At 40.5% G+C, this 144179-nt stretch overlaps 1 protein-coding gene across 6 annotated transcripts; it reads right to left on the bottom strand.

Moving 5' to 3' along the window:
• Nucleotides 1-42026: 42026 nt before the first annotated feature.
• On the bottom strand, nucleotides 42027-92017 carry ELAVL2 (ELAV like RNA binding protein 2; the record flags this gene model as incomplete). 6 transcript variants are annotated; one of them, XM_082784110.1, is made up of 7 exons in its annotated part: nucleotides 42027-42357; nucleotides 42821-42859; nucleotides 46363-46588; nucleotides 49238-49391; nucleotides 69650-69753; nucleotides 89237-89477; nucleotides 91931-92017. In XM_082784110.1, 7 exons carry the CDS (start codon nucleotides 92000-92002, stop codon nucleotides 42027-42029), a joined length of 1167 nt encoding a protein of 388 aa, XP_082640236.1. The 6 variants fall into 6 exon arrangements, with proteins under 6 accessions (XP_082640236.1, XP_082640237.1, XP_082640233.1 ...); XM_082784111.1 differs by having other exon boundaries at nucleotides 42027-42354; nucleotides 91931-92014; XM_082784107.1 differs by having other exon boundaries at nucleotides 89237-89474; nucleotides 91931-92002.
• Nucleotides 92018-144179: the final 52162 nt, after the last annotated feature.

The following is a 144179-nucleotide window of genomic DNA, read 5'->3' as shown; positions in this document are numbered from 1 at the left end:
GTGGTGTCTGTCCATGTGTTTCAGTCCAGTGGTTCTGAGCTGCTTTCTGTAGCTCACAGTATTAAAATAAATAAATAAATAAATAGACTATTCAGTTTAACTGGGTAAATTATTCTTGTCTGGGGGCATTATCCATACTACGTGTCCTCTAATGCTTACCATCTCTCCTTAAATCCAGTGGCACTGAACTCTGGGATAGAAACAATAAGAAAACACTTTATTCCCACAGCTGCTTTTCTTCAAAACAGTGGAATTTAATGAATGTTCAGGAAGCAGTCACTACATATATTTTTATTATGATTTCTTTTCCTTTTATAATTCAGTGTGTCAGGAAACAAACAGATCACTACCAGTTGCCGCTAGGTTTACTCCTGTCTCAGTGTATTCACCACTGGAAGGCAACAACATACATAATGTTACTCAATAAAAGTGAATCTTCACACTGAGAAAGTGTGAAGATTGCAAACTGAAGTACCCAAGTAATGAAATGACAAGCTATTTATTCTGTAATTATTCACAGTTGCTTCAAATGTCCTATTTTGTTGTTGTTGTTGTTAACAGTATGGCTCAATCTGCCTTTCCCTCACAGAAAAGTAAGGGGTGCTGGGCAGATAGCAACCTTGGAAATTTTATTCCAGTTTCCAAATGCAAATTGGCTAAACTGATAAGATCCTTTTGGCAATTCGAGGAACCGTGAAAGCCTTGTGAACCTTGCGAACCTTTGTTCAAAGCTAAGGATTTTAACTTGACTTGAGAAATGGCATATCCTTCTGTCTTGCTACTGTTTTCCTGCCCTCTGCTCCACATGCCCATCAAGGGCACGAGAGGCAGCTGTCTTCATGGCTGCCCTGCAATGTGAGAGCCAACTAAACTGCAGAGAGTGAAATAAAAAGATGCTGGACAAGGGGTGTCCCCACTGTTTCTGCAGAGGTGTTTGAAGGGTTGGGATTATCCCCGCATAGCTCAGTGAAAGGTGACTGTAGAACAGAGAGGTAGGTACTTGTGTAGCATGCAGCTCCTTGGGAAGAGAGAAAAAAATGGGCTTATTCTCATAGCAAAACCCACCTTCACTTTGCTGCGGGATCAAAGATAAAAGAAATCCAACCAACTAAAACACACAGGTATGCTGTGATTCAGTAACAGGATGTGATGCTCTTCAAGTCTCTGATCGCACCCTTCAGATCCTGCAGATGGGTGAGGAAATCAGCCATGGAGTTGGTCAGCTTCATTTAGTTGTCACCTCCAGTCATCTATTTTGCCCACTTGAAATTAGAAGGATTTTGTACAATATATTGCCTATTTCAACTTGTATGCATCCCTGAACATCAAAATGCCCTCCAGGCTGCTGCAGTAAGGAGGTGTGGTTTATTGAAAGTTCAGCATTTTCATAGGGGGCTTTATTGGAGCCAGCAATGGGTCAGTAACAGAGAGATATCTGCCAAAGAGGCTACGATCTAATCAAAATTGACTCCTGTTCTTGACCCAAGGAAGGTTTACAGCATGGATATGCAGTTCAGACATAACTGGAGAGCACTCCATATGGCTGTTATCAAGCTTATTCGGAAAAATACGGCTAGGCCATTTGCAATTACAGTCATGGTCTATGTGCCTCACACGTAGGGGACACCATAATTTTCCAAAACATTCAGAAAAGAAAACTAATAAGACATCCAACTCAGTTTACTGGAGGCAGAATGGTATTACCTGAATTTGGCACAAACATGGGAGTCAAATTCCTGCTCTGAAGCACAATCACAAACACCATATGCAACCCCTAAACAAAACCTGCAGAAATCCTGGGAGAAACCACCCTCCTGTGAGAGTGTCCTCCCATGCAGTGTTCCTCTTCCTCTTGGCTACCCACCTCCCTCAGAAGTTTCCTCTAAGGAACACCCTTGCATCATGTAGCTCCTCGGATTGCTGCCTGGGACTACACAGCTGTTCAGCACTGCCACCACCTTCACACCCCTCCACTTGTTCATCTTTCAGCTTCCTCACACTTCACATCAACAACAGGAAGACAAAAGGTATTTTTGCAGCTACAAGTTGGAAGTGTCTAACATTCATGAAAGCAGGAAAGTTTAACTCCAGTCCCAAGGTTGCTGTCAAATGAATACTTTGATTAAATATAACGAATAGGAGACACACACACACACACGATAATAAAATGCTGTTTCTCCCACAGTCACTGTCGTCTAACAAAGGTCGTTTGATTGTTTACAAAACAAATCATCTTATTTTACACCCATGGGTAGCATTTCAGTTGTGGGAAGCAATTTCATTCTAATTTAATGGCAAGGAGGCATGCCTAACTTGAATTCCCATTATACCCACTTTCTGGCTTCAAGGAAATTGCACATTGTGAAGGGAGGTACATGTCTGTACTTGTTAAACTGTTAAAATTAATGTATTTAAACTTTATTTAGCATACACAATTTTATCCATTCTCCCAGAACCCCTTAACTGAAAACAGATTTAATGAATATTTTTAATATCGGTTGCAGAGGAAGCTGAATGTGTGGCATTCACTCCTGAACAAAAACATAAATCTAGCCATTCCTATGAAAGAAACTAACTTCCACTTATCACTAAATAATCCTACACCAACTCACAGCCTTTCTACCTTTAAACCCAGTTATTGTGCTCCCTTTCTTATACACTTACCTAATGCCTACACTTAAGAATAAATTTTCTTATAACTCTGTAACTGGTATTTCATTCTTAATTGCTTATTTTACAGCAGTAGTTAGACAGACAGACTGAGATAATGACCTGCTTATACTAAATGCTATAAATACTACAAGAGATATCTTGGCCTATAGATCTTATAGGCCAGATCACAGGCTTCTCTAGAGAGTCAAGGCACTGTGAAGAAGCTACTATGATAGACAGTGTGCTATCAGAAAACAGCATGAGTTTGTATTTGTGAACACACTGCTGTCAGTATGTTCCTGGTAATTTCAGATAAGTAGCATCTTTTTTCGCTGCACCATTATGTACTCAGCAGAACATCCAAAAGCAGTCCGCAAACTTCCTACTCCCCTAGGATGTATTCTGATGCATAAAAATGCCAAAAGCTACATAATAACAGAGTCAGTCAAACAAGCCACAATAAAGCTCTGTTTCCTTAACCAAGTATCTCAGGGTAGGAAATGCTCCATAATAAACATGCTCTCATCACTTACTAGACAGTTGTTTCAAGCACATCAAAATAATAGTGGATTAAGTTAGTTAAACAAGTATTCGGGCACTCTCATGTTTCCCATAAATACTATAAGACCATATATTGAAGCTGGTATTTCAGACTGGGTTTCAAAATTGATATAAATGATAAAGTTTTATGCCACTGGCAGTTTTCATGTTATTGGGGAAAACACTTACCACCAACAACTTTTTATTGCCTATTTTGGAGGCTACAAAGAGAACAGAGGTTAATGCTGGGATAATAAACTATTTTTAGGGAAGCACTTCTCTCCTTCGATTTAGTTTGTGTCACCAGACAGTCAAGGTAGGCTCTTAATTGGGTGCTTAAAGTTGGCTTCTGTAGACTAGCTGTCATTTCTACATCTAAAAAATATGATTTTCTTTGTCTCCTGGTAGGTTCTTTGCACCTACAATGCAGGAATGAGTAATGCACCCTGGCCAGCTGCAGGCAGCCCAACATCCAGCTACCACAGATTTACCTTGAACTTCCAACAATCTGAAGAGCTGTCATCAGGCAGACAATTTTTTCAATTTTCTCTCACACAAACTGTAAAAATTCCTTCCTTAAAAATATCTTAAGTCAGGAACAAAACAGATGTAGTTACAAGCTAGTGACAGCTTCTCTCTGCACTTTTTTAGTGCCTCTATGTGGCCAAAAATAGAGACTTTGGTCATTGCAAAGAGGAGTTTTTACCTTAACATGGGAGAAAAGGCCAAAGGTAAGAGACTTGAATATAATGACACTATTAAGGGCATGCCTATGCAGCACAATACATTTTTTTTGTGTAGAGATTTGCAAGCTATCCTAAGGACAAGTAAGTACAATACTTTATCTAACACACGTTTCTGTTCTAGTTAATCAGCTCTGTTAAGAAGCTGGCAATTAGCATGGGTGTAATGTAGAGCTAATGCAGCCACAATTTTTCTATTCATAACCTCATACTTACATGATAGTGCAAGGTGGAATGTAGTCATACCTTGGGTGCTATTTGAAGTCTGTTTTAAAGACCTAGTTTACACAGTAGTTTTTTTTTTTTTTCTTTTTTTTTTTTTTTAATGTAAATATAATTTAGAAATTTATATACAGAATCAAACACTGTGTGAAACAAACCTATGTTATACTGCAAAGTTCTAGCGATGATCCTCTCTCTACACTTGAATTTATTTTCCATGCTTTCGTAGTGAAGCATGAATATTGCTATTCTTTTAACAGAAATGTTAAATCTCTGGTGCCCAGAGCAGGGCTATGAAGCTGGTGAAGGGCCTGGAACACAAGTCCTGTGAGGAGTGGCAAGTCTCTCTGCAACTGCCTGAAGGGGAGCTGGGGGTCAACCTCTTCTCACAGATAACTAGTGATAGTACTAGAGGGAATGGCCTCAAGTTGCACCACGGAAGGTTCAGGCTGAAAATGAGGAGACATTTCTTCTCAGAAAGAGTGGTTAGGCATCGGAACAGGTTGCCCAGGGAGGTGGTGACATGGTGGCATCACAGTCCCTGGGGGTGTTTAAGGAAAGGTTGGATATGGTGCTCGGAGACATGGTTTAGTGGGTGACATTGGAGGTAGGGGGATGCTTGGACCAGATGATCTTGAAGGGCTTTTCCAACTTTAATGATTCTATGATTCAAGAATACTGTATGAAGGTTGATTGTGTTTGAAAAGACTCACATTCTGCTTTGTAACAGCAAAACTTGCTCCTTAATAGGTTCTCTCTCAAGCCTTCTCACTAGTACATAAACAGTATCACAATAGCAATATTAAATATATGTAGTTTATAAACCAACAAAATTTAATTCTGGGGTGTGACAGAGCTCCAAACAGTAGTCATAAAACAAGTCAACTAGCTGAAGATTCCATGTTGCTGAGATTTGTAGAAATCATAGAAATCTCACTTAGAAAGGATTTTTTATCGCTCCAGTTAAGACAGTTTATATTGTCTTCCATTGGAGTCTTTTTCCCTTTCAACTTAATTTAGACCACCCGATAAGATAAATATTAGAAATGTTAGATAAATAAATGTTATATTTCCTTTTTTTTTTTTTTTTTTTTTTTTTTTTTTTTTTTTTATTGTGACCAGTGGAGAGCATGGAAGGCAGTGCTTGAATAGCTACTCCTCTTTGATCTCCAAGCACTTTATATGGGAGGAAAGGGATCTTATGAGAGTGAGGGGCATGCTCCTGCTTACCCACAAATTAGCTTTGCAGACAGTTTTACCCACATCAGTAAGCACATGTAAGTGTGCAATCCCACTGACTTTCAGACATCTTCACAAAAAAAGTGTAAAATGGCATTATTCTCCCACTTCAAACCTTCATTTGTGCTCCTTCATTTTTCTGTGCCAGTAAGGGAGGTTTTGCTCCAGACAGCTATCTTAACCTCTAATCTTTTAGGAAAACATAGCCAATTGGAACAAGATTAAAAGCTGCTGTCTAATGAAGGTCCTATGCTGATTAAAGAAATGCTGTTGTTGAAGAAAATGTAGAATCCATCAGATCCATTACTTGTTCCTGCTGTTCATATCACATTTGAAATTTCCTGAGTTATGTAGTCAATAGAGCCTAAGAATTTCTTCTTGGGTTGGGCTGGTTTTGTTCGTTTGGTTGTTGTTGTATGTGTTGGTTTTTTTTTTTTTTTTGTTTTGTTTTTTGCTTTTTTTTGGGGGGGGGGAGGGAGGGGGGGGGGGAGGGAAGAGTGCATGGAAGGGAGTCCATAAAAGGGCCACAAGGACTACTATATTAGCAAGTTACTATCCTTTTATATTTAGAAAAAATAATGTCAGTAGAAGCCACTGTCTTGTGTGCTGCACAGAAATTTCACTAGCACACTGAGAAAGATCAAGAGGGAATTTTTAGTTTTTAATTTAAATTTGAGTTATACACATTATACAGATCAAACAAAGCAAGAATAGATCCCTTAGTTATTTTTAAAAGTAAATTTTGTAGCTCATCTGGACTTAATAACACATACAGTACAATACAGAAACACTAGAAAATGCCCTATTTATGATGTATAATTGAAACTATGCTTCAAATGTAGTCCTCCAAAGAAATTTTCCAGCCTTTCTATGATTCTAAATTAATTTTCTTGCTCCTGCAAGCAAGTTTCCTGTATTATTTTCAACATGAAAAATGCTAGCTCATAACAACCTTCTCACCCTATGAAAAGCCCGTTATGCTATTTTCCAGGTGTAATAAAGGGGCAGAAGGTAATTATCTCTAAAGGCCAGTGCCTTGACAGCTGAAACACCACTTTAAAAATGCAGTGCTCTTCATAACAGAGCCGGGTGATTCTTTTGAATACCTGTTGATAAACAACTAAATATTTATCCCCTAGAATCAGCTAGTGGTAAACTCATCAAAACTTCAGAAAAAAAAAAAAAATCCATGTAAACAATTCACTAATATGAGTGGGGTTTCTGTTCATATTTTTCAGAATCCCAGAGGTTTCATGATCCATCTTAAAAGTGTCGAATGAAAGATGATTTAGCAAAATGAGTTTGCATGTGTTATACAGAAAACCACAAGTACGAACTTTCTGAAGGGTTCAAAGTGTCCTTGGTATGCTATCAAAACACTGAAAACTACTGGCTGGAGTAATCCACTGCTTCACATCATATTACAGTATATTTAGCTGATAATATTTATTTCGCAGAGCAACCACGGATTATTTCCAATAAATTCTAACTGACATCAATTGAAATGCATCATTGACCATGCAAGGAGGATGAGTTATCAGGTCACGGAACTAACATATTGTTAAATTTTATGGGTAATCAGAATATTGTAGAATAAATATTCATGACAAAATTGATCAAGCTGTGATGCATAGTCAGTGGTACAGAGAGATCAAATTTGTGAATCCTTATAGACAAACATCATTAATGCTGACGCTGTTGGCATTTCACTGAAAAACATAATTTTACAAAGCTGTCTTTACAAGCAAGATTCCTTGATCACATTACTTAAATAGGGTTGCTTTATCATTCCTGCTTTAGCCATTACCTCAGCCCAAATACATGGCTAGACCATAAATAATCTAAAAACACACCATAGCAGCAAAACAATGAATTTGTAGAACTATATTTCCTCTCTCACTCTCTCTCTCAGAATTATTAAAATAATGACTTTTCACTGAGTCTACAAGATTAAGCATTAGGCTATCTGGGAATTAATTTCACAGAATATTCTGTTGTTTCCCTTTGTACGGTTATGGTTTTGAGGATGAATTTAATTTAAACATCTTTGTTAACCTAGACAGTCTCATGATAGCAAAGAAGAATTAGTGGTAGACAGGAGCTAGCATATCCCTTTCTAGATGTGGCTCAGATTTGGACTAGCCTAATGCAAAAGCTGCAGTATTGGTTCTTAGATAACCATAATACATATCATATACAAGCAGGTCTCCTCTTTACAAACTGTTTGATAATATGCATAAGGCAGAAAATCTTTCACTGTTAGCATGCAGCTACAAGAGAGCAGTTAAAAAAAAATGGAGTATAAATACTATAAACCATAAGCAGTTATGGAACATTCTAAAGGTTGAAAAGTTTATATGCAAACAAGAGGAAATGTTAATTGCTCCTTTTTTTTTTTTTTTTTTTTTTTTTAAGAACTGATTTCCTACAGATAGTGATCTCCAGGTTTTAACATCTCTTCAAGAAATGTTAACTCCTTTCCTTAATTCTACTCTTTTTATCTTACAGAGAGCAGAAATAGCTAACTAAATCTGAGGTCCACACAACACAGGTTTGGGACAGAGTAATACTTAACCTGGGAACTTTGAAATTTAGAAAAGGTAATCCATGGAGGAATGACATGGGGTAGGAATGAAGGGCACAGTGCTGTACTTTGTATTCCAGACAGATTTTTCTTCCTCAAAATTTTAAAATACTGTGGCTGGAAAAGCATGTTCTTAAAAAAATGCTCCCAGTTCCAAACACGGAATTTGTCCGTGATGTAATTTAATTAGAGATAACTCCCAACATCAAGAGCCATAGCTTCTGAGCACCGTTCCTCTGTTAGTCTGGGAGGCTGTTTTACACGACTGCTGTCGTGTGTCTATACTTAACACGTATCATAAATAGTTGCATTACATAACTCTGCTTTCAGGTAGCTGTGGGAAGCTCACTGCTTTCCTCTTTTAGGATACAAATCTCTCTCATGTCACAAAGCCCCTATCTGCAAGAAGCCTTATGCCTGTCAGCTCTGCCAGCCCTTTGAACAAAAGCCGGCCAAAACCAGGAGCAGATTGCTCCTGTTAGAGGGGGAAACCAATGGAGACACTGCTTTTGACAGAGCTCTGTACAAAGCAGGTGCTACATCTTACTCCCTCGAATGTAGCAAAAGACAGCTTGTAGGCTAGAAGCCCTCCTTAAATGAGGCATTGTAGTTATAAGTAAAGAAATTCAACTGTTTTAAGGGCTAGGCTGTCTTCTGTGCCTGCTGTTAACTTTTTCAGCTGTGCTGGTCCTTCCTACTCCATGTTCGTTAACAAAATCCTTTAAAAATAATAAAGGCTAGCCAAACCTTTCTTCCAGAGACGTCTTATATATTTATAGAGGATGGCAGTGAAAAGTTGGAGCAGATAGTTTCCATAACCAGAGCTGACTTAACTTCTACGAGAAGTAGCTACTGCCATCTCTTAACAATATCCTCCCAATCTGACAGTGTGAGTTTCCTTTGCTTAATGTGGGCAGTTTCATTCTGAGACACCAGTTTCTCCACTGAGATCAAATTGGTTACAGTAATGTTAGACTTGCTTAGTATGAGAATAAGCTTGACAGTGGCCATGTATAAACACACCTGAATTATGAAGTAATCTAGTCATTCAGTGGCATCTAACTTCTTAAATTCCAGCTGCATTTACAATGCATAATTTAAATGTCACATTTTTTGTTGCTTTTAAAGCTTTTTTTTTTTTTTTTTAAATCTCACCCAGCTCTTTCCAGTTGTTTGAAAGATTCTACTATCTGAAATCAGAATGCTTCAGCATAAAGGAAACCTCACAATTAGAGCTGGGTGAGCTTTCTTAATGAAACAAACCTCACAGACCTCACAGCATCATAAAGCACTGCTTTCAAAAGGAACTATAGACACTTGATTTCTTAGCAAAACACAGAAACAAAAATCAACTCAAATGTGAACATTTGTTATGAATTTAAGGATGTGTCAACTTGCATGTTCCAGAATTGGTCAAGAATTGTATCTCTTTTTAATGTGGATATAAACAAAAGCAGGTAAGTAGCCAAAACATGCAAAACTATAACCATTTAAAGAAATAAAATTCAAGCTGAATGACACATATTTAAACCAACAAAGAAGAGGGAATTCACTGTTATCTGGCTGCCCACTGTTCACCAGCATAACCATCCCTCTCATCTGCTACCCACTCAAAATGGCTTCTTCTCTTGTCAGCCTTACATACGGGAGAACTGGTTTCCTCAGCTTCCAGACATTAAACAAACGTACCCACAGCTGTGCTGAAAACAGATAAGCTCAGCATTTCTTTCAGGTGTGATGTACCCATTCTAAGAGCACCCTGTGAAGAGCAGTGAGTTGTCCAGCATACCTGGCTGGCATTCTCTTCAAAAGCATAGTAAGACGAGCGAAAAAGCACACAGACACACATTAGAAACCTTTCAACCTGCCAGAACTACAAGGAACCATTTCACATATTGTTGTTATTGATTCAAATACAAGAAGAATAAAGACACCCACAGTGGAAAACACCAGCAATTTAAAAAGAAATGCTGTACTTGTAAACAAAATTAATTCCACTCAAGCTCCATTATCTACTGATTCTACAAAACTCAGAGAGGAAGGTTATTTAATGGCTTAATTTGAATCCAGACCATTCAACAGACTGCTCATTGCTCAAAATCCAAATACCAGCAAGTCCTTATACCCTTTCAAAATAAAATACCTGTTACCCCCCTTCCATCTGCCCTCACCTCATCCCAGACAATGGAAGAAACATGCTAATTTTTCCTACAGTAAGTCAAAAACTGTAACCCTAGTGTAAGATGATTTTTCCATTACAGACCATGCATCAACCCCTCCCATAACTTGAATGGGGATCTGGGAGATGGACAACAGCAAGGAAAGGATCAGTTGTGCAGAAGAGATTTGGAGGCATGCCACAAGGGCTGCTGAGTGGAAAGGCAGAAGGTATGTTCGGGGCAGACTTCTGCAGGAAAACCTCCTTCTGGAACTCATTCCCAACAGAAGCAGAGCTGCTGTGCGAAGTGTGTCAAAACCTAGATCAGCATTAGCAAAATAACTAGGGTAAAATTGATTTAAATGATTAAATGAAACTGTTGAAACAAGCTTTTTAGCTGCTCTTGAAAAAAAGAATTAACTTATATTATTTAAATTACAATTCAGTAATTGACATGTATTTTTAAAAAGGATATAATCACTTTAACATCAGATATGCAGACCTGTGTGAATAAAAAAGAACTTACAATTGGCACTTTCCACACAATATTTTAATGGCAAGATTAGATATCTGTATTAAATTATCAGCAGTTTTCTGCAAGACAAGCTATTTCCATACAGTTATACTTCTCACAACACTTCTAGGACTTTATGCTATGACACTTGGTATAGAGCAGCACAGTGCCCTTTCTGGCTATGAAGGCCAGCCACGCTTTGATACCACACTTAGAGGTACTGTACACCATGGACACTTTCTGAGCACCTACCAAGTGAGATGGCACTGCTGATAGACTCTCACCTGGCTGATTCATTGCAATTGTACTAACTCAAAGCACTACTTATAAGGAAATATTAATTTTATTAAAAGCACGCAAAAGACAGTATGCGTGCAGCAGCATGCAAAAGTATACTTGAAAAAGGAAGGGTAGTATCCCTGTTATGCAAATAGGTTGTATTTGGTTATTTTTGAGCCTGTATCCTGTATGCCTTGTGTATCTGATGGAGAGACTCCTGGAGCAGAGGGAGTTTCATTGTAGCAAAGGCTGCATTTGGACAAAATATGCAAAACCAAATGACAACAGCAACAGCCTTTCAAATTCCTGCTACTGCTCTGCCTTTTCTAGCTGCAATTGTTGTGGAAGCTACTATAAACACCGAAATGGCTCCTTTTGGTATAAGAAAGTACAATGAGAGACTATCCATGACTGCGCATACACTGTGACAGTGAAGTGCTCAGCTTATCTGCACAGATAACAATCAGCATTGGAAGGTTACAAACACCTCTGACTTTGAAAGCAATTCAAAAAAGAGAGAACTGTACTGTTATTTCATGGAAGCACATAACATACAGGTCAGAAGCGACCTCTGGAAACTACCTGGTTCAATACTCTGCTCAAAGCAGGTTCATTTCTATCAGGATGCTCAGCAACTTGCCCCACTGAGGTTTGAATATTTCTAAAGATGGGTATATCAGAAAGAAATTCACTGATCACATCTCTCTAAACCCACCAGTCCCACCCAACTTTTCACCTCCTTTCACGTGCATTTATCTCACCAATTTAGTGAGAAGAAAGCTATGGAGAACTCTGCCAAAGACCTCGCTAAAGTTGAAGTCCACAATACGTGCTGCCTGCACGGTGCCAGCCACCTCATCACAGAAGCAGCTGGGTAGGCTGGGCAGGCCTTGCCCTTGGTAAACCTGTGCTGGCAGCTTCCAGTCACCCTCTCTTTCCTACAGCTGGAAATGCCTTTCAGGAGCACTTGGATCCATACACGTTCCAGGGAAGTGGCAGATGACCAGCCCGTAGGTGCCTGGATCCTTTCTCCATTCTTCTTGAAGAAAGGTGCAACATTTTCCATCTTCCCATCAGCAGAAACTTCCCCAATTGTCACGACCTTTCAAAGAAAAATGCCAGCTCTCAGCACCCTTTGGTGTAACATCTGATCCCATGTGCATATCAGTAGGTGAAGTGCTCCGTAAACCCCATCTTCCTCTCCTGTATGTGCTGCCTCCTTGCTTCTGAACTCTGCTAGGAGACTCGGGGACCTCAGTGCAGGCCTTATCAGTGATGAAAATGACAAAACCAAAAAAGACAAGCACTTTTGCCCTTTCCACCTCCTTTGTCATGAGGTTTCCTGCCCCTCCTGAGTGGAGGGGACACATTTTCCTTGGCCTTTCCTTTCACTGTTGATGTATGTATAGATAAACTTCTGTGCCCTTCACGGCCTCACCAGTTTCAGATGCAACTGAGCATTCTCCTTCTTCACTCCACACTCAGGCAGGTACTCTCTTCATAGCTCTTCCTTGTTTCCAGCTTCTCTTCATTACCCTTACGCATTTGTGACCATCCCCAGTCATGTTGTCCTCTGGACACCTCTGCTCTGTCCACGGAGCCCTTGCTTTGCCTCAGGTTATGGAAAACTTCCCTAGCTTCACAAAATCAGTGAGTCTCTTTCTAAACAGTGAAGCAGTCCTCATTCTTTGAGGAGGGTTCCCAGGAAAATGATTCATTCACAGGTTCATGCATGATATTTTAATCATCACAAGAACTTAATGCTCAAGAGAGAGGATCTCTATTTCAGATTCATGTGTAAACATCTAGATTTACTAATGATTCTTCAAATCATCAAGCTTAATTCTCAGACAAGAAACCCTAACTCCATTTAAGCTGAAAATTAAGAATGCACAATGTAGAAAAATATAAGTATATATTACATATGAACGCAACTTCACATTTAACTTGCACATTATCTTCCTGATGGATTATAGACAGATGGACACCACAATTTTATCAACAGACATATATGCCATGCAAGTGGATTCAACACATGTCTACTGTCTAAGAAATCTGTACAATCTTATAAGATACTTTGTGTTTTGAACAGCTAAGATGCATATTTAAACAAATTCTGTTGTAAGCTTCAGATCTGAGACTGCCCTCTTTTTGCCAGTTTCTTGCATGCTACTCTTCCCACAATGCTCCTTTAAATCCACCTAAATACAACTTTCAGGATGTTTTATAAAATTATTGCAATTACAGGAATTCATAGGACAGTGACAATGCTCTTGATGTTTGTAGTATTTCTCAATTCTCATGCAAAGGAAAGTCTTTTTTGTCTCTGCCCCAAGCAGAGATTTTGTAGATCCTTGTGGATTACCAAAACACTCAACTGCAGAAGACAAGATCCACTAACCCAACCTACCTTCATTTTCAAATTGCAGCTGGACAGCTTTGAGTATTTACAGCTTTATACTAAGACTGCTGCCTTTTTCATCTCCTACTATTCGAACAGCAGTTGGAGATAGATGACTTAAATACCTCACCCAATGCAAAATGCCATCCTGTATTCTTCTCAAGAACATGGTACTAATCATCTCAAAAGAGCTCAGAGAGGACAGGGCTGACTACATGAACGTCAGCAACAGAAAATGATATGATGACTAAATGTTAAACTACAACAAGATATGCAGTGAGAATTTTCAACTGGATAGCCTTCAAATGAATAATTCATGCTTTAAGCTAACATTATCTTTGTAACAATAGAAGAAAATCTTGGGTCAAGCTTTTACGTACCAACTTGAGTTTTTTCACACCATAGTTCACAAATTGATATTATGTCAGTATATACTCTTAAAAAAGCTAACTACCAGGGAATATTTTCAATATATGAAGAGAGAGCAACAGATTTCAATTCTGCTAAGCCAGCAACCCTTTTCTACAATGTGATCTTCCAGCTCATGAAGATTCAGCTACCATTCTGCTGCTCCTAATTTAATCAATTCTCTCCTCTTATTCAAAAGGAAATCAAAATCACCTACACTTGAACTCTCATGGTCTTTTAGCCAATACTCTCCTCAGTATATGCAGTCCAAATATAGAATAGATTTATCTTAGGTGCAGAGACTAAGTCTCAATATCCTGCTATTCCTTTCATGCTGGGTAAAAGCAATCCAGAAGAAAAAAATAAATTGGAAGTTTATTTTCTTATTTTGGAGTAAAGAGCATCTATACACATCCTTTTTAAAGGAGAATATTATTTTTTTCTTTAAGTAGTGGAAAAAGAGAATTAAATATCTTTGCATATAAACAATTATTGTTATGGCTAACAATAGAACTGTCTGTAACTGCTATTAAAAAGCACAGTATGAGAAGTAATGGAAACTGTGGGGTTCTAGATTTATGAATAAACAATTTGCTTTACAGTATTCACTAGGATATATCAGCTTCTTACAGTCCGGCTGATATAAAGAACAAAGTCTGAATTGCATATGTGCTTTTACATCTGCAAAATTAGTGCAAGATAGTATAAATATCCTTTCCATGGACCATAAGAAGCACAATTGACAGGAGAAAGGGGAAAAAAAATCAAAAAGTTGACATATGATTCAGAAAACAGTAAAAAGATTTAGGAGGGGAGTGCCTTCACCTTCTGACATACACAATTAAGGACAGTTCTGACCCTGATACTCAAAGGCCCCTAAGAGTTTACAGTCCATTAGCAGACAAAACAAAACTTTACAAAGTTCTTGCATCTAATCCTACACCATCATTAAAGAAAGGCATTACTCACTCCCTGGTCTCTACTTATGGTATCTTCTCTTCATCAGCCTGTGAACCCAGACATAAAACCATCCATCATCTGCATGGAAATGTTCTACTGCAGCTTCTTTTATAAAAAGAAAGCAGCAACAGACTTGGTAAGCATTTAAGGAAAGATACTGCAGCAATAGCACAAACACAACCACTTTCTTTGAGATTAAAAGAAAAAATACCACACACTGCTAATTTAACACTTTACCTCATGTATTTCATTTGCAGTGAACATTTACTGGTTAAATTATAAGGATGAACAGCATCACACTAAGAAGGCAATTGAAATGAAGAAATTTTCATCTGCAGATTTCTTCCCAATTTACATTCTTACAGTGAAGGAAATAAATTACTCTGTAAAGCAGAGCAATGGTGTAGAAATAAATGGTTTTAAATTTCCACTTTCAGTGCAATTTGTCTTCTTGGACAGTTCTCAGACATTCCAATGGCTAAAGTATTGGAAGATGAATAATTTCAGATGGGTTGTTTCACTGCAAGACCTTGAACAACTGTTTTCACCCTATCTGTGCCTCAGTTCCCTGCCACACACAGAACAAATAAAAGTTACATGAGCTGAGCTGAGACAATGAATGGAAATTGTTTCTGGAATGGAAGTGATGTAACTCATATATTCTGGTCTGTCCCTTTTCTTAGTGTAGTTCCTTTCACCTTTAATGATTAATGAGGTAAATGACCTACTTGGCTCACTTTGTCCATAGATGGAGCAACTTGAAAATATTCTTAGGCAAGAACATTTCTTACTTGCATACTAAGCCTGTTCCATCAGGAATGTTGATTTCCTCCTCAGAAATCCCCAGGATTAAAAATGTAAGTATAGAAGAGTACAGTAGTTAGGTCCTCCATACACTGACTACACCACCTACTGCTGAATTAGCATCAATTAACTGCATATGCAATTTTTTCTAAAATAGCTTCTATCTCCTGAATATATGCTATATTGTCTAGCAATGCAAAATGAGCATTAACATGACTAATTTCATCACATGTGATTTTGTACTTAGTCTGAAATACTTTAAAATCATAAACACCATGTAGAGTTCCAACACTGCTCAAACTTTATTTTATGTACACACCATGTATAATATTTCAGTGAATTGTTTCTAGTAAAAATTTGTATTTCAAGAGCTTTAAATTCTGTAAACAAGTTTAGCTCAGCTCTAATTGACTTCTACTAAAATACAAGGACACAATAAGTTTCTAGCAATATAGCATGTATACATTCTGTCAGGAACCTTTCAACTTATTTCTGTCTCTCTGCTGACCGCAGGTTGTGTGGGGTTATAATGGAAAAGCTATAATTTCATTATTTCATTCTCTGTAAAGGCTGCATTGCTTACAATGGGGGAACACAGATGCAAATGAATCATAGAATATCCCGAGTTGGAAATGACTCATAAGGACCATCAAGTCCAACTCCTGGCACTGCACAGGTCTACCCAAAAGTTTAGACCATGTGACTAAGTGCACAGTCCAATCGCTTCTTAAATTCAGAGAAGCTTGGTGCAGTGACTACGTCCCTGGGGAGCCTGTTCCAGTGTGTGACCACCCTCTTGGAGAAGAACCTCTTCCTGATGTCTCTGCAGGGCTGCTCTCCAGCGTCTCATCACCCAGTCTGTACGTAAAACCAGGGTTGCCCCATCCCAGGTGCAGGACTCAGCACTTGCCTTTGTTAAACTTCATGTGGTTGGTGATCTCCCAGCTCTCCAATCTGTCCAGATCTCTCTGCAAGGCCTGGATGTAGCAAGGTGGCAAGGCATGGGATGTAGCAGGACAATACAGCTCAAGGTTCTTGACTAATTTGAAAACATTTAGAAAGCCTTGTTTCACTAATGTGTAAAATAAGTTGCTGCAATGGTTTAATTCACAAAAATCAGCAACTGTTCACAACCAACAGTACTTCTTTCTCCCCTACAGAGTATTTTGGCGATTAGAGTAAGTGTTAAGAGTAGGTGTGAGAAGCCCCCATACTGACAACATTTCCGCATGGGTGGCTCACCACAAACTCCTCACAGGTCCTACCACAACCATCCAAGACCCTTAGAAGTGTCTTCAAGTGCTCATTATGGAGCACCATGAAAATGTTTTTCTAGTTGACAACTTAGAAAATAAATGTGCCATTAGTAACAGGACATTTTCTGGTTTCCCAAAGAGCCTTTCCAGGGAAGGGGTAGAAATCAGGCAATGTCAGTTTCCAGAGTAGAGAAATTCCTGTAATAGAAACCTACAACACTTGCTTTACCAACACAAGTTTTATTTGCAAAGAAAAATCTGAGAAACAGCAAAAACCACTGATGCAGATGGATGTCAGAAGAGCCTCAAATCATAACCAGGGTTACAAACCCCTAAACTGGGTAATGTGCTGTGCCTCTGGGGTTCCAGCAACTGAGGTAGAAATTACAATAACTAAAGAGTCAGATTCCATTTTTTGGTATTACTTTTGTTTTTTCTGCTTTTTAAGACAGAACCTGACCAATTCAAATATCTGAAGCTTTGTAGCTGGCCTCTGACCACCTTTTAAAGTCAATGCACTTCAGAGATACTGCTAGATTAAAATCAACTTTCTGCAGAGAAAAAAAAAATCAGCCAAGTTCATAGTCCCTACTGTCTAAGACGTTAATTTATACACTTTTTTCCCCCTCTGTCACTCACTTTTTGCAGGTAAGCCTTTAACAAGAGCTAGCAAGACTTCTTGTTTTGATTGCACAAGTGAAAAGAAAGCCCCTGGCAAGAGAACTGCAATAGTTTAGTAAATGTTGCAGCAAGAAAACTAGAACTAGCCTGTATCTCATGACTTCCCAAAAACCTTGTATCTGGAGGTCTTCAAGAAGTAGATCACATAAATACATTTCTAAATTTCTGACATATATACATTCATTTATATTCCATTTCAAGACAACTACTGGCTGAAACAAACCAAAGCTTCAAACAGTATTACGTACTATGGCATGATGACAACACCATATCTTCTTTCTTTCAGCATCATCTGCAAAAACTGATTTGCTTCTAGACAAATGTTATATGTTTAGTTAATTTATTTTAAAGGTATATAAATTGCTCTCTTAGATAAAAAAAAAAAAAAAAGAAAAAAAAAAAGAAAGGTTTCAAAAAGAAAGGTTTTTAATTTAGGACAAAAGCACCAGATTTGCTCTTTTCCTAAAATACCCCCAACTGTTTCCTGAACTAAAACAAGCTTTTACTTTACATCTTTTTAATCATTTATCTTCAAATATTGATATAAAGCAGAATTTCATGCTTGGAAATATTTCTATAAATCTACGTTTTGAAAGTTGGCAAAGATACTCTGATCTGCACAGATAATCACAAAAAATGCAGGAAGTGCTCAAAGAATGACTGTTTTCTGACTAAGTAAGCCAGAGGATTTACAACATTACAGTGCCCTGATTAATGAAATGATGACTAAGTCTTCTCAAACTGGGAAATGACAGGGCTTGCTTATTTGTACCAGTCCACTGAGCAATTTTTCCTAAGAATTAATATTGCTTGCAGGCACATACTTTGAGGTCTCTGTGGACAGCCTGCTTGGTTTCTCATATTCCCAAATATTTTTTTTATTGGTAAGATTAAACAATTAGCAGAAAAGCCAGAAGTCTTCTGTATTAAACACTGAAACTCATTCATGATGAGCTTTTGGTCAGCTAGATTCCTTCAACAAAAGAACTGAAAGGCCAAGACAAATACTCTTATTAGCACAACGGCAGGCACAGGATAAACCTTACTGAAGTCAAGCCTTTTGTCTCCAACAATACCAACACTGAATGAACCTAATGTTGTTAAAAAAAAAAAAATAATAATAATTTTGGTCATTCTTATTCTTCACTAAGATTATCTGAAGCATTTCAACAGTTTCAAATGATGCTTTGGCCACCATACACATACCTAAAAATTTATTAAAGGTGATCAAAAAGATTTGGAGAACCTACTCATTACACCTACAACAGGATGCAGAAGTGCGTTCATAAGTACACAGTACTCCCTTCAGTATTATTCTGAACAATAAAACATTTGTGTATTTATGAACTTTGGTTTAAGCATGTGTTTCTTATACGTGTAAATTGGAGCAGTAAATTGTAACAATGAGAGTCAGCATGCCTCCTCTCAGTCTCCACCCTCAACCGAACATACACATCATAGCTATTTAGGTGATAAATAGATGCTCTAGATTTGATCATTTTCTCAGACACCAACATGAAAAAGGCTGGCATTTCAGAGGAAAGCTGTACAGGTAGACTGTACCATACACTTGCATCAGTCAGATGTTCACTTAATTATACTTCTCAATGTTTACTGCAAAAGTTTTGCACAATAAGTTTCACTTGTACATAAGAGAATCTTTGCTGTTACAGAATTAAAGATGCATTCAATGCAATTACAAAAAATCTCTTTAGTGATCACACAAAACCAACCGACCAAGGGATACACAATTGGCAAAAGGACATATTGCATAGCAATGGACATGACTGAGTTGACTGGCTTTTGGAATAGCTTCTCATCTGAGAAATGCAAGGGATGCTCTCACTTTTCAGATATATCACTTGGCTTCTTAGCTATGCAGTTCAGTGCAACATCAAAACACGGTAACATGAAAAATCACACACAGATAACACAGATAACCACCAGCTATAAAAAACTGCTTTGGTTAGCATGATTTCTGCAACAGCATGTGCGTGGTACATTGGCTGTATTAAGAAACAGGTTTCTTTTTCCACTTCAGTAGTCTGAAAAATTTACATCCTTTGCACAGCTAGATAAGTGTGTGGAAAACAGCACTTTGCACGGCTTATGGGCACGCTAATCTGCATACAGGCCACTGGGGAGATAAGCAGCTACGTCTTCTGGAATACTTGTTAAAAGGGAGTAACGTACTACTGGGTTACCACTTTCCATCAGGACTTCTTTGCTGCTGCTGTATGGGAATAGCTGGAAAAATCTAAGCAATACACATCAGAGTAACTTTGAATTATGTAAGAGATCAGAGATTCCTTCTAAGTAATAAAATGGAAACCTCACAGCTCAAACCAAGCTATCCATGAAGCAGTCCTGAACCACTCAGGCTCCCAGCCTAACAACTCTGGGAAGCCAGGGACAGCGAGATACCATTTGGGTGCTGTTTCCCCCACATGTCAGTCACCAGGTAGGCACAAAAAAACATAGGAGCTACCCCAGTTTGAGCCCAGCTGGCAAGCCAGAGACAAAAATCTGTATGGGCTTAGATGTTTGTAAAGTATTTAAGTGCCAAAGCACTCAGGCACTCTAATAATGTCTCTCATTTAAGAACGCTGCCAGCCAGAATATCCTCCTCTGCATTTGTTTTGTCACAGCCAAATAAAGCTAACTCAGGCCACAGATCTGTCCCTCACTTCAGCCACAGCTCATTTTCTGTGTTTAAGTTGCAATTGTCTTTATCTCAGCAAAACTGACAGTTACTGTGATGAATAATGACAATGCCATTAATAGGCTCCTACTTAAATATCTCTATTAAACGTAGCCTCTGCCTCCATGAGAGCCTATGATGTCAGTTGAACAAAAGCTGACTGATGTATTAATGAGAAAGATTCATTAGCTAAATTAGATCTGCTGTTCAGCAAAGGCTGATGGTATCACACTATTTGTGCTAGAAGTGAGCACTCTGGTATCCAGGATTTCTGACAGAAGTCTGCTGAAGACAAATAACTCTTCCCTCCACAGCACAGAAGCTCTGATTTAAAGGACGTGCTACAGCAAATGAAACAACTCTGTGTTCGGCTGACAATTAGCAAGTACTTTCTGCTGGTAGAGGCCCCCCTGCGATGCATCTGTTTAAGAAGAAAGCTTTAAGCATGAATGATAGGCTCAGTGTCTGACTCTGAGTGCAATTGCTACATCTGTTAGCACTGCAGTTGGTTTGTGTCCCCTTGTCACTTTTCTGAAAAGCCAACAAAAAAAAAAAAAAAAAAAAAGAGAGATCCTTTGGGCAAATGAAGCAGAGGTGCAAATTGCAGTCACACCTCCCCATCTCCTCGCATATCACTTCTTGTCTTCGCAATCAGCACGGACTTGCTTGCCTGCTCATTGCAGGTATCCACACTCACTGCTGGCAATAGGAATTGGTCAACACATGACAGCTGAATTTGGTGCTATCCTGTAACAGACAAGCTCCTGCAGAGGGAAAAGGACAGACCTCAGCTTTGTTACAGAGCTGGATTCAGGGCTATTCTTCTGAGAAGCCCCATTCCCTCACCCCTATTGTGACCAGCAGTGGCGTGTGTGTGTGTAGGGGGGTGAGACTATTGCTGCAAGCTGTGTTAGAGTGCTTCTGACAGCTAATTTATTGTCAGTTTTGCTATGATCCAAGAAAAGAAGCTACCAGTTGCAGAGAGGTTAGGTGACACTCCTGATAAATTGAACCTCATGAGGTAAAAAAAGAAAAAACAGGGAAAACCATTTGGACATAAGAGGTAAGTCAACTATTGATATCCATCATAGCTGACTTCAGTGAAGTGTTCATTAGAGGGTCTACAAAACACCCACAGTCTCCTTTCCTATGTTTCTCCCCACCTCCTAAAGTCTCTGCAATGGCATTTTTTTTTTCTGGTAAGTTAATGATGCAGTGCTACACAGATATGAGGAATCTTGAAGGCTTGAACACAAATTTTAATGTATCTCAGTTATAAAAGCTTAAAAAATAAAACTGAAATAAGCAGGTCACATTTGAGTTTAGTCTTGTAATAAGCATGTTTACCAGGGTTAAAGAAAATGTTTAGCTTTAAAGGGGAAAAGCAGTCTAATACTGATTATATTTAATTTACATTTAGATTATAGGGATTGCTTAGAGCTCTTAAGTTTTCAATCATGCCTTGTTGCAAATATTTTCAAACACACTATGTACAAACCTGATACTGAAAAAAATGTGTACCTTTGTTTACCATTCAGAGAAAATAATATTTCATAGTCACTAATTATTTCTATTTTAAAGCTGTCTAATGCAGAACATATGGAGCTAAATTAGCAATAGCACTGCACAAACGTGGCTTATTATTTGCAAAAAATATTTAGAGAACTCCAATTAAGCATACAGAACTGGTGAACTTCCAATTATTTTGGCCTCAGAAGCCTCAAAGAGGAAGTATGAGAAAAATGAAACTATCTTTTTTCATGAGGAGATTTAATGCTTTTTAAAAAAGTTTTGAATATCAGAAGCACTTAAGATTTATATGTAAGAAAAGGAAATGAGGATCAGAGATGCAAAATAAGGAAAAAATATCAATCCCCAACAGAAGTCCATATACTATTTTGCAAGAGCAGGAACAGGCATCCAAGGACAGGGACAGTTCCCAGAAAACCCCAACAGAGTGTGAGATTTTACAACTTTATATAGTAATTAACTTACCAGTAGAATCATAGCATTATATGGAGTGGTTAGGATTGAAAGGGACCTTAAAGATCATCTAAATCTAATGCCCCTGCCATGGGCCTATGCCACCCTCAACAGGTTGCCCAGGGCCTTGTCCAGCCTGGCCTTGAACATCTCCAGCGATGGGGCATCCACAGCTTCTCTGGGCAGCCTGTGCCTGTGCCACCCTCTGAGCAAAGAATTTCTTCTTAACATCTAAATCTTCTATCTTTTAGTTTAAAATCGATATCCCTTGTCTTATCACTATCTTCCAATGTAAAAAGTCATTCTCCATCTTATTTGTAAGTCACCTTTAAGTGCTGGAAGACAGAAATGAGGTCACCCTGGAGCCTTCTCTTCCCCAGGCTGAACATCCCCAGCTCTCTCAGCCTGTCTTCACAGGAGAGGTGCTCCAGCCCTCTGATCAACTTTGTGACCCTCCTCTAGACCTGCTCTAACAGCTCCACACCCTTCTGGTGCTGGGGGCCTCAGAGCGGGATGCAGCACTCCAGGTGGGTCCTCATAAGGGCAGAGCAGAGGGGCACAATCCCCTCCGTCCCCAGCTGGTCAGCCCTCCGTTGATGCAGCCCAGGACGCAGCCTTCTGGCTGAAGGCACCCACTGCTGGTTCATGTTGAGCTTTTCATACACCAGAGCCCCCAAGTCCTTCTCTGCAGGGCTGCTCTCAAGGAGCTCTTCTCCCAGTCTGTGCTCATGGCTGGCATTGCCCCGGCCCAGGTGCAGCACCTGGCACTTGGACTTGTTGAACCTCATTAAGTTCATGTGGGCACACTTCTCAAGCTTATCCAGGTCCCTTTGGATGGCATCCCTTCCTTCTGTTGTGTCACTGCACCACTCAGCTTGGTGTTATCTGCAAATTTGCTGAGGGTGCACTCGATCCCACTGTCTATGTCATTGATAAAGCTATTAAACAGCACTGGTCTCAAGGCAGACCCTTGAATGACACCACTCCTCACTGGCTTCTACCTGGACATACAGCCGTTGTCTACAATTCTCTGGCTGAGCTGCAGCCATCCAGCCAATAAAGACTGATAGAACAAATTCTTAGCTTGGACCAGTGTCTTGTCCAAAGTAGACTCACTGAACAAAAACCATGAAGAAATTTCTTGGACTTCTGCCAAAAAAAAATCTGATTTTGAGAACAATTTTAATTTCAAACAACTCAGATGTTTACTTGCTAGCTAACACTTATCTAGGATGTGACCTGAGTACATGAAACAAGCAGTAGCCATACCTGCTGTACTTATTCTCCTGTGCTCATTAGTTCATACACCCACACAATGGTTAAGCAACTGGGGACACAAACTGCTGCCATCAGAAGGCAAATCCAAGCTCAAATCACAGCCCCTCTCAGTGTTACTTATCATCAGTATGTACCTTGAAAGGAAATATCACAGCATGCCAAATTAAAAAGCGATACATTTTGAAGTATTTATTTGTATCACCTTTTTCTTGCATACTGCGAAATGCTTGCACAAATGTCAAATAAGGGATATTGTTTTTCTCACCTTGATGCCAAATGTTGTTCCTTCTGAAAACTGGAAAATGTATAAACTGCGCTATTTTACAGCACAATAAAGTTTACTTTGTATTTTACAGAATAACCCGATATACTGACATATGGTAATGATACTTTCAAGGATAATCTTTACTTTCATTTACATTGTATTATGTACATATTTTTGCTATGTACAGCAAGCAGACACGTATAAACAATTACAAGCAGGTAGTTTCTGCTCTTTACGCATCATCTTCCAAATGTTTCTTTAATGAAGACAAACCACTTCTTGCTGAGATTGCAGACCTTTTTTAAGTATACATTAATATTTCCAGAGCTTATTAAAACTACACCTTTTAAATTTTTAAACATTTAGCTATTACAACTGTCACAACTTCAAGGCAGAAAGGAGATGAATTACAACACACTGCTGTGCATGCAATGACTGAGCAAAGCCATTGTTTTGTAAGCAGACTTTTGAAAAGACAAAATGAAATCTCCCATTGCCTTCCTTCCTATTTCTATATAAATTGTTATGCAGTTTGAATCTAGGACATGGAAATTTAACCATTTTGCAAACTACTCTATACTTCCTCAGTGTTCTTGATTCACAAACCCCCAAAAGTTATTATTGTTGTGAAGATTATTCCACATACAATTGTCTCTCTCTCTCTCTCTCTCTTTTAAGTATGATGTTAATAGGGTTGCAAGCATATATCTTTTTTTTTCCAGGAAAACCAATCTCTCAAAGTTTAAAATTTCATGCTTTCAAGAGCTTGCATATTGATAAAATTTAATACATTCTCCATCAAGACAAACACTTGGTTCTTTGGCCAGATGTCAGGATAGGAAAGGTACTGTAACTGCCACATTAAAAAAACCAAAAAAAACAAAAAAACAAAACAACACACCACACCACAGTTTTTAAATGTTGTTGGTTTGGCAGTGATGTATTGAGATTCCTTTCCCAGACAGGTATGAAAATGAAAGAACTAGAAGAATGAAAGGCACAATGACACCAGTTCTTTTCAAACATTTGAAACACATGAGGCTTCAACTTTAGTGCTCTTCTACTCTTTCAAAGGAGCTGACAATCAGACTAAATCTGAATAGCTAAGGAATATTAACTGTGGATTTACACAGACTTCTCAGTTTGATATTTCCTCAAAGAGGACCCAATATGAAGCAAACTACACACCTTCATGATGAAAAAATGTGAGTTATTGATGTGAACTTGGTTTTCTACACAGTATCTTCCTGCAGTTAGCTGCTGTAACGCATAAGGTCATGAACAGTAAAAAAAAAAAAAAAAAAAAAAAAAAAAAAAAAAAAAGCCACTTGTTTACTGAATTAGATTCATGAATGTTGATACCAGAACTCAGGAGATTTAAATGCAAACCACGTTTTTCTATTAGCTCTATTTTCAAATGCTGCAGGGAGCAAAAAAATTCGCCAAGTGATGCTCATGTCTGTCTCATTCCAGGTGACAGACAGACACATCTATTACTGTGGAAAATTGTTTTATATACAAATGTCTTTCTATACACACAAGGAAAGGAGCAGTATCTGTGATGAAACTGTTCACCTTGCCTTTTGGGCACTTAGAGGTTCTTCTGTCAATACCATACATCCTCTCCAGATGTGCACACAATAAAACCTTCGATATTCACACATCTCTTTTTTTTTTTTTTTTTTTTTTTTTTTTTTAATACCCATGACAAGTTGAATTACACAATAGCACACCCCAGTTGTTCAGCTGAAAATTAAAAGCATACAAGTGGTAGAAAATAGTGACCTGTTATGGAGCAATCAGCCAAGTGCCTTGCTGTTAATCAACCCTGGTCCAGAGGAGAGCTGTCCTCTGAGCAAAGTCACATGGCTGCACAGTGAAATAAGCAGAGCTATGAAGACACAAGCTGATCTCATTTCTCTTTGTGGACCCGCTGATTGCCAGGAGCATCCCCTGATGTAAATGACTCCAGACCCTGACTAGATTCCATGCTGAACCTAAACACACACAAAGCCTTGATGATCTCTGCTGGAGCTCAGAGTATCTAACAGCTGCAAGTGACTGCTCTAGCTAATTACTCCCAGCAACAAAAAGAATAAACAATCACAACAGGAGGAAGACTCTCTGCCAGTGAAATATTAATGCATTTTTAGGCAGTTGCTGTTTGTCCTGCATCTTGGTTAAAGTTTTCTCAAAGGCAAGACTCCTTTTGTAAGTCACTGGTCCTCTACTTGATTTTTCAGGGTAGCAAAAATGGTAGCACGGTCTAGAAAACATTTTAGGAAATCTTTGACAGTTACATTTTTTGTCCTCATTCAGTAGAGAAAATAGCATTGTTTTTCCTGTTTCAGGGACCATTGCTTACCTAATCCTATTAACTCTTGTAGAGCACCACCTGTTTGTAGAGATGTTTTACAGTATTTCCTAAGCGTGACTAAACTTTGCATTCTCTTGTTTCTTTTAGAAATTTGTTCATAACTAACTTCTTAGGAATGTCTCTTCGCTGAGCTTATAGCACATTTTCCAGGACATCATGGCATGCCTCATCCCAGATGAATGCAGTTTCTTTAGTGATACTTTGGTGTAGATTATGCATAGCAAGAGTCACTGATGACGCATTTCAGAACAGGAGGATCTAGCATCAAGCAAGTGGTACTGAAGTCCGAAGGTACTAGCAAAGATGTTCCCTGCAATTCTAGCAGAAAAAGCCATAAAGAATAGCACACAATTTTCACAGAATCACAGAATTGTAGGGGTTGGAAGGGACCTCGAAAGATCATTGGGTCCAACCCCCCTGCCAAAGCAGGTTCCTCAGAGCAGGCTGCCCAGGGAGGCGTCCAGACGAGCCTTGAATATCTCCAGAGAAGGAGACTCCACAAGCTCCCTGAGCAGCCTGTTCCAGTGCTCCATCACCCTCACTGTGAAGAATTTCTTTTGTGTGTTGGTGTGGAACTTCCTGGGCTCCATCTTGTGGCTATTGCCCCTTGTCCTGTCCCCACAAACCACTGAAAAGAGGTTGGCCAAATCCCTCTGTCTCCCACCCCTCAGGTATTTATAACGCATTGAGGAGATCCCCTCTCAGTCTTCTCTTCTCCAGGCTGAACAGAGCCAGGTCTCTCAGCCTTTCCTCATAAGGAAGATGCTCCAGGCCCTGTATCATCTGTGTGGCCCTCTGCTGGACTCTTTCAAGGAGATCCCTGTCTTTTTTTTGTACCGGGGAGCCCAGAACTGGACACAGCACTCCAGGTGAGGCCTGAGCAGGGCAGAGTAAGGGGGGAGGATCACCACTCCTGACCTGCTGGCCACACTCCTTTTAATGCACGCCAGGATCCCATTGGCCCTCTTGGCCACAAAGGCACACTGCTGGCTCATGGTCAACCTGTCGTCCACCAGGACCCCCAGGTCCTTCTCCTCAGAGCTCCTCTCCAGCAGGTCGTCCCCCAGCCTGTACTGATACATGCATTTGCTCTTCCCAGGTGCAGGACTCTACGCTTGCTCTTGTTAAACCTCATTTGGTTTCTTCCTGCCCATCTCTCCTGCCTGTCCAGGTCTCCCTGAATGACAGCACAGCCTTCTGGCCTGTCAGCCACTCCTCCCAGCTTTGTGTCATCGGTGTACTTGCTGAGGGCAGACACTATTCCCTCATCAAGGTCATCGATGACAATGTTGAACAAGACCGGACCCAGCACTGACCCCTGGGGAGCACTGCTAGTCACACGTCTCCAGCCAGACTCTGTGCCACTGATCAGCACCCTCTGAGCTCGGCCAGTCAGCCAGTTCTCAACCCACCTTGCCATCAACTCCTCTATCCCACACTTTCTCAGCTTTGCTGTTAGGATGTCATGGGAGACGGTATCGAAAGCCTTGCTAAAGTCAAGGTAGATGACATCCACTGCTCTCCCCTCATCTACCCAGCTGGTGTTGCCATCAAAGAAGGCAAGAAGATTGGTCAAGCACGACTTCCCCTCAGTGAATCCATGCTGACTACTCCTCATAACCTTCTTCTCTTCTAATTGCTTGGAGATGGCATCCAGAACAAGCTGTTCCAACACCTTTCCAGGGACAGAGGTGAGACTGACTGGCTTGTAGTTTCCCAGATCCTCCTTCTTGCCCTTCTTGAAGACCAGAGTGACATTGGCTATCCTCCAGTCTTCAGGCACCTCTCCTGTTCTCCAGGACCTTTCAAAGATGATAGAGAGCAGTTCGGCAATTACCTCTGCCAACTCCCTTAGCACCCATGGATGCATCACATCGGGACCCATGAATTTGTGTGCGTTGAGCCCACTCAGATGCTACCGAACCAGTCTCTCATCAAACAGGGGGGAGCCCTCCACTTCCCAGACTCTTTCTCCTCCCTCCAGGGTTGAGGAGTCCCAGGGGAGAGTCCTTGTAGCAAAGACTGAAGCAAAGAAAGCATTCATTATCTCCACCTTCTCAGCATCTCCCATTACCAGGACACCCCCCTTGTTCAGCAAGGGACCCACATTATCCCTAGTCTTCCTTTTACTGTTTACATACGTAACAAAAACAAAACAAAACAAAACAAAACAAAACAAAACAAAATCTTCTTATTATCCTTTATCTCTTTTGCAAGCCTCATCTCTAGGTGGGCTTTAGCCTTCCTCACTGTGTCCCTGCAGGCCCTGACAACACTTCTATACTCCTCCCAAGAGGACAGGCCCTTTTTCCACATTTCATAGACCTTCCTCTTCCTTTTGATCTTGTTGATGAGCTCCTTGCTCATCCATGCAGGTTTTCTGCCCCCCTTCCCTGATTTCCTACTCTCGGGGATGCACTGATCCTGAGCTTGGAAGAAGTGCTGCTTAAATGTAGCCCAGCTCTCACAAGCACCCTTGCCTTCTAGCAACCTAGCCCATGAGATACTCCCAAGCAGGCCACAGAAGAGGTCAAAGTTGGCTCTCCAAAAGTCCAAGGCAGCATTCCTGCTTTTAGCCTTACTTCTTCCACCAAGTTCCATCTGGAACTCCACCATCTCATGGTCGCTGCATCCCAAGCTGCCCCCAACCTTCACATCCCTAACAAGCCCATCCCTGTTGGTAAGGACAAGATCCAGGAGCACCACCCGCCTCATTGGCCCCTCCACCACCTGCATCAGAAAATTATCTTCAACATATTGAAGGAACTGTTTGGACTGCACATGCCTGACCGAGTTGCTTACCCAACAGATGTCTGGGTAATTGAAGTCCCCCATGAGAACCAGTGCCCATGATCGTGAGGCTACTACCAGCTGCTTGTAGAAGGCCTCATCGACCTCCTCCTGATCTGGTGACCTATAGTACACCCCCACAGCAGTGTCCCCTTTACCAGCCCACCCCTTAATTCTCACCCATAAGCTCTCCACTTGTCCTTCACCCTCCTCCAGGTGGAGCTGGGTACACTCTAATTGCTCCCTCACATAAAGGGCAACCCCACCCCCTTGCTTCCCCAGCCCGTCTTTGCTAAAAAGGACATAGCCCTCCATGGCAGCACTCCAGTCATGCGAGCTGTCCCACCATGTCTCTGTGATCGCAACAAGATCTTGGCCCTGCAACCAAGCACAGATCTTGAGCTCATCTTGTTTATTTCCCATGCTCCACGCAAGAACGCATGCATTATTGTGCATTTTCAGGTAAGTGAATATGGTGATCTAGCCTAGTGGTGAGGCAAAGACGGACTCTATGTAGTCAGACCCTCACTCAGTCTGAACAAAGTATTTGAAGCTAGTATAAAGTAACATTTCTACATTTTTTTCATGCTACTATGGTGAGTTAGTTCTAACATTTAGAGCCTTTTCAAAAGCATTTTTCCTTTCACCTATATTTACTATGGTACTGCTTGAGTTCAACTTGAGTCAGGCACTTTTTACTTAAGAACTGTTTCAAAGCGGCTTTTCAAACCAGGAGAAGTTATAGCTGCATCAATGATAAAAAGCCATAGCCTAGCCATAGTCATGATATGTCAAAGGTACTAAAGATAATGGTTGTAATGAGATCCTCCAGTCATTAATACACATGAAGGTCAGGGGATCATTTCTGTTCTGCACATTGGCAAGGGCTTCATGATTGCCTCTTTATAAAAAAGCAGCAGCAGCAAGCCATTCTCACAAGCAGGGAGACTTGGCATGTGTTCATGACCATGGGATGTCACTGGGGAGAGTTCCAAGCTGCGACAGTATGTGAATTATCACAGCTGACCAATGCTACACTTTGAAGCATGGAAGTTCTTTTGGACTTGATCAGGAACAGGAGACAGATGGCTTTTCAAAAACAAAGTTTTCCATAAAAATGGGGAACTAGTTTGTTTTCAAGCATTGTTTCCCCTCTTGGGTAAACCTTAACATCACTTTTACAAATCTGTCTCTGTTGTATGCAACAGCTCTATTTTCCAGTGAATCTTGGAAAGACCAGATCTGGAACAGCATATACGTGGACAAAAATTCCATTTTCTTCACATTTTTTCTCCTTCCTGTTGATTTTGCATAGAGTATTTGCAAGCAGTGTTCCCAGAATATCAAACTCAGCATCTGATTGTCTCAGCTGATTACTTGCAGATCATGTAGTGTCTCTTGCTATGCACAAAACCACTGTTTTGACAGCATAGAACAGGAAGGCTCATTTTGTCTTTGATCTTGCAATTCCAATAAAGCTGCATATAGATTTACCTGCCACTGGTACAGTGGAAATCAGTGTGAAGTGTGATTTTCCTCTCCACAGTGACAAAGCACAATAAGGAAATCATTAACAGTGGAATTTACATAACAGAGCTCAAACTAAACGGTGGGTTGGTTTTGGGTAGTCTATTTTCCTCCGACAGACAGGGTCAAAATGTTTTTTCCCCTTAACTATGCTGGAAAAAAATGCATGCATTTATCTCTAACCCAAGTAATGGAAGAATTGATAACTGTTCCTACCAAAGGACAGTGGATTATTAGAATTTCCAAATATCTCATACTAAACAACTCCCGTAGATGAAGGGTCTTTGGGAGAGAAAGCATTTTCATTGAAGCATTTCGTCGTTAAGGTTGGAAAAGACCTCCAAGATCATCTGATCCAACCATTCCCCTACCACCCATATCAACCCTGTCCCCAGACACCAGGTCCAACCTTTCCTTGAACGTCCCTAGGGACGGTGACTCCACCACCTCCCTGAGCAACCCCAGCTCCCCACAGCTTCCCTTCAGGTAGCTGTAGGAGCAATGAGGTCTCCCCTGAGCCTCCTCTTCTCCACACTAAACACCCCCAGCTCCCTCAGCCGCTCCTCACAGGACTTGTGCTCCAGGCCCTTCACCAGCTTCATAGCCCTTCTCTGGACATACTTCAGGGACTTGATGTCCTTGTAGTGAGGGGATGTCCTTGTACTGAACATGGATGTCCTTGTACTGAACATGGATGACTTTCAGGAAAAAAAGAATTCCCTAGCAGCTTACAAAAATTTTAATGTGTTTATGATCTCAATTTGAAATGCAGAGAGTAGTATAAATAGCTATAGATAAAAAAAGGTTAACAAGATCATAGTGAAAAATAATGATTATTAGGATTTTTTGTTCTAGAAGAAATAAAGCTCTTGATGAGTCTCTTTTGAATTCATCATTATAGCATAATTTTCTACTTTTTACAGTGAATTTCTGAAGTTTTAGGCCAAAGGTTAGTAAAAAAAAAAAAAAAACACAAAACACTATCCCAGTAAGTTGTATTAATATTTATCAAACCTTTAAAAGATTTCTGAAGGAGTAGCATAAACATTTAAGGCTAAGCCTGCCTCATTGTCAAGGTATGCACTGGATCGCAAACCGTAACAGCATTGTGGACAGACATGAGCTATACCAGGAAACACGGTGTTCGCCAACACCATGTTAATCTACACGTACAGATTGACACTGTACATGCAATTCTTCTGCAGAAGAGACCAAACAAACTCCAGACAATCAGAACTGCCTTGCTCCTATGCTACATCTGAAGTCATGTCTTGTTCCGCTCCTCCTTCAGCTCCCAGGACAGGAACGTAAAAGGGATGGCCATGTTGCATAATCAGGTGTGCCAGACCTGGCACAGGATACACCCAAACCAACGCTATACATTAACTCTTGCACACAAAAAAAGACAAGACCCATTTTATTCTTCCTATGTAGCTATTCTTGTATATCTTTCACACTGCGAGACAGTTTATCATTTCCTGATGTGTGCTTTCCGGGAGCTGTTACAGCTGTGAACAATTTAGCATGTCTGGAACCAACTCTTGTTAAAAAATCACTACGTTATTTCCAAGAGCGCATATGCCAGAAATACTGTAGTAGAAAAACGGCATGAAAATGCCATGCTTATATGGGAATATAAATGCTGTCTCGCGCATGCAAAAATTGAATGGTGGATATGCCTACCTTGTAAGACAGCTCTGCCTCTGAAAGCTAAACATGCAAAAGATTCAGTGCTATGTTTGATACTTAAAACCACTCGGTTTCCTGGTCCTACACTCTTCCCAAACCTCTTTCAGCTCTGGAGTAGTATGAAGATTGTGCTTGAATTCATAGGAAAGCGGGATTATGCTAAAGTCACAAATAACAGTCTTTTCTTACCTGTAAAGACCAGATGAGCTTCCAATTGTTTAAGTGTCTTTCCACCCTTATCAGTCAAAGTGGTAGGATTTTCTTCGAGTTTTCTCTCTACCAGCACCTTGAATAGATGCCTCTTGTCAACTACACCCATGCATTTCGCAGAAATTGAAAAAGAACATGCAGCCTAAAATAAAGAAAAAGACAAGTTAGTATTTACACATCAAGGTAACTATTATTCCCTCCTATACCCTTGCAACCAATTAGTCCCCCATGTCTGGGGAGACATTTTTATTTTGCTTATCTAATGAAGTCATTGTAATTCTAGAGCACTTGATTTCTTCCATAGATTAATCAGTGGTAGCTGGAATTTACGATCATCTTAACACATATAGTAGGGGGCTGTTGTAATTTTAGGACAAAAAGCCATTAAGACTCATAATGAATGCTGCATTTCACTTGACACATTACAAAAGTACACAGATTCTGTAAAAATGGTTTAGCTTGGAAGCTCATGTTAGTAGCCAAAAGGACAAAAAACATACCAGCCTTCAAAATAAAATGACATTTATGACACTTGTATCTTTCCGCTCCCCTCTTTTCTCCAGAGCCTAAAAACTATCACAGTGGCGATACTGATGCATTAAAATTAATAGATTTGAATATGAAGCAATGTTCCTTCCATCAAGCATTATGTACAGGGTATCAGGCTGAAGCTGGAAGTGACAATACATAGCCTGCTAAGGCTGAAATGTAAAACAAAAACACCTTCCCCAAAACAATGGTGAAGGTTTACTGGTTTATAGGTCTTAAAAGGGTCGAAAGAGCTCAGCTGGTGAGCAGCTGACTAGAATTAGTCCATAAGATTTGCCAATACTTGAAGACATTTAAAGGAGCATAATGAGAAACAAAATCTTTAAAGTGAAGTACCATTTCAAGTGAAGATGATACATCTGCTAATTGATAGACAAAGGAGCCTGAAGCAGAACTGACTGTGAGAATTAAACTAGGTAGATCCCAAATGATATTTCTGGGGCAGCCAGGAGTTACTTATGGTAGAGATGACAGTACCAAGATGTTGAAGAGAAATATAGCTATTGTGCCTGAGCCCTAGCATACATGCAGGGTCATTTATAGAATAGAGCAAGTCTGATGGAAGATTCACATTGAATGACTTCAACAGACTCCATCTCCTCTCCTCCACAGTCGTGCTGAACTGTTTAAGAACCTGAAATGCATCTCTTCCAGTTAAATAGGCTCCTATTCTCCTAAAATCAAGCTCAGAGATGCTCAGCTTCATCCGATTTGTTACTGGCACTCTGGTGATTTCCACTGCATTCCTAGAAAAACAAGTTCACAACATCTTTCTGAATCTAAAAAATCTTAATTTGACACCTGTCCTTGTGGCTACGTAAAACTAGATTACAGCAGGAATACTGCTTGCCACCAATGCATGGAGACTTGGAAGAGGCTGCTTTTCACTGAATCACGCAAAATCCCAAATGTGCTTCCAGTTCCAAAACCTGCTGGCAACTATTGCCACGATTATTGAGGAATTCTGCCAAATAGCTTTGAATTTGCAAGTTGACACATCTATTCAAAGCCAACCCCTACTACTGATGGGATACCTGACACAGTAGACTTTCCAGATTACAGGGTTGTTTTCTAAACAGGATATTTAGGAAAAGCTAAAAATCAAAATTTGAGAAGTATTTTGTGACATCTGTCATAGTGCTGCCATACCATGGAAAGATCAGTAACAACAGAAGACTAAGAACTTGACAATGCTTTAAGATGATCTCAGCCTTAGTACCCTGAAGTTGAAAGAAAATATTCCATCCCGGAATATTTTACAGAATGGATCTTCATCAATGGAAGAGAGTACCTGCCAGTCCTGAAAGAGAAGAGGAGAAAGGCTTTAAGGTAGCATCATCAGGAACTTACGTGGTCATAGAAATACCAACTTTTTTCAAGAAAACTAAACTTGCCTTTAAGTGATAGGTAAGGATGAATTCCATCACTGTCAGATAGAAATTCCCATCTACAGCTGCTGCTGCTAAGAAAAAATGTCTGTCTGGAAAAGAGAACATAAAATTATAACAATACATCTGATAATTACTTTATATTCATGAGGAAGGAAATTTGGTCAACACTTTCTCATAACTCATTTCCTTTTCTGAGTAATAGCTAAGGCATTTTATTCTGAACATTTGCTTAAAGTGGGGGAACTCTACAGAGATTTACCATGACCAGGTGAAGTCACCAAGAAATATACTACTCTTCACCGGTGGCAATTCAGTAAACCAGAGTAAATTCACTTTTATACTATATTTTTATTTTTTTTTAGAAATTAGTTTAAAAAGTTTTTAAAAAGTTTTATTTTTTTAGTTTTAGAAACTTTAATTAGAAATTCCTTTTTTTTTTTCTGAAATATTTGGAAAACATGAAGAGCAAAGAAGCACACTACTGAAATTCAGTATTACTGCATTTGAAAATGTTTCAGGCATCTACTGCCCTTGCTTCTATATTTTTTGTATCTTCTCGCTCTGCTTCTGCTCTTCTGGAGAAGCTACCTTGGTAGCAGCAACTGAAATACTCATTTTCCTAGAGAGCAAGAAAGAGCCAAAGAACTAAAAAGAATCCTTTAAACAAGAGAAGCATTGATTAGCTTCAAACAACATGTTTAAATGACTTGGTTATCTTTATTTTTCAGTGACCATAACCTGTCATGGGTTCAACCCTCCACTTCTGTCAATTGTTCTGTGGAACTGCCAAATAAATTGCTAATGCATCAGCTTCCAGGTATATAACAATTGTTAAGGAATATTGTTAAAGCTATCTAGAAGATGGAAGATTTTTCAGTCAGGAGAGTTCAATCAGTAGAGTAACCAATAGCATCTGAGTTCTCATTTGGAAGTAGGTTATTACTCAGCTATGGATCAATTTATGTAAATTCTGTCTGGGGAATCTAATGAAACTAAAGATTAACTTGGCCTTTGCTGGTCTTCACTGAAGTCTGTAAAACACAGCCTAAGTTCTAGTGCTTAAGTTTTTCCTCTGTTACTTCAAGAAATCTAGTTGGATTGCTTGCATTTACAATGGATGAGTTAATAAATGAGAGCTCAAAGAGGTAGGATGTTTTCAGTTTGTTTTCAGGATGTTTTCTTCTGTTTTCAGTCTCTATTCGATCATAGAATCACAGAATATCCCAAGTTGGAAGGGACCCATAAGGATCATCGAGTCCAACTTCTGGCACCACACAGGTCTACCCAAAAATTCAGACCATGTGACTAAGTGCACAGTCCAATCACTTCTTAAACTCCATCAGGCTTGGTGCAGTGACTACTTCCCTGGGGAGCCTGTTCTGATCTTTCATTGTTAGTTTGCTATGAAGCATGTTTGGGAAGACAAAGTACAACAGAAAAATTAATATTTTTTTAGATCTTGTATGAAATAAGAGAAACATTAGTTTTAAAAAAGTGAGTAAGGAGAGACCTTTAAGTGAGAAAAAGTGAGCATATGTAATCACAAGACCCAGGAGAAACAACAGGACAAAGAACGAGTCATGTCAGAAAGATGACAGGATAAAATTGTATTTCAGTTTATTTGTAATCAAAGTAATGATTACAAATAAGACAGCTAACACAGTATCTGGCAACACAATTATTTCAAGTGCATCAGTTGGGACATGGTCTCAGAGCTTAAAGATAGTGTAATCTGGCTTAATCTATTGAATATTAGCACAACAAATGTTAATCACTTTAGGGAATATTTTGCCTATACAAGGAAAAAAAAAGCCCACCATCAGTATCTAAAAATAACTGTAATGCTTGCAATAAACTACCATTTCATGTGTGAGTATTCTTCTGTCTGTTGTTATTCTCAAAACAGTAAATCAATATTCAGATCTAGCACATCAATTTCTGGCAATAAAAGTGGATACAGCAGCTGTTTGCAATGAATATGCAACATGCCAGTTCATGAAAGAAACGGACTGAATGTGAAAGTCTCTGGAGTCAGCTTCTCAGAAGACACCAACTACTCTACTCTACATTGAAGACAGGCAGCTTGGAGGATATAGCTGTACTGTTCTCGATTGTTCATAGTAGTGCCAACAATAATCAAGAAGAGAAAAATAAACAGTCTACCACTACCCTTTTGCATGTTATAAAATTTATCATGGCACAAAGCACTTAGAGTAGTGGGAAAAGAGATTGCACCATAATGTATCCCCTTCATTACAAAACATGCTGCTAGGGAATGTTGCATTTCAAAAAATTAGTACCAATCTTTTCACACAGTTGGACATCGAGAAGCAGACTAATTTTCAGGGCTATTTAGTTTTATTTGTAAATTGTGTCTTTCATAAGTATTGAGAAATAGCCCTGTTGAATCAGCAGGTGAGTGACCTGCAGAAGCTCCTAGAGCATTCAAGCAAGTACTTGAGACTCAGATCATCTATGGGCTCCAAGCAACATGAACACATGTACTGTAAGGGCCTAATATCTAAATGAGGATAATTTAATGAGAAAGGTTGTTTCAAATTGAAATGCTGCTTATCTGATGGTTTTGTAAAACATGCATTGTTTGTAATCTGTTCTGGGAACACTTCCTTCAACTTTCCTTACAGGGGCACAATAAACATGTTGACAAACTCATGTAGGCACACATACTACTTGAAAATAAAAATTCAGATATGGTGTACTGGTGTATTAACTTTCTGCAGCACTTCTTGGTTTTTAAAGAATGGCCTTAGAAGAACAAACTTTAAATTTTCTATGTTCCCATTGATGTCTCAGAACATCTGTCAAAAACAGCACCTACGAGATGATACAGCAATATTCCAGGCTTAATAACGTAAAGTTAGGCAGCCTCTTAAACCTTTGAAATTACTCATGCTGCTTTGAAGGTACCTAGTTTACACTGCTTGCTCTTTTCTTTTTTTTTTTTTCCTCCGGTATGTGTGGGCAACAAAAGACAAGTTTTTCAGATTCAGTCTGCTCTTCCCCCAAGAGCAGACTCTTTTTAGTGTTATCACAGTGTTTCGGTTCCACCTCCTCCCACCGAAAGGCCCCAAACCACCCCCAGCTTTGTTTCAAGCTGCTTTGCCCAGATGACCTTTGATGTTCTAATACCTGCTGGCCCAAAGCATTAGTCATCGCAGTGGTTTCTTAGACAGGTGCAATCTACAGCAAATTTTAATTAGTAAAGTTTCAGTGTAAAAATAGGATCATTCTTCTTGCTTTTGAGATCCACACACTGAAATTTCAAATCCCAAATGCCACAGCTGGGCAGAACGAGCCCAACATAAAAGAAACACAGTTGGATCAAAAATGCTGACAGGAATTCCCAATATCCCAATTCCCAGCTATTTTAACCATGACAGAGCATCTCAGGATGTTTTCAGTTTTCAAGCTGGTGTACTAAAAAACCTGAAATATTCTCTACTCATTAAAAAAAAAAAAAAAAAGCTACAGACATTTTGTGAGAAAGTTACCAAATGGTGTTGCTTTTTCTCTTTTTTTTTTTTTTTTTTTTAAATACTTCTATAGCTTAAGTCACCATTTCTACACATTTAATTAACTACCGGCAGCATGTTTCAAGTGACAATGCAGTGAATTACAAACTTTAACAACAGTCAGACCTGCCCAGTGCTGCCTGCAGTACTCCTAGAGTACCCTAGACTTACTTGATGATAACAGGGTGTAATACAACAAATATACACCATGAACTATGCAAATGGACAGCAAATGGTCCATTTAAAAAAAGTACCTTTCCTCTTTACAGTGTGAAAATGGGCTCTGAGTATGGGAAGGATCTTCTAGATGCACGAGTTTACCAGACACAGCTGATTTCATTGCAAGCATCTTTTACAGAAGAGGCCACACAAGCCTCGAGCATGTGCAAGGGTATGTTACTGCAGAAACAAGTCTCCCTACTAACATTCATGTCTTGTGGTTACAGCTGACCCCCTGCTAGGGTCATGTTTCCAGCTTGGCTCACCTGCCACTGTTAGTCCCCAAAGTTTTGCAGATGTTTCTGGAACTCTTAGCAGATAGATATAACACTTGAAAAGTAACTGTTCCTCTACCACTACATCCCCATGAAGGGATTTGATTTTCTTCCTTTGCTTTAAGATTTATACAGTGAGAAAAGTGTCCCCACTTTTTAAAGTGTCCCCATTTTTAAAAATTCCCATCAGGTTCCTTCACTCATGAGCTCTGATGACTACCCCAAGGTGCCCAGCTAACATGCAATCAAAATTGTATTTTCCAGCACTTAGCATTCTTCCAGGCAACTGCATTTATAATTTTCAGTGTTGCTCATTGACTGCCTGTTCATGTACAGCTAACCCTCAAAAGTATAAGCAGTTTTGATTTTAAACTGAAGGTAATTATATAAACACATTTTGTCTGTATTTCTGTATTATGATTTAACCACAGATAGCGACTCAGACTGGTTTAAGCTGAGAACTAGAACTACTCTTCCATGAAGGAGTGCAAGCTGAATACACAGATATCCCTGCTGGAATATGAACTCCAAATATAGCTCCTCATTTGCTGCCAGCCCCTGTAATTTGTATCTTTTTCAGTACTCCAGCCAAAGAACATAACTGTATGAAAAGCCATCAGCACACACTATTTCTATATGTAAATATAAAATTCCAATTGTTAACACAGGTTATGACTAACAGACATTAGACTTAGGCCTTAGTCTTCCAAGAAAGTTTGACACCACTGTGCCATATTGTTGGGAGATGCTCCATGCCACATATTATATGGTTACGATTCAAAAAATCTCACATTAAAAACGTAAAAAGCAGGGTGAAAAGAAACAGTTAAAAATGTATGCCATATTGCGTATGATCCTTCTATGGCAAAAATTCATTCTCATTCAATTGAGAAAGCCTACAAATTTTGGAGCATACGTACTTTAAAAGGGCAAAAGAATTTATGTCAAGTTTAAGCATTCTTCAAGTGTTGAGAAGGGGGAAGAACAAGGTTAATTGGATATCCATGAGTAATGGTGTCAAATAATGAAACAAAAATACAGTAATCAAACAGCAAGAGGATATTGCAATAAAGAATAAATTATTCTCCCTCCTCTCTATTTTTTCTTAACACAACAGGGCATTAACTTAGCTACGCTGAAGAGCAGGTGGCTGAACAGACAAATTCATTTTTACTGAATGTGTTTAATGATCCTCATTTATTGTACCAGCTTAAATATTGAGTGGTTCGTATAAAACCAAACTGAAGAGATTTGACACCAACTCTACAGAACTAGTGCTTGGCTCCAGTGCCTACTTGTTGGTAACTAGTGTCCTAAGCCAAAATGAGCTTTGCAGAAATTTTTCCCTCCTCCCCTCGAGATTGCTTAGTCATTAAAGTGGACAACACAGTAAAGAAAACCTGCTCAAGACACTGTTATCCCTTCAACTTTGTTTATTGATGTACTGAACATGAAAAAGTACAAAGGATCCAAACACAAAATAAAACATGTACAACCTCTTAAATACTCAACAGAATATATTTTTCTATTCCAACAGATGTGAATTAAGTCATACTATACAACTTCAAATAAATACCAACCTTACATTTTACTAAGTGCTCTGATAAACACTGTAAAGTGAAGCCCAATTTACATGCCTTCTCATCAATGCCGTTGTTTGCTACAGTAGTATAAGGAAAGAAGCATGTAGCTGTTTTCCCCCACATTGGAAAGTTTGTGTTTTCTATAGTATATACAATTTTTAATGCAGAGGAGCTTTAACAATCTAAATGCACCTAAGAATGAGGAAGTGCTCAGGAAGCCAATTGATTTTTGAATAGCATTGAGTGGGTCAGCATGAAAACTCGCTTATTCACTTTAGCACGCGCTTCACAGTATATGTAACTGTACTATACTGAAAATTTTATAACTACAATTTAAAGGAATAAGAACCAAAAGCAACTGCAAAGATAGTGTACAACTATGTTTATGCATAGAACATTGCTTTTTCTAAGGGGAAGCATATGAGCATCTCAGTTTATACAAAAAGCAGGACGTAACTATATAGTTGTCAGTGCATCCTGGTGAAGGCATGAAAACCCTCAGCTTTTTTTCCAAAAATTCAATTATAAGCTAGATGCTAATCAGAAAATATTCTGTATTTTTCTTAAATTTCTTCAATACATGGTAAAGACTTTTCTATGTCCCCAAATAGTGATTTAAGCATTATACGAAGTTAAATTTCAGTAGCATACAGGTATTCATGGGTTTTGTATGAAAAATGTAAGGAAATTTGTCCAAAACCTATGATTATACTTGTTTTTACCACAAACATATTTATAAACCAAAATGTAGCATCACCATAAACAGCTGAAGCTAGACTATCTACAGACAAAAATAGCAACAGATCTGATGCACTGTAAATTCAAGTCCTCAGGACAACAAAAATGAATAAGCAGACCTCAAGTAACAATGTTAATGCCATTTACAAAGAAAAAACTCATACAAAAACATTCAAAGTTGACCATCACTTGGCATGTAAGTTAAAAAATAAACTAAAACCAAAATTAGCTGAAAGGTTCATAATTCAAGGTCTTATTTACATTACACAAAGCTCAGGTGTTAGCCTTGAACATAACTTTCAAAATACCTCCAAATATACCCAACTCAGGCCACTTCTGCTGTGCAAACCATGCACAATGTCTTTTTCTTAAGACAAAACAATTCTTCAAACAATAGCAAGTACATCACTAAACACCATGAGCTCTATCTGAAGGGAATTCTTTAGGAAGAACAGATTTTTTTTTCCCCCGTCTCAGTATTTTTAAGTTTCCTGCTTGCTCTTATATAGCTTTTTTAAATTTTCTTTTGTTTCAAAATCACAAATTAATGTGAGCCATCTATCACTTAATAACCAGGATGATCAAAGACTCCACTGATGATTACAAAAATGAAATCAACAGTGCATCCCATCAACTCTACTTCTTAATAGAAAGGTCTCAAAAGTATTTCTACATCATAAATCTTTCTAAATTTTTCCCCAACAACTGCAAATTTCCTGGTAAGTTTTAAAAGCTCACTAGGTGTCTTATGAAGAGATTTCTCAAAGTATTCAAGTCAAAATATTTGTTCCAGGACCAGTAAAAAGTTTCTCCAAATTTTTTTTTATTTTTTTTATAAAAATAGATGCTTTTTTTTTTTTTTTAAACCCACATCAAAGAGGCTCTTATCTCTTTGGCAAGGTACTGCTTTACGAAAAGTTCTCCAGTATTCTTACAATAAGCTTTTATAACGTGTTCCCCTTCCCCAACCCAAATGATAATTATAAAATAAATACTGCTTATAACTTTATAAATAAAGTGTAAACTTCAAATACTTTTCTTGAACAACAGAACAGCAATGCATTAAAATGTAAACTAAACACAAGGCAAATCAAGAAATTATAAAAAGAAACTTAAGTAGTATAACACAAAGCCTCAATATTTACTCATAGGTTAAAGGCAGTCATGTAAAGAAAAAACTTCTTCCCTTAGCTGAAACATTTTAAAAGGTCCACCTTCTTCAAAGAAGGCAATAGAATGCATTGTGACAGGTAAAAACCCTGTACCTCTTGTCAATATTCAAACACAAAAGGTATTTAAGAAGTTCTAATTCAAATATTAGCAATAAAAAATCTCACATATTCTTAGGATGCTAAGTAGTCATTTTATCCCCATTTCCACACTGGCATACAACAAAGGCATTTACTAATGCATAAAGCTTCTTGTAAATTGCCTTTGTTGTATAGATTTCGTATATTAATGCACTGAGAATAACTTGTTAGGCTTTGTGCGTTTTGTTTGTTTTAAAGGAGACCTGCAATACTCTGTCCCCAAGGCGGTATCCATTCAGGCTGGCTATTGCCATAGCTGCCTCATCATAGTTTGTCATAGTCACAAATCCAAACCCTTTGCACTTGTTTGTGTTAAAGTCACGAATGACCTTCACATTGGTTACTGCTCCAAAGGGTCCAAACATTTGCCAGAGGATACTCTCATCAGCATCAGGGGCCAAATTGTACACAAAAATGCACCATCCAGTTCCTGCGTGTCCAGGGATATTAATTCCAGCCAAACTGGTCATTCCATCAATGGTCATGGGAGGAAACCTACTGAATAATGGTGGAAAACAAAAGAAACAAGCATAAAGCAGCTGTTCAGAGAATCCCAGCAAAGAAGTTTCAAACAGAGAAAGCGATAGAGGGCTTTTGACAGTGGGCATGGACATTTCAGCCAGATGAATAAGGTAATACTGCAAAGTGTTTTTTTTTTTCAGCTGCAGAAATTCTATATGCAGTACAAGGCACAATTGTGGGAACAGAGTTAAATCTGACTGAAATGAAATAATAAACAGAAGAACGTAAGAAAAGCATGCTAGAAAGCCAGTGAGGATTAAGTCGTTTGAAATGGGAATTCCATGAAACTGCTACTGAGTTTGTCTTTCATGCACAATGCACTGAAATGAGCAACTTCAGCTGAAGTCTCAACATGTGAAAATGTCTTACTGACAATGTAATGGTAGCCAAAATATTTTCTCTTAATAATCTGGTTACTGTGAACTGAATGGTTCTTTACCTCTTTACACCATAAGCCATGTTGAGCAGATTGTCCAGCCTGCAAAACATTTAGCAAAGTGTTCAGTCTTCAGACTTTTCTAGTCTTTTATCTTAAGAACACTTGGTTTCCACCAGCCCCTTAAACTGTATTCTAGAGAACCTTATGCAAAGCTTGAGTACCTGAACTACAAGAGCTGGAAGACCTTGTTACACATGAAACAGCCAATGTAACACTAAACAGATGTTCCTGTGTAGTACCCACAACCACAAGTAGTTAAGTTCAGAAAGGCTAAACTTGTGGTAGTGGTGCACTAAGTCAAACAATACTGTCAGCATCAAGTTGTAGTCAGTGACCACTTGAGTGAAATCTTTGAAATTATAAACTTGTTAGACGAAGGCTTTACTGAGACTTTACTTCACAGTATGCTGACATGAACACCCAGACCAACACAGAGTTTTCGAGCAGTAAAAAAAAATATTAAAACAGGTATTGCCATTTTTTCCCCTACATTTTCTTACTCTTTTTTGAAAGAATTTTTTTTAGAATATTGATACATTTCATGTTATAAGTTTTCTCCATGTATTTCTTCCTTCCCTTTCTCCCAGGCTGCTGATCTGTAGTATGCAGTCCCACCTCTAAATGCTCTTGGAGTTACTTAGCCAATACCTAAGAACATACAATGCCTACCAATCCTATTAAGCAACTTCAGTAATAAGTTGAAAGTGCTTCTCCAAGAAAATTTCTTCCCTAAAGCAGCTCTGGTGTCTTCCTAGTAAAGCTCGGACATATGAAGAGGAAGTCTCATGCTTAAAGGTTATCTTCATGATTTCACAAAATATGAGCTTAGGGAATAAAGATTTAAAGGATTCAGTTTTTAGCTTACAGCTACCTTACAGATTCGTACTTGGTTGTCATTTTTCTTCAGTAATGAGCTATAGGATTTAATAACCATTACTAGTATACAGAATCCAAATTTAACTGCTCTAATAGTGTAACAGTGCTTGGGCACAAAAAAAAAAGATTTGGTCTTGCCTGCAGCTAAGTAAAGGTCATAAACTATATAGAATTTTGACTTTGCAGTGAACAGGATTTTAACAGGACAGCAAGCCACTGAACACCTTAAAGAGCAGAAAGGAGGAAATGAAAAAAATGTCTGCCTACTATCAATAGACTTAGTGTGATTAGATTACAGAGCTCTACTCTGACGATGTGGGGTGTGAGAGGGAGGTGAAGAATTCCAGAAAAAACACCAAATACAAATTCTTTACAGTAGAACAGGCTGAGGACTTCATATAATAATGGGGTCAACATATGAGTTTTCATCATTTACCTGGATGACTTAAAAGATTCAAGAAGGACAGAGGTGTTCACTAGGCAATTAATTTTTAAGGATGCTTTAAGTTACATGACCTACAGATACAGAACAGTTATAGACAGCTGCTTTTGAAAGTTCAGTTCAAGATTTTTGTTAGTAAAAAAAATCATTAGAGTGATCCAATTGTTCTTCATTATTAGGTTTATGCCACCTCTGTGTTTTCAGGCCTCCACCAACTGTTAACTGACACAGAGCAACCATGGAAAATAATCAATCCTGTTAACATCTGAAATTTCAACAGTTGGGATTTTTTTTTTTTTGGCATGTGAAAGACATTAAAGACCTAAAGCATCCCAGCAATCTGAGCTGGATTGTCAGCAGCTGAGCTGAAATACTGCAACAACAACACCTAAGCAAAACCCTAAAATACAGGCAGATTTCCACTTACAGTTATGAAACTGTAGAACTTGGCAAAGCTGTCTTCTAATGAACAGAAGCCCGATGGTCTTTCAAAAAAAATTCAAGTGTCTGCTACATCAGTTTACCCTTTTGACCAGTCAGCCAACTCAGCCTTTCCTACCTTCCCCATCAACTCAAGTGAGAGATTTTACTCACCCACCTATTCACTGCAGACTTGATACTTTCTGTTACCATTATACTTTTAAGTGGAACAAGATCACATCTCTTTATGGCTTTCAGGTACCGCTTTACACTTAATATCTCACCGAGAACTTTCCAGTGAAATTTAAACTGACATTTATAAAAATGCACTTTCTAATAAAGAAAAATCACAATTGAAACTTTTTTTTTTTTTATGTCTCATGTTGCAGGACATGGGTATTCTACAGAAATTACAAAACTGCAAAGAACTTCAGGTCCTATCCACAGGAAAAAACATTTGTTTAAATTTTACAAGTCATAATGGGTATACCCAGAGTATCATTTAAATACAGGTGCTAGAGAAACTGGTATCAGTAATACTGAACACAGCTTTGTGCCTGGGAACAAATGCACTCAGAAGAACTCATGGAGTTAGCAGGCCAGGCTTGCCAGAACGTCGGATGTTGTAACAACATTGCTGTTGTACAACAGCTCCCTCACGATCTTATTTCAACGCACCACAGTCCATCCTTGAAGTCTAACTTCTGCTCATGTGCTCTGCTTGTGGAGCAAGGACAAGCCTACTTTTGTTCAATATATAGCAGGCTGTTTCAACTAACCCTTTTATTCCCTAAGGAGCAGTACACAAATTCAATGAATACTGAATAAAATTGGGTATCCCTTCCTTGAGGGCAGAAAGCCTTCTCTAGTGCTGACCTTCACTTGTGTTAGACACTTGCAGTACATAAGGCTGAAAAGTTGAAGGAAAGAATTCACAAATCCTGCCAGAAATGCTATCTATGAACTCTGAACATTTTACCTAAAAGAAGGGTGGCCAAAGCAGAGCTTCTGAAGCTTGATGCATTCTCTTAAACTGCAAGCTGATTTGGTTCTTGAAAAATAAAAAAGCAAGTGTTTGAGTAATACTTAGCAAATTCTAATCACATAAACCAGGTGTAGAGGTTATATGAAAATAGCAGGAAAAAAAAGGGTCACTCACAAATATAAATAATACAGTATTTGTTTCACTCTGTTCTCACCAACTGTTCTTTTTGATACTGGAACTGTAGGAACTGGAAACTGCACGTCTGTAGTTTCAGCATGAGGAGAACATACATTCACAAATATACACATGCAGAAGATCTCTGAGTAACAGTCATTACAGAAGCTGGGAATAAGGTCAGTAGTATGCATGATTAAAACTAGGACAAAACCTGAAAGCCAGAACGGGGAAGAAACACACCAGAGGGTGAAGAAGAGGATTGCAGTAGCATGACATATTGCTAAGGGATAAATTGAATTGCCTCGGTCAACACTAGCTGAGTCAACTTCCATGTTAATCAATAAAAAAAATAAAAATAACCTTTAAAAGTGATTTATTTTTTTTAGTGACTATATAGAATAAAAAGTGTCATCCTGATTTAAGTGAGTTTATTAGGTGCTTTTTAGGTGTTTTTCAGTTCTCAATAGGTTGGAATGCATTTTCACTTTTAGCTGTGTTTTTGGAACATAGCTACAGAAATTTAACATTTTCATGGGTTTCCTTCATAGTGCACAGAAGGAAAAGAGTGCAGGAAACCAACAGACAGACCCATGGAAATATGTGGCTGCCAGCACCTCTGTTACATACAAGAATTTGACTTACCGAAAACGTTGAGCCTGCTGAGCTAGAGGTGCCGGATACCTTCTGTTTGGAGAATGGTACAGCTGAGAAAGGATGGCCTGGTTATTTTTTTGGCTTGGATTGTTAGCAAACTTTACAGTGATGGGCTCGGTGGCACCTGGAGGTTTCTGGCCATTCAAGCCTTTGATAGCTTCTTCTGCTTCAATTCGCTTGTCAAACCGGATAAATCCCACACCCCTTGACACCCCTGCATAGGTTGAAGGAAGCATATAATAAATCCAGATGTTATGGCACATTTGACTTTAATATTCGATTCTTTCACCAGCTGCTACAAATGCTAAATTGTGAGCTTACTAGAACTGATCTTTTGCTGACAGAAGACTTCGCTAAGTTTTTGGGGATTTTAATTTATTTTTTGAAGTTATGTAAGATACGCTGGTTAGAAAGAGCTTGGAAGGTTGAGTGAAAAACAATGACATGGCAACTTAAACATCAGGAGCCAAAGAGATGACCCAAAACTGATTTTGGATGTATGGAGGAGGTGAACCCAGAACAACCTGCACGGTAATCTCTGTTTAGTTAATGCTACTCCACAGTAGCTATATTTACAGAGGTTTTGTAAATGGCTTAGTCTTCTCCCTAACAGCAAGGAATGTTTATGCTCTGCTGCAGCACCCCGTAAAAGTTCACTTTGGAACATATATACTATAACACTAAGACCTATGTGGGTTTTAGGTTGCAGTAATGTAGGTTACAGCCTGGTTTTAATAGGCCATGTTTATTTCTGTAAGTGAAGATTCAGTTTCAGTATATCACCACGTACTTTTGTAGGGGATGTTTCTGAAGGAAACCGTTTTTTTGGGTCATAGATTCTTCCTACATACAGGCAAGTCAAAGACAACATGCAAGGAGATCATCAAGTATTTATGGAAGGTCTTAGGAATGTTACAACTCAAAGCCGTATACCGTGGCTTGAATATGAACATACTGGGGTGTTAATACTTACACCAATTACCAGTAAAGGTTCTAGGGCTAACACTAATTAGTTGTATGCTTTATTATAACATTCCTGAATCCATTCAGAGGCCTCTAACATTTCCCTTCATAATCAGCAAAGTGAGAAGCTTATCCTCACTTTAGAAAGACATTAATGACAAGAAATATACTCTGTTCATAAACAATGACAATTTAAATCAAAGTGACAATGAGCAAGTGTAAGAAAGCTTTAGAGACAAGTGTCACAGCCTCAACTTTGCATTTTTCATCTGTCAGTTTTTGTCACAACCTTATTATTCATACTCTTTTGAGTCTTTCTTCCACCTTCTTAGCAACTTGGAGAAAAGCTTAAACCTGAACAACAATCTATGCTAAAGAACTAGTGTGCTGATATTAGGATTTGAATGCTTAGAACTACAGTACACACTTTTATAAGTTTAAATTTACTTATTTGGACCATGTAAAATCCCACCCTTTCTGTGCATTAATATCAAAAGCATACTGCAAATATTTGTCAAACGAAGAGTGAAAATTTGTCCAGCAAATATGCTTCTTCTGCAAATCACTATTTGGCATTTAACTTTTCTGTCCCTGCCTCTCCACACACACCATGTCAATATTGAGATTTCTGTTAAAACACAATTGCAAAGAAGTGCATGTGCAGTCAACTGCAGTTCAGCCAAGTGTCAGACGATATATGTGTAACACATACAAAATAAGGTCATTTGAAAACTTTATGACTTCCTGTGGCTGAAAGCTGTTTGTCAACCACAACGACATACTTTGAAAAGGTGCAACTATAAAAAGACATCTAAACTAACTTATTCAGAGAATAATTATGAGTTAAGGAATTGTCCCCTTCCTCCCCCAGCAAGTTTGTTGGTGTGTTTGTGTTTTTTTCTGAGATGTGAATTCTGAGAGCCCTCCTCCGTGTTCTGCTTAGTACACTAAATAACTCAATACTTATGTGATATCCTAGGCACTTAATTTTATTGCTTATTTTTGAAACAAACCCACTGGAAGCAGGTGAGGCAGAGCTAAAGATCCTCAACATCAGCCATTTGAGCCAGGATGAATGCACTGCAAAAACACGTTTGGTCTGAAGAGCAACCCCAGAGTGTCATTGACACCAATTTACTAGTTTATACTAATTTAAACATACTGTAAAAATACAACTAACTTACTAGATCTTACTTCTGGTTAGGCACTGGTACAGGCTGCCCTGAGAAGTGGTAGAGTTGTCATCCCCAAAGGTATTTAGGAGATGTGTATGCAGAGCTTAAGGGACATGATTTAATGGTGGACTTGGTAGTGTTAGGCTGCTGGTTGGATTTGATGATCTTAAAGGTCTTTTCCAACCTGAATGATTCTATGATTCTTTAAGACACTGCTAAGGACAGAATTCATCTGCTTCTGAAGAACTCAAAGTTCGTTTTCTTCAGTGTACCTAAAGTTAATGAGGCAACCTTGAAAACAGTCTTAACAGCAATTACTAGTCCAGGTCTTTTGTAATCCTAGCAGAGAACCAGCTGCGCATTTCTTTTTTTTTTTTTTTTTTTATAGAAGTGCTTAATAGCATTTCTTAAAGAGCATGGGGACTATTTTCACACAGCAGCTTGGAAAGGAAGATTATAGCAGCTGTAAATTTATTACAAGCCATGAAACAGGCTTCAAACCTGCACCTTCAGGGTGGAAATGACTCAAGGTGGCTCAGTTCACTCCAATCTATTTTTGTCCATGCATATTTATGAACAATTCTAGCAGAAAACTGCATTTTCTGGCCCACGTACACCTTTCATATATTCTAGAGACAAGACTATTGTACTAAAAGGCAGTATATTTTTCAAACTGCCAGTCCAAGAACAAGAGCACGAGCACAAACACAAAGCTGCATACTTACCAGTAACTTGGTCAACTAGAATACGTGAAGTAATAATGCGTCCGTATTGGGAAAAGAGCTGCTCCAGTTCCTTCTGGGTCATTGTTTTGGGAAGTCCACTGACATACAAATTTGCATCTCTGATAGAAGCTGAACTTGGTCGCGCATAGGAAACCTTGAAAGAACATAAAGCAGCTAGAAATTGAAACAGTTCTAAAACACTTGAGATAGAACACTACAGTATATCAGGACAGTGTGATTTGTTAAGGTCAGCCAAAAGTTACCTTGCAGTAAGAGTTAAGTGGCTTTTGGTGATGACTGCTGTAACACTACCAAAGGAATGCAATACTGATCACATAGAATTTGACTACTTGAACTCAGATATAAATCTGAACTTCAAGCACTATTTATAAATAAGGTAGAAAAGCTAGGTATATACAAGTCTTGGTGGAGAAGTGTTCTTTTTCATTTATTTTAAGATTACAGAAAGATTTAAGATTTAACAAAAAGTTTTCCTTTTAATTACCATTAAAACAAAAAATACACAGTATGTAGATTGTTTTGATACCTAGGTCATAAAGGCAGTCCAAAGCACTTTCAGAGGTTTGAAGGTATTTAAGTGCTAACTGTGCCCACTGTAAATGTATTGAGCTCGCTGTCAAACGACAGTCACTCACAAGAACAAGAGAAACTCCACTACTTTATTTATAGCCCTAAGAATGTGTGGCAGAAGGCTTGGGCGCAGAGCTACAACTCAGACATACGGTTTAATTTGGCTGTGTGGAGCAAGCAGTTGGACTCAACGATCCCTGTGCGTGTCCTTTCCAACTCAGGTTATTCTACATGCTTGGACTATTCAGCAGATCACCAACTTCAGCAACAGAGAAGTGATGCCAAGTGCCAGTGAAGCTCCCAGGTCCTTTTGGGCTGGAATTTTTGCCTGCTGCCTCAAAGCGCCAGTCAAGTACTTTATAAGATTATCTATTAGATTATTTAATCCTTAAATACATGCCACAGAGTTGAGGAGTTCGGTACCCCTCACTGAAGTCTGCACAAGACTTATCTTTGTTACAGAAAAGACTGGAATTGGACATCCATGCTTGTGGAACAGGATGGACCCAAGTACTTTATTTGGTGTTTTCACAGCACAAAAGTACAGTCAAAGGAGACTCTAGGAGAAGTCAGATTTGAGACTCGAGTAGTAGTCAGATTTAACCTCTTTCCCCTCTACAGCATAGGATCAGCTGCTTCTAGTCAGCCAGAACTTAACTCTGTAAACCTATCTTCTGCCTAATCCCTTGGCATTTGTTTTCAAATCCTCCCTCTGTCTCAGTTCAGTACTTACCAGTGAACTGTAAGACTCCCATGAAAGCAAAACAAACAGCAACTGAGATAGAGCATCTCAGTGACTAAACAAGCAATACTCTGAACGTTGCTTTTATCATTCAGCCTTCTACACAGACGCTTTGGGCAAGGTAAGCTGGCTGCATGGGGCTCACCTTGGACACTCGTAGCCGTCCAACTTAAGACACTCAAGACAAGACCCCGTGAGCAGCAGCACCTTGCTCTTTAACATGAGACACGTAAGAATTAAACACTTGTGTCAACACAGGCAGCTGGAAATAAACACAGTCCTTTCTCCTAATTTGCTTTATGTATTTATTTTATGGAGTGTGCAAGTTTAATTATAACAAAAAATTCTCCACTGGCTCCGAGTCCACTCAAGTGAAGTCCTCTTTCCTCTATATGCTGTCCCCTCTTTTGTTTTTAATTTTTTTAAATAACTATTTTCAGGAACACGTACCAGGAAACTGTCCACAGAAGAGCTGATAAAAATTACCACCATCAAGATGTCAGATAGCAAGCCACAGTCCCTTCTTCAGCAAAAACAGATTCAGTGTCCCTGATGCAAAGTGTTAAACAATAAAAACACTACCAAATACTGTCAAAAGATTCCTGACATCTGGTCATAGCAAGAAGCTGCTGTGTCACTTTGGACTAATCTTTGACTCAGCTTTCCACATCACACAAAGCTCCTCTATCATCCTCTAATACGCACTGACAAGGGTTATTTTCTAGTCAGCTTTTCCTTCAAAAAGTATCTTTCTTTTTTTTTTTTCAGGTACACTATAAAGAAAAAGTAATAGTTCCTTTTGTAGGCTAGCTAGAAACTGATAGATTAAAGTTTCTGATTTTGACTCAGGTTTTGCCATCTAAAAACTTAAGTGGTAAATATTCTGCTAAAAGTCAGTATAGGAATATTCCTGGAACATAATATGAACTACTACGTAGAGTCAGATAAACAGAAGTGTTCAAGACAAAAGTGCTGGTAACCTGCCATAGACCTCTAATTATCACAATTGTAGAAAAAGCTGATTATGCATCACACAAGCTCTTTATCCACATAGCATGCAGCACTTCCCTGTAAATTACAGCAATGATGCAATCTCATAACTTGGATGAGAGGTCAGACAAATATTAAGAAGAGAGTAACCACATTCCTGTGTGAATCACATTACTGTGTGGCAGAAGTGTTTTTCATAAGACCAGTGAGAGGTTTAACACGACCTTCCTTAACAGGCCCTTCCAGAGAGGCAAACAATTGATTTGCTAAACCTTGCTAGAGCAGATTCAATAATCCAGTTCAGGTCTCATCAGCAACATTAGTTCTTTCATGAAAAGAAGTGGGGACATCCTACTGTTATTTCCTTGTGCTGTTTTCGCATAATCAACCACACACTTTCTTCTGATGAGTATTTGAAAAGTCAAGTACAACGGGTGGAACTACAAAAATTAAGATGAGAGGAAAGCAAGGTATTGCAATGCAGAGAAACAGAATAGGAATAAGACTTCACTAACCAGCTGTATGGCAGATTTTCTGACAGCTGGGTGAGATGCCCAACTGCCAGTTCTGTGCAAAAGTATATAAACACGAATTTGGTAAAAAAATTTTCTTTTTGAAGTGGTAAATCTGCTACCTTCATATGGCTGTGCAGCCAAAGCCCAGTACTTGCCCAGTAATTGTGTTTAACACTGAATTCTTCTTTTTTACTCTGTATATTCAGCCTTCACGCTTCATACAGCTGTATTTAAGAAACAGGTTTTAGATCTTGAGTTTTTCCTACTTTTCTGCAAGCAGAAGTGTATGCTTATGATATTTCCTGGTACACAGTCAGTAAGGTAAACTGAAGGCAGGAAAACTGACAGAATGAAGCTTTCCTGCATTCAGACGAAGGAGGGAACACAGCATGCTGGCTACTCAAGAGGCAGAAAAATACAGCAACTAAGGAATGAAGGATTGCTGATGCTGGCTACGAGCTTCTGTAAGAAAAAGCCCCATGCCACACTTGGTGGGAATATCTTAAGGAGACCCAAGGCCAGAGAATGGAGACAGACAGGGTACAGGCCTAGACACAATAAAATCCCCACTTAACATAAACAAGTAGTTCTGACCAGCTGAGTTCATGTCAGTTTACAAAATCAACCCTTCTACCCCCCAAAATTTAGCACTATCAGACATGATAGGAGTACCTTGCAACAAAGTCTGTTTGGTAACTGAACACAAAGAACTGTTAACAATATAGAATTTGATGCCAATGGAAGTAGGGAAGGACTAGTTCTAGTTTTAAATAAACTACATGAGAAAAAAAAATACATAGCTGCATGAATCACTGGAACAGCTTTATCTGCCAGTTTTTCATTCTCTCTGCAGCTGAGATATGCCAAAAAAAACTGTTCTATCTAGTCTGACTTAAGCTGCCAGACAAGTTTTCCTTTTTGTATGCATTTGTTCAAGCACTCTGGGGAGAAGTTGGAACTCCTGGGAGTGAGCATCAACTAGAGAAATAAGTAAAAGTGACTTATCGTTACATTTAAGAAGAAAACTGTGCAATCACCAGTCAGTTTTCTAAGTATGCATGCTTTTAAGCTTGCAGAACGGAGGTTGCAGAACATAAGCCTTGTAAGCTGCTTTCAGACAGGACAGAAGTATGAATAGAAGACACTGAAAGGCCTACTGAACCCCCCTAGGACATACTTTAGGGTGCTGCTGTTTTCCCAGACTCAAACCAGACTACCTAGGCTCAGTTCTACAGCTGTTGATAGATTAAACAGCTCCATTTTCTAAGCAACCTGAAGCAGTAGGTGGACTTTCCATCCAGCTGCCTACCGCTAACAGCCAAAGACATTTTGATACAACACATTAAATAGAATAAAACAAGGTAAGCAGAAATGAGAATTGCTGACCGGAGACATAGAGGACAGAGCGCTCAATGCCTGCCTCACCTCAGTCTTTAATAGCAAAACAGGTCTTCAGGCAAAGCACGCCCAGTGGAGAGTCTGGAACAATGAAGACTTATCCTCAGCAAAACATAACACTGAAGAAGATTTACACCAGACAGGTAAGTCCAGGGAGCCTGAGAGTTTGCACCCACAAATGCTGAAGGAGCTGGTGGATGTCACTGCAGCACAACTTGGTTATCCTTGAAAGGTCACGGGGAACATGGAAGGTTTCCAATTCCAAGGACTAGGAGAACGGATTCATCACCCACCTTCAAGAGCAAGGAACTCTTGCTCTCTGGCAAACTACAGGCCAGTAAGCCTCACCTCAGTTCCTTGAAGGCAATGGAGTAACTAATCATGGAAATCTATTCCAGATACCTGAACAAAAAGAGGTGACTGGAAATAGTCAGCGTGGATTTATAGAGGGGCAATCATGACAAGGCTACTCAGTTGGTTAGACAAATGACATTATTGCCATGGTGGAAAAGGGGAGATGACCAACATTCATCCCAACTTTAGTAAGACCTTTGACACTCTCCCCTATCATACTTATAGGCAAAACACACATTAATAACACTTAAACATGTACTAGAAAACAAAACAAGTAGACAGTGAGGGAGGCTAAAAACTGGCTAAATTGCCAGGTTCTGTAGGTTGTGATCACTGTCATGAAATTCAGCTGTAGGATAGTCATTGGACTCCATCAATGTGGGAAGGATCTTCATTAGTAACCCAGGTGACCAGGCAGAGTGTACCTTCAGCAGTTCAGCAGATGACACAAAATGGGATGAGTGGCTGATATGCCAGAGGGTTGTGCTGCCACCCGGAGCGACCTCAACCAGACTTGAGAACATCCTGAAGTTCAAAAACGGGAAAAGTCAAGTCCTCCCCCTGGGCAGGAATACCCCGTGCTCTAGTACATACCAGAAGCCAACTGGCTGAAAAGCAGCTCTGCAGAGGGCTCTACAGTCCTGGTGGATAGCATTCTGACCACAAGCCAACAAAATGCACCCTTGTGACAAAGATGGCCAACAGCATCCAGGGCTGTGTTAGGAGAACCATTATTATCAGCACTTCAAGGGATGCGACCCTTCTCCTCAACGTAGGGCTGACATAACTCTGGTGCAGGAGTCCAGAGCGGCAGACTGTACCACAAGAGATACTTACATACTGGTGAGCCCAACAAAGGGCCACAAAGGTGATTAAAGGACCAGTACATCTCTGATGCAAGGGGAGGCTGAGAGAGCTGGGATTGCTCAGTCTGGAGAGAAGGCAGCTCAGTAGGATCTTATCCCTAAATTCCTAATGAGGGTAGTAAAGATGGAGCCAGACTCTTCCCTGTGGTATCAAATGACACGAAAAGAAGCAATGGACACAAATACTGATACAGCAAACTACTTGGAAAGACCATATAGATTTCATTCTGTAAGAAAATGTTTTTATGCTCAAGGTGTTCAAGCATCAGAAGATGCTGGTTGTCCAGTTGGGTTATGAACATCCCCAGGGATGGAGACTCACAGTCCTGGGTAACCTACTTGAGGTGACTCTGCTCTGAGCACGAGGCTGATTAGTGATCTTCAGAGGTACCTCCAACCTCAGCCATTCTGTGATTCTGCAACAATACATAAACTTTAAAATAAGTCTTAAATGGACTTCAACCCAGAGGCTGGAAGCAGTTTGAATCAAGTGAAAATTACAAATCTGTAACAGTGTGTTTTTTTTTTTGTATAAACTCAGTGATGTAGACATTTTTCTCCTATTCCTACCTAGAGGAATTCAAAATAGAGACACTGTCTTCAAAAAGGAAATTCAGACTGCTGGGCACATGCTGTCACATCAAGGATAAACTTACTGACACCCCCCTGCACGCCCCCAGAAAGGAAAAATCCACAGGAAAACATTTCCCAGCTTATTGCAAGTTTACCTTACACTACAGAGCCAGTGTATGTCAAAATATAAAACAGTATCTGCAAAGCACCTATCACTTTTCCTTTCATCTCGTAAATATGCACTCCTTCATGGTGACTTGTGATCCATTGATGTCTATTGCCCATGTCCTTGCTGGTAAATGCTACCTGAACAGTCAGACGTAGCAGTCAAGGCCTGTACTGAACACTTGAAGAAAGCAAGCAAATGAAAGCAGTAAACTCTAACCAGTAAATAGTACTACAGGTATTCCACGTCTAAGAACATACAACAATCACAGATTTCTCTCTGTGGAAAGTATCTCAGAGAGTACTCCTGTCTTCTGACTGATGCTTGCTGGCATCTGTGCAGATCAGTTACAGCAGTAACACACAAACAGAAATTAATACATCAGGGTTAAGATCCAAACACCACCTCTAGATGTCTTGCTAGGCACCTCAAGTTCTGACCAGGTAGGAAACTGAAAGAAACAACTTCAAAAACCCAGTGTAAACGAAATTTAACTCTGGCAAACCATTACCAGTGATCTGAGATTACTGCAAGCCAGCATCATTAGAGAAAAACAAGGATGCCACAAAACATAAGAAAATTAACTCCCATGAAAAAGAAACTTACATGGAGCATGAGATATCTTCATCGATGATCTGGACGAGGGCATCGAGTGCACCCTCAGTAAGTTCGCAGATGACACCAAGTTAGGTGCGTGTGTCGATCTGCTTGAGGGTAGGAAAGCTCTGCAGGAGGATCTGGATAGGCTGCACCGATGGGCTGAGGTCAACTGCATGAAGTTCAACAAGGCCAAGTGCCGGGTCCTGCACCTGGGGCGCAATAACCCCAAGCAGAGCTACAGGCTGGGAGAGGAATGGTTAGAAAGCTGCCAGGCAGAGAAGGACCTGGGAGGACAGTCGGCTGAATATGAGCCAGCAGTGTGCTCAGGTGGCCAGGAGGGCCAACGGCATCCTGGCTTGTATTAGGAACAGCGTGACCAGCAGGGCTAGGGAGGTGATCGTCCCCCTGTACTCGGCTCTGGTGAGGCCGCACCTTGAGTACTGTGTTCAGTTTTGGGCCCCTCGCTACAAGAAGGACATGGAGGTGCTTGAGCGGGTGCAGAGAAGGGCGACGAAGCTGGTGAGGGGCCTGGAGAACAAGTCCTACGAGGAGCGGCTGAGGGAGCTGGGCTTGTTCAGCCTGGAGAAGAGGAGGCTCAGGGGCGACCTTATCGCTCTTTTTAGGTACCTCAAGGGAGGCTGTAGCGAGGTGGGGGTTGGTCTGTTCTCCCACGTGCCTGGTGACAGGACGAGGGGGAATGGGTTTAAGTTGAGCCAGGGGAGTTTTAGGCTAGATGTTAGGAAGAACTTCTTTACTGAGAGGGTTGTGAGGCACTGGAACAGGCTGCCCAGGGAAGTGGTGGAGTCACCATCCCTGGAAGTCTTCAAAAGACGTTTAGATGTAGAGCTTAGGGATATGGTTTAGTGGAGGGCTGTTAGCGTTAGGTTGGAGGTTGGACTCGATGACCTTGAGGTCTCTTCCAACCTAGAAAATTCTGTGATTCTGTGATTCTGTGATATGTTTCTACTCATTATTGATATCAAAGTCCAACTATTTCACTCGTAAGATTTCAAGCAGAGAGTCTCCAGATTCATCTCACTACCTGGCAGTTTGCTAGCTAGCTCAGTAGTTACTTGCTGATCATTCTATTTTCATTCTTGTCATGCAATATACATACGCACTAAATTAACAGCTGTGCTTAGATATTACTTCCACAGCTACTTCAACAGGTGAATACTTAATTAATAAACACGAAGGTTATGCAGTGTCAGAACTATTGAACACAATGTGAGTCAAGAAGCAGCCGGAAAGCCTGGCTTTAAATATTTAATGACGACACACACTGCGTAACAGTGAACATAGCTGCTCTGTAGACAACCACTTAAAAAGAGTTTTACTGGAATTTTCCATTACTGCTAGTAGGAAAGACTTATTTATAGAAATGTAAACATTACATTAAAAATTTGAGGTATTTTCACTGTTTTAATATTTCATCTTTCAGTATCAAGACGAATTGATTTTCAACTTAAAGCCATGAAAGCTAGCAGGTTAAATTAGTTGCCAAAGAGAAGAAAGACTCAGTCCCTAAAAATGAAATCCGTTTCTTACCATCTGCTGCTACTGTTAGACACCTTACTCTACTTCTAATATATAGCCTCTTAAATAGTATAGAGAACAAGCAAGGGTTTGTTTTTATTGCCTGCAAGAACTTTAGGAAAAACTGATATTATATTCTAAAACACTCTGCTTTAGGTATTCTTTTTATAGTTTTTATATCTGATATCTTTAAATATCAAAATACTTCTGTAGGTGTTTACATTCAACAACTTCCAGTGTAAACTATCAACACTGTCTTATAGATGGTATCCATTTCTTTTAAAAACCTTGTGTTGTGGTTTAACCCAGCTGGCAGCTAAACATCACACAGCTGTTTGCTCACTCTCCCCCTCTGCCCTCTCTGGGATGGGGAAGAGAAATGGGAAAGTGAAGCCTGTGAGTTGAGATGAAGACAGTTTATTAAGACAGGAAAATAATAATGGCAATAATAATGGCAATAACAGTAATACCAATAATGATGATAGTAGTACCACTACTAATAATGTGTACAAAACAAGTGATGCACAATGCAATTGCTCACCACCCGCTGACTGATGCCCAGCTTAACCCCGAGCAGTCTGGCCCCCTCACCCCAGCTAGCCACCCCTATATATTGTTCAGCATGACATCAGATGGGATGGAATACCACTTTAGCCAGTTTGGGTCAGCTGTCCTGGGTCTGTCCCCTCCCAGCTCTTACTGCACCCCCAGCCTGCCCGTTGGCAGGACAGAGCAAGAAGCTGAGACGTCCTTGGCTTGGTGTAAGCACTGCTCTGCAACAATTAAAACATCGGGGTGTTATCAGCACTCTTCTCACCCTAAGCCAAAACATAGCACCCTACCAGCTACTAGGAAGAAAATTAACTCTGTCCTAACTGAAACCAGGACAGCTTGTTTCAGAAGAAAAAAATCCAGAAAGACTACACAAAGTTTGTGCAGACAAACATAGGTTAACCACTCCTGCAAACCAGACAGATGTATATTGGGAAAAGGAATACATTACAAATATAAGCCCTCTTGGCAAGTGCAATAAAGACAAGGAACTATTTCTGTTACAACAGCATTCTCAGACCATTGTGTTCTTAACCTTCACTTAAATTAGTATGAGATATCACGACTCAAAAACTCTTCTTCTTGATTCCCAATAAAATGCTGAAGCACAAAGCAGAGGCTGAGCCTCGTCTCAGCTGTCACTAGCCAGTAAAAGGTTGTCTGAAACGGGAGAGCACATTGCTATATATTCAAGTTTACTTTGTCTCTGCTCAAATGAAAAACAGTTCCATTCCAAACAGAAGTTGAAGGCCAGTTTTCCCAATATACACAGGACTGCCTACTTAAACACTGAATTTAAGTCACTAGTGCAAGCTTGCACCAGCATTTGTGTGAGCAAAGCAAAGTGGAGACAGTAGACTTAGGCCACTTAGACAACTCTCAGGAAGTATGAGAACATACTTCTAAATTCAAATTCATCTGTGTAAATTAATAAAAAGGATCATATCTAATACTAGCTGTGCTTTTACAGCCTGCCCTGTAATGGATGTCTTTGAAAAAAAAAACAGGCACAGAAGTAACAGCCTTTCAGTACTACAATCAGAAGAAGTTGAGATTTTAGTCCACACCTCATGAAGACTGTCCAGCTATAGACATTCATATCCATTCCCTGCCAGCTCAGCAGAGAGTACAAATGGACCAAGCAATGGTCTGCTCCTCCAGAAAACAAGACAAACTGGAACCACAACCAGCCACAAAGAGGTAACTGCTGAGGGATCATGGTTGGAGGGAGCTACGCTTCACAGTCATCTGGCACATCATAAACACTGAACTGCAAAGTTAGTGATTCTCTCAGGATATCACAGCACAGTGATCATATCAGCCACTATACATCTTTGCACATCTGAATTAACAGTCCAGCCAGAACAGTGCTGCAGCTCCATTTTCTTCCCAAGCAGGCCTAATAAGCTGTTCACAGTGGTTACTGACAGGCAGAGTAGTTTGCACAAGTATGACAAAGCCAACAAAGTCCCACCTTTATTTTTATAAATTTCTTCTTTCAAATTGGAATTATTTTATCAAGACAACACTTTCTGAAGTCTGAACCAAAACCACACTGAACTTAAGACTCACAAATGCAAACTCAACATGGTTCTAGGTGGGGGGATGGAGTCTCTTGCATCAATTTGTAAGTAACTTCTCACTGGAAATCCTCCACCTTTATGTATTTATGATCTTCGCTCCTGGGTATGTTAACGCAGTGTATGAACACTAGATATGAGGTCCCCAGCATCTGAGGCTACATCAGTTTTCAAATTTCTTACCAAAAAGAGGAATGCCACTGATGTTATAGTGATCACTGGTGCTCACGGGAAACGCGGGTTTTGTACTCTAATTCCTCTTTGACCATATCATGAGATTCTGTGTTTGATTCCTGTCAGTCAGCAAAACCACCGCAGCTCCTTGCACTGCTCTCCTGCAGCACAGCCCACGCTCAGCAGACCCTGCTTCACCCTGCTGCCCAAGCAGACCTGTCAGAGCACCACTGCAAAACAAGGCTAGCAACAGAGATTATTTGGATCAGCATGAAATTTTGGATCAGCATGAGATCTAAGGAAAAATCGGGTTTCAATTCTGGCTCTAAATCCCAGCTGGACATTTTAATGCACTTTTCCTCCTTTTTGATTTCTTCAAAATGAAGCATAATTTAATTATTAAAGCAGATGCAACAGCAAGTTCAGCACAGAGAATCAAGTTTTACAAGGAACTCAAGACCATGAGCAGGTGTCACTCGGATGAGAAGACTGTGAAGGCTTAAGACAGCAAGCAATGAGACAAAGACAACCAGACTGAGGAATCAGAATCAATCAGAAACCAGAATCAATCCCTTGTGAAGCATCTTGGATGGGATTCTCTAGTCTAGGAAGCACTTCTTCCCAGTACTATTCCCAAGAGTATCTTGAATTGAAGTACAGAAACACCTCCTTGTGAAAACAAGATCATTTTTCATATGGTGAAGAGACCGTGTACAGCATCTGAGCCATCATGTTGACATGGTTAAGACCAGCCCTCGGTCTTATGTCAGGTGAGTCACCAACTCTTTTCTGTCACCAGAAAACCAGACATTAAGCACGGAGTCTTTGAATAGAACGCAGCCTGCCTTCTTTTCACCCCTACTAATCAATAATTGTATCAAATTCAATACACAGAGCAACAACATGCCTGTAAGAGCTACTGTTTCAAGAGGAGCTCTAAGGGGCTCCATCCCACCTAACACTAATTCAGACCTCCCAGCTCTTTTTCATTCAAGATGCCTTCATTCTTGTTCATTGCTCAGTCTCACAGCCTTGGGGTAACACTTATCCAAGAGAACCAAATTTCATTTGAAAGAGCAGCACAGTGTCCTTATGAGATTTCATGGGTCCTTCTCTGTGTAAATAAACAAATAAGCCTGCTCCAAAATGATTTATACTTTGTTCTCTTACATCACCAGAAAAAAACTGGCAACTACAGTTCACTGCGACTATTACAGCCATTTACAAGCAACACAAGGTTTCTTTGAGTAGTAGAAATGCTTCAGTTAGATCAGGAGGCCTATTCTGACTTTCAGTAGCTACCAAAAAAAATAATTTTCTGTTCCACAATTCTCAGGAGGAACATGGCTTGTAGAAAAAGTCTTCCAATTTATAAAAGAATTTTCTGCAAACAGTGATTTCAAAGGTATCTGAAATTTGCTTCATGCAAGAGTGATAAATACATGACTCAGCAAGCAAGGGCACATCAAGCTGATGTTGCATTTAAGCGTTGCACTGTTCTGGTATCTTATATTCTTCTATGGTTATACCAGCTCTCTGAAAAAAAAATAATCCTTGGAAACGTCAACAACAAATTAGGAATATGCACTGGAAGTCCCAACAAAAACTCCAGAGATTTTTCATGACCTATTTTTTTTTCCTCCAGATCCTGGCTAGGATCACACACTCCTAGTAGTATACCACAGGACCAGATGGGGACTTTCAAACATTACAGAAAAAAGCAGTCAGAAGTAGTCTTTGACCTTGTTTAGAGAAGGAGCTTGGTACATGAATGTAGCACACTATTCAGAATACGGTCAGCTTAAGCAAAAGCTGCATTTGTGCTCTTGGAGAGGCAGTGTGAGAGAAAGGATGAAAAACCAAGCCAAAGCAAACCTCTGAACAATGGTTACCATGTTCTGCGAGGATGGCTCAAAGCATTTTACATTAACTGCCCACAAAGGCTGACCTTGCAAAGGGTAAAGTGGTTTTGCTTTTTAGATTCCTTCTGTAATCACTGATGAAGACAAAAAGTGTTTGCTTTAAATGTTAAGATCAGAAAGGACAGGTATGATACCTTGGGTATGACAGCCCTTAAACTCATTCTACTACAATTTTCGTTTTGTAATCCACATGCAATTCCAAATACATTTATTTTAGAGTGGATGGGGAACAGTGTTAAAATTCAGAGTTCAATACATGAACAAAGTCAGCTTCAACCTGACACCGCACCTTGTCTCCAATTGGCAGCCTCAGCCCCTGTGCTGTGCTGTTTTTACTTAACACCAGTCTTTATAGAGAGGACGAGGACCAGGAGTACTCCTTAGGATTTAACTGGTTAAGTACAACATACTTTTGAAGACCTAGTAAACTGCTTCTATGCCTACCACAAAGGAGCACCAGGAACAGGCTTTCAGAAGACTTGGTCTGAAGTGGCTACAGGAGATCCAAATTGCTTCTGTTCACCAAATGACACATGCAATAGCATATGTAAATTAGCAATTAAAAACTGAAATCCTGTTAAGGACAAAAACAGAATCGGAGGTTTTCTCAGAAGTGCTTAAGGTAATGCAGGTAAAATGCTGTACTACGAGAAGTTTATCATACTACTATACGAGAAGGTAATTAAATTCACTGATGTCTTTCAACAATAAGATGAGAATTATGCACTATAATCACAGAACCACAATTCTGCTGACAGCTTTGCCTTTAGAGGGACTGTAGTGCGGAAGATTTAAAACCTGTAGTCATAATTATATCAGTATCTTTAAAGAGAGGAATCACTTAAAACTTTGAATATAAGTACAAAGAAAAGACAACAAATAAGAGGAGACTTAGACTCCAAACTCTGCTCTTCACATTTGGAGAAAAGACATTTTCACACTTTTCCAACTTTCTGTTAGTCCTCAAAGACCTCCCTACATACTTTGCTTTGTTCTTCCTATGTTCTTTCTTGACTCAGGGGGTGGTGAGGAACTGGCACAGGCTGCCCAGAGAAGCTGTGGATGCCCCATCCCTGGAGGTATTCAAGGCCAGGTTAGATGAGGCCCTGAACAACCCGATCTATTGGGTGGCATCCCACCCCATGGCATTGGGGGGGTTGGAACTGGGTGATCCTTGAGGTCCCTTCCAACCCATACCATTCTATGACTATGTTCTTGTGGAGGGCTGGATATTATCCTGGGTAGTCTTGTCATATGAAGTATGGAACAGCATGGCTTTTACAGAACGTAACTCACATTTCTAATGCTGTTACACAATGGTTGTGGGAGAGTTGAGAGGGAGTATTCTTCACAGACAGAATTGTCTAGGTTGGAAGAGACCTCTAGACCATCAAGTCCAACCTCTGACCTAACACTAACAAGTCCTCCACTAAACCATATCGCTAAGTTCAACATCTAAATGTCTTTTAAAGACCTCCAGGGATGGTGACTCAACCACTTCCCTGGGCAGCCTGTTCCAATGCCTCACAACCCTCTCAGTAATGAAGTTCTTCCTAATATCCAACCTAAAACACCCTGGCACAACTTTAGCCCGTTCCCCCACATCCTGTCACCAGGCACGTGGGTGATCAGAATCACTAACAAAATCTAAAAAAAAAGGTGGGACCCAAATTCTTCTGTTCCTGAAACTGAAGTGAATCTGTTCACAACTTTTGCTCTCGGAAGGAAAAATGTGAACTTCAAGTTCTCCGTATTTGTGTTCAGTGAACTGCTGAGGACAAACACTGGCCAGAACATCTGCATTACTCATTTCACAAACACCTTGCAGAAATGCAAACAACCACATATCCATTGACATTGTTACTGCTTTTATGGAAGATCTGAATCTACAAAACCTTTCAGGAAAAAAAACTAACTGCATGGGTAAGATATCTAGAGTTGGTATTTAATGTCAAAAGTCACTAGCTTATTACTAGAGGTCAATCAATTTTTCACAAGGCTTCCACAATTTCTGAAGTACATCTGTATTTTACAATAACGGCAGCACTCTTATGGAGAAATCAAGTATTTTGATTTTTTAAAAAGCACAGACAGATCTCCATATTTGGAAATTTTAACACATTGGACACATGCAGAAAAGTTGTATTCTACTTAAAGGACTTTCCATAGCACTGGGAAGGTAGAAGACAGATGTGGTATTGGTGTCCCAGTATTAACAAACAGTTTAATTTTAGTTGATTTTTCTTACTGCTTGGAGCTCAGCTCTTGACCAATTTTCAGTCTTCCTTCAGCCCCATGGAGTACTTCCTGCCCCTTCTAACACATCCATTTTCATGCCAGACATCACACCACCAACACAGGCTCAGAAAGGAACCGCTGCACGACCAGCTGCAAACCTGCTCAGCAGTCTTTGTGTGAGCTGCACTGGTCTGAGGGACCCTCTCACTGGCACAACAGCAGCAGACTCCTGCAAGAACTGATCGGGTGTGACAGAGCCCATCTGGGGACCAAACAGGAAACAAGCTATGCAATTGCAGGAGAGATGAGCACATTTTGAAGTTCAATCTGACATGCTGAGCTATTTTGCTTGGAGTAGTTAGGTATTAATGAAGAACCGTGTGTCCTGAGCATGGTTTACAGGAAGAGACAGCAACATGCATTCACAAGTGAATGCTCCTCTCAACGTTACTCAGCAACATGAAAAATAAGCACCACACATAAGCCAGTTAAGTAACATCCAAAGTCTGAAGGGATTTGAATTTCAGTGAAGAACAAATTTTACCTGGGGGTGAAAAGGCATGTGTGGGGTGGGGAGGGGGGTTTAAGAAGGAAATGCTGTCAAAGCTTTAACTGTAACATAGCTAAACGGTTGTATAATTATCATTTATATAACTCCTGCAGAAACTTAAGGTAAAAAAACACCTTTACCTTTGTTCCAAGAAACATTGTTCTGCTGCTACAGATCTGCTAGAGCACTTCAATTTTACCTTGAGAATACAGTCCTGAGGTATTTAATTACCCTGTCAAGACCACTAAATGGTCTGGCACCATGCCCCTTCTCTGAATCTCTGCTGATTGATAGCATCAATAAAAATCACTAGCTTTAATTAAACCTTCAAACAGGATCCCCTTTTGCCACTCACTAGATCAATGTCCTTTAGTGCTGTAAGAACAAAATCAAGGAGGTAAAGAGGGTTTCTCTCACCTTCACAGCTCTTGCCCCCCGGTATTTTAATGGACTTTTTACTCAATTCATATATATTTCATCGTTCTCCAGGGAGATCAATGAAAAAATTAATATTGAAAATGACGCTACCAAAGTTTTCTTCTAAAAATATCAATGTTAGAGAAGACAATCTTTTTCTGCTGCACCAATATAGAAATCGAACCAGTATGCTTCTTTATTCTGCATTTTATTATATCCTGTGAAGTATTTTCAAGAATACTATCAGAGGTACAAGTTCACAAGGGTGGAGACCTTAAGCTGCTACGATTGAGGACAATTTCCTTAAAATTACTGTAAATCTAAGTAATGGTTCACGGCACCAAGTGAAATTGCACATCATAAAGCCAAGTTTTAAGGACATGCTGACTCAGAGGACATTATCAAAATTGTGGCATGACATGCTTCAAGTATCCCCTTGCTGAACTGCACTTTTTTGGGCATGTGTAAAGCAAATAGCTCAGTATTCACTCTTCTGTTAAATTCATAACTAGCTGTTTTTAATTACACAGCTTTCTACAGTAGGGCAGTTAACTAGGTGATAACGATGACAAAGTAGGACTTGTGCATGTAGCCAAATAATTTGTCAAGCTTTCTTACAGCTTCCTGTTGTAATTATATTACATGTGAAGGCTGTTTTTTTTTTTTTAAACATATGCAAAGCTATGAAGGAGTGGGAGGAAAACCTACAGATTTAATATTTTAGATAAAATATTTCTTAAATCTGTATTCCCCTGACAGGTGATAATTACCCATGTAAACACTCTAATAGTCAAGAAAATAAAAAAAAAGAACTTGAAAGAGGAAGAAGCCCTACTAAATTTGATTTTTAAGAAGCACTAGCTAGGTAGAAGACAGATAATCAATGCTATCTTATAAAGAAGGATAACAGCTAGGCCTGTAGCTAGGCCAAACCATTTTTCCCCTCTACACTGCAGATTTCCATACATGCCTATACACGTGTCACCAGCATTGAGAACTAAGACAGCTATCTGCCAGCTCCTGTACAGAGAGGCTCTGCTGCTTCAGGCCCTCTCATGCTGGAGAGCTGCAGGGCAGACAGAGAGAAGTTCCTCGGCCCTACTTCACCTTGTGAGGGGGAAACAAACACGATGTTACTCTATTGCTGTGTCCCTTGGGAGCTCTGATCCACCAAAGACCACATCCATCACTCATACACCCCAGCATCCACAGACAACAGCCAGGCTGAGGTTTCCCTGTGTCCTCCTGGTAGCCCCAATTGACATTAAAACCTGCCTCTTATTCAGGATCTTACACAGCTCTGTACCAGTTCAAGGACAGGATATTTGTTTGCCCTTTCCATTCCTTTTTAGACTTATTAGCACTGAAGGCATTTACAACACACCAAAAGGTATGGCCACACAGATAACCTCGCAATAAATTCATCTGAGTCTTTTTTGATGGAGCTTTCCCAGGAATGAGGGCAGGAAAAGTCACTGATGATCTCCCCTCCTTCCAAGCAGAAACCAAATAACAAAATGTGCACTGAATTTTCTTATTCCTTTGCAAAAGGAATGATGACACTTGCATGCTGTTTGCTCCTCAGAGTTTTTCAGACTTGGGAAGAAGAGATCTTTTTGTAACAAAACAAATGAAAAAAACAAAAACCAAATCAATGAACAAGCGAATGGGTAAGCAGAAAGATCGCTCAAGGCACAGAAATCCATGTTTTCTGTTCTATTTAAGAGCCAATGAAAAAGTACTTTCCAGCAGCAGTTTCTTCTGAAAAAAAAAAGCCATAGCAAGTCTTTCACCTCTCTGATACAGCTTGCTTTCACACTGAAGTTGCATAATTCAGTGAAGCCCAAAATTCACAGGCTACCTGCAATATAAATACACCAACTTAAAAGTATTTCATAAAGCTTTCCAAAGGACAGCCCTCCCTCTAAAAAGGTAGCACGTAATTGGTTTCAATGTTGCTACCCACACAGAAAAAACGTAAGCCAGCAATCTGCAAATTTGTGGTTTCAGTACATTTTACTTCAAAAGAACAGTAGGTGGCAGCCCTTTTAGGGATGGAGGAATGTAACCAGTGACTGTGGAAAAGAAGCAGCGGGTCAGATGTAAATGTCACGCACCCAATACAGAACACCACAGACTGGGATCAGGACAGTTCCCTCTGAGCAGGAACGCTCCCACTTCAGCCTCTACATGGAGGTATCAGCTACAGACAAATAGGAACACTGTGGTCCCTGAACCATTATGAAGGCTGGTCCTGGTCTTGAGAGCTCAGAAATAACACCTCAAGTCTTGAAACACATTAGGAATCCTTCTAGCCTCTTCTTCTCCTGCAGTGTGGAAGGAGGTAAAGACAGCCTCTTTAAACAGTACATAGGGAGAATCCAGTCATAAAAAGTTGGCCTGAAATATGGCTTACCCCCAAGAAGGGATAAGGGAATAAATAAAGCAGCCTTTCCCCGGGTGATGTACACTAACATTGAAAGATGCTGCTGAAATTGACCAGAACTAAACATGGGTAGCTAGAGTCATTATTTGCCATGTAACATGAGAAAAAGCCACATTCAGAGATACTTTCTTCTAAATAAAGAGATTACAACTATTTTGTTTGCTTTACCTTAGCACTTGAAGAAGGCAAGAAAGGAAAAGCAGTGTCATCCCAAACCTCCATCTATTTTCACTTTTTTCCCCCCCAGACTTTTTTTTTTTTTTTTTTTAAACAATACATTTCTATTTGCAGAAATTTGGTGATGTTTACATTAATCACTCAGGGGCAATGGGTGCAAGCTGGAACATTGGAGGTTCTGCTTAAATGTAAGACAACTTTTTCATGGTGAAACTGGAACAGGCTGCCCAGGGGTGTTGTCTCCTTCTCTGGAGACATTCAAAACCCGCCTGGATGCATTCCTGTGTGACCTGATCTAGGTGTTCCTACTCCAGCCAGGGGACTGGACTAGATCTTTCAAGGTCCCTTTCAATCCCTAACAACCTGTTATTCTGTAAACTGAAAGATGACCAAGAAGTCATATGCTGGAAACATAAATTCAAGTCACCAGAACCCCCTGTAAGGAATCTATTTGATTTGGGAAGCCTGGATTGATTCTCTGTATACACCATCCTTTTCCTTTGAATATTTACATAGTCCACAGAACTTGTCATCCCAAGCAGATGCATTTCTTATTTTTGCAGTCTAAGATACATCTAAGATACAACATACCTGTAACATTACTGGAGAGCTAATCCATGCCCCTTTCTCCCAGAAGACTGCTTTATAAGCTGCACAAGCTTTGGGCGTACTAAATGGCTTGCTTCCATATTCCCTCACCAAATAGAACATGGGAGAGGCTGCCTTCAGGCAAGCCTACTAAAAGCAAGTAGGTAACTTTCTGCAAAGCATCTATCCAAGTCTTTCCACGACTCAATGTTTATTAACTGCAGCATATATAAGTTACAAATAGCATCATGCATTTAATAAACCTCATGAATCCAGAACAGTTTGGGCAATCTACCTGAATTCATGCTATCTTATATTTGCCTGCTATTTTTTAAGTTGCTCAGCATTGCTTTTTAACTGCAAAGCCTTTACAAGGTGAGCTTTATCTTACAGCTCAAATATGACCCTAGTTAGAGGGCAGTCACTGTCCAAGTGATCAGCTAGCAAACCCTGCTGTTTAATGAGAAAGAATAGGCTGACTGGCCCCAGTGCTGCCTCCAGGCACGAACACCTGTGAAACACATTCAAAGGCCCCCATTCCCTGACAATTTTATTTCATCTCCTTTCCTAAGATTTCAGAGTCCAAACAATTGCTCAAATCGATATCCTCACTCTTCTGATAATGGAGTAATTGCTTAATGCTACATTTCCAAGGTATTAATGTGAAACTGTAGGACACATGAATAACATGTGCTAATTACAGTCATTTCCCCATCACCACAACCCCACCTTTGGAGACATTTAAAGCCATTTTATAAGAAAGAATAAAACGTGATTAAATGTGGTTGGAGTGAAGAAAAAAGCAGTTGGTAAGAAGTCTCAAGATTCCTTTCTCTAGAAATTGAGGGAATTGAATTTAGTTAACAAGAGGTGCAGTTGTTACAACATAAACTGAAAAAGCAGGAAACCCTAACATTGGAGAAAAACAAGGCATATAAATATGGAACAACCTTGAAATCCAGTAATTCACAGACCTTTATAAACAAACCAGTTATCTCAGCATTTCATTTTAAGGATGTGAGAGAATACTCCTTTAGGCTGCAACTGTCTTGTTTAATAAGCAAATTATACTGTCTTCTTTGCAAAAAAAAAAGAAAAGTAGGAAGCACACAGTGCAATCTTCAGACTATATGCAATACTGAATTTATTACTTAAGCATGCAAAGCATATGATCTGATGTCACCTAATTGAGATATCACCTAATTTAAGCTCAAATATAAAATATTAACCATTATCATACATACCAATTTTGTATATTCAATTATAATCTCTAGGTGGACTAGAGGACTAATCATCTGCTCCATGGTGAAGTCCTAGGCAATTTTATTAACATTAGCAGAATGCTTACGTTGTACTTGGAAAGGAAAAATGCATCATGCATCTTAACAAGAAGTCAAAACACTTCTGTTTCTTTAAACCATAAAGCACACTACATACTTTTATTGTTTTAGTTTGAAGTCTCAATCCATTCAGAGTGTTGATAGCTTTTTCGGCATCCTTGGGATCAACGTAGTTCACAAAACCATAACCCAAGCTCTGTCCTGATAAAACAGAGGAAGAAGAATGAATGTTAGTACTGCTATGCTACACAACAGATAACTAAAGGTGTTAAGAACTTCTATGGGCACATTGAGCAAAAAATTGCTTATATTGAAGAAAAATTATCTGCCTCAATGAAGTTTCAAAGGCTTACATCTTATTTTTCCAATAAGCCTGGGGGCTTTAGCTTCCTCTGCTCCCATTGGCTGCCCTAAGTTCAACGCAGAAAAGGCTACAGTCATTTTAATGAAGGACTTAAATAGCTATGTGAAATACGTTCAGGATTTTGCTATGAACCATTAGAGATAAGAGGAAGCGCAGGACCTTCCAAGTTAAAATATCAGAAATTCACCATTAAAATATCAGAAATCCACTATTCGCTCCTCAAATTTTTAGTTGAATATGGAAAATATAGCAAAAGTCTGTAATGATATATGAAAATAAGTGCATTTCAAACATACTTAGTATCAGAATTTGAGACAAGAGATCTTTGGAGCAGAACATTTCTACAGATGTTACACACTAAGTGGAGCCTCACAGTAACAAGGGGTTTAAAAGGTAATTTTGTTCTATATTCAAGCCAACTGCCACAAATAACTGGATATCAGTCAAATACAATTAGAATAAAAATGCAACATTATCAGGTTCTTTACATATCTGAATTTTTACATATCTGAATTACACAATTCACATCACATATGACTATAAAGCATTGTAAATAGCTCTTAATCAGAACCACAGCCCATTTCTAACACTATTGTGTATGAGCACTTAAACCCTTGAGACTTTAGCTGTAGACATCTCAAACTTCAAAGCCTGGAACATATCTGCCTTCAGCAGCATACTACATTGAGAAGTTTTTTAATGCACAAGAACAGAAACAGGTACCAAAATTTAACGCAGTGAGAGTATACTACTGAACAGATGGATCCTTCATTAGCACAGACCTTTTAAAATGTTTAAAATCCTATAATTCTCGACTATTATTTTTTAACAAAATGAAAAATTAGGTCCAAAAAACAGAGTCAAAAGACAAAGCAATGGGAAGCATCCAACATAGCCCAATCACAAGAAGTTAGTTTAAGAGATTATTTGGAGGCACAGTTTGTAGAGAGGATAAACACTATTACATAATGCACAAGTGGCAAATTAATTAATTGCCAGGAAAGATCAAGAAGCATCCATGCTGTATCTAATTCTCATGTACCTAAATAGCACATATTAAATATGCAAAGCAAAAAAGATGCAACGTTTGCAACTATTTAGGACAGACAAAGCCCCACCACTGCTGGCATTTTGTACGAGTTAGCCTACCACAGCACTGAAAGTTCAGAAGACAACCCCCTCTCCCAGGCTACACTCATTCTTCACTGTGCATTATTCTGGAGAGGCAATAAACAAAAAATAAACTGTCTAGAAGCAGCTTTAAACAAGTTAACATATACAACGTTATTAACAGCAAAACATCAATAAAAAAAAAACATCAAAAACAAGGCAAAGCCTGGAGTAGCCTGCTCTAGACATCCCTACTCTGAGCAGGGGGTTGTACTTCATGATCTGCAGATTCCAGCCTTCAATCTCAGTTTTGTAACAATATAGAAACATGCAGAAGCATTTTTGTGTTCATTTATGGCTTACCTAGATATAGCTAAGTTCTCTATCCTAGAAGTGATTTTTCCCTTATTAGTTTGATTACAGCAGAGCAATTTCTATACCTGTCACCTCCATCACTCCCACTGTCTGCAGAAACTCTTCCCTGCAGTGTCTCAAAAAAGAGCAACTTAAACAAATGTCTTTTTTGTGCACAGCTTTTATTTTTGTCTTATTTCCTAAGGCAGAATTCTGATGTTTGGTGTTATTAGTTTTGCTCTAGGAAAAAAAACTTATTTAAACCACAACCTTAGAAAAACAAAATCTAAGACAAAGCTATTTCATGTAAGATGTTCCCAACAAGCTACTATTTCCAGAGTATAGAAAAAGATGTGCAGAGACTTTCACTCTTCTTTTTGTGATTTTATTTTTCACACAAAAACAACCAGCCCACTGCAGGCAAACAGTATCCAACCATTACAAAGGATACTATTCATTCCCAGTTCTTCCAGACAACGACTTAGTTAAGCTTTGTTAACATTAGTAGATTCATCAAGTTATACAAAAATCTAGCAATTTCCTCAAGAGAAGCTTGAACTAATTTCTGTAGGCTTATTCTGTTACTTTACAATTAAAAAATGCTTTCACTGTAATGGCGATCAAACACTGGAGCATGGTCAAACACCAGATCTCCAGAGCTCCCTTCTACCCTTTATGATTCTGTGCCATCCTTTGTGATTCTTTATCCCAAAATAAAACCGAAATAAGTTATCATAAAAATTCAAAGGTATTTAAGTCCGACATTCCAAAGCCCTTCTTATAACTCTGAAGATGGTTAAGAGGTAAGATTTTCTAAATAGCGACAAGTGAAATTTTGTCTGACAATCAGTGGTTTAGTTGCATGATATCAACCATTAAAAGTAAAAAATAAATCACTTTGTTCACAGATGCCCATGAGAAGATGAAACTTGGCTCTCAACAAGCAATACAAATAGTTGGAAATTGAATCTGATTTACTCCGATCGGATAGACGCTTGAAGGGCTTTGAAGGGCTGCTCTTAGCTCTTTAGTCCAGGGAAGATGATTAAGAGGTTTGCCAGTTCACATACAGATGGCTGAGTTCTAGAAAATCCAGACAAACATTCCTGACAAAGCACTAGAAGCATCTAACTCAAACAACCCATCAGGTATCCCAATTATTGCAAAGTGTCCCTGACAGCTAGTGGTATCCCCCACCTCTCCAACCCCCAAACACACACACACTTTTGGGGGAAACAAAGTGAGTTAAGAGGACTTAAAAACCAAGTTCTCCTCAAGTTTTTCAATGTCTCACAAGACTTCAGTACTAACCTGTGCTAACACCAATGTGTACCTAAAACACCCAGGGGAAGTGCCACCTGACTAGGTTCAGATGGGGGAAGAGCGAAAAGCAGCCTATTTGTTGCACACACATTTCACTCATTGCTTGAAATTGAAGGTAGCTGGACAGGTTCTGGACAGGTTCTCATTCAGTGCAGAGGAGTCTTCTCCTTAATATGTACACCCCTTGCTTTCTAAACTAACTGCACAGAAACTAGATGCACTTAAACCAAATCATCCACTATACAGAAGACAAACATCATTATTTAACAATCATAATCACTAATTTGTGTTGCCTGAAGCTAAAGATTAAGCCAAACACTGACAGAAAATTGCTCTGGACTTTTTCATCTGTGACTCTTTCGTAACAGCTAATTCCACACACACCAAGGTAGAAATCGTCTGCAAATCACACCTGTTTTCAAGTCCAGTAACACACTTAAGCACACTTGCCTCAATGCTTCTTGTGGTTACTTCACAGCACTTTTTAAAGCTGTTTCTGTATACTTTCTACAGGATTTTATGCTTGGGACACAAGGACACTATGAATATTAAACAGTGTGGTGTAGGTTAAAGAAGCACCGAGTACTGGGTAAGAGAAGAAATCAATTGAAGTAAGACAAGACAAAGTAACAAGATTACCTGGAAGGAAAAAATCTGTATTAGAGCAAATAGAACATTCCTAAAAACAGGGCCTCTTAACCAGGTATCATCACCAGTAAGGCAAAAAGCAAAAACACAGAGCTGGACAGGGAAGCTCAATAGAGCATTACTTCCTCTCCACCTCAAGGAAAACAGGACAGATGTGGAACTGACTCTCCTGAACCTTATACCTTTTCACTTAAGAGGTGGCCTCTCCCACAAGCTACTAAAACCTGTAACCATATGATCACACCATCATCGCCTCATAGTAAGACTATCAATAGGAACAGAAACTAATCTTTTACTGTTACACCACGAGGAAAAACAGTTTGACTTTTCTTTCAAGAAACTTTGGTAAGAGACCACACACAGCAGCAAAACTGCCTCTCACAATCCTGTAAAACAAAAAGAACTTAAAGCAAAGGTTATTTAAAGCAAAGGTTAGTCTGAAAATTCATATTAATGACATTTCATGTGTTACTGGCACTTGTAACAAAATCACATTTGAGCCTGAGTGCCATAAAAGGCTTTTTTTTTTTTTTTTTTTTTGTAAAGAGACAGGTCTTTTTGAACCTAGAGGTGTTATATTCATCACTAACTGGGAAGCGTCCACCATCATGAGTACTATGAGTATACATGAGGAATATTCACTTTATGGGAAGTTATTCCATTTATGTTTCAAGTTTTCTACGAGTTTTAAACTTCATAAATTTCAAGCGACCACCACATATGACGATGTTGTAAAATGAAGAGGTAATATTTTATAGAATGCCAAGTCACTTTTTGGCACTGCAGTCAAAGCCAGAATGAATTCTAACACAACAGGGGATAGGAAGTAACATTTCAAACGTTTTAGTTCTAGGTCTCTGAAAAGAGGCTTAGTGGAGATCCATGTGCACTCTAGACAAATGTAGACTGAGTATTATATCATTAAGGAAGAAGCATCTGAAGAACATAGTGCTTCGTTACTTAGGAAAGATGGTAGACTTTAAAGACACTGTTAAGGCAAAGACCAACTAAGTTTCGAGTAGACAGAAGGAAAGAAATGGGTTGGAAGGTATAGCCATGGGTAGTGCCTTTGAATTTACCACTGTGCCTTGCAAAGTGTCACATCGTGGTTTTTTTTGCTTTAAAAACACACAAGCTCTAATTCACAGAAGTTGTAAGAGGAAAAATCATAAGTGAGCTAGTTCCATTCTGCTCAGGCTGTTTCACAACTGACTACTAAAAAGGAAGCCTATTAAAACATTGTGCACAGCTGCAAAAGCACAAAGAAAATCCTCTGCTGCACAACACTGAAAGTCTCAATAGGATGCTACCCACAGAGAAATTTGTCCTACAGAGTATATGTAAGAGAAGCAATGTCTGTTGTCCATTCTTAATGATTTGCTTTTTTATGTAGAAGCAATATTCCTTAAAGCAGAATAAAGCCCTTTTAATATAACTGGTAAAACATTTTCCTACTTCTGTGGACAAAAAACGTTCACGTTTCTGAATGGAAATAATCACACTCTATACCCTGTTAATTAAGATCTGCTAAAGGATTTTGTTGGTTATTTTCGGCAACTGCCTCAAGATTTCTAAGTAGACTGATTACAGCAGAGTCCTATTCACAAGAACTGAATTTTAGAAGCAAAGATCATGTGGACACTTCGGCTGGGCTACTGTAGTGGCGGTGGAGTGAAGGAATTACAAGATTGAGAAACTTAATTGGTTGCTTAACTGGTTGTTCAAAAAATCCACATCAAATCTTATTCTTCCTTTGGTAACTCAAGGATTTGTGGAGTTAAAGAAAAATATAGCATGAAATTACACCATACATTTCCATGAAGCACAGCTATTTATATTGTTTAGAAGAGGTTACTACTTAGTCACAGAATGCTCAAAATCCATTACAAGCTATTTTGCTTGGCCATCATTATTTACTTCTGTAGTTCTTTCACATAAGCTTGGGAAGGAATAGGAGATCTAGACAGAAGATTTATTTATTTCATGCTTTATTACCTTGTTACTATCCAAATAGTTCACGAAGAAGTCATAAGCAAGAAGGTAAAGAGGACTAGTGATATGAAAGAAAAACGTACTGGTGCTGGCCAAACATCACTTACTAACTAAAGAAGTCCTCTACTGGAGAAGTTTCATGTAGCTAAGTATTTCGTGCATGAACGCAAAACTGGTGGTGTCTCCTTGCTATTATTTATCTATTAACAGGCAGTTTTTATGGGCTGAACAGCAAATGGTAATCACCTGTCCAAGCCAGCAATTTATATCTCCACTGCAGTAAGGGCAGCACCTATAACCAGAAGAAAGTAATAAAAGACAAGGACAACAGTCTTTAATCTTCCTAGATACTCTATACATAATTAAAACATCCTAGTAGTTTGTAGTAGGTTTGTCTCTTTTTACTGTTTTATCTAAGCAGCCTGTTTTGGGGGATATACAGAACTTATTTCTGAACAGTGAGTTTTGAGTACGCTGGAACATAAGGAAAAACTGGAAGACTGAAAGAGACACACTAAACTAAGTTATTTACCCATACCAACCCTGGTTTCTTCTTTCAAAGAAACATGCATTAAAAGAAACATGCGTTCATGCGTTAAGGTTCTCTTACATTAAGAGTATTATGCAAACACCTGAGCCAGGCCATTCAGTCCAACCATGGGAATTCCCAACTAGGAATTAATATCCTGTTTTACAGCCACTCCTCTCAACTTTCTAGGGTTAGTGGCTTGCCTGACAAATATTCTTTTAAGAAAAAACATTCTTGCCAACCGTCATTTCCTTCCTTTTTCCTTCTAGGAACAGCTGCAGCACCCACAGGTAATGGCTTTTCTTTAAAAATGCCATTAGAACTGTCACGTAACAGCTAAATTCCTTCTTGCTGCATTTCCACAAAAGGACAGGAAGGGCAAGAGTCTTCAGATCAGACAGCTTTCTTGAAGGACAAGTTAAGGAGACCCTCTCCCTTTGACTACTGTACCTGTAAAACAGAAGTAACTAAAAAAAGGTATGACTAAAGTGTGCACCAAAAGAAAACTTCTGTAAGGAGACAGTTGTCTGTGAAGCGCCTTCTTTCTGCAGTGGACAAAGGATGACAAGTGTTTTGTAACAGACCTTGGAGTGGAAGATGGCTGTAATGCTTCTGTTACATTTTCAACCCAAGAGCTACCACTTGGTTTCAGGAGGAATGTACTTGTAAAGCCTGTAGGCAGCTCAGAACCAAGAAGAAATACTAATTCAGACAAGCGCCCAAAGCAGCATCTTCAACAGCTCTTTACTCAATGCTGCTGGGCTGGATGCGCAGTAAGAGGGAGTTCAGCCATCTGAACTGTGCAGTCCTGTTAACGAGGCTTTGCCTGAAAGTGCTCAAGTGTCATTTACAATCTGCTACACCTTAAGAGAAAGGCTTGAAATGTAGGCAAGTATGAGCTTTAACTTAACAGATGTTAAGCGAGCCCTTTTGAAAGCTACTTCTAAAACACAGCTAAGGCTGTATCACACGGAGGTGAAGTCCCTGAGAGGCCACAAATGCGCAGTCAACTCAAGTGCTGCGTTTTCAGTTGTCCTGGAGCATTTTATCTCTTGAAAAACGATGCATGTTGTTCTGTCTGACAGCATGGTTAGAGAGCAGTTGATTAGCATGGAAGTTTTATTTCGTGACTGATTAAAGCATCTTGGTAAATTACAAGGCTTCCCTGTATTTTTTTTTTTTGGGGGGGGGGGGGGGGGGGGAGGCAGAACCATTTTGTCCCCAGGAATTTCTGCCAATATCAAGCCTACCTGTCCAGTTGTCTGCTGAGTCTATGTCTTCATGATTCTTCTATTTCAAGAGCTAATGTTGAAGATGATTTTCCAACACACATCCCAGACAAAATCCAAAACTACTCCTGTAGAACTTTGTATTTTTTGCTTGAGCACATGGTGTTTTTTTCAGCCCTGCTCCACTAGTATATACACTGGCAATTTTTCCAGGTGACTAAGAGGTGCAGAAAAAAAACAGCAGCATCAAAACTAGAAAAGTTTCTATTCCTACATTTTTTCCTGTGGTCAATCACTTGCTTTATTTCAACCTGCACTCCCCACTTGCATGAACCAAAGGACTTGTAAGAGAAACACAGAGAGAAGTCTGAAAGGTTGGCACACCCACCACACGAGGGAGTCCTTGGCTGCTTTGTTTCATAGGACTGCAAGACCTAACACAAGGGCTGAACAAGCTACCTTCCCTAACTGCTGGGTGATATTACCACAGAATCCAGCTCATCATGCCCCCTCTACGTAGTTTTTAAGCATTCCTGTAGGGTCTGCAGACCAAACAAGATAAGACAATTGAGAATTTCAGGTAATCTCCTTTTCCACAAAGAAAATTATCAGTTTAAAGTTTGTAATAACATATAAATACTGGAAGCACCTGAGCTCTTAAAACCTTCTCACTACGGGCTTGCCATAATCTTACATGGTTTCGTAGAAATAATTCAGTAACACAAACCAGTGTATTTAATGGTGAAAGCATATGTACAATTATAAGTTCCATCTGTCCTCCATTTCACTTGTTCCTTAACAGATAAAGTAACATTAAAGAAATCACACCACTAGTTCTAGGAGTCAACATCAATAACAGAAAGAACCCAAAATTATCACTCAGTTTCAGAAATTTTGAAGATGAAAATTGCTTTGTGTTTTGAATAAAAATAGAGCAGAGTACTCGCATTTCGTTAATAACGCAATCAATACATACCACTGAGCTAAAAGAACTTGTTTCACGTTATAATATAAAAATTTATGAAACACAATAACCATATTCTAGAAAAGTTAGAATCTTAAAGTGATAGCAAATTCATGCATCTACCTTCCACAGGGAACAATAAAAAAAATAAGGCAGCACTTAAACTAGGATCAATGATTTCAGTATGATGACTTTTCAGGCACCTTGGGCTATTTCAAATCCTGCAAAAAAAAAAAAATCTATTTTGAAATAATGTATTAAAGGAACACAACCATTAAGAAACAGTATCACGAGATGCTAAAACCTATCATCCAAAAACATTTATATAGTCTTTTCATCAATACTTGACAGGGAAGAAGGTACTGCTGAAGCTAAGCTTGTTCTAGAAGCTGAAACTATACAAAAAAAACAAAGTACCCAGTCAGAATTCTTATAACTGAACATCAGCTATGCATGTTACCTTCAATATTTTACTCTTCAAGATGTCAGCCAAACCCTGACTGCAAATGGATGGTCTTTTCCAGTGAATTTATTTTTCTGCCAACAGTCATTCAAGTGTTCATTTTACATCAAACACTACTTTCAGTAAACTAAGAATAACTTAGTTTAAAGCCAGAGGTTTCTTTGTCTGCACATGAAATTAATTAGCAAAGATCTCCTAAAGCACTAAAGAACAAGCCGATATCCTTTCTTTGTAAACAATACCAAGTCAAGTTGACAGAAGCTTGACAATAAAAGTGATGAAAGGCCAAAGGAAGCCTGAAGTTACACACACTGGTGTAAGAATGCTGTTAAGAAACATGTATGACAACATTACAAGTCTGTATACAAAAGCTCTCATTTCAATTCACCCCTTGGACCTGTAATTTTTTATTTTATTTTATTTTTTTTTGAAGTTTTTCAGGAGTTGAACAGAACAGAGGTGCTGTGTTACCTGATTGACATATCAAAGCACAAGTGGCATTGCATGGAAGATGGTGCTGTGTGAAGACTAACGTAAAAACCGCAATTAGTCACAGCCTACAGAGTCCTGAGGGCAAACCGGGGGCGGCACTGGAAAGATCAGTGAGCAATACTTATAGCCTGAAGTCCAACTTCATGAGCACGAAAAGTCTGATGAGGAGTTCCAGGTAAAGGAGTATGAAGTAGTCCGACTTAATTGCTGGAATTCACGTGGAAGACATCAGAATGCTTCACAACACGGTAGCATAATCCTATCTAGTGGCAAGCCCACAGAGCACTTCTGTTCCACAACTAGGGCATTACTGCCAGCTGGTACCAGGTCTTTTTTAAACATATTACATCTTCAGAAATTAGCACCATCAACTGAGTCTGGTTTAAGCCACTGCAATTAGCAGAGTGTTGTTTTGACACTGAATAAGGCTAGGAATACACACACTTGCTATTCACTCAACTGTGTAACTGCAACTAAAACTGTACCTACACAGCCATCTCTCTAATGAGAAGGACTAAAGAAGTACAGAATACCATCAGTATTGCTTCCTCACCATTTACCTTTAACATGATTACTGCTCAAGTATCACAATCCTTTTTAAGTTTGCGATGTGCCTTGAACTGCATTTTAAAAGCAGCTTCAGCAACGTGAGCAAAACGCATGAGCCACTAAACAATTCCCAATTTAATGGCAATTTGTGCTTGTAGATCCAGAAGATGGACTCTATTTACTGAACACTCATAAGTCATATCACTGAGCTAGCACGCTAGGCAACTATAAAGAAAATGGCAACTATGAAGAAAACACCTGTAAATCATGATCACTCACAGATTACTATATTTTATACTACGCTGCCTCTTTCTCCCAAACCCAGTCAGGCTGAATGAAAATAATCAAATATTGATCAACATAATGTATGGCAGAATAAACTGTCAAGTAAGACATTTATGTCTGTAATTAAACAGCTAAAACAATGGCTTTAAGCTATTCTGAAAGTAGAAATTTCATCACAGCCAGGTTCAACTCCCCCATTCTATTAACTTGGTGTCATTCTATTGCCTTAGATCTCGCATGTTTTTTCCATATGGGAAGAACACCATCAGCTAGCTGCTACTCCAACACAAGCAATTAACTCTTCCTAGAGACTTTGTTGCTATCAGATTCAAACATGAGGGTGCACCTCTGGTTCTTCCCACAGCAGGCAGAGAAAATCAAAGGTAGGAGATACTGTGGATGACATGATTTAGGTGAACCTCACCAAGGGATACACTATATCCAAACAGGAAATCTCACCCTGAAACAGTTTGAATCAGGGACTGTACGTGGGGATGTACATTATTTTAGCTTGTATGGAAGCAGAGTGTTATGTTATGGACAGTACAGGAGGCTGAACAAACAATTGTTTTGCCTGTTACAGCCACTCTTGTGTTGAAATAACCAGTGACAATTAGGAACTGCTTGAAATAACAGTGACTTACCTATGAAGCATGTTTTCTTAAAATTAGTCTGTCATGTTACAAGTAGAAGCTCCTTACTATGTTAAGGTGAAACTGTACCATGTACTTTGGTAAACCAACTACTTTTTCAAAAGTGGCTTCACTTTGTTACCACTTTTTTTGCAGTAGCACAATATATCAGCTGCTTCAATACGTAATGGAGCCACCATTAATGTGGAGAAACAGCTAGTGAAAGACTTCTCACTTACTGCACTGCTTGTGGTGGCAGCAGGCAATTACTTTAAAAATATACAGCTCCATAAGCCACACAACATCCTTGGAGTGAATGGGTTTCAGGGTGTGCAGATCAGTAATGTTGCCTAATGCTGCCCAATTGAGCTGGACTTCACAGAAACGTACCTCTGTTATTACAAATACTTGTCACTAATCTCACAGCAGCTACAGAAGCAGTGCCGGCCTACAGAAATTCCCCATTATTTAAGGCCTCGTAGTAAACACTGGTTTGCCCTAGAACTATCATTTATTCAAACAGTTGGCCTAGAATCACTAGGTTGTAACAGAAACACATACCTACAAGCACCTAAAGAAAGGGTGAACAATCATGGTGATGAAATGGGCACCCTGGGTACTCCTGTGGTGGAAGCAAAGAGCATTACTTCTGCCAGAAGCACACAAGAACATCCCACGTCACTAAAGGAGTGCTGACAATTTGCAAGACCCAATATTCTCATGGGCATCTCGTAAATCCCTGTAATCTGACAGAAACAAGTTTTCTTTTATTTATTTATATTATTTTTTAAAAAAAGAAAAGTACATACTGCATTAATCTCAATAAAAAAAAAGACATCATTTGCAGAACAGCAGAATGATTTAATGAAGGTGATGCTCTGATTCACTACAGCCAGAAAGGTCCCTAATCATATTTAGCCTTAAAAGAACAGTTCCAGTTTTAAAACATCAAGTCCTTGCTTATGCTCTATGTTGAGATCAATCCATGGCTAGAATTTAACATGCATGGATGAATAAACCATCTAAACTTTTTAAAAAGTAGTTTGTTTCGACAGCGTCAGTAGTAAGAACTAACTAGGCAACTTAACTGGATCCCTATAACAAGCTATGCAGGTTAAGTCAAACTTTTTATTACCCTATTTCAAAACACAAGGTGTAAAAAAGCTTCTGAACAGTCAAAAACAGTGTCATGCCTGCAAAGGCGCAAAGAGTGAAGTCAAGGTTCAAAGAATCAAATGCTATTTTGAGTAATGTAACGTCAAGCAAGTTACTTCATTTCCACATGCTCGCATGAGTCACTTCCAGGAGACATGCGACATGCAGTAAATCATGTAGTTTAATACGAAAATGCTCAGTAATTGCCATTAAGTCCTTTCCATAACAATAAACAAGTATACAGAATCGGAAAAGACACTATAACATACGGTATTAACAGGCTTAATACAAGTCTCCATTAATACTGCTCTGAAGCCACAGACGGCCTGTTTGAAAATGCAATTCCTTCAGGATGATTCCTGCAGTCCAGACAATAGGACAGCACTCCAACCACCAGCTACATAGGCCAAGGCTTTCTGTACCTGTAGCAAAAGCACAGTTTTTAAAACAACCACTGCTCTTGTGCTATAACACTGGGTCCTCAGGCCACAACACAGACTGCATTCTAATAGCTGTGGGGTTCAAAATATAGACTACCTTAAAAATTAAAAAGATGGTAACAAGAAAAGCCTTCTTTTCCCATCCACCTCTCCAGCTCTGTTAAAAATCTATCTTAAAAGGTTCTACGCAAGTTGCTCCAGAAAGAAATCATCCTAAATCAGTTCAATCCCAATTGCTTTCTCTTCATTTTCACGGTAGTTAGGAAGGATGCTCAAAGCATCCTGCTGGCAAGACAGTTTGACAGGAAGGACCTTTTGTCCATATCCCTGCTGAATCAGGAATTGTCAGGCTGCCAGAATCCTCTCCTTATGTCAGAACACCATGAAGCAGCAGCTATCAAGAGCCACCACCTTTGACTCAGCACACCACAGAAGAGCAGCCACCTTCAGCTGGCTCCTCCTCTACCTGCCAAACTACTCTCCCACCTCAAGCGGGCTCAAAACGCTGCAGAAATATTTGACTGGTTGGAGTGGGATAAAGGCTGCGAATACCATGTGTATGTGGAACAAATGATGAGAAAAGAGGTGTGGGGTTTCACAACAATAGCAATCCTCCTCTCAGAAGCTGCAAAGAAGTAATTGCCTACTCGTGTTTTCCTCCCTAGAACAGGCACTTGTGCCATAAAGCAAGCTCCTGGAAGTCCAGCTATTTACTGCCTTACCATCCTCAATTTTTTCCCCCACAGCGATTTCCATTTTTGTGACAATAACTAAGATTTTCTATCCTCTGTATAAGTCGAGCATGCAGCCACTTTCCAGACTAAGCCACCCCACTGTTAAGCCATACAGTTTTTCTTCTTGCTTCCCTTTAAGACACAGAGAAGAAAAGAACTTGGTTTGTCTCTCACCTCATCACCACAGAGAGCTTCAAGAAGGCAACATGTCGAGAGTCCCAGATTGAAGGTGTAAGTATACTTTCTTCATTCCCCCATAGGGTTAGTTTAGACGCCCTAAAATTAGTCTAGCATTAAGGCAAGAAAGATTTGAGGTTGGAGCGTAAGCTAACACTGTTCAAAGCGATTGTGATGAGACTCGAAGAAACTGTCAGCCTAGTTTCAGCTGAACCAAGAGATCACTCTGAAACTTGGAGTTCACATATGGGGAAACTCTAGAGTTTTTCAGCAGCACAGAGAAGAGATTTGTCTTCCAAGAGCTCTGTTCTCTGCCAGATACCAATGTGGGCTAGAGTTTTTGCACTGATTTCATAAAAGAGAACTACAGGCTAGCAATGTTCATATGTTCAGCAATTAAAGTCAAGCAGCCAATTAGACAAGGCACTTTCTAATGCCTCAAAGGATCTCTGCCTTGATTACCAAAAGACTGCAGAAACAGTCACAACAAACATTTCCATTTTCAGTTGTGACCAACCCAGAACCCTTTGCATTTATTACCATGGCTCTTCAACAAAAAGAGAGAGAAGGCACGAGACTTAACTATTACAAACTATTTCCAAACAAACATGAAATCCAAACATACTGACTACAGCTGCATCAACAGTTTTCCAGAAACATTCAACTTTCTGTCCTAGGCACCTGCTGCATCCTGTGCTGCCTTTTGTATCTGTGCTATCTGCAACAAAACTGTAATGAAACACTTCAAGTACCCAGCAAAGGAACATCTGCAGAGGGCAAGATAAAATATGCAGAATTACACAAAACAAGATAGATATGACTGTTCTGTCAACTTCAGCCTTACGGAAACAGAAGTAAGCGTGACTCCCTTCTTTGTATCTGTCCATTACACTGTACTATTTCTAGATCGTGTAAAAGTATTGAGGATCACATAAAACCCAAATAATTTTACTCTGAGAGTTAACACAGAACAAAGAAACCTTGCCACAACACTGCAGATATTTACTGGCAATGAGACAATTGAGAACACAGATTTTTGGAAGAGGGTTGGCAGGAGTACCAGGTTTTCAACCAACCTGTAAAATTCACAGTAGGCAGCTGGATCAAATCTGAAAAACAGGCCCATGTAATAGTGATCACTTAGAATGACCTGAAATAAACTTTGTCATCAGGTTGACACAAGGGCAGAAAGGTCTACATATATGCTTTATTACTAGTTCAAATGTGTTCTGTCCAAAGAGACATGAAAAACTGACTTGTCAAAGTCATTTTTAGAGAAAAACATCTGAATTTCATAAGTGCATGATTATTACAATAGAAGAACACTTCTTGGATTCAAACCTCCTGTAAACTGTGAAATTCTCTCAAATTTATGGGATTTGTTATCAGCTGCTCTCACAACATGAGACTCAATTCCAAAGTTATAATGTAGGTAACTATTCTTCAGTAAATTAGTAGAAGAGAAAGCCTGAAATCACAAAGAGTCTTTTATGACGTGAAAAGAATATTCCAGACAACCAAATTTATACTCTTGTAAAGACAAGTGGGCATTAAAATGAATTGCAGTCTTTTTCATGGGGATACATACCACACATTGTCATTTTTAACCTATACTGAAGTTCAGAGAAGTGAGTATAGTGTAGCAAACTGCATTTTTCTAACTTAAGTGCTGATTTTTAAGTGACAGTTACTACTCTCCCTTGCATTTCCCCTCAACTGCTGCTGAATCAACCTGTCCTGAGGGAACAGACTGTGCTTCTAATACTTGAAGAAGGGCAGTTTGATAATTAGACTTAATTGCATTTTACCTTTTTCCCCTATTTTTTAGCTTTTTTTTTTTTTTAATAAATACACATGCTTAACATTATATTAAAAAGTTATCTTCCAATTTTAAATATGTAGAAGCACTTAGCCATCCAAGAACAGATGCTAAGAATTCAGTTACGTAGCTTTTGTTGAGACCAGGGTCTCCCATCCACTGTACAACTACAAACATTTCACGTGTTGGTTCAGCAGCATGTATTTACATAAATCTACATTAGCCAAAAGCATCTAGGTGCCAGAGACCCCACAACATTTGGGCACAGTAACTCATTCTGGATAAATTCCTTGGTTAGCAAGCGACAGTCATACCTTACTTCTCAGATGATTTTCTTGTTGATGGAATTCTCTATATGAAGGGACTAGTTTTCAGCTCCTTTTAAAATCTTCATTAATAGGAGGGTTTAATATTCCTGCCTTCAGTACAATGACAGAACAGCAGTCAGGTATTTCAATTCTTGCTCAGAACACTGCTTTTTCCTACTACAGAAGTACATTTCACAACTGATATGAAAGATGCCTAAACAGCAAGTTGTGCCACTTCAGCTTTCTCCTCACAGCCAAACCCTTAGATGAAAAGGAGTACTGACACTGCCTGCCAATATGTACAGATTGATTAGAATTCCTTGCTTCCTTCATCAAAAAACGTTTCATTGCTGTGAAACATTTCATCTCCATGTTTAGTATCATTCATCTGTGTAGACAGAGCAAGATCTCTTAGCAGTCCTGTAATGGAGCTGTCTTACAGGCTTGGCAAACAGCTCCTAGTTCCAAGCATTTCATATGTGAATTTTCACTTCCAGAGTGGCCAGAAGATTCATCTGATTCTGATGTTAGACAGTCAGTGACAGACCAAAGCTTTGCCCCATATGAATTCTCACTTGCAGTTTGGTCTGTGTGAAAATTTATTTCAAGTTCTATGCTCTCAAAAACTCCTCTTCAATTAAAGAGTATTTGGCACAAGAATTAACAAGGTAATTCTGAAACTTATCTCAAGTTTCCTCTTCGTCTCTGATCTAAACTGTAGAAAAAGGAAAATTTGTTCTCCAAACACTCCATATAAAACCTGAAGATAAATGAGAACAGGCATGAAACCAGGGTGTTCTCAACCCTGCATCCACTAATACAAGGTAATCTTGCTCCAGGCTGCTTAAATCAGACATATGGCTCCCAGTGCAGTTATAACATCAGATAACTCATTTCTCATTTATACTAAAACCTTACGGAACAAGACTAAGGCAATGCTTTTGCTAGTAGCCAAACAAATGCTTCAAAGCTGAGGAGCTGCTATGATAAATGCAAACACCATCTCTTTCTCCAAAGAGTTCCAAACCTGGAGCTGTCACCAACTAAAGAGTGTAATTTAAATTCAGGATCCTTCTCAGGCACCGCTCTGTGCTAAACAGGAGGCATCAGACCTTCAGACAAGGTCTGCAATTAAGTTTTCCTCCATTCTATTCCCAGGCAAAGAGTCTATCTGACACTAAGTAGCAGCAACATGAACTTCCAGCATATAAAACATCAGAACCATCACGTAAGGATATGGGTAATTTGCACATCCATCAGTAAGACCTTGAGGCTCACTTCTGTGTGCTTGCAGCAGACTTTTAACTGGGACAAGAATATAATCCTAAACATCTTTAGGAGGGGATGCTAAATAAGAGAACTCAGGTCTACAAGACAGGTAAACAGCCTGAATAGCCATCCTACAAATAGATGAAGTAACAGTTTCATCTCTCAACTCCTGGAACAGAATGCCAGGAAACAGTTAAGTAAAGGGGCTTTATTTTAAAGCACTGAAGTCATGACCTACAGAAAAGATAGGCTTGTTTTCTGCATCAACCAGCCTTCAGATGAAGGCTGCAATGCATGGCATCAGCCCAGCCTAATTTCTTTGGCATCCCCAAGCACTTCTGGTGTTCCTCACAGTTACGGGAACAGATCACTGTAAGGTTTGCTAGCAAAGTCAACCCAAAAGGTCTAAAAGCAGTGGTTTCAGTAGCCAAAGCTACCGAACACTATGCTGGAGCATGGAATCTCAGATTTAACCCTTTTACTACCTAATGTCTCAGAGCAAGACATCTGGAGTGCTGGTCACTATGATCCACCGAGAGGTAAAACAACCTTAACGCAAAGGCACAAAAAGCAGGCTACTCAGTAAGAAAGAAGCAGTGTTGGGCTTTGAGCAACCTCTTAGCTTGACCTATTTTGTGCCACTGCATGGTCCCTATGGAAAGAGTAAATTGTCAACAAATGTTATCTGAAATGAATAGTCAGAAAAGTACAGCCTAGTGAATTCACCAAGACAGATGGATCCACTCTGGCAGTCTTTTAAAAGTCATCCTTTTCAGAAAGGATTACCTAGTTTGGGGGAGATTTGCTTTCAAATTAACAAATATAAACTGTATGTAGTATAGTCTCAGAATCAGAAATACAGCATTATGTCTCTAGGCCTGAGCCTATTTATTTCTCCTTCTCTTTAGGTATCTTATGAAGTAGAAACTAAAGCAAGCCATAGAGCTAACTGATACTATACAGAGCTGAACTGCAAGAGGCTCAAGAAAGTAAGGCTTGAGAATCCACGTTGTGGCACAGAATTGTATTTAGCTAAACTGTCTATGGGTAAGAACAGGAGCCAAAACCTACAACCATGAGTAACCAATGCCAAGAACATCCCCTTAGGTGTAATCAGTCACCCTCACACCACACACAAGTAAAACTCACTGCCACAAGCACTGCCTATAGAGTGCAGAGAATGATTACAAAAAAACATTCTCAAAAAGCAAACGGAACTATTCAGAAGTAACACAAGTGTCATATCAATATTTTCTACTTATTGCATGCTAGCAGCAGACCTTTGGTATGAGCACTGGCAATAAAAGTATTTTGAGATATTCAAAGGTGATGCCTGTGGCTAAAGTCAGTCTCACTGCTGCCTCTTTATCAGGCTAGACAAATTTAAGAGAAAACCCTAATGCAGCCCAATCTGCTTACCCTTGGCAGATGCAGTTGAAAAAAAAAAAAAAAAAAACACTGGAAAAACTCCCCTCAGTTTTTTGTTGCTGGATTCCTGCTTAAACATCACCCTTCCCACCTGCACCAACATAGGAAAAGCTGTTAGAACTTTTTTGCCATGCTAGTACAGAAAATACGTTATCAGTACAAGAGAAAAAAGCATGTACTGCATGCCAGAGAAGTTTGATGTTGGTGCCAGAACTGCCTGAAGGTTTTTAGGCCTCAGCCTCCACTATTCATGTATGCCTCTGGGGAACATCTCTCCAACACATCCAAGGCATCAACATCAATATGTGTAGAAAAGGCTGAAGCCTCCCATACAACCTGTATCAGGCTAAAGCTTGTCTCTTCTCATGTCCAACTATTGCAGCCCTAGGAACACAGTCATAAGAAAGTTTATTTATTAAAATGACCATGTTCTGCACTACTTTTCAGTGGTAAAGTATTGGCTTCCATCCCTTAAGCCATGAAGAATATGTAGCCTCCAAGAGTAGTTTGAAACACAAGCTAACCAGTACATTCAACAGCTGCAGCCGAGAGCTTATGATATGCTCTCTAAAGCTAGGTATTTGGCAACTTAAAAAAAAAAAAAAAAGAAGGCAGGCAATAGAGTTCCAAGTCAATATTTCTGAATAAAAATAATGAAATGTCAACATAAACTGTACCATGTTTTTTAGTCTGACAGAGCTCAGAGTTGACAAATGGAAATGAGACAAACTGAACCTTGCCAATCATCCTTTCATTTGGCTTTTAGAGTGCAGGCATCCATCTGGTAGCTCTTTCAAAGTTAAACAACTGGTCTAAATACATGCGCTCTATGCACCAGCTGTTGCTAAAATAGAGTGCTAACAGAAAACATCACTCTGCAGGCTCATACTTCCACTCTGACAGCACAAATCAATTCAAGTGTGCATCCTAAAGAAATGCAGAAGTGCTGCAATGCAAAATCTGCTTTACCCACAAAGCTAAATAAAATTAGTCCACCCTTCTTCACAAGGTACCAGATTAACTCCCTGAATCCTATAAAAAAAAAAAAAAACCACGAAGTTTTGTATTAGCCAGGCTAACAAAGTCACAGCTCCACTGGAGTTCAATAAAATCTTAAGTAAGCCTTGTATAGTTATCTGCTTTTCTGTATCTAAATCTTTTCAAAGACTCAAAAGCTCAGAAGAATTAAGCATCCTGACCACATTTACAGTACCCATACACAGAACTGGATGAAATGTAAGTATACAACTTTTTGGTGTGGAATCTAGACAATGATTGACAAAAGTTCCTTCTGACTAGCAACATCTGCAGTGGTTTCTTCTGAGTTTATTCCAGAGTTTAAGAGAACTAAAAAACCACCGTGTGACAGCTCAGATGCCAGGAAAGTGAAAAGATGCAGAAAATCCCCAAATGCACATACCTGTTATTTTGTCCCTGACAAGCTTGCAGGACTCAATCTCACCAATACTGCCAAACAGACTCTTCAGCTCCTCTTGCGTCATGTTCTGTGGAAGGTAGTTGACTATTAAATTGGTCTTGCTGTCTTCTGTGTGTCCAGAATCAACTGGTGATGAGCAATTGTTTATGGTGGTTGAACCATGGGCTGTGTTATTGCAAGTTGGTCCATTAGACAGCTGTGTTTCCATGGCAGCGATTACCTGCTAAAAATATAGAAAGCAAGAAACATCAAAATTCGTAATTCACCCTCTGTTATGGAGAGTCCAGATTAGAATCTAAAAGAATTGTCACTATGCACAAGTGGTATTTGCCAGGGCCAGATAGTGCTTCTACATGCAAAAACAATACTGAGTGATTTTTAACTGTTAATCAAGGAAACATTTTAAGAACCTACAGGCAAATCAAGTCATCACTAAAATCTTCTATGGCTTATTTCAGTGAAATCAAGAGCCATAACTCAGTTTCTATCCTCCCCCACATCCCCTTCACTCAGGGCATCACAGCCTTTCTAGTACAGAAATTACCAAGCACAATTGGACTGTTGCAATGGTAATCAGTACTATTAACTTAAGTGACAACTGAAATGTGAAGTGCAGTTTTTCAAGTATTTGCCTTTTTTGGTTATTTTCAAGACAGGTGGGTGTTAATTGTATCTTGACCCTGTCTCTGATAGTACTGGAAAGCAAGAATAGTAATTTAAAAAGAGATGTTTAGAGATGTAAATGGATGTGCTGGAATGGGAAACAAACTCTTCCTTGATAACCTCTAGGTCAACCTTCTGCTACCACAGGCTGGCAATCAGTTTCTAAATGTTTTTTATTTGATTAAACTGCCAATTTCTGTTAATCACCTCCTCCTTCCTCTGCACCCTGAAAACTGTTAAATTTGATTCTTTAACTCACTCTGTTAGACAAAAGAAGTGAGCGATCACTACTCCAGAAACGTGTTTCACCCAAAAGTAACTGACTGTATGATTTGCAAACGTAGCAGCAATCATCTGTGGAGAAGAGTCAGTACTTGCCCACACGCTACCCAGATGTTCAAAGGCTCTCTGCCATCACTGGCAGCCAATGAATGCTAACAGCTGTTAAACAGTCTTTTTTTAATGGCAGTCTAACATGCAAGGCTTGGGTAGCCTATGCTGTAGGAGACCAGCTGTATAGAACAAACCTCACCAGAAAATTCTATGTATGTTAGCCACTAACAGATCATTTACTCCAGAAGCAAGACTCATCAAGAAGTTTAAATAAAAATCCAGTAATCACTGAAATCCAACCTCATACTAAGATTTCTAGAACGAGATCTGATTTCTAGAAGGAGATCTCAAGCAAGAAAACCTGCTACAAAACCACAGGAATCATCAGGCTGGAAAAGACCCCTGGGGGTTATCTGTCCTTACTCCCCTGTTCAAAGCAGCATATCCAATCACTACATACATGAACAAGTGATTCGGCCAACTGTACTCAGTGAGTTCAAATCTGAATTTCCTAAACACATGAAAGGGAGGTTACAGCATCTGAAACGAGTTCAGACATTCCTGGGAAGACACTTCCATGTTTTGTATACAGAAGTATTTTCCAAGAGGTTACTTCAGCACAAAGCAAGAAAAGGAAGATGTATATATTAAGTGTCTTATACAAAAATGTGATCTGTTTTTTTGTCAGAGGAGCCACCACTGGGTCACCAACATTTTCACTCCCTTGTGACAAACTTCAAGGGGGCAACCTGCTCCTGGCACTGTGAGGAAACAAGTCTGCTGAAAAGATGGGAAAATAGATGATACCAATTAAGATAAATTACTCTTTAGAATACCAGCGTATCTGGCAGAGCTGGTAGCCACAAAAGCTGTGCTCTGACTGAAGCTCTGTACAATTGATTTTTTTTCCCCCCTTTATCAAATTTTAAGTCTGCATTGACCAAAATTAGAAGGATTTAGCAAGGACAGACAATCCTCACTTAATTGCACATTTATTTTCATGTTCAGGTGGCAAGAATCCTATCTTAAGCCAACATTCAAGTGAACAGCTGCAGTAGCCTGTGTGTGCTGAAATTACAGCATTTCCCAGCTATAGAACCATCTGCTCTGGATAAAGCGATACTAATATGTTTTACAAATAATGCATACTCCATTGATAGGTTGAATACAACTGTTCATAAAACACATGCCACGTCTTCAGCAGTTACTAAATATTTTCTACCCTGAAAGATAGTTTGAGATAAATTTACAGTTTAAAAACAATTTCTTAGAATAAGACTTATAAATATACTTTAAAAAAATAGTAATCAAATACACAGTATACAGGTTTTTTTTAAAGTTACTGCAATTTAGTATTCAGACCATACCAAAACAATTTTAGTGCAATACTACTCTTCAGTTATCCACTGGGTATTTTGAATTATCACTAAAATCTAATTGACATTGGAAGAAAGGCAAGCTCTGCAGTATAATTTCTACAGGAGATCACCATATAATAGAAAAGCTGTCATGGTACACTAGTGTGCTCTAGGCCCTGACAGAGTAGGGAAACAACCTGCAGCCTGTAACGAAACAGAAGAGAGTTAGTGTTCCAAATGGGAGATTAGAGTTTGGTATGGCCTCAGCACTATTAACATGTAAAAAAAGTAGCCTACATAATTTAATAAAAATCCCACAGACCCCAGTCCAAGGCTCTGCTGCCCACGAACCACTTCTAAGCAGAGAAGCCACATCACACAGTCTGACTGCCATGTTAGTTTGGAGTTGCCGTCTGCAATATGGACACAAAAAGTACTGTATGTTAGATTAGCAAGATAACGCAACAAATCAGTTTGTACAAATTTACAGTAATTGCATTTATATTCCCAGCACATCCACGCAGTGGGGCTTAATTGAATTTGAGGCAATTCCAATCTAATCTTTCCAAATTTAGTTCCAAAATTATTTTTCTTACGTGAATTAGGATGTTTATTTTTAAGAGATAATTTAAAAGATAGCAAAATCTATTACCTCTGCATCTACCCTGAGAACTACCACAAGAACCACACCATACCTAAAAGGACTACACCGCAGCATTTTTATTTTTTTAAATCCTCAAGATGGAAAGAAGAGGAAAGAGGAAATGCAGTAAATCAATTTTCCATTAGCATGTAAGATGACCATGCACCACTGAAAAATAGCTCACCTTAAATGCTTTTCCCAGCCCACAAACAGAAGAAACTACTTTGCAACGATCAAGTCCATTACTAAAATCCTAGATTAAAAATTTAGTAAGTTAAAATTTTGCAGAGAAGGCCTTCAGAAAGTTTCCCTGCAACAGCCCTATTTAAGAGTACCAGTGGACGTGCAAGTGGCAGCGGAGTCAAGGATATCTCAAGGAGAAGTGGGGAAACATATCAGTGAGGTAGTTCTTCATAATGGCATTTTCATGTCCAAGCACATTGTTGTACTTCGCCTTTTTTTTTTTTTTTTTTAAAATGAAGGATTGTTGCAAACCCAGTTAGATTTGAACTGAACAGTGCTAAGAGGATAACAAAAAAGCTGCTAATGGGCCATTTGCAGCTGATTACAACTAGTCCAGATGTTAAATATAACCACAACACTGGCAAGAACAGGAAGACTGTTGCCACAGTTTGAGACTGGTATAAATCCAAGAGACTTCTTGCCTCTGGTTAGCAGATGAGAAATCTAAACAGTAAATTTAACTTGATTAAAAAACTCAGATTTTGGAAGATTGCTGCAGCCAGGGTTTATAAACACATTTCTCAAAACAACCGCTGCCATTTCGAACAGTGTAAGTTTGTCTTCATCGCAGCTTGCTACCAAAGCCTGTCTTTAGGTTAAATGGCTTGACATCAGGACTCCATTCCTGATTTAGGTTGATATCAAGACCTTCAATCTCATCTTCTCATGCAAAACACTGAGGCTTTGGTATGGGCTGCAAGACATTCTCTATGGTCTGAAACCAAAAACAATTCCAACAACTTCTGAAGCACTTCACTGTACACAGGCAACCATGCTTGACACAGCTCTTACTATTGGAAAAAAAATCTCAAGTGACTTCTGCTAAGTCCAGACAAGTTTTATTATGGAAGCTGCATTAAAATATCAGTCTGATATTTTAATATCAGAGACTGCTTTCCTACAGACTGTAGAGATGTGTGTAAGATGCTTGTGTCTCCGTGCCTCCCAGCAAGCCTGCATGACCTGGCAGAGTATTTTCACCCTGCAAGCCATGGGCTGCAGACAGAAAGCTCCTCCAGGAGAGCTTACCTGGGTGAACTTACACTGCACTCACCAGAGACTGCAGTGAGCTCACACCACATCCCAGCACTTCCTCAAAAAACCCCTCTCGTTTGAAGCGCTTCGTTTCCATAACACTCCTGCCTTCACTGAAGTGCTCCACAGGACACAGCAATGTACCCCTCTAAATACCACCATCACATCTCAAAAAACAAGTCCCATTCCACCAATCCTTTCACTGCTTTTGTTACTTTTTAAATTACATTTTTTTTTTAATACCTAATATGGAAAAAGAGTTCTTACCCTTTACTTTATACTTCCACTTGACATGAAAATTATGTGATATAGCTAGTTATGCCAAAAAACAAGATTTTAAAAAAAGCTATTTCCAACCTAGCACTGCACTTTACGATTAAAGTTGTAGCATTCTGACAAAATCTGAACTGTGAATAATTCCCAAGAAAGCTAAAACATTGACCTACTGGAAAATCATTGGTATTGTGGAAAGACCAAAACAGTTTGACAGTGTTAGGCTTGTAGAGAGAATGCTCTTCAGATTACTGCAATAGCTCAGCAATCACTGCATTCAAACCTGACAAAGCCTGTAACCTCAGGAAACAAGACTTTGTTGAAGAAATCCAAGATCACCTTGCAGTGAAGTTGGAACGGGAATTTTGCTATGTCTGTGGTCCCCAGAAGAGGAACCAACATTGCTGAGTTTGGAAAACAGTAACTGGTTCCCTTTGTTAACATACAGCATATTGAAGCCATCTATCTTTGAATAAATCTGCTTTTAATTTATGAAGCCAGTTACAATTTTAAATCTAAGCAGCCTTAAAAGCTGTCTGTGGTATTAACAGAATCCTGGTTTCTAATTAGCTCCAGTTCAAGTGAGTCATGAAAACAGTTTGCATGGCAAAGGTGTTTTTTTGTTTTGTTTGTTTTGTTTTTTTTTTTTTTAATTCCAAACATCAGGAATTAAAAAGCCATATGCTTCAAAGTGATTAGTCCTGCTTCCCATAGAACAGTTACAATTATGTCAACGGGAGTGCTTTAGAAAATAAAGCAAAGCTAGCAAGACAAAGACCAGCAATATAATATTTAGTGGGCTGCTACTCATTTTCCCTGAAAAATAGGTATTTTGGTATGCAGCATCGTTTCAGTATTTCCAGGATTCAGCCTCAGCTACCATTTCCTGCTGGGCATGAGCATTTGAACAGCTGATGAGGTGACAAAACCAAAGCATTCAGACTCCTGTTATCACTCCAGATACACTGGAGAGAGAAGCATTTAGGGCTTTTGGCTGAGACCCTCTCCTACCTGCTTGTATTCAGATCTTTTCACCTCCTCTCACTGAGGGGGAAAAACATTTCACATGCATTTTACATACAGAAGTTAATTCCGCTTATAGACACATCAAAATCACTGCACAGATGCCTCCACTGATTAAGCTGTATACTTCTAAATCATATTACTACATAAAGGTGATTACAGATAAGCAGATGTCATAATACATAATACTTAAAAGGATTTTGCGTTCATAATGCCAAGTGGCAGAATGAGCAAAGCCCATAGATGAGAACAATGTCCTTTATGCCTTCCAAATACAAAGGTCTGAAAGTCTACACCAGAATTTTAGTCTCAGCTTGTAATAAAATTGTCTTTTTAAAAAATCTTTGGTCTCCTTTACAAAGGTTTTACTCCTCCTACTTCAACGCACAACAGTAATGACAGTTATTTAGCAAGCCTAAGTGGTTTGTCTGCAAGGAATATTGCTCAAAAACTTCAACAAAAAGGAAAAAAAATCATTATTTGAGGGCTTAGTGAAAGTCAATAAGCCCTGACATATCAGACAAGCTGAATTTTACTTTAAAAACAGAACTCAAAAACGTGCTTCCAAAAATATTTAATTGCACTGTTATTTGTACAATGAAGAACTGAAATTATGAGTGCTTCATCTTAACTGTTTTTTTTTTTTTTTTTTTTTTTTTTAATCTTTACTGGAGTATTAATTTGACAAGCTTTTTTTTTTTTTTTTTTTTTTTTTGAGTATTCAAATATCCTTTATGAGGCTGCATGAAGACTCATCATTCATTCACGGACACTCACAAAAGCTGTATAAAGAGAGACAATGCAGGCTGCTGAATTCAGCATATGCCAAGAGCTATCGCATAGGCTGCTAGAACACCCCAAACTTTATGGATAAAGGCACATGCAGGCCAGAGGGCAGCTCTTCAGGCAACAACCTTGCTTTTCAGAACAAGACACCACCAACGCTTTCAAGTTTCCCAGCAGGAAGGGTAGTTATCAAGGAGAGCTTGATAATTTCTCTGATGTCCAGAAGTAACAGCACAGATTGTGCTTGGCGAGTCTGCACAGGCAGGCTAAACAATCCTAACTTTGTCTGCGGTTTAACTTATTTTAAAACACCACAGACCAGCATTTCTCCATTAGCAACCCTTCCCACTCACACGTCTGTTTACTTCTGTGTTATTTCTTCCATTATACTATTAAAAAATTTGTAGCACAAACAAGATCAGTGAACTACTCCAACAGAATACTCACTCAGCACAAGAGAAAACAGCCAGTAGAGAACCTTCTGATTTATGCATGTTACCAAGAACTTTTGATACAATATTAATCAAAGCCCCCAGAAGCTCAAAGAAAACTTGGAATTAGCTTCTGATAATAAGGCACTCTCAAAGTTTTCAAAGTAATTTAAGTTATTAATGTAAACACGGGCAACTGTAAGACCAGAAAGGAGAGTAGTCACTACATAACAATAAAAAAATAACCATGTACCCTCTCTACGATGACTGGATTTGAAGAGAAACCTTTCCACATTGGCTCTGGTACACACAGCTGAAAAAGTAGTGCTACTCAACACTTCTACACCTTGGCCTGAGCAAGTGCAAGGTGAGAAGGTGATCAAAGGTCCAGGATGGATATAAAAAAGGCATATGATACATAAGCAAGAGGATTTTAATTCATCTTTCTGACTGGTGCTGACGAAACTCATCTGCAGAAGCTTTTGGCAGCAACAAAGAAGCAGCTGGATAGGTTTGCCCGTTGCAGGTAGGCAATGAGAAAGCAAGTGAACAATTCTGGATGGTTGAACAAGACACTGCCATCAACACAGGCACAAGGTCTGCTACCAGGAAACAGGGTGGCAGCTCTGGTAACAGCACTAAAACAACATAAAAAGAAAGGTCAAGTCATCCATGGAAGGTCAAAGATTACGGGGATCGCTAAAAACGTATACCTGAACTCGAGGAGTGTCTCCACATGTGAAGCAATACTTTCGGAAAGTCAGTAATCTGTATAACCCCAAGAACCTACCAGCTGCTCTAAACAATGTCACCACGTTAATGCAGCTACTGCACGAAGAAAGAAGCCAGAACAACAGATTTGTAAGCAGCTCTAAAAAAGCAGCACAAGTACAAGAAGGTGAACACACTGCTTGAGGAGAGGCTGATCTGGAGACCACGCAAGAGCTCTGTCTGACTGCAGTTATTGATTAACTGCTGTTGAAGAGGTATGCAGCACAGAAATACCTAAGAAGTCACACTAGAAATATCAGCACTAACACTTTTCTCTAACACCTGCACTCTGTTTAGTGATCAGTTCAAGCGAGACTAAGGAAGTAAAACTATACATTCCGAATTATTCAGGTCAATCTAGAGACACAGCCATTTCTAACAACAGAACTATTTATTCCCAAAGCAAGAAAGCCTCAACATTAGCTGACATGCAGGATGAAAGAGACCAACATATAACTGTACTTTTCACTGCTCTTTCCTTTAAAGAAAGTTCAGGCCAACCGAGGACAAACAGTTACATTTATTAGATTCAGAACCTTAGCTAAATGTCAAGTTGGTTTTGTCTGAGCAAAACCAATATTGTGGATGTGAGCCTGAGTTCCACCAAAATTATCAACAGATTACACAGGACGGACATTCAGTCCTGGAACAGACCAGAAATCTCCAACAAGCTGGGCAGAGTATCAGGCTTGATCAATGCTTTAAATAATACTTAAGCAGAGGATACACTCAGACCTTTCAACTGTACACCACCACCCACAATACCGTGCTAACTACAGAGGTGATTTTGCTCTTGCTCATTTAGCCATTGGCCCATGCTTTCTTAGTCTAATGTGCTGCTCCCAGCCTGTAGCAAAGCACTGAGGCAAAGCAACCCTGTCACATGCACATGCATTCTAAGTAAGATCAAGTTAAACTAAGTAAGTTTAAGTAAGTTAAAACTTGAGCAGTCTCTTACTGCAGACATGTCCCTTCAGCCTTACACAAACAGCTGCAGTCCTCTTGAGCCTGCTGTGAGTACAAAAAGAGAAACCCAAGACTCAGTGGGGCCAAATAAGACAACCTGGGCTCTTCAAGGACATAGATAACATCACCCTGATATCCTGAAGGGTTTTCAAAGTCATCATCTGGTTTTAGACAAACAGTTACTGCTCCACCTGAACTGGCTGGGATGCCCAAATACAGTTTCTGAGCATTTACTTTACCCTTTGGTTTGGGCTATGAAACTCACTCACTTCAGTTTAAAGTTCATGCCTCACTGGCAATTCCAATAGCTGAGGTTTCACCCAAAAAAGCTACTTAGTTTTACCAATAGCCAGGAAAAAGCAACGGTGGCTCAGGAAACAGTCGAATTGAAAAAAAAGTTAAAAACCTGGGGAAGAGCTTCTTTTCTGACAAGGAAGTCATGCATCTATACAGAGTGGCAGATGGCCCTCAAGTAACCTCCCGTTCCCCTCCCTGAAGGAGATCGTGGCAGAAGGTTTTGTCCCTCACCCTTCCCATCTCCAGCAGTGCAAGAGGGCCAGAAAGCATTAGGGAAACTCCAGCACCCTTTCACTTTTTCACAACAGCAGGCTGGGCCAGCAGCAGAAAGCATGAGCAGTAGGATGCTTTTGCTGGCTTTGATTAGCAGGGACTTGACAGAGCCATGATACTGCCCCCACCTCTCAGCTCTGAAACTGGTACCGAGCACGTGTGTGCAGTGTGGAGAGGCATTCACACCAAAATGCAGCACGCACCTTTACACACACACAGAAGCAAGTTGCTTTTGTCCACAAAAACCTCAGGATGGCTAGGGCTAGGATAATGGCTTAAATTGAAACTAAAAGGTGAAGCTGCAGGAGGTGTAGCTTTGCTGACTTCTGACTCCTATACTGAAAATTTCAAGAGGCTGAACAAAAAACATTTCCTCCTTCAGAACCGTAACATGGGAGAAGCAAGTTAAGGAATAAAGACTGTCCTATCTAAACCTGAAAGCTAAAAATGCCAGGTTTTCTCCTTTAAAATTCACCCTAAAGGTGAAAGGAAAAGAAAACCAGCCTTGCTTTGTGCTTTGCTGCTACACCCCTACACAAGGGCTAACCACTTCAATGCATTTCTTTTAGCTGCTGCAATTTTTTTTTTATATTAAATCCCTGGTATTCCTCAGTGGTAGAAGACCTAAAAATAGAGATATGGCACAATTTGACTAGAGCTGCACAATTCCCCCAGATTGTGTGTGTGTGTGTGTGTGTGTGTGTGTGTGTTTGGGGGGGAAATTCTACTCTCCACACCCCCTCCAAATGGGCATGGGGGCAGAATCAAAGCAAAAGGGACACTGCTCAAACCAAAACTTTTAAGAAAAACTTTAAGAACAACAAGCTTAAACACAGCTGTGACACCCACTCCACCCTGCCTGCTCCACCAGGAGTAGGGAATCACTGCAGTCCCATGAATGCAGCACTTCCACAGTAGCAGATGAAGAAAACTTCATTTCTTAATCCAGATATATCAAGTAATGAATAATGCAACACAGATATAACATGACAGATCCATATGCTGCACTGTGATGACTTATGCACTTTTTTTTTATTTGTATAATCCAACACTAAATGCAGAGATAGTAATTTTCCTATTTTAAAATAATCTTGCACTTAGAGTATGATTTCTGTGCTGACTCAAGTCTGCAGATTTGACCTCCAAGGATGTGAATTGCTATGCAAACAGAAATTCAAAAACAGAAGCGCAGTCAAGATGCCAGAACCCTTTGTTAAGTCTAAGAATTAGATAAATCATCGTTAATACAGATATTATCTTATTCTGACCAGAAAATATTACATTTCTGGGGCCATGTGGCTTCCACGCACTTCAGCTCTTTCTCTTAACCTTTTGCTCATTGAGTCATATCTAATTTATCTTCCATCTCTAGTGTTTTCCAGTACTTCAATTTCCATGAAACTAAATGGTACAAAACTGACTGAAGATGCCCTTGCTCCTTACAGGCTAACCTGCACGTTGCTTTTTTATTCTTATGCTGTATGATTTCATGCAGTCCCTTAGATGTTATATTCAAGCTTATTAGAACTTCCATCTGATATAGTTATGCAATAGACATTTCTCTTATCTATGTCCAACCCACTAAAAATTCTATATACAAATTATGAAATCTACACATAACTGCAAATTCTAGGTTCGTTCATTTTCTAATGAGTTTTGAAAGGCTGACTTAGCTGTATTAGGAAGTTTCTCTGTGTCAAAAGCCAGAAGCAATACCCCATTTCATAGTAACATTAATTATACACCTAAATCAGTAACTAAAGAAACAGCCATCGTGGACATGCAACACTGCTGATCTCCCAAGTATGCTTAAATGTATCCTTCCCAATGCATGTAATTCTCCTGCGCACATCTTCAAACTTTAATATTGAAGGAAAAGCAAAAGAATTGATCAAAAAGTTGGTAAGAAGTACAGGACAACATGAAAGCAAGAGCAAGGTCAATCTAATAGTGCACAGCCCTGAATTCCTATACTTTACTGCCTTTGTGAATGCACATCAAGTGCTATGAAGTTCTCTATGCCCCATCAAAAACCCCTCTGTTAACAACACATTCTACAGGATAAAAATGAGCCTGGCCAGAGAAATGAGACATAAAACAGAAAACAGACTTACTTTAGGAACATCCACAGGTGGAAGATATAATGCTAACACGATCTGACCTTGTTTCTTGCAAGGGATAACCTACATGTTTTTACTTGGTATTTCACTGAAGCCATGCACTGACTCTGAGGCAAGGGTGAGCAGCTGCTTTCACCCGGCACCCATGTTTGAAATGAGGGAGTTAAGACCTTGTTCATCTCTACCACCTTTGATTGCAGACCTTTCAAACCACATTATTTGCAACAGCACCCAAAGACTGAGTTTTCTCAAGTGCTGAGTACCTCAAATCCCACGGTGGACTTATGGTGTTACATTCTTCTGACATAGAGACAGGAACTTGAATTTGGAAGCTTTGCTCTGTTTCATAATGAAGTACTTTCAAAGTAGCATCAAGTCCACTTCCACAGGGTGATTATACCTCAGGGAAGGTATGGGGCCGGAGGAACTGAACACCTTGAAAAGCAAGGGCATCAGTAAGTTACTAGTAATGACTGTTTTGAAATAGCATGTGTCTTCTCTCCTAGCACTTATACCTTGCAAAAAGATGTCACTGGTTTATACTGAATCTGGTGGTGCCTACAGATACACCTCACCATCACTAAGTCAAGAATGTGTTTTACTACAGCAGGAAAAAAAAAATCATGGGAACTAAGCACTGGAGACTTGCTCACAGCAGACCAAATGAGACAGTGCCATGGAAGAGTCTTAACATAAGATATTGTCAGTATTAAAGGTCTTGCAGATATCAGATGTGGGTCCTCATACTGTCCTGTATGATCACACCTTCCATGACACAGGAGTCTCAAAACAGCTTAAAAAGGCATTTACGCTACAGGGGAAAACACAGATCCCAGTTTCAAAACAGTGCCATCCAGATTGTGTTAGAACAGATTCTTCAATAAATAAGTAGCAGCTCCAAGTTGAAAAAGGCTGTTTCATTAGGTATCAGCATGGTGTAGCTCAAAAAGAAGGCATGTCTGGAAGAAAACCCTTCTATTCCACACTTTAAGATCTGCTATGTTTTAAATGTGAGTTTTTAGAAGGATAGCATAACCAGCACAGACAAAACAAAACAAAAAACAGACAAAATATTAGCATTCACATTTGGAAGTGAACTTAAATACTCTGAGGTCAGGATGGACAAAATCTGAAAGGAGTCAGCCAACACAAAGTGTTGTATTGTCTCACTGCCAAAAAGCCAGGATTTTTCATTTTCACACTGAATATAAGTAGCTACTTCTAGGAAAGCATTTTTCTTTGAAGTAGTATCATTCAGTATCAAAGAGTCAAAATTTACTGGAACTATCTTGCACCTATTTCATAACATACAGACCAGCATCTCTAGATCCCGAAGCCCCAATATCAGTAACCCACACATCTGTCTGAAAGATCAAAACTGTATGTCACTGTCCCATTAAGTAGGCAGAACATTAAAGAACAGCAGCAGGATTAAGTTATTTTTAAGCTAATTCTGAAGTCAAACAGAAAGGTCATTTCTTTCTTTCACTCTGCAGGAATGTCACACAATTCTGTATTACACCTTTCAGTCAACACTGAACCTTCAGCCTTACAAAGTTTACTCTTTGCTTTGTGACATTTTGGGGTGAAAAAAACAGTAGAAAAAGATCAACTGTGCTTACTAGCAACAGCAATAAGGAAAAGGGAATTTAAAGCTCTTTTATTGCAAATCCTATTTAAATACTGTATAACACATGCAGGTACTACAAGTTACCTTTAAGTCAGCTCTGCAAGACAGCACCTGGGCTCAAAGACCTGCAGATGTATAGTGTTAATGCAAAAGTTTTACACCTGTTTTACTCCAAGGAGAGAGCACACCCAAGCGAGGACAAGAGTGCCTAGGGTTAGCAGTAGCTCCATCTGCAGCTGTAAGGTAGTCAATTTACTGAGAAAAAATATTAACAGGACAGTGGTTTGAGAGTCATGACAGCAGGTCATTTAACCATACTAATGCTATAGAGCCTGTTATTGCAAAGACTTAAGAAACCCAATGCAGGGTAAGGCTGGAAAAGTTAAAGGCACAAACCACAAAAGAAGTGCTAACAAAGTCACTTTAGAGAAAATCCATGCCATCGAGACATACACACACAAAAGGAAGACGAAAACAGGACACCGAGCAAGCAGAACATGAAAAACAGCACCCTGGCACTGAAGACCTTTCATCAAGCATCACTTGACTGATGACCAAAAAAGCTTGCAGTACAAAAATGATTTCTAACTTGCAAAAAGTAGACCAGTAACTGTTGTCTCCTGCTGTCCCACACATACCACAAGCTGCCAACAGAAAAATACCAACTAAGTTACACGTACTAGTACAAACTTGCATGACACAAGATGTAGTAAGCTTAGATTTTGCCTTCTTCACAGTCCAAAGAAGCATGCAACTGCTCTTTAAGGATTATACTGTTTGCATACGAACAGTTTACTGGAGAATGGACTCAGCATATGTAATTATCAAATTCTCTTACTTCTTTCTGCAGTTTGTGAAGTGGCAAGTTCCTAAAGCAGCAGAAACAACTAAATTTAGTATAGTCTGTCAGGAATGTTGTTTCAGTGACAATTATTCAGAAGTAAGTTCTCAGTAAATTGCTAAAAGCTTAAACAACTGTAACAGAAGCTTGGAACAAACACAAGTCAAGAATTAAGATTAAAACGTTACATTTTTCACTGGCTTAAGAAAAGGGTCTTTTTTTTTTTTTTTTGAATTTTTGTTTTTTAACTGAAATCTAGAGCAGTAGAAAAGAAGATCAAAAACAGAATGCCACCATATCAGCCCCTTACTAAGTTCCAAGGAAACTTCCTTTCCTCCTAGATCTGCAGACAATGACAGCAGCTCTCAAATCTGTATGAGGATTTTATCTAGCTGATGAAATAGCTAAAAATGTTTAGGTACAGTAAGTGCTCAAACACAAAGTTTCTCAAGTAGCAGAGACTGTCCTCACAAAAAAGACATTCCATATGGTAGCTATTTTTAGCCTGTTAAGTATCAGAGGTTAGAGAAATCACATGGGTGTCTCCAAACTACCAGCTCCTCAGCTGATTTTTATCCTTTGCATAAAGGAAAGGCAAGTTGGGATCATTTTTAGAACTAACAGAGCTCAGATTCAAAAACTGTACTTCTCCTTCAAAGTACACTCAGCTTCCATAGCTTGCAAGGCTTCCTTGCAAGTACCCAACTCAAAGGAAAATGTAAGCCTGTACCTTTTGACAAGAATACTTGGAGCATCCAAAGCAGATCAGCTGAGTCGTATTTAGGCTGGTTCTAATTTACTGCAGTTGTACCTAATGAACCACAAAAAGCTTACCACTACAATGCAGGCAACACAGCCCAGAGATCATGAGCTGAACATTTTCCAGTTACCAGCTGGCTGTCCTCAGCATCAGGTACTGAACCATCTCTGAAGAGTAGCTAAGCATGCAAGAGCAGCAAGACAACACTGCCATGCTTGATTATCTCTTGTATACATCACCACAGGAGTATCAGATGGGGTACACTGCCTGGTATGTTCACTGCTGCTGCAGAGCATATCTATCTCTCGGTCCCTCAAGTACTCACCTGCTTTATGCAATGAAAAACAGCAGTCCTCTGTCCCATGAGGGTAACTTATACAGAGACTTCAACACAGGGATTTGTGATCAGCCACACTGGAATCTGGTGAAGCTGCCTGCAGGACTATCATGATTATCTTTCCAACAGGAGATCATGGGCAATCTGAAAGTAACAGTCTTGATGCAACTTTGAGAAGTGCTGGTTAAGAACCCAGTAATCTACAGGAAAATCAATTAGGGATTCCCACACAGAACTGTGTACAAGACTTGAAAGAACCTGAGTGTACAGTACACTCTAAATCTGTGACTAAGCTCAAGACTAAGCTTGGATTGTAGACTAAGATGATTTATTCTTGACATCTGCATTCCCTGTTTTGCAGTAGCATTTAAGGCATGGAACAATTCACAGATCCACTCTGAGGAGACATGAAAAGAAGGGGGGAGGCGAAAAAAGCATTTTGTTCCAGGAAGCCTAACAACAAACCCCTTGTTGTTTGTGCTATAGAATGCTTCAAGCTTTTCACTTAATTGCATACTTCCTTTCACTGATGAAGTCAGTATCCTTAAGTAAACCCTTCAGAAGAAAGTCAAGTAAGCCGAAGATGAGGTAGATCAACCACACCAAGCTGTAACACATCAGCAGCAGCACCTTCAGTCCTTCAGCTGAAAAGACAACAATGTACTTCAGAAGCAGGCTGACTAACCAAAGCACTACAGCCTAAAATTAGAAAGACTATTTCCCCTAACATTGTTCTCTTTAACTTCCATTCCCTTTTGATTTCCACAAAGCAAAAAAAAAAAAAAAAAAAAGAAAAGAAAAGAAAAGAAAAAAGAAAACATCTATGTTCTATTCAACAAGAACATCAAAAATATCACCAAAAATCTGAGTTCTGTGGGCAGTTTTGGGCACAGTACAAGAAGGATGTAAAACCATTAGTGAGCATTCATAGGAGGTCAACTAAGATGCTGAAAAGTCTTGAGGGCAAGACTTATGAGGAGCAGCTGAGGTCCCTTGGTTTGCTCAGCCCAGAGCAGAGCAGGCTGAGGGAAGGCCTCATGGCTGGCCTCCAGCTCCCTCACGAGGGGAGCGGAGGGGCAGGCGCTGAGCTCTGCTCTCTGGGGACAGCGACAGGACCCGAGGGGACGGCATGGAGCTGGGACAGGGGAGGGTCAGGCTGGGGGTTAGGGAAAGGGTCTGCACCCAGAGGGGGTTGGGCGCTGGGACAGGCTGCCCAGGGCAGTGGTCACGGCACCAAGCTGCCAGAGATCGAGAATCATCTGGACAGCACTGTCATACATCTGGGTCAGATTCCTGTGTTGTCGTGTGTGGAAACAGGGGTTGGACTCAATGATCCCTTCCAACTCAGGATATTCTACAATGCTATCATGGCCTGTTTGGTGGAATGTCTTCTCATAGCTACCCTACAGCAAAGAGCATTTCCACACACACATAGGTCCCAGGTTCCCAGAGCCATCAAAAACATTGCTGTCTGAGAAACCATCCTTGAACAGCAATGCAGAAACTACTATAAAATGATAGAGGGGAAAAAGCCACCCTTAGTTCCAATATTTTAAAAAAAAAAAAAAAAAAACAGTAAGTGGTGCAGTCTCCCAGCTGTCACACCAGTCTGTTACATTCTAATTTGCTTATGCAAAGTACAAATTGTAATATTTTTCTACTGAATCCACTATGGTAAGAGGATTAGCTACAGAGACTAACATTATTAGGAAGACTCTTCTCTGAAGCACTGAGAAGAGGTATGACTCTGGGGGTGGAGTTCTGCAGTTACTGAAGACAGGTGGCAGAGAAGAAGCAGCATGAATCTTTCAACAGACCTCAGAAAGGAGTAAGCAGCAGAAGTGATTCAGCTGGCTGAGAGAGCCCACTCGACAAGCAAGTGGGAAAAAGTGGCATCAACTCTTTCGCAAGTGTATTACAATGGCATTGCTTGACCCAGAACACATTGCAACCATGTAAACTGACCTGGCGGATTCTGCTCACCCCTGGCTGATCTGCTCCTGGGAATCCTTGCTTCTTCTGGTTTTCAATTAAGCCTTTGCAAGTGATTCAGCAGCACATGATCCCAGCAGCATATTATGGAATAAAATGCTCTTTGCCTACCACCTCCATAAGACGAACTCCTTCACCCCACAAAGCTGCAATCCCTAACACTGGTGCTCTGCAAGACTGTAGAGCAGTAACAGAGCATGGGTCAAGTTCCCAGGGAGAATTAATTCAGCACTTGCACAGGTGTTTCCTAAATTTGCCACCCAAGTGCTGGTGGATATACAAATAGAGTTTCCTGCCAATGCAGAAAGGTAGAATAAGAGCAGGTTATTCTGCCACATGAGCAAAGTGTGCTGTGGCTCAAAAAAAAACCACCACCACCAGAATATACAATTTATTCAGTTATATCTTGTATGAAAACACATTTTCCTAACTAAAAACCAGGTGCCCCTCATTTTTCTAAACTATACTGGAAACTCCATACTCTGCCCTGTATTCATCACATTTACAAGTAGAAGCTTCCAAGGGAAAATAGGAAGATATTCCAAGTCAAAACTGACGTACTAATTTGGTTTAGCTTTTTACAGGATAATGTCAAAATGCCGCCAGTGAGCTCAAGGACTATGAGAGCCCTCAATTACAATCTTCTACTTCCAGGATTTGTGTATTTGAATATTTCATTTACTTTTTTTTTTTTTTTAATCAGTTATCGATCTTTACAGCCTCCTGAGATGAGTCTGAACAGCTTCTAGGAAATGGCTTTTAGAAATACAATAGTACTACTGGCAGTCCTGGGAGGACCATCGTATCACTGCTCCCAGATAAAGCATGCTTCCATCCAGTCACAAAATTCTACACCAATTTTAGACAACACTACTCCTCCAGTTAGAGGGCTTTGTGGGACTTCCCAAACTTACCATAGTAATAACTTTATCCTGTTACTAATATTAAGCATTGGGAATGCTTAATTCCAATGTCCATCAAACGTATAGTCACCTGCAAAAAGCAGAATTAAACAACCAAACCAAATGCATTAATTGAATTCGAATAATTAGAGAAGGGTTCACAATAAGGCTCCAAACAAAATCCTCTAAGGGAAAACTGAAGACCAAAGAAGACCTGCAAGCCTTGTTTTGTCAACACCAACCACCATGTTTCAACTTCTGCAACTGCTCCAGCAATAACATCTCTTGTTTCCTAAAGGTTTTCTGAAGTTGAAGTTCAGTTCTGTAAAGTACTATATACACTATTCTTATAGTACCTGCTCTAAGAGCTGGACTATTTTCTGTTCCAATGCACTCACGAAGAACCAAAACTCTGAAAGACCTAAATCAAGAGAAAGTAAATGACATTGCCAATGATATACTTCCAAATTATTCCCTTAAAAGATGATCAGAATACAGAGATAGCTGATTTCAGCTGATGCAAGCCCTAAATACTATTACCCACGAGATCATGTTTGAATTTGTAAAGACCCTCACTCAACCTCTTATTTCATTCCACCTCTGAAAAGCTGTAATAGTGCTTCATCACTGATACCACACAAAGGATCCATTTGTACCTGAGGGCACTGTGCTAAATCTCACAGCTTCGCAACAACCCCTAACATCTTTATGAGCAGTAAACAAAGACAAACAATGAAAAAAACAAAACAACTCTATGGTTAACTAGTGCTCAGAGCACAATCAGATGGAGCACCCAACAACCCTACAGTTCCCTCTTCAGCAATTGTTGGTTTGAGAAAACAAGTTACACCTGCGCTTCTAACCCCACCCCAAAGGCAGCTTTCTTCACACCTGAAGTTGTGTAACAGAAGCCCAGGCCATACAGTATTTGCACAGAAACGAGAAGTCCCAAGTCTGACAGTGATAAACAGCAGCCATTCTGGGGTATCAGAAGTTACTGACAATTACGACAGTCATTGGTTTGTCTCAAATCTAATTAGTGTTCAAGGCAAACCACTTGCATCCTGGCACTGCCCCTATAAACCTGTGCAACAGGGGGCTGTTTTTTAAAGCAGTCTTCTCTTAATCTTTATGTACCAGTACCAACTACGCCACCCAACTCTAGTAGGGAAATGATCAGGTAAGACCCTTCTAAAAGCTTCCTTGAGCATGCTTTCAGGAAAATCACACTTTAAAAAACACTTGCTTTCATTAGATGACTGACATTTATAAATAACCAAGCTCAGACCCTACCTTTATTCTGACTTTTAAGGTAAGTGTTTTAAGATTACCTGCTTCTTCCTGAATTTCATGAACTCAACAACAAGTTTTGACTTAACCAGCACGCCATGTGCTGGTTAACTGGCTTCTGAATAGAAACTTTATGTCAAAGCAGAAATGAAAGTGTGCCAGGCTGTACCAGCATATTTCACCAGGCCTCGCTTTTCCTAAAATACCACCCCACCCAAGCCCTTTTACCAAATCAGTTTTTAGAGTGCCCCCACTGCCATTTACATTTGTTTATGCTGAATCTCTTTCAATACATTAACTCACTGAGTTAAACCCTTACCTTCCTCCTCAGCACAATCTGTCATACAGGGGTAGCACTGTCTCACAACCAGGAAATCTCACATAATGAATGATTCTTGAGCTTATTAGAAGTGTTAATGGACATGAGGTGCAAAATAGTAACTTTTCCTCAGCTCATAACACTTCATGTTCGTACAGATTGCCAAAGTGCTTTTAAATCCATTTTCTATTCTTTGCACCAAGCTCAGCCCAACTGGTACACAAGACGCAAAGTTTTGGCACAGAACGAAGTTATTTAAACACTGACAGCTATACACAACCTAAAACAGATGGCTGGTTCTCCTGTGAGCTCAAGACTTAAGAGAAAGATTCGTGCAAGTCTGGATGTGCTCACTAGGCCTGCTTTTCTGATGAATTAGAGAAATTAATGAACCTGACGACTGTGGTTACCATCCTGAAGCTGTAAGTCTGTAGACTTATTCAGAAATACCTCTATAGACAGGTTCAGCACATCTTCTAGCACCTGCTGTTTTGTCTGGTAAAAAGAAGCTACCTGAGTCAAAGTAAAAGCATGGGGGCTTTGTGTCACAAACCACCACTCAGGCCAAAAGAGGTCAAGACCTGCTGTCCAAGTTACTTCACTCGTGCTTAAACTTTACAAACAGCAACTCCACTTCAGAAGCTTTGGTCCACTAGGAGCATTGAAGCCATGCATTTGTTTTGTTTTTTAAACTCCTGGGATTTTTCTCATACAAAAGAGCTGTCCAGGATCTATGTCATTCCCTACTAAGTCTCTGCAGAGCTAAAGTGATTAACTCCAACCATCGTGTCTTCGGCACACTGTACCATTCTATCCCCCAGATCTTGTCAATGCTTATCGGAGCAAAAGGAGAGCTCCTCTACAGTCATGACATTGAAAAGTACTGCAAAACCTTCTTGCTAAGCTCAGAAATTTACCAAGCTATAATGCTTTAATTCCAGTGCCATTACTTGTGTAACTATGTAGTAATATAGTTACTATATAGTAATAATGCCATTACTTTTCCTCCATTAGGAATCAGCATTGAAATTAGGACGAGGCAATACTTGAGAGCGTGATTAATGTTAAGAGATTTGGACAGAAAACTAGGATTATTTTTCTAACAAGCAAGTGATCCTTGCCTTTAAAATCTATGGGTTTTGTTCATAACTCAGTTCATGGGCATGGAAAACTAGAATGTAGTAGCCTGGATGCAAAACAAAAACAATAGCAAAAACCAGAAAAGGTAAATGCCAGTAAACAATTAGTTTCCAAGGAACATTGTAACATCATAAATGAAGATTTATTCCATAGTTCTCAACAAAAACACAAGCTTACCAAAAAAAAACCAGCCTTTTAGCTATTCTAAGAGGTGACTACTGCAATTTCAGGTTGTGCTAGAATCCCAGCAGTCCCATGTGGAGATAAAAGTTTGAGGATTACGTGTTAGCAGTAAAGCCCAACCACATAGGACACAGGGCTTCCTCTAAGGAGTTTGTGAAGCACTGTGCAAATGAAAGATCTCCTACCCCCAATCCACACTCAGTTTGCAGAAGGAGTTCAGAGATAGCTGCAACAAGAGTCCATTGTGAGATACAGCAATAGTTTCTACAGACTCAAAGTTGACAAGCTTTGTACAAATTTACTCAGCCATCAGTTGTTTTCAATCACCAGCTTATTAGATATGCATGTTCAATACTGTACTTTACCCCTCTCTTGCAAAACCAGAGGTATTTTTCAGGCAACATCAGCATAAACTATTGCTTATAGAGTGGAAGGTTCCTCCCACAAATATTAAGAAAGGGAAGTAAACTCAAGACCTGTATTAGACTGCTACTCTACTGGGGTTTTGACAACGTTAAAATATCATCTAGACCTTTTACCAGAGTCATTCTTTGAGGTGAAACCTCGAAACAAGGACTTGGCTGATTAACATACATATAGGACCTACTGAAAACCAGATCTCCAGTAAGTAATTCTTTCCTCTTATGCAACTCACTGTATGGAAAGTAATTATGAATAAAGTATTAATTTCAAAAAACAATCATGCACGCTATAGCATGGCCAGTCTCCAATTATAGCCTCAAATTCTGCAGAGAAAACAAAAGATAAACCAGCACTGAGAGTTACATCATGGGTATTTTCAGGCACACAGTCTCAAGATACAATTTGGGACAGTAGTTTGGAAGTATCTTTAAACACAGGATTATTAATCGCTCTTAGGAAAGATGGGAAGCACAGTAACTTCTCAGTAAGTCAGTCAAAACAACTTGGTTTGGACATCTCTACTTCTCAACTCTGTTGATGTCAGTAAGCGTAAAGCAGAGTTGGAAGTAACCAGTAAAGAGAAGCTCTTAACAATTAAGCACTTATATCCTAATAAAGAGAAAAGAAAAAAACATTGAACTTTTGGGTCTTTTTTTTTTTTTTTTTTTTTTAAGGTGCCAACAAGTAGGCCTATTACACAGCACATACTTTAAAAACTGTAGAAGGCAATTCAACTCAGAAAAAAATGCTGAAGACTTGGGCCAACTTAAGACAGATTTGGAAAGACAAAGGAGGAAGACTGTAGAAAGCATGGGCCTGCTGCTCCATGGGGCATGGAACTTGCTGACAACAGAGATGGAAAAGGCTGAGGTACTCAACTGTCTTCTTCATCTTGGTCTTTACCAGTAAGACCAGTACAAATACCAGATGCAGAGAAAGAGTGAAGACTGAGCCAGACCCTTCAGTGGCAGAAAAAGAGGTAACAGGCAAACTTAAATACAGGAAGCTCTCTTTAAACATAAAACCTTTCCGCCACAGCGAACATCACCAAGCACTGACAGATCACAGAGCGTTTTTGTAGGCAGAGCAAGAAAAATTCAAAAACGCAACCTGGACTTGGTCCTGGACAGATGACCCTGCTTAAAGCTGGGGTTGGACTGTGTTATAATACACACAAATGTTGGGGAAGAATATGGCAGCCACACGTCCTATGATAACACCTTTACATTGTCCCTTACAGATGGTACCAATAGTAAAGCAAAAGAAATATTTTTTTGCTCAGTTAGCAGTCATAAATGGTGAAATAATTCACATGAGACTCCAGAAAGTTTTTGGGTTTTGTTTTTTACATTGAAGCATCCAAACTCAGCTCAGGAGGACAGTCCGTTTTGTCCAGTAAGCACCACTTTCTTAGTTTAGAGTTCTGCCACTGTTTCCAGCATACATACAGAAATAAAAAACCCACATCAAAACAATGTTTCTTTCAGTAGTCCTGATAATACTACCCATACCTTCTAGGGAAGCCACTTTGTTCAACAAGTTAACAGATTAACAAACTTTCTTAGCAAGGAAGTTTGAAAAAAAGCCTTATCCTTCAAAATTTTGAAAAAAAAGATACGCCAATTTGATATATCAGAAGCTTCATCTCCAAAATTCTGCTCCGACATTTCTAATGCACGATCTACCTCCTCGAGGCTGTTTGTGACAGCTTCCTTATTAAATAGAGACAGACAAAATGTGTCATGCCTTTACAGAGGCTTCAGAAAAGAATTCTTCAATGTTAAGGAACAGTTGTACACAAGCTGTAAAAAGGAAAACACACACTTGGGAATGAATTGAAGCAGAAGGAAATTGCCTTGAACAGCAACTGTTGCTTGATCCATTGTACAAGTTCACTGTTCTGGTTATCAGTGATTTTTTTTTTATTCCTCTAAACAATCAAATATCGCCTACAAAATTCTTTACCACCCATTCTCAGATGCCATCTCCTGAAAGAACTAAATTTTACAGCTGTGTCATACTGAAATACAAGGCCAAGGTGGATGGGGCTTTGGGCAAACTGGTCTGGTGGAAGGTGTCCCAGCCCATGGCAGGGGGTTTGTAACGAGATGAGCTCTAAGGAAGGCTCCTTCCAACCCAAACCATTCTGTGGTTCTGTGAAATAACTCAGAGCACTTGCAAGACTGAGCACACTCAGGTTCTTCTGCTGTTCTTCTGGCACAGCATCCCTTGCAGTGCTGCAGCAACCAAGCACCTCCAACTTCAGTTCACTGGTGATAGCGTTTTTGCTTTCCTCTCATCACCCTCCGTCCTGACATCCAGGGGTGCCACAATGAGAAACTTCAACGCAATTTCAAAATGCTGGAGGACAAAGTGACTCAGCAACAGTTCAGTCACACTAAAGGTAGCCATCGAATCACCTCCACCTTAGCATCTACAGTCAACCTTTCAACAAATGCTTGCTCCAACCCCTAAGAGCCTGCCTTAATAAACTGTAACTAGAAACAACTGAATTTCACCAAGACAAACACGACTGTTCTGCACAAGCTAGGCTGAAAGAAGAGGCAATGGAGAAGGAAGTTAGACACCCAAGAACAAAAGCAGCACCTCTACTTTACCACAGATAAGGTGCCAGGTTCTAAACTCTGATTATCTTCTCCCCCTCTCATGTAGAATAGGGTTTTCAAATGCCATACTCACAATGCACAAGGACCAATTAAAAGCTGAGCAGAAACATTAAACTCATTAACAATCCTGGTACTGCATAACCAGTGGCCCTTTTTCTTATCAGTGTCTTTGCAAGTGCTGAGGGAGAAAGCTGCCATTAGAGACATCTGCCAGAACCAGCCACAATTATTCACAGGTGGGCACTCCTGCTTCTAGGAACTCTGCACAGAGCATCAGGCAAGCAGGAACTCCAGCACCAGTGCACATTTTACTTCTTGACTTGTCTTACATAATTTAGCGTAAGATTGACATGAAATTAAGTGTCAAACAGCTATCTTCTAAGATAACATAGGCATGAGAGACAGTATCTTGTTTTTAATGGACTGAAAATAAAAAAACTGCAATCTGAGTTGTTCGCTCATTGGCAGTAAGCCCCACAATGAACATGGCTGCCCTGAAGTCCTCTCAGTGTCCACTCACCTTCTCTAAATCAGACACTGTTACATGAAAGATACACAACTTCATGGAAGGTTATGTATTACTTTTTGCAAAATGAAGTGGAAGATGCTTGAAGCCATGTCACTTACAGTTTGTACATTACAGAATCTCTCCCCTATCCAAATATTAATGGCGTAAAGGATCAAGGAGGTAACAAAACAAGCACAGGTCTGAGTTCATACACCATCTCCTGGGGTGTTTTACTGATACGCAGTAGTTATGCTGTAGGTTTTAAGGGTGGTTAAATTTAGCTTGAGCAAGATTAGTTTTGTGATGCAAAAAAAAAAAAAAAAAAAAAGCAGAAAAATGTTGATTAGCCAGCAAGAAGCTATGCTCTGGATACACCCACACAGCACAATAAGTCATAAGTACTTCCTGATCAAGGAAGAGCAAAGCAGTTCAAGGGAAACACACTGCAGATATCTATTGTGAAGTGTGCTCTTAGAGGGAGAGCCATGCAGATTGCTCACCCATAAGAGATGTATTCCAAATGCCACTCCTGTAAGTAAACCAATGACACCACCTCGGTTCACTCCAGAACCTGACCTTGAAGAGAGGCTGTTTTTTATTCATAAATTGAATGATTGCTACAACTCCTGGTCTGAAAAGGTATAAAATCCAGGCAGACATCTTTAGAAGGAGGTGATCAAGCGTTCCTTTTATATGATTCCTTCTTGACATCACTTGGGAAGTATGAGTTTGCAGGTCTTGCCTAGGTACTACAGAGAATGTACTGTGCCAGAACAACCCGTGAATGTCTACTCATAGAACAAGTATTAACCAAGGATGGCCAAAAGTTCCATCCAACTATTACAGCTGGAGATTTTTTCCCCTCTCTATTTTACCAGTCTCTTTCCAGGCTTCTCAAATTTCCTCCATACCAGTTCAGATGATGAGATTCAGCAGCTTGACAGAACAAGGCTCCCCACATTGTTACTCCAACATTTGGGCTGCATGGCTGGACCTGTCCCTTCCTAGCCCCACACCGCCTCTTCTGTCTACCTCACTCAACTCCAGCAGGTTGAAACTTCTCTCAGGATTGAAGTTCTGAGCAAGTACATGGCTTCTTCTGGGAAAAGTGTGAATCAGGTAGGCAGAGACAATGAGACAATCACTAACCCCCTCATCTTAGACGGCATCAAGTAAAACTGATGTTCTAGTTCTATACATTCTAGTTACGCTCAAGCTCATGACAAGAAATGACACTTCAACACCACAATGGGTAGTTCCCAAGAGTAGTTTTCATGACTACCTTTGCTTATCCCGTAGAAGAAAATGGGAAAAGTTGCTTAAACATGCATTTCACTACTTCCTACCTCCAAATCCTAAAAAAGTTAGGAACCACTGAATCATGTAGGCTAGAAAAGACCTTCAGGGTCATCATGACCAACCATCAACATTACCTCCAAGTCCCTCTGGCTATGAATTGTCCACATCACATCGCAAGTTACGGATTTCTTTTTGCAGCAAAGTGCAATAAACATGGACCAAGGACAACTATTTCGTTAAAATATTTGAGGTATTGTCTCTGGCTCAGATACTTACTATCCCTCCCCCTGCTCCCACCAGTGCCTTTCATGCCAAGAGTTTTTCACTACATCTCTGCATCCTAATCCTCCTGAGATCACCCAGTATTATATAACAGAAAAACAGAGAGCAGGATAGCACTGATATACATACATGCTGTGAAGAGTTTGGCCACATACTGTTAAATTATAAGCGTTATGCCTCTTCCACAGCATCACCAGTTTGTAACTGGAAGCAGAATATGCCAGCAGTGTTACTGTAAATGGCTATAGACAGCTTTTTTCTTTAATTATTGTTTTCTACACAGAAGTCTCTCTATTGCATGAAAGCATAAAAGAGCAGCTAGCTGTTTGCCTCCCCTGTTTAAGTTACCACTTAACTTTACAATACCAAAATGAGCTCCACTTGTTGAATTAGAAGTCAGGGAGCACTACAACACAGGAAATGAAGCAGAAGTTGCCTGTGGAAGAACTGGGATATTTAAGTTTGATATAACACAAAACAAACCAGACTTACACTAAGTTGTCACATGAACAGGTTTAGCCTGATCACTACAGCCACCTTCAGTCCTCCAACCCAACTGACCACACCACTTACTCTTAGTGCACTGAAGCGAGCTCTAAACACAAAGATGGATATTGTCCATATACCCTGGTCCACAGGACACTACAGCCCGCCTCTGAAAGAGCCTGAAGCTAGCCAGAGCTCAAACATTTTCCCCAAAGTACGCCCCAAGCCTCATTTGCCATCTGAACCAGTATTAACATTCCCAGGAAAAAACGCCAAAGGACACTAAAACCGATACACAAGTAACAGCTCCGAACAGCTTCCAGTTGGCACAAACAGGGTCAGTGTTGGCCAGTACCTTTTCCACTTCTTACCCAGAAAGCAGCACCAACACACTCCCAACCCTTGGCCCCAAACCACCCACAGGGATTTCCAGAAAAAACAAAAGGTTTCTGCCAGCTACTGCTCTCAAGAGCAGTTCATGCGGAGGTGCATCACATTTTAGCTTTAATTAACAGGGCTCTGAAGACTAATTCTAAATACAGAGCCTGTTTGCCTCTAAGCTGATCCCCACCATGAAAACAAGTTCAGACAGATCACAGTATTTATTTTTTGATTAGGTCAAGGAAGAGAACTAAATTCTCCTCTCAAACCAACTACACCATCCAGTCCCTCAGAAAATATTTGACTCTATTACTATTTGTGGAAAAAGCTTGCAGTAAAGCTCAACAATATAGGTCAAGTGTAAAGTGGATTCAGAAAGACTGCTGCCCACACAGTACACAACAATACTTGCTAATTGGTATCCTCAATACCTGTAGCCTGAAGGAGAGAACACAGGGAACCTGTTAAAGTAGTAATACTACTGTTAAACAGCATCAGGGACTGAATTTCACTTTGAAAGGCACTTCATATAAGAACAGACAATAGGCTCGCATTGTGCTGGCATCTTTGGTTTTTAAAATATTTTAGCTTGGCGTTGTCAGATCCTCTACACTAAGCTTATGTCAACTGAGACCAAAAGCTACAGAACGTCTTCCAAAACAGTGATATCTTAAAGAGCACAGATGACAAAGCAGAATCTGACTGTGGTACCTACCTACCACAGCCTCTCTTCTAGTTTTTTTTTTTTTTTTTTTTTTTTAATCAGATACAGCAAATCATTAACTTACCCCAAAGATCTTTCAACTGTGCTAAGAAAGCATGTGGTGGGTTTTTTTTGTTGTTTTGTTTTGAAACAGAATTGCTTTATTGGAAGTAAACCAAAGGACTCTGCCATACCTTAGTTCATACCTCTAGTAAACACATTTAACAGGCACAGGCAGATAGATCAGTCTTTCAGATTAGCAGAATTTTCAGGTTTTACATGGTTTAAGTCTCAATTCTCACAGATCCCTTCTGGCTCAGGATATCCTAATTTCTGTGATTACAGAGACTCTCCATGGAGGTAGATGACACTGTCTCTGTCAGATAAAGCCCTACCATCCTTGCAGGGTAAAAGCTTTCCCTTCTCTCCAGTCTCTCTGGCCTTGCTCATTTGCTGCGCAAGGCCATTGCTCCAGAGCTGTCCCCAGCCCCAGCAGCACTGCACTGGGGCTCTGCTTGCCCTGGGCAGGGGTACACTTTGAACCTGCCTAAATTGCACAGGGTCTTCCTTAGTCCCTTCCTCTCACCAGTCCCAGGTTCTCTGGACTTTAGCCATGCCCCCTGAGAGTATCAACCACATCCCTCAGTTGGTGTTGTCTGCAAACCTGTTAAGGGCAAGTTTTCTCCCCTCCTCTAGGTCAATGACGAGAACACTAAATACAATAGATGCCACTGACTCCACAGGACTTGTAACAAACCTCTAGAAAAATCATTAAGTATCATGAAGTATTAACCACTAACTTTCAAGCTCTGAAGTCCCACCAATTTTCCTATCTACCTGGCCCTCCCTCTAGAGCTCCACATCCTGAAGCTATAATAAAAATCCTGCAGGAGACCGCAGTCGTGTTAGACTTAAGGTAGATAACACCTCTCTTCATCCACAAACTTTCTTTCCAAGAAGCATTCCACTACAACTTACCCTTGGTAAATCAATCTTGGCTACTTCAATCACCTTCTCCTTAATTCGCACAGAAATTACTTCAACAACTTACAGGATGATTTACTCAGGGACTAGAGTGAGACTCCCCAGGTCATCCTTACTGCAGTCTTTTAAGAAAAGCAAGACTTGCTTTGCTTCAGTCACAAGGAGCCCTCCCTGATCTGTCAAATATTATACAGCAGCCTCTCCTCTCTGACCTGCAAAATGAAGTTGCAATTAATACGCAGCTGAGTGCACCACCCTAACCCCCACAACAATCTCTCACACCTTTCACATGCTCGAAAGAAGGGACAAAGACCTACCAGAGAGAGACCATTTAAAGGTCTGTCACTTTCGGGGACGGATGACTGCAGATCTTTAATCGTGGTAGTGAACACAAGCCACAGTAATTGTCTGTGGTCTAGGCAACTTGTTAACAGAACCAACTTTGACAGATGATTTCTTTGTTTAACAAATAAAAGAATGTAGCCAGTCATATGCCTTGGAACTATTCCCTTCCAAAACGTAGAAAGTCTCCAACATCTTACTCCCTCTTGAGAAGGACAGGATCTGTGGCTGTCAGGAATCTGTTCTACTGACATTTACAAGCTTCAGGTGCCAGTATGAATGAAGACAAATTTGTTATCAGGTCAGGTACTCACACAGCATCAAGCAGATATCCTGCCCAGGGACCTACAATACTTACACAGCAAATATCCCTTCCTGCAAGCATAAGCTAAAGTACAGTAAATCCCTAGTAAATCACTAGATGCACATCCATGGGTCACTTTAAAGCCTGGTTATTCCTTGTTAACTAGGAGACAGTTTGGAGAAGCCACACCTCACAGGCAAACAGAACTGAATTTGGAAACTAAGTTCCTTGAATTGAGGAACATTCATCTACTGCCAATTAAAATAGATTTAGTAAAAAATGTCCTTGTTTCCACTAGGATGGAGTTAGTTTTCCTCCTAGTAGCTAGTATGCTGCTGCGTTTGGGATTTAGGATGAATAATGGTGGTAACACACTGATGTTTTAAATTGTTGCAGAGCAGTACTTACACCAAGCCAAGGGCTTTTCAGCTTCTCACACTGTCCTGCTAGCATGCAAGCTGCAGGTGCAGCAGGAATTGGGAGGGGACAGACACAGGACAGCTGACCCAAACTGGCCAAAGGGGTATTTCATACCATCTGACATCACACTGAGCAATTAATACGGGGGAGCTGGCCAGTGTAGGGGGGACTGGCTGTCTGGGGATAAGTTGGGCATCAGTCAGCAGGTGGTGAGCAACTGCATTGTACATCACTTGTTTGTACACAGTAGTAATACTATTATCATTATTTTCCTTTCTTTTCTGTCCTAATAAACTGTCTTTATCTCAACCCACAGGTTTTCATTTCTTTCTAATCCTCATCCCTCATCCCAGAGAGGGAGGAAGGAATATGAGCAAGCGGCTGTGTGGTACTTATCTGCCGGTTAAGCTAAACCACCACCACAACAACAAAAATAAAAAACAAAACAGTATCTCCCTCTCACCCTACCCACATCTTCCAGGTTCAACTTCACTCTGTTCCTAATTTCCCCCACCATGGGACAAGTAGGATGGTAATTACAGTCGCTTCTCCATTACACGTTTCTTGTGCTCCAGCATAAGCTCTCCATGTTCTGCAACTCTTTCAGGAAACATCCACCAGCTCAAGCATGAGGTCCTCCACAGGCTATAGCACGTCCATCTGTTCCAGCATGGTCCTCCATCAGATACCGCATGGATATCTGCTCCACCACAGTCTTCTTCATGGACCTCAAGGAAATGCCTGCTTCACTGTGGTTTCCCCAGAAAATGTCTGCTCCAGGCCCTGAGCAGCTCCTCCTACTCCAACCTCTGTACTCAGAGCTATTTCTCTCACTTTTCTCCTCATTCCTCTCCACCAGCACATCATTTTGCCTCTCAAATGTTTTCAGAAGCACCACAACCAGCCTGATGGGCCCAGCTGTGTCCTGTGTTGAGGCCACTATGGATCTGGCTGGAAGCAGCTGTGTCCACCACAGGGCAACCCCGACCTCCTCCCCCACTGTTCAGCCTGTGGCCCAGTTGCACAAAGTCTGCCATCAGGAGCCAACGCTGTGTTGCCACAGTGAAGAAAGGCAGACAGCTCACGTCCAAAATCCAGACACAGATTAGCATTACCCAAACTATAAGCTCCTAGGTGGAAGAAAAGGAAGTAACCCTCCTCAAAGTCTTATTTCAAGTTTTCTTGTTCACCGCAATTCTTACAAAATCCAGGGAGTCCAGCAGGACTACAGCAACCGATAGAAGCGTCAGGCTTTAGACAAAGCTGCTCAACCGAAACAGAGCTACAAAAGCAGTTCCCTGGGGTGATGCACCCCACCTAATGCCTACCACCACAATAAGCCCTCCACTGACACACAGCTTTAGTCTGCACAAAGCTCTTTCTCAGGCTACTTCGGTTCCTTCCCTGAAATCCGTAACACTGTGACCAAAACAGGCTGATTTGCTTTCATTCTCTCAGGGGAAATGAGATTCACAGCCCCCAGCATGGGGTTTTCCCCTCCCTGCCTCTTGAAGCCCCAGGGCATCAGGCAGGCTGCACAGACTGGCCTGACTGGAACCTCTACCAACAGCATCTACCATTGACCATGGCAGGTACATGGTCCTGAGCTCTTTGCAAGACAGCAGCTTCCCTCGTCTCCATGGGAGCTGACACCAGGTGATCAAAAGGCAAGCAGCACCCCACTTCACCTAAAGAAAATTCACCTGTCGTGCTTCAGCTGAAGCAGTATGGGGGCTTGTTTTGCTTCAGGAGGGAAGAAAAAACTTTTTTTTTTTTTTTAAAAAGAAATCCCTGTAGAAGATTAAGGAAGTAATCTGTCCCCTTCATACTCAAATTTATATAGCATGCTTAATACAGAGGTCCCTCTGCTTTCAGAATAGCATTCTCTATGTTTAGTTCTCTCCCATTGGTCCAGACATAAAGCATTCATTTTTGAGGTTACAGCTGGTAACAGCAAGAAAGGCTCAATACCACCAGCTAGGGTAGCTTGGCACAGAGAAGCCACCTATGGGAAATGGCTCCTCAAGGAATTTTTTTTTTTTTTTTTTTTAAACTCAATACACAGAGGCCTGGTACTTTTTTGGTTCATGGTGTAGAAAATAAGTTTGGCCAGGAAATTTAACTTAAGATCTATAAAAAACTACCATGAGGGTTTAAGAAAAAATCTTCAATGTTCGCCAATCCATCTTCAAGCCAAAGCAATGAAGAACCTCTGTATGAGTAGAACATCAAGTGCTACAGCCCTCAAAGCAAATGTTTTAAAGGCTTAATTTGAGCATAACGATACTACCAAGGATGACATTTGTAGACTGTCACTGATTCCGACCAAAGTTTTAACTAGGTGAGTAATGTGATCTTCCTGAAGTCAGGAAAGAAAAAGCAGAAGGAAGGGCACACCATGAAGCCAAGGACTCATTGTCTCTGTAGTTTTCAACAGTATTGCAAAGTAGACGGAATCAGACATGCCTTAACAGATATCTCAAGATCAGCTTTACAGGACTTTAAAAACCTCAGTTACAGACATAGCTCAAGCTACTCATCTTGCATTTCAAAATGAAAGGCCTCTTTACCTCTTTCCTGTATTTATAATACTTCAAACACTTATTTTTTTCAATGATTTCAAGCTCCTATTCCCATTTAATCCTGTTAAACAACGTGTTTTTCCATTTAGGATGAAGAAACCCTTTCATCCATGCACATGTTACAAGCATGTACACCTACATTTTAAGTGTTCAAAGCTTTCCCTGTAGTGTTAGATATCTACATCATGCAGTTTATGTGCATTTAGGTAGCTCAAAGACAAGACCTGCATACCTATACTGCAGTTTGATGGGAATTTACTCGCTTATCTTAACTTGGACTAAAAATGTGATTGAAATTACATGACTACAGCTCTTCCTAACAGTCTAACAGCCAGATTTTTCAGATGTACACAAATGAAAGCAACCCAGCCTTTTCTGGTAACAAAGATATGAAGAGGTATTGTGGAGTCACAGTATGGTTAAATTGGAAGACACTTCTGTAGATCACCTGGTCCAAACCCCAGAAAGGGCACAAGCAGCTCTCAGCCTTTCCTCACAGCAAAGGTACTCCAGTTACTGAAGGCAAGGAAGACAAGGAAGGCAATATCCATTGCTCTTTCCTCATCCACCACGCTGGTCATTTCATTGTAAAAGCAAGATGGCCAAATTTGACTTCCCCTTGGTGAATCCACACTGGCTACTGTTGATGATCTTCTTGCCCTTCACCTGCTTAGAAAATGTTTTCTAGGATTAGCTGTCCCATGACATTCCCAGGGACTGAGATGAGGCTGACCAGCCTGTTGTTGCCTAGGTTCTGCTCCTTGCCCATCTTTAAGAAAGAGATATTTACATTTCTCCAGTCTTCAAGCACTTCTTCTAGCTGCCATGACCAAAGAAAGATTACTGCAAGTGCCCTTAAAATGATGACTATCAGCTCCCTCAGCATTCAAAAGGGCACCTTATCAGAGCCTATGGACTTATTTATGCTCAGTTTGCTTAGTATTCCCTGACTTTATGCTCTCACCATGGCTGCATTTTCCTTGCTCCAATCTTCCCCTGGTTTCTGAGACCTGCAGTTCCATAGGGCTGTTCTTGCTTGTAACGCTGAGGCAAAGAAGGGATTCAGTACTTCTGCCTTTTCACTATCCTGTGTAACCAAGTCCTCTGTTTCATTCTGTAATGAGCTCACATTTTCCCTAGTCTTCCTCTGTCATTGATGAGTACATCAAAGACTTTGCGACTATGTTGTTGTCTTTGACATCCCCGGGCAGATTCAATTCCATTTCCAATTTAGCTTTCCTAATGTCATCCCTGGATGCTCTGCCATTGTGTCTGTATTCCTCCCAGGTTACCTGCCTTTGCTTCCACCCACTTTGGGTTTCCTTTTATGTTTGAGTTTGGCCAGGAACTTTTTGTATATCCATGCAGGCCTTCTGGAGTTTTTGGTGGACTTCCTCTTTGCTGGGATGCTCTGCTCCTGAGGTTGGAGTAGGTAATCCTTGAATACTGAAGAATGTTAGCTTCTCTTCCCTCCAGGACCTTATCCTACAGCATGCTACTAAGCAGATACCAAAAAGGCCAAAGCCTACCTCCCTGAAGCCCAGGGCCATGAGCTTGTTTATCACCATCTCTGCTTCCCTAAGGATCTTGAACTCATCCATTTCATGGTCACTACAGCCAAGACTGCCTTTGACCTTCACATTCCCAATCAAACCCTTCCTTGTTGGTAAGACTGAGGTCCAGTAGAGTGAGTCTCTGCACTGGCTTCTCTATTGCTTGGAGAAGGATGTTATCATCAACACATTCCAGGAACTGCTTATGCCCTGCTGTGTTGTCCTAACAGATATCCAGGTAGCTGAAATCCCCCATAAGGCTGCAAACATGAGGCTCCTCCCATCCATCTGTGGAGGACCTCTTCTACTCTCTTCTACTCCCCTAGTCAGAAGACCTGTAGCAGCCCCCCCACTATAATGTCATCTAACCCTGTTCCCTCTTTAAGCCTAACCTATAAGCTGTCAGCTCCTCATCCGTCCCCTGGTAGGGCCATATGCGCTCCAGCTGGTCATTGACAGAGCTGGTAACAACACCTCCCTGCCTCCCCCCCAGCCTGCCCTTTCTAAAGAATCTATACAACATTTGAGCAGCCACTAGAAATAGCCAATTAAATTAAGTCCCTAATTTTGGGCCCTCTGGCAGAATATATCATGGTTATGCAAGACTGATATGTAGAAATGCAAGTTAAATCAACTGTGAAGTTTCAGATTCGAGTCAAGAAAAAGGAAAAGGTTCCTATGCAACTCATCTCACTTCATTCTCATATGTTACTTTCAACAGGAAGTTTGGTGCATTTGCTCATTCCGTGCAATACACACCAAAGACTGGCGATGCAACTTAGCATTTCTTCAGGAACATTGACATCCCTTGTTTCCCTACACACAAACATGGTTCAATACACGTAACCCTTACTGCACCTGGTTACATGTGCTATTTGTAAAGGTAAAAAAAAAAAAAATGTCATTTACAGAAGAGGAAAAACAATTTGTACTTTCGCTACAGAAACTTTGCCTGCACTATCTACTCTTTAACATTTAGTTCTAAAGTTATCAAGCCCAACAATTAGTAACAGAATCTACATTTCTCCTGTTACTCATCTTAAACAAAAAAAATAAACCTTCAGAGAGACTTTGTATGCATAGTCTGTGTTATACCTCTTAACATGGAAGCAGTCAACTGTTTCATACACATTTAACTGTGCAAGAAACCTTCCATGTGGAAAAAAAAAGGCAACCCTAAACTCAGTTATAAATCAGCATAGAAGATAACCTTGGCCATCACAGCTGCATCCAAAAAAGCCTCGTCTCTACCAGGATGACTAGTTTTATATCATTAAATTGCACTGGTTCAGAGGAATTTTCACTAAAAGAAGCACTTTCCTGTCAAAAATAGCCTTTATCAAAAGACAAGCATGACTCCATTTAATTTTCTTTCAGTTTGCTCAACTGTTACAGAAAAAAATCAGCTACTGAGTTGGTTAATGAGGCTGCAATTCTCATCTTGCCTACCAACTTCTCAACCATGGACGCAGTCCAAGGCAAGTGCTATTGCTATGCCAAGTTTCACAGTTTAACTATCTGAATGCAAAAGCAGCTTCTAAAGTCTTCCTCACTTCATGCAGTTCACTTTGTCAGCAATTTTCCAGTCCCTTTTGGAATGGGTGCTCTGGCCAGATTAGGAATAGTAGTTTTGTCAGGAACTCAATTTTGGAATATAACTAAACCCAAAACACATCAAAACAGAAGTTGAATTTATTAATAAACTCACTTCTTTACTACTGAGTGCTTGCAGTATATGCATAGTTTGTTATGAAAAGCATATGGTGTTTTAGAGTTATGACTTTAGTTGTCCCTCTTTTGAAAACAGACAGAAAACAGCTTCTAATGCATATTGGGTAGATAGAATCACAGTAGGAAGTCTGACAAGATTTCTGAGCATGCTACTAGAAATAAAAATAATATCCTTAATTATAATTACAGCAGGTATTTGGATGTTAATATGGAAAATATTTAAACACCTTTCCTAAATCAACTGTGATGTGCAAGGAATAGCATTTACTTCTTACCTTTACCTTGTAAAGGTTTGCTGGTTGGAGATGAGTAGTAGACAGAAGGAGAAAGCAAACCCCAAAATCTTGCTCTGCGTTGAAATCTGATAGGTACGTATGAAATTTAATGCTAATGGATGAATAAAAAAAAAAAAGAGGTCCCAGCATTAGTTTTTTGCCATTTGAAGAGGACAAACAAAATGGACGGCACAGAAACGAGGACTCCATTACAAAAACAGAAGAATATCGTGAAGGTGTACTTGCCACTAGCAGTGCATTACCCATTTATTCCCTATTTAAGTGCAATTGCTATGCACATATATGCAAAAAGCAGTCATTCAGAAGCACAAATACCTGTTAATAGTTTTTTCTTCTGCCGCGACAGCCACAATACCTACTCCCCCTCACAGACACAGGTTCCCCAACACAGAACCCCCCCTTCTAGACCAGATTTCCAGGGGACCTTCTCGTCCCTCCCCCCCTTACGTGCACCTCTGAGTCACCTGGAGCAGTGCTGCAGGAAACACTTCTTGTAGCTGAACGAGTGCCTCTGTTCCTGCCCCACTGTTTTCATGAGCAGTTAAAAGCTGTTTAGACATCCAGCCTTCTGCACTGCTTTAGACCAGGCGTAGATGTTTCTGCAGCACATACGGGAGAAGACTAACCGCAAGAAACCATTCTCAGATACCCTCAAAATATCGAGGTTAAGCACAGATAAGTGAAGGAGTGAGTGTTCTGCATCAGTACTGAAAGTGGAGAGGCACGACACAAGCACAGAACAAAAGATGCCAAATTCACGAGGCCCAGTTTAAACACGGACAAATCCTTGTCCTTTTTCTGGCTGCCTGTATTTCATTTCTCACTTTACATTTTTGCTTGAGCAAGCCTAAAACAGAATTATTTCATGAAGGCACTTCATAGCTCCAATATTAACAAAAAGCAATGTCAGACATCACCATGAAATCCACAACTGATTTTTATCTACATTAAGGCACTACTGAGCTTCTCATGTTGTTACATAGGAACAAAACCCCACAGCCCTCTGTAACTTGTGTGCATTTTGTGTTGACTGACTAAATCTCAAAATGACAGCTTTTGCTTCAAGACTCACAAAACCACTTTTTTTTTCCTAGCAAACTTAATTTAGATCCCACAAATATTAATGTTAGACTATATCCACTGCTCTCCTTGAAGATAAGGACAAGGCAGGAGGCCTCTTTCACACTTTAAAGCACAGTAGCATGCAGGTACAGCTTGAATATCTGCAAAACTCACTGGTACCACTATCTCATCCTGGCAATTCAGCCCACTGGAAATCACAGAGAGGTTACAGCTTACCTCTGTCCTGCCTCCTCCTCATATAGCAAAAATCTTCAGTGAATCGACATAACACAAGAAACTGAAGAGAACACACAGGAAAGTAGACTCCAAGTGTTCCACCTGACCACAATTCTACTTTTGAAAAAAAATATGCATTACTACTACTGAAAATATTATGAGAGAGGTGAAAAACTGCTACCAGCAGAAAAGTCATATCTGCATTACTTTTCCCTTTCCATAGCTGGATCTCCTCCTCTCACCCCTTGTAAGTTAGAATGAGGCATTTACCTACAAATTTCCATGAAATTCAAGTAAATGTTAACTTTGTTCATCCATACTGTAAAATAAATCCTGCTAATTTAATTGCTGTCATTAAGATTAAAACTACGGAAGAGCACAAGTAGCCTGATCACAAAAAGGCAGCTCCATTCCATACCTATACATAAATCTTCTTTAGATCAATCTGTAGTAGTATTTGGTTAAACAAACTCATCCTGAGTAGTCTGAAAGCAAATGTACCTAGCATGGACCTACAGAAAGGCTGCTCGGTAAATGCATCAATGAATACATTGAACAGCCTTTCCTACCTTTATTTCGAGTGCTTTGTAAAGCATTCAAACATTTAAGTTGCCCTATTTCACCAGTACTCAGGTATTAAGTAGTTAAGAAATTGCACTGATGTATTTTATGTTCCAGCAATTGAGTAACTGTCCAGTGCATAAACTCATCTAGATCTACTCCACGCTCAGATGAAGATCAGAGAAAGCTCCTAGAGCCCTTTGAGAGCCCACTGTATTATTTTCTAGCTCCAGTCATTTGGTCAACTACTGCAACTGTAGTATAGTACCTAGTTTTTTTTGTTTTTCCTCTAAAAACAGCAAACCAATATGCTCAGTCCTTATTGCAACATCTGAACAGTTCATCTGGTATACACATCTGTTTGTGCAGTTTCTGCTGACCAGCAGTCTCAGGGCTGAACAAGGGAATGAAGAATTGGTGTCAGAAAACACTCCACAAAGCGAAGCCCAGAACCATCTAGAACGATTCTCACCGATCCCAGGCCGGTGCACTCACAACTGCAAAGCATTGCAGAGCCACTCAAACTCCTTGTACTCTTCCAGACTTCCTAATAGGAAGTTACAGCTTTTTCCAAACGCCCATATGTCCAGGCTTACTATGACTATCAGAGCAAGTGAAAACCCCTGTTGCTTAACTGCTGGAGTACCACAAAGCACAGTGGCTCAAACAGAACAGAAAACAGTGCAGCACATTGTAAACTCCATCTGGAGAGCTTACTCTCGTTCCCAATTGTGTTTTCAATTGTACTGAAGAAAGATGTTCCCATCACAATTCCTGCTTTTATATAGTTACAGCTGCTACAACTCCAGATGTTTTGCCAGCAAAATCAGATTTGGAATACAAGCTACTTGAAAACTTGATGCACTTTTAGAATTTCAAAGTAAGTTCAAAAAAACATGCATTTCTTAAGATTTCTTTAATTAGCATTTAGTAACTATTTCACAATTTCAGAACTGAAGAGCCACTCTCTACAGAACACAGGCTACTAAAGCCAAGTGTTTCACCGAGGTCACCTTTCCAACATACACTTTTTGCAAAGCTGTGTGTCAAGAAGTCTGGGCTGAACAGCAAGAACTCCCAAATGCAGAGAAAACCAGCAATTAGGTGTTTTCTAACTGAAGTCTCTGTCAAGTTTAGCACAATAGCTAGTTGCTCAGTGGCAAAATATTAGATGCCAGGTGTCCCTACAAATCAACAGCAATACATAACGGGCAAAAGCAGCTCGCTCCGCGTTGGTACTTTCTCGATCTTCAGCAGTAATCAGTAAAGAAGCCTGCCTCTCCACGTTATTTTGCCATCAGAAACTTAGGATGGCTTTTAAATTTCAACAAGGATTAGACAACAAAACATCTTGATCTGGCCCACAGGTTGTAGTAGCTAAAAGCTATGAATTCTAGCGCTGTTATAGCAGCTTCTCCAGACTAATCCTCCTGAGTAAGTGAAATTAGGTAGATTTACACAGACAAGAGATCAAAAAGCATGCAGTTGCTTCCTTCAGAATTGGAACTACAGACGTCAAAACCCAAAGCACCGTCAGCTAATCCTGCTGGATAGCATTGTGATTTTTTCAATTGATTTGGGGGCTGTCAGGACAAGAAAGCTCTGTGCACAAAGGCAATGTTCTCTCACTTTTAAACTCCTAGCGGTAGCTGGTAGCATTCACTGCCCTCTGTTGATACCAGCATCTATTAGAAAAGCATTAGAGCAAAAGCAAAGATGGCTTTAAAGCAGGATTGAAATGTATATTCATCACAAATTGAATTTATCCATTAGGTAGCATTCTGTTTTATTGCTATGAAGAACCTCAGTGGCAACAAATATAATCAGAAGTCATTACGCTGCAGGACTGCAAGGGTTTTACCTATCAAAGCAGCATTTCAACATTGCTGCTACTGGGAAGGAGCTTATGCTTGCATCCTTGTACTATTTTTACCTGCAAAGTCCACCTCTCCAATGGCATTGACTTATTTTAAGGAACACAAAAAGCTGAAGTATTCGTTGCGCTTTTTAAAAAAGACAATGCTAGATCATATGTCATCTATTTCCTACTTAGTCCCTAAATAAAGATAGCTTAGCTCTGTCCCTCCCAAAAATCTAGCTTAGCTTTACAAAGGGTTTAATTGGATTGAGTCTGGGGCTTTAGTGTAGTCAGTACGCAGCCACCCAGAAACCTGTGAAATAATGCAAAAGATTTTTGCCCTCTTTTTTAAGAGCATATACTCCAAATCAAGTTAACAGCTGCTCAGAACAATTTAAACTCACTACACCTGGATACCTCAGCTCAAGAGCAGCAGTGCAAGATTCATAAAGAGGCAAAAAATATATGAATAACAACAAAAAAAAAAACACTAATGAAAGGACCAACACCTCTCACAGCAGAACAGCATTTAAAACAAGCCAGGGAAACGAATGACAATTTATGTTCACCTTACTATGGGAAAGTTAAAATAAATTTACATGCAGAAATCTCGTATTAGCATAACTAAGCCAATAAAAAAGAAGAGATTTATGCAAATATGACTGTATTGAAGAGGCTTCAGATGCTAAGACTAAAGCAATTAGTCTCCACTGCATACAGAAAGGATAAACCACTCCACCAGAATAAAAACACACAAAATTAATACCTCTATTTCTGAGAAAAAACATTAGTTCAGGTAGAGCCATACGGCATTTCGAAGTGGCACTAACGCTACGCTTTGCCAAATCTTAGGAAGTACAGTAAAATTCCTCAGCGGTTTCAAGGTCATTTGTGTGTGCCTACAGTTACAAATGCTCTCACTATTTCACTGTGAAGACTCCAAACATCTACATTTCCTATTACATCTCATCCCTTCTTTTCCAATTAAATCTCATCCCTTCTTAAAGCAGTACGCACAACTACCAATTCTGCATTTGCAAAGAAAATGACTTATGAGCACAATAAGGCAGATTCAAAGTCCATGCTTCAGCCATCACCCCCAGCACAGCTTTTCCAAAAGGTGAGGGAAGGAAGGCAGGACTAGAACCGAACAAATACCACTTCTAGATGCAGAATGCACAGCGTTGAAAGGAAAAACGCAGAACTGAAGCCCTAGGTAACAGCCCGCTGTCCGCTGCCCAGCGGAACACACTCCCATTTACTGGGGTATTTTATCAACTCTGCCAGCGTAATTTAACATTCACCATCCAGGCAGAGATAGACAAAGTCAAAGGGCATCAAACTGGCTGCTTTTCAGTATAAAAGCCTGGAACCCCTTACCTTTAAGAGAAGCACATACACGCTGCAAACCACTCAATTCATGTGGTACTGCTACTTCAGCAAATGTCACTTGTTAAGACAAGCAGACACTCAAGTCCTATACAGCTGCTAAATCGCTGCACCAAAGTTGTCTCCCAAAGCCCCACGAACATTTTAACACATTTTTTGCACTCTGGACTCAATCACACCCAGCTACGACCACCACTTTTCCCCCCACACCAAGAGAAATAAGATCAAATTTCCATCCCTCGCCCAAACGTGCTACACCCGCACCAAACCCGCCGTGCACCAACGCGGGTGGCACCCGTCGAGGGGCTCTTGGGGCGACACGGGCATGCTGCAGCACCCAAGGAAGGGCAGGGCGACCCACAGAGCCCCCTCCCCAGCACCCAAGGGTGCTTCCCTGCCCGGCACGGGCTGCATGGGAGCGGCGCTCAGTGCCGAGGGTGGGAGAAAAGTCACCGGGAGACGCTGCGGGCGAGACAAAGGGGGTTGCTCCACAATGCCCTGCCAGGAGAGCAGGTGCCAAACCCGGCCAATTAGCACCACGTGGGAGGCGGGGGGAGGAGGGGGAGAGAAGAGAAGGCATTCAAAAAAAAAAAATAGTAAAATAAAATAATGAAATAAAAAAAAAAAAATCAGCATGGTCTCACAAAACCCGACGGAGCCCGTCTAGGAGGAGGCAGGGAGGGGTGGGGGGGTGAACGAGGGAGAGACGGACGGACAGACGGACACCGCCCGCAGCGGTCCGCCGCTGTCGACGCCACGCTGCAAAATACCTTGGAGTTTGCAAGTTGCCAAGTGCAGCGCTCCAACACTGCCGAAAAGCCACAGGTTACCTACGACGACAGGGCAGGATGAAAAGCCTCCGCACGCTCCTCGCTTTTACCCTCCCCTCCAACAACACCCGCTGCGACCACCCGCCCCCTCGAGCCCCCCCCCGCCCTTTCGGCCCCTCCTCCCTCCCCAAAACCGATATTCCCCCCCCCCCCCCCCCCAATTCCCCGACGGCCTCCTCCCCATTCCTATCGCCTCCCCTCCACCCCACCCCCAATTCCCCGACGGCCGGTCCCGCAGGGCGCGGATGCTGCCGACGACGACCCCCCGAGGGGGCTTTTTTTTTGGGGGGGGGGGAGGAGGGGGGGGGGGTGAGTGTCTGCGCGGCGCCCCCCTCACCCGCTGGCTTTGGAGGTGCCGGTGCCGGTGCCGCCGCCCCCACCCTCCCTCCCACCCTCCCGGCCAGAACCACCCCGCCGAAAGGAGAGCGAGCCGGGCGGTGCCGGGCTGATAAAGGCTCCCACCGCCCGCCCCCGCCTGAGTGACACCGCCGGCGGCCACTCAAGGAGCCCCGCGACCACGGGGCCGCGCCCCCGGCACCGGCCGGAGACCCCCGCCCAGCCCCGGGCACGTTCCCCCCTCGCTCCGGAGGGGGCGGACCCCGGGCACCTGCGGGCACAGCGAGGCTGCGGGGGGCACCGGGGGGCAGCGGCCGTGCCCGTTCGCAGCCGGGGTCCGACGGCAGGGCACGGTGCCCCCCCGGGGAAAGGTGCCCACCGAGCGCCGCCGGCCGCCCCCTCGGGGAAAGCCCCGGCCCCGGCTGCGTCCCCGTGTCCCCCTCCACTCCCTCCCCGGCTGCTTCGTCGTGGAAATCCCTTCCCCGAAATTAACAAGAATTTGTTAATTAGCCGCGGAGCCCGGTTCCGCCAACCGGTCCTCGGGAACGCCGGGCGAGCACGTCCCGCGATCCGCGTGCCCCGGCTGCGCAGCTCCCCTATTAATTCTTTTCATATGGGAAATAGGTGGGCACGGAGCGACGTGCCGGGCATAAATTAAGCAACAATGGCAGCGATCGGGTCTGGTCCCCACCGGGAGCGCACGGGAGCCGCGGGGACAGCGCCTGCCCGCCGCCGCCTCCCCCTGCCCGCACCGCGCCGTCGGGGGAGCGGAGGGCGAGAGGTGGTGGGGGGGGGATCCCGAGGCCGGGACGCCCCGTCCGGGGGGCTCCGGCGGCTGCAAACTTCCCCGAGCTCAGCGGAGAGGGATCCCCGCCGCCCCGGGAGGGCGAAGGACGGGAGCGGGGGGGCTCCGCCGGCGCGCAAAGTGCGCGCACAGCCCCGCCTGCAGCCTGCGCGCAGCGCCGCCGAACAAAGGGGCGCGCCCCCCGCCCGCAGCGGGCTCACCACCGGCTGGGGGGGGCACCGTACCCCCCTCTCCCCCCGTCCATCCATCCATCCATCCCTCCCTCCCTCTGTCCCCCGACGGTCGGCGATATCTCCCCTCCGAGGGCTCGCCGCTTTCTCTGCGCACCCGCGGGCGCTGCGCGCTCCGGGTCCGCGGTTAATGCAATTAGGCGGAGGGGGTGTGTGTGTGATTATGTGTGAGTGTGTGTGTGTGTGGGGGGGGGTGTCTTATCCCGGCTAATCCCCAAAAGCAGGTTTATCTCCTCAAAGCGATCCGCCTCCCGGCGCCCGCGCCGCGTGGGTCCGTCCCTTCGGATGCTCCCGGCGCGGAGCCCGACAGGGGGTACGGGGAGGAGGAGGGAGGGGGGGGGGGGGTAAGTTTTGGAGCCGTCGGGGTGCGCGCACACCTCCCCGCGCGGCCCCGTCCCGCGTGTGCTCGGAATCGCGAGCGGGAGGCGTGCAAGGGTTGGGGGGGGGGAGGGAGGAGAGGGGGGGTGCGCGCAGCGCACCTCGGGGGTGCCCGCGGCACGCACGGGGTGACGGAAAGAACGGAGCCACAACTTACCTTCCTGTTCTCTGCTTTTTTAAAAAAAAAAAAAAAGAATAGGGAAAAAAAAAAAGAAGGAAAAAAAAAAAAAGTAACGGTGCGGTTCTCCCGGTAAAGAGGCGGTTCTCTGGAGAACAACACGCAAGAGATAAATTGCGGGTAGTTCTGAAAGGATGCAGGAAAAAAAAAAAAAAAAAAAAAAGAATAAAAAAAAAATCAAAACAATCCTCTCCCTCCCTCCCCCAACAGTCCGACACTGGGGAAAAAAAAAATGTAAAAATTAAAAATAAAAAAAAAATAAAAAAAAAAAAGGAGAGGGGAGAGAGAACTGAAACGGAGCGCGAGTGACAGGACGATCCTCCTTCCGCGACCCGACGGAACAACACACACAAAAAAAAAAAAAAAAAAAAGAAAAAAAAAAAAAAAAGGAGAAGGGGGAGGGAATGGAGGGAGGGAGGGAGGGATGGAGGGATGGAGAGCTGCGGGAACAAAGAGCCGAGGGCGCTCGGCGGAGCCGGGCTCCTTCCTTCTTTTCCTTCCTTCCTTCCTTCCTTCCTTCCTTCCTTCCTTCCCCCCTCCCTGCCCGCCGCTCCCCTTCCTAGCGGCTGCCGGCCGGGCTCCGCTGCTGCATGGCGGGGCGGCGGGGGGCCGAGCCGAGCCGTGCCGTGCCGTGCCGAGCCGAGCCGTGCCCGCCCCGCGGCTTTATAGCAGCCCCGCCGCCCGGCTCCCTGCCCGCCGCCGACACGGGGCTGCGTGCGGTTCGCGTGCCCGGGCACGGCGGCGCGCACCGAGAGGTGGTGGGGGGGGGGGGCACCCGCGCGCGCGCGCGCGCTCCCGCTTCTTCTCCCACCGCCGCCGCCGCCGCCGCCCCCCCCCCGGTCCCACAAGCCGCGCGTGCCGGCGCACGGCGCGATGCCATTGGCCCCGCCGGCTGGGCCCGCCCCCCGGGGAAGGGGAGGAGCGCGATTGGCCGCGCGGCACGCCACTCCGCTGGGAGGAGGGAGTGTGGGGGGGGGGCGTTGGACTGCGTTAGGGAGGGGAGGGGAGGGGAGGGGGCGCGGTGGGGGGGGGAGATGTCCCTGTCCCTGTCCCTGTCCCTGTCCCTGTCCCTGTCCCTGTCCCTGTCCCTGTCCGTATCCATACAGCCATCCGTGTCCGTATCGCTACCCACAGCTCTGTCTGTATCCACATCTCTATCACTTTTCCTTTCCCGTTCCCTTTCCCTTTTCCCTTTTCTCTTTCCCCTTTTCCCTGTTCCCCTTTCCCCTTTCCCCTATCCCTGTTCCTATCCCCATCCCCATCCCCATCCCCATCCCCATCCCCATCCCTATCCCTATCCCTATCCCTATCCCTATCCCTATCCCTATCCCTATCCCTATCCCTATCCCTATCCCTTTCCCCTTTCCCCTCCCCCTTTTCCCTTTCCCCTTTCCTCACCCTTTCCCCTTTGCTTATCCTTTTCTCTATCCCTTCCCTTATCCCAATCACTATCCCTATTCATTGTCCTTTCCTTTTCCCTTTTCCTTTTTCACCTTCCCCTACCCCTATCCCCGTCCCTATCCCCGTCCCTATCCCTATCCCTATCCCTATCCCTATCCCTATCCCTATCCCTATCCCTATCCCTATCCCTATCCCTATCCCTATCCCTATCCCTATCCCTATCCCTATCCCCGTCCCTATCCCCGTCCCTACCTCCATCCCTATCTCCATCCCCATCCCCACCCCTGCCCCTGCCCCTATATCCCTGCCCCTGTCCCTGCCCCTGTCCGTGTCCCCGTCCCGGCCCCCTTCCCCCGGTGCCGTCCCTCCTGCCCGCCCGCGAAGTTTCCGTCGCGGCCCCGGGGCTGCTGCTGAGATTTGCCCGCCCGGGGCTTGGCATGGAGGGCGATTTGTGGAAACAAACCTTTAGGGTGGAAGGGATGGAGGGAGGGATGGGGGCAGGGAAGGGAAAGAAGGGAAGGGAAGAACGACAGGAAAAAGGAAAGAGGAAGGAAAGGAGACAGGAAGGAAGGAGAAAAAAAAAAAAAAAAAATCTGCCTTTTGCTCGTTACGTGCTTCCTACGGCTCCCGCACAGAAGTTGTGCTCGCAGAGAGATCCCTGCTGCACGGAAGGAAACAGCTCCGCGTGGCGCTCGGGCACCTGCCCTCCATCCTCCATCCCTCGCACCCCGCGCCCTTCACTGCACTTGCTCGTCATTCCTCTCCAGGACCCGTAAGGCTTCCTGGACGTGGGTTGCTTTTTCCCGGGACAGAAAAGGCGAGGTGCACATTCAGAAGGTTCTGGCATCCCCGTGCAGCAGACAGGAGCATGCGACTCCAAACCGAGCCATCAAGTGGTGCTCCTTGGGAGCGTCCTTGAGTGGTTATGAGTGATTTACACACCGAAAGGGAAAAGGAAAAATGTTCGCGTATCTTGTGCCCCCCGCAACCCTCGCACACCACCCCTGTGACAGCAGCTGAATGTTACACCGGGCCCGCTCCTATTTTCCTCCTGCAGAACCGACCGGCCTTGGGGCGGAGGAAAAGGGGGGATCTCCCCTGCTGGGGAGGGTCCGGGGGGTCCCGTCCCCTCCTTTTCCCTCCCCACGCACCGTGAGATGCGCCCCCAGCAGCCCGTGTCGGGGCTCGGGAAGGTGCCCCCGGGTGTAGGTGGTTTGTGCCTGGCGCTGATTTGTTTCTAATTATGGCGGCGCTTACCCTTTGATGCAGTGATAACCGCGATTAGCGACGGGCTCGCCCCTGTGCTTTGTGCTGGGGGTGCGTATGTCACAGATCTTGTGCACATCTTCCAAAAAAAAAAAAAAAAAAAGCATTTGTCGCATTTGTCTCTTCTAGGCCGAATTTTGAGGCATGGGTTAGAGACCAGGGGGAAAACATCTGTAACACTAGTGCACTGAGCTGTCGTTACTGGCTTTAAGTACCGGATGCTTTCCCACCTGGTTCAGTCCAGTGCTGAGCGGGTCTAAGCAAATGGCTGAGTGCCTTAGCAGAAAGTCAGCATTGTTTGAGAAGAGAGGGAAAGAGAGAAAGAAAGAGAGAAAGAGAGAGAGAAAGAGAGAAAGAGAGAAAGAGAGAGAGAGAGAGAGAGAGAGAGAGAGAGAGAGAGAGAGAAAGAAAGAAAGAAAGAAAGAAAGAAAGAAAGAAAGAAAGAAAGAAAGAAAGGAAGAAAGAAGGAGAGGAGGAAAGAAGGAGAAAAAGAAAGGAAATAAAGGGAAAAGAAAAAAGAAAAGAAAAGAAAAGAAAAGAAAAGAAAAGAAAAGAAAAGAAAAGAAAAGAAAAGAAAAGAAAAGAAAAGAAAAGAAAAGAAAAGAAAAGAAAAGAAAAGAAAAGAAAAAAAAGAAAAAGGGAAAAAAAGAAAAGAAAAGAAAAGAAAAGAAAAAGGAAAAGGGGAAAAAAAAAAAGAAGAAAAAAGACCCTCTGGAATTTCTAAGTAGTTCACTGATTGCCGCCCCCTCGTCCTCCATCCTCTTCCCTCCTCCTCCTCCCTCCCCCCCCCCTCCCCTTTTCCCAATAAATAAATAAATAATCATAGAAACAAGCAGCCGTTCTCAGAACTAAAGAAACTTGGTTCAATGAGTAAGCCAAAAGCGAAGCCAGAAGTGTGGGGGTTTTGTTCTGAACTTTCAGGAAATTAAAGGACTCCACTCTCAGCAGCTTCGCTGTCGGGTCTGGTTCTCAAGGATCCGACTGCATCTCTCACTCCTCCCCAAAAAGGGAACAATTCTCCGTCTGTAATTAGTGACCAGCTTTTAGTGCAAATGCAAAAAAAAAAATCTGCATTTTCTTTCGAGGCATAATACCTGTACCGACAACGCACTCACGTTTGTGGGTATAGAGTGCTAAGGCGAAATTAGTTAGAAAAGAGTGAATTCCCTTGTCACTGGCCATTCCCCTCCTTGGTGCCTTTTCAGAGTCCTTTGATGTCGGCAGCGGCAGCAGAAGGAAAGCGAAACTCTCGCCTCTCCCAGGGGACACATTTTTATTTATTTATTTATTTATTGTTTCAGAGTAAGTTGCCCCTTGCTTAACACGCCTTGGAAAGAAATGCTTACGACCCACGTTAGCTGGCTGACTGGGCATCGCCCGAAGCTAGGACGCGTGCTGCTTATGAAACGCTCCTCGCACACGGGAGAGCTGCACATTCACATCTCCCGTGCTGTTTGCTCGGGTGTGTTGAGCCCCCCCGGGCCGGGGCTGGGAGGTGAGGAGAGCGGCAGCTGCAGCGCGCTGCGGGAAGCGGCAGGCAGGGAAAAATAAATAAATAAAGGGGGGGGGGGGGGGGAAGAGAGAGAGAAGAAAAAAAAAAAAAAAGGAAAAAAAAAAAAAAGAGGAAGGAAAACAAAGAGGATAAGGAAAGAGGAGAAGGCAGCCGGGAGGGGTCAGCACCGCGGCCCCATCAGCACCACGGACAGCGGCGCGCCCCGACGGTGCGGCCCGGCCCGGCTTGGCCCCGGGTGGCCCCCCCGAGCATCCTGCCCCCGACAGTCCCCATGTGTGCCTCGCCCCCCCGGAAAGGTACTGCTGCTGTGGGCTTGGTCCCTCTGTAAAGACCAAATGGTCGCCTGGAGACTGTGCTTCCGTGGAGGTTTGGGAATTCCCCCCCCCCCCCATCAGTTGTTTTTTTTTTTTTCTATATTCTTTTTCTTTTTCTTCTTTTTCTTCTTTGTCTTCTTCTTCTTCTTCTTCTTCTTCTTCTTCTTCTTCTTCTTCTTCTTCTTCTTCTTCTTCTTCTTCTTCTTCTTCTTCTTCTTCTCCTTCTTCTTCTTCTTTCTTCTGCTTCTTCTTCTGCTTCTTCTTCTTCTTCTGCTTCTTCTTCTTCTCTGCTTCTCTCTTTTTCTTTCATTTTCTCTTTCTTTTTCTTTTCTTTCTCTTTTCCCCAATCCTATCTCTGGCCAAAAGATATGATAGGGCCACTGGGTGAACTCTGCAACTGGCACTGCTTTATCCTTCCCTGCTATGCAGCAATGTCTGAATATTAATAAAGCCTATTTTTCAAAAGGAACCTAGCATTCATATGCAAGGATGCGGGGGGGGGGGGGGGGGGGGGCGGAATGCATAACTTTTTTAGATCAAAACTTAAAAGGTACCCTAAAACTCAGTTGCACACAAAGTAATCACACCTACAGGGATTTCTACAGGCAATTGTGGAACCTTGATTCAGACAAGTATAATACCCAAAAGAAGGTGTTTTTTTTTTTTTTTTTTTTTTTTTAACAAAATTACTGTATTGTTGCTTGTTTCCTACTGTGACTAGGCAAGAGGTAGGTTTCTGCTGCACCACAGCTTAGACACTTTTTTTTTTTTTTTTTTTTTGAGGATTTGTATTTTCAGTGATGTGTAATGCACATTTAATTGTAAAATAATAAGACTGTGTCGACTGCCAGTCAATCGCTTCCATCGACCTCTTTTGTGCTTGGATCAAACGCTTGCACAACAGAGAAAGTGACAGCATCATGGCACAGTGACAAAGCTGTAGTTTGCACTGAAAGACGACCGAGGCCCAGAGAGACACTGCAGCTACAGAAACAGCTGTCTTATCAGCACACTGCAGAGATGGAGATGGCTCAAGAGGTCCTCAGCAGATAATCACTTGAATAGGTTTGCAATGCGCCAAACTTCACGCTTGATAAGACCAGCCCAGTGTAGAGAGCAGCAGAGATCCAGCTCCATTCTATTTTATCTGTGCTGTAAATTAAGAAATTGAAATTCAGGTGGCACAGCCAGCATGCTGCTGATAATCCACTGAAGTAAACTGTCATTAGGATGTTTTCAGCAAAGAGAAATAGGTTTCTCTTACTGGGTGCTGCTTTAATAAAAACACCTTAACACCCCCATCCCTAATCACTGTCCTAGCAGTACCTGAGCTGGGGTGGGATCATCATCTGTTTCACAGTTGTGACACATCTGTGACTCACAGAACAAACTGTCCAGAGGAAAAAAACTTCCATGCTGAAGCTGGAGTAGTTATTTTCAACTCTCCATTTCCTCTGCAGGAGAAGGAACTGCACTGTGATTTTTAATAAACAGTCAAGCTCGCAATAAAGCACATAAGCTCAGTTCTGTAAAAGGCAATAAAAACATGTGTTTTTGCGCACAGATAAATAACCACAGAAACTCATTGCTGATGTAAAAAGGATACATAATGACCTTTAGACTTATTTGCTTGACAAAACGTAAGCCAAAGTGCATGCTGAGATATTTTATAGGAGCAGAAAATCTGGTTTCAAACTGTGTGTTTTGATTGACTAACGGCAGCAAATTAGAATAGTGTAGCTCCGCCTTGATTCAGCAGAAATACTTATTTTAGACTGAGTTTAGTTTACCTTTGATCTGTTTTTCTGAAGAAAGCTTTGTGGAAAATGCAATTTAAAGGAACATAGATGGAGCATGTAGCCCGAGGTCAGCCAGCACTGTTTTGTAAAGGAAGGATAGCTACATTCACTTTACTCCTTGTGACTGATTCCTAAAGAGCCAGAGTAACCATATGGGTTTATAAGCCATTATGTTATCTAATTTTGGCCATTAGAGCTAACTATCCATCTTCTTTGGGTAATAATATAAGACAAGGTAAGCTTTATTTCTTAACAAAAGACAAGTTGCTGGATACTTATGCCAAGAGGAACTTGAAACCTCAACAGAGACATTAAGGCTCATCACTCAGACTTGTTAAATGGAGGGCAAAGAGGTGAGACCAGCTCTATCCTCCTGATAATCTAACCACATACATTTGGCCTTAGCCTGTCAATTAAACATGTCTGACACAGGGAGCTATCAAGGAAGAAGAGGAAGAGGAGTAATAAAGACCCAGGAGATGACTCATGTCTTTCATGTTTTAAGATCGAAAGCTTTCCCAGAGTCAAGGGGAAAGGCAGAACCCAGTCAGGGTGGGAAGAAAGGCATCTTTGACACTTGCAGTTTGCTGGTAACACTTCTTCGCCTGTCCCTAAAATTCAGGGGCCTTTCTAACAGTGTAGCAGAGATCAAAACTTCAAGATGACTGAGAGAGAGCAGAAGGCAGGTATGGGCAAGGTCAAACTCATACAGTGGACTCTGCAGTTTTAATATATGACTATTAGTTTCTGTTGTGAAAGCTAAAAACATTTTTATTTTTTTTATAGTTCTTCAGATGCATTTCAGTACTTCACAAGTAGGTAAGTGCTTTAACGAAAGTGACAATTCAGAGAGAGAACTCTACAATTTATCCTTGCTGCTGCTAATATTTGGGGTCATGTATCCAGGGCCTGAAACCATCCCTGTCTGTGACGCGCTGTGTAGACACAAGGAGAAATAAACCTCATGTAAATGAGACAATCAAAAGCAAAAATGTAATCAATATTTTTAAAGTTGTTTGTTATTAAAAAAAATTATTATTTTTTTTTTATTTTATTTTATTTTTTTAAGTTCTCCAGTGAATCATCTGAAATGCTGTTAATTCAGTTAGATTAGACTTCCACCATAACAACAAGTTTCTCCAGCAAAGAGATGTACAGTTATAAAGTTGCTATAATTAGTATGTCCTGTCATGGTATTAAAGTTACAGGAATATTGGCTTAAAAGATAGATTTTACTTTTTCAGAAGCATGTATTTGTTTTCATTTCTCAAGGGAAGAGCATATATTACACAAATATAGCTTTTTTAGTCTGCCACCATATTTCCTGTTGACAGCGTAGTGGAGTAAAGTAGAGGCTGTTGCTGCCATTATTTTATTGAAAAAGTCCCCATAAATGGGGACAGTATGTCATCAGATCATGTTCTTGATCAATCAATCATAACTTGATTGCATGCACAGAAGATAGTTTTTTGTTTGTTTGTTTTTTGCCTTGTAGAGCAATCCTTAAATATATTCCACATAATTTAAAATATCAGCTTGATTTTTTTTTATTATTATTATTATTATTATTATTATTATTTTTAGTTAAGATAATAAGAAAACAGCTGCCAATTATATTTCATCCGAGCTGCACACAGTGTTCTGTTCTAACATGTATGGGTAAAGGTTTTGAAGGTGTATGAAAGTAACATATTTTTCTCCTCCTTCAAACAGAGTTCATCTTTTTTTAACACACACCTACTCTAATGGCTGAGTGGTGAGGAGTGGATGAGTAGCTACACATACTGGAGAAGGGATATTAAAAATGCTTTTTCTCAGCATTATGTTAAAGGTCTTCTTTTCCAAATATACTTCTTCCTGCCTGTAACATAATTTCACCCAGTTCATTACACTTCAGTTTTATATAATATATACATATAAATTATATATATATTTTATATATATTATATATATATATATAATGATCAGTTTAGTTTATCAGACAGTGGCTGAATATTCAAAGGCAGTAGAATTAGGCTTTGCTGATTACTCATTGCAAATATTAACTATGAAGATACAATCTCACTTCCAAAAAGCATTTCCCTTATCTTACTTACACTGATTATCAAGATTTTACTTCTAAGGATCAGGCTGAAAATAATCTAAATAACCATTATTTCTTCTCTTTAATGTCAGAGTTACTCACTTGTGGATGACTTAATTTTTTTTCACTGGTGCTGGCCTAGTTTTCTTTTCTTAAAATGCTGGAGGTTTTGTTTCTTCTGCTTATACAACTCTGTTTCTCGCATCAGAAGTACTATGCACAGCTCTCTGATACTTTGATTCTGCTGGAGATGAGTCATCAGCAGAAACCAGATCGTAAATGATCATGTAGCTGCAAATATCTAAAAGGTTATTCCAACTAACAGTAACGTACAGAGCTGTAATATGATTTATTGGAATAAAATATGTGATAAAATTACAGCCAATTATTCTGATGATAACATGGATATTTACTCATTGCTGAAAATTTTTCTGTATATCTGTTCATTAGCTAATATATATATATACACACACCTCAGAATGGATTCAAAGGTACTGTTTCCTTTCCTAAATGCAGATTCAGAAAAAGTACACCATTCAGATGTATGTCAACATGCCAAAACACACTGCTTATTAATTCAAAAGAAGCCCCTAAAATTATAGCAATAAGGAAGAGTCAACACAGATCTGCCAGGAACAAATTGTCAGGCAAAACCTATTTGCTCCTACATGCATGGCATATTGCATAAGGCAGAGAAGTAGTATATGTTGATTTGTAAAAATATTGTGTTGCCAATCTCCACTACATTCTCATGGGATAATGAGGAAAGAGTGCTAGTTAAACTACAATAAAAAGAAGTATACAGAAGTATATCTGGAAGATTTTTAATTGTAGTTCATTGACAAAATGAACAGACATATCAAATAAGTTTTACCGGAGTGTGTCTTTTTAAGGCAAAGCTAGTACTTCTGTCCATGTTTTGGAAGATGAAACACATTGCTTGCATATGAAAATGGTGGACTGCAGGAGACAGAAGGGTTATAAACATTTGGCAGGTAAGTGCTGAGTATAAAATGCTGTTTTCAAAACTGAGAGATTTAGCAGCAAGATAAAGATAAGCAAGTCACTGTGATTTTTAGGAAATATAAGCAATATGAAAATAAATAAATAAATAAAGAATAACATCAGTACTGAAGAAGAGGACGCATGATACTACCCTACCACACTGAAAGAGTCAAAGGAATATGCTGCTGGAAAAAAAAAAAAACAAAAAATAAAAAAAACCATACTGAGATGTATGAAGGAGAGTGTGAACTGAGAAGACATACATGAATACATTTCCTCTTGGGCACTGAAGAGCCCAAAACCAAACCAACCCATGTTTAAGAAAGTTGTAGAGAGACTTCAAAATGGTGTTTAAAAGTAAAGATTTCAGAAAACATAACCTATGCAGACATTTTAGGAGCAATTTTTTTTTACAGATAGAAATAATGGCATAGCATATATGAAATTGTTTTGGGGAGTTTCACAATTGGCAGGTAATGTTCAAAGAGTCTTTCTTTACAACATGATTTGAAAAAAAAAAAAAAAAAAAAAAAGAAGGAAATGGCTTAATCCACAACACATAAACTTCAGATTAACAACTGGGAAACATTTTGTAAGGGCAGTTAAGTGCTGGACCATGTTGCTTCTGTATGTTGCTGAGGTTCAAAGTTCCTCAGAGAGCTAGGACAGAAGCTCCTGAAGCTCCTTAGGGGTCTACACTGTTCCCCACCACCAAAATTACTGGATTTATAAATGACACTTTTATTTTTTTTTCTTTCTTAATAGGAAAAAAATAGAAAAAAAGCTGTAAAGTACTAAACAAATTCTCTACACAATTATCCTCTTTGTCAAGCACTGAAACTAAACAAATACAAGTCCAATGAAAAAAGCTATTTGCATTCTAACATTTCGTCTAGATGAATTCAAAGACTCATTGTGTTTTTTGATCTCCTGCACTTCTATCTTCGAAGTGCCTTACAGTATTCAACTGTTGATTTTTAATGATTTCTTGGTCCAAACTTGAGACATGCCTACTAGCTGCAGACTATCTGCATTCTGAAATGTCATGCATTTTTTCATAATTCCCATTTGGCACTTAGAAGTTGTGACATATTAACTTACTAATGAAAACTTAGAGCTGAAACTACTGGATCAGTAGCATAAATGTACATGCCTATGCAATTCAGTCTCTATGAGAGGGAAAAAAATTGCATTTTAGATGGCACAGATTCAATTCTAATGGTCTAGAAATAGGTCCTAATGATGGAAATGGGTTTTCTGCAGAACTGTCTTCATAGTGCGGAACCTCTGCTCAGTTTTCTTTCCAAATATTTCCACAGCCATGGATGAGTCATTTGCTACATCCTTCACATGAAATATGAGATACATTATGAGACCTAAAACTGATGTAAGTCATGTGATATTTAACACAAATCAGAAAGTGAATTCACATCACGTTTCAAGTAGATGTAAAATATCTTTCTTGATACACAAATCTGTGTTCCACCCCTAAGACCTGCCTGCCTTAAGTTACCATTAACTATAATGGCTGTGTTGACAGTGAATAAACAGATAGAATTAACCTTTTTGGATAACTGGATAGTGCCTTTTAAATTCTGAAAGCATGTTCCCCAAGACATGAGATGAGATCCATGTTTGTGAAAGAAGATGAAAGCAAGAAACATACCTAAGACACAATTACTAAAAATCATGTAAAAAAGCTTATTTAATATTTCCATTCACAGCCCTTTTCCTCTTTTTATCCTACATCACAAATCTCAAAATTGACAAAATCTATACTAGATGTATTTATTCCAGCTGGCACCTCATCAGTGCTCTGAGCTGCTGCAGAAAGACAAAAGATAAATACTAGGTTACTCTGTAAATAATTATTTAATATTTCTTGGCTAAACTTCCTCCTTAATCCTTGTATAATATCCCTATTCCTGTCATGGAGCATTCAGAACAAGAGTATAATAATTAATTGTGAAAGTTATATCCATTCTCTGACTTTTAATCACACAGATGTGTGCTACCTATTTGCCTTCAGATGGGATCTTGTTAGTTCTCCCAGTATTTCTTCTATGTATTCAAATTCCTCTTTTACTTTAGCATGTTCAAACAGGATAATACTTTGCTGGATTCTCCTATTTTGACTTGGTGGCTTAGAT

The sequence above is a fragment of the Aythya marila genome (genome assembly GCF_965140915.1).
Source record: "Aythya marila genome assembly, chromosome: Z".
Lineage (NCBI taxonomy): Eukaryota > Metazoa > Chordata > Aves > Anseriformes > Anatidae > Aythya > Aythya marila.
The sequence above is the reverse complement of the archived record's forward strand: the minus strand, read 5'-3'. Positions and strand labels throughout refer to the sequence as shown.